The sequence below is a fragment of the Lynx rufus genome, unplaced genomic scaffold (genome assembly GCF_022079265.1).
Source record: "Lynx rufus isolate CCGP_SWC_20201006 ecotype Redwood Valley unplaced genomic scaffold, mLynRuf1.p SCAF_10, whole genome shotgun sequence".
NCBI lineage: Eukaryota > Metazoa > Chordata > Mammalia > Carnivora > Felidae > Lynx > Lynx rufus.
Window position 1 is genome coordinate 17,194,315 of NW_025814824.1, and position 144,179 is coordinate 17,338,493.

Consider the following 144,179-nt stretch of genomic DNA (forward strand, 5'->3'; position numbering starts at 1 on the left):
GCTGTAAACATTGGGGTACAAGTGCCCCTATGCGTCAGCACTCCTGTATCCCTTGGGTAAATTCCTAGCAGTGCTATTGCTGGGTCATAGGGTAGGTCTATTTTTAATTTTCTGAGGAACCTCCACACTGTTTTCCAGAGCGGCTGCACCAATTTGCATTCCCACCAACAGTGCAAGAGGGTTCCCGTTTCTCCACATCCTCTCCCGCATCTATAGTCTCCTGATTTGTTCATTTTGGCCACTCTGACTGGTGTGAGGTGATATCTGAGTGTGGTTTTGATTTGTATTTCCCTGATGAGGAGCAACGTTGAGCATCTTTTCATGTGCCTGTTGGCCATCCGGATGTCGTCTTTAGAGAAGTGTCTATTCATGTTTTCTGCCCATTTCTTCACTGGGTTATTTGTTTTTCAGGTGTGGAGTTTGGTGAGCTCTTTATAGATTTTGGATACTAGCCCTTTGTCCGATATGTCATTTGCAAATATCTTTTCCCATTCCGTCGGTTGCCTTTTAGTTTTGTTGGTTGTTTCCTTTGCTGTGCAGAAGCTTTTTATCTTCATAAGGTCCCAGTAGTTCATTTTTGCTTTTAATTCCCTTGCCTTTGGGGATGTGTCAAGTAGGAAATTGCTATGGCTGAGGTCAGAGAGGTCTTTTCCTGCTTTCTCCTCTAGGGTTTTGATGGTTTCCTGTCTCACATTCAGGTCCTTTATCCATTTTGAGTTTATTTTTGTGAATGGTGGCTAATTCTAAAATTTAAATGAAAGAAGAAAGTCTCAAGGTGAAACAAGACCCTGCTCAAGAAGGAAACAATGGAAGGATTTGCATGACCGGATAACCATGTATAGAGAAAGCCATTGTAATCGATATAATATATGGAGTTATAATTCAAACGGGGTTACAGATTAGACTAAGGAGAATAGGCAGCTCAGAAACCAATCCACATGTGGCACTTTGTATGACAGGTGGCACGGCGAATGACTGGGAAAGGAGGTAGCACTCAATAGACGATACCAACAGAGTTGATTATCGATGAGTTGCTATCCAAATTTAACCTTGAGGAGATCTACTCCATATCATAAAGACACTCCGCTCTGGTTGGATTAAAGTATATATATTGAAATTCAGAACTTTTTATGGAAGCTGTAGGACAACTTACATCCTGGGGTAAGAAAATATGTATGTAAGATACAGAAAGCACTAACTTAAGTTTTTAAAAATTCAACTACATTAAAGTAGGAACTTCTGCTTATCAGAGACACCACAAAGTAAATGAAAATACAAGGAGATAGCCTTTGCCTGGCATATACTTGAAGTAGAATTAATTTCTGGACTATGTAAAGAATTTCTAGAAATCATTTTATCCAAGTTTTTATTTAATTTTCAGTTCGTTAACATACAGTGTAATATTAGCTTCAGGTGTGGAATGTAGCCATTCAACACTGCTATTCAATGCTCAAAGCTCATCACAAGTGCCTTTCTTAGCCCCCATTATCTATTTAACCCATCCCCCTGCCCACCTCCCCTCTGGTAACCATCAGTTTGTTCTCTATAGTTAAGAGTCTGTTTCTTGATTTGCCTCTCTTTTTTCCCCACTACGTTCATTTGTTTTGTTTCTTAAATTCCACATGAGTGAAATCATATGGTATTTTTCTTTCTCTGAATGACTTATTTTACTTAGCCTAATACTCTCTAGCTCCTCCAATCGTGTCAGTGCAAATGGTGATATTTCATTCTTTTTTAAACAAATATTTTTATTTTTGAGTGAGAGAGAGCAAGCATGAATGGGGGAGAGGGGCAAAGGGAGAGAGAGAGAGAGAGAGAGAGAGAGAGAGAGAGAGAGAGACGGAATCCCAAGCAAGGCTCCACGTTCACTGCAGAGCCCAATGTGGGCCTAGATCCCATGACCCCAGGATCATAACCTGAGCTGAAATCAAGAGTCAGATGCTCAAGCAATTGAGCCATGCAGGCACCCCAAGATTTCATTCTTTTTGATGGCCGAGTAATATTCCATTGCATATGTCTTCACCACGTTTGGCTATTGTTGATAATGCTGCTAGAGACATCAGGATGCATGTATCTCTTCAAATCAATATTTTTGTATCCTTTGGATAAATACCTAATAGTGCAATTCCTGGATCCTAGGGTAGTTCTATTTTTAACTTTTTGAAGAACCTCCATACTGTTCTCCAGAGTGGCTGCACCAGTTTGCATTCCCACTAACGGTGCGAGAGGGTGCCCCTTTCTCTGCATCCTTGCCAACAGTCTAGCTGGGAAATAGAATGAGGTGGAGAAAGTGATGCTACCAGCACTGTTTTGCTCATTTCCTGGCATTGCCGAATTCACAGGAGAGCCCTAAGGAGATAATAATGTTTCCTGCATTATTGATTCTAGCCATTTGGCAGATGTGAGGTGATATCTCACTGTAGTTTTGGTTTATATTTCCCTGATGATGAGTGGTGTGGAGCATCTTTTCATGGGTCTCTTAACCATCTGTATGTCCGAAATATTTCTACAAATCATCAAAAAAAAAAAAAAAGATCATCAACCCAGTAGAAGAAACAAGGAAAAGACATATTACTGAAGAGGCAAAGGAAATATGTTTAACTTCATTTGTAAGTAGGGAGGTGCAAACAGAGACTCGTTACATAAGGTTCAAAGCCAACCAAGAGGAAATAATATGTTGTTTATTTATAAATATATGCACTAAAGCAAATCAGCGTTTAACACCAAATTCAGTGCAATGTTCAACTCTGGAGGGAAAGTTGTAGGGTGGAAGAGGAACAAAGCATACGGGGAGATTCATTGCTAAGAGTAAAGCTCTCATATTAAGATCATTGGTAGGTTCATCTGCTCTTTTTATTATCATATTCATAATTCATATATTTGCTACACGTTTTCTTTTAGTATGTTTCAAATATCACATAATTTTTAAGAGTCAATGAAGAAGGGATAGAAAGTGAAGAAAATGCCTGCGGGAACAGACTTCTGCCTGCTGCCTTGCGTCTCCAGTTTGAGGGTGAGCCTTTTGAAACTGCAAGTGATATCTTCATGTGCCCTACCTGTTTTAGGGTGCGGGGTGGAACAGATCCCCATCCTCCTGGCCTGTGTCGAAGGCCTTTGTTCAGGCTGCTGAACCTCTGACCTCTGCTCTGTGGGTAGTAGAAATTGACTCCTTGTTTATCAAATGAAGGGAAGAAGGGTAAATGCGTTGGTCCCATAGAACTCTACTTCAAACAGAAAATGGCCCTTGTGCCCCGCTGTACCCAGCACCATAGGCAGATGAATGTTTAATAAATGCTTTTTGATAATAGCAACGATGAGGAAAAGAGTCCCTTTGAGAGCAGGAGTTGGTATATGTTGGCAGAGTCATGAAACTTATAAATGAGGAAAACTCTCTGGCAACTGGATAGTCAGTCGCTTACACAGGGGGCTCTGGGCTTCCTTAATATTTCATGTCTGAGATTGCTCCTGGAGGCTAAGCAAGCAGTTTTGTTTTTAAGAGTTGGTATTTAAATTCCAGTTGGTTAATGTAGTGTAGTGTTAGTTTCAAGTGTACAATATAGCGATTCAACTTCCATACCACACCTGGTGTTCATCACAACGAGTGCCCTCCTTGATGCCCGTCACCCATTTCCCCCATCCCCCCACTCTGGTAAAAATCAGTTTGTTCTCTGTAGTTAAGAATCTGTTTCTTGATTTGTCTCTCTCACTCTGTTTTTGTCTTTGCTCCTTAAGATTCACATATGAGTGAAATCATACGGTATTTGTCTTTCTCTGACTGACTTATTTGACTTAGCATAACACTCTCTAATTCCATCCACGTTGTTGCAAATGGCAAGATTTCATTCCTTTTTATGGCTGAGTAACATTCCATTGTGTGTGTGTGTGTGTGTGTGTGTGTGTGTGTGTGTGTATACGCACACACATCTTCTTCATTCATCAACTGATGGACACTTAGGCTGTTTCCATAATTTGGCTATTGTTGATGATGCTGTAAACATCAAGGTGCATGTATCCCTTCAAATCAGTATTTTTGTATTCTTTGGGTAAGTGCCCAGGAGTGCAGTTGTTGGATCCTAGGATTGACCATGCCTCTGAGGGCTGCTCTTCTCTGGGGATAGTGAGGATGTGGGGGAACATCTGTGCCGGTACCAACTGGCTCTGTCTGTCACCTGCAGGCCCCAGAGTCTAGCTGGGAAATAGAATGAGGTGGAGAAAGTGACACCACCAGCACTGTTTTGCTAATTTCCTGGCATTGCAGAATTCACAGGAGAGCCTTAAGGAGAGGGAAGGAAAGCCTTATCTCACTTTCCAGAGAAGACCAGAGCATTCTCAGGCAGCATATGAAAGGGAAAAGACTCTCCCCAAATGCATCTTTACCTGTGAAACCGGCAGGGTGATGGGTCTGAACAGTGGTACGATTCCTTTGCCCAGGAAATGGCATGAGCACCTGTTCCTCCACCTTTGGGATCAGCTGTTGCTGGGAGGGCAGGTTGTCCGAGGAAGGAAAGGAAAACCTTCCCCCAAAGTAGGTATCGGTTTGAAGGCAACAAATGTCAAACAGGGACCCCCAAAGAAATGAAACTTCAATAATGGCTTTGAACATGCAGCAAGCTCGAATTGTTTTTATTTGCTGGCATTTAATGTCTCTCTCCTTTCTGGTTCGAATTTTGTTTTCTTTCTTGCTTTTACTAGCTATGTGGGGAACCTACCCCTGCTTCTCTTCTGCTTCTCTCAGACTTCAGTGACCCCACTGGAGTCCCACCCCTTTCTGTCCCTGAATCCCTCAGTGAGAATGAAAGATCTCTCCTTTGTGACTGTTGATGGCTTTTATTTTTGGTTTTTTGGTCCTAGCAGTGCAGTTGGCAATACACCTTGTTCTGCCTTTCAGTTTCAATTGTTGCTGAGATCTGTTCCTTTTTTTTTTTAAATCACTGCTCTTTTTTTCTCCAAGTTTATTCATTTATTATTTCTGAGAGAGAGCACAAGCCAGGTAGGGGCAGAGAAAGAGAGAGAGAGAGAGAGAGAGAGAGAGGCCGACAGACAGACAGGGACAGAGACACAGAATCCGAAGCAGGCCCCAGGCTCCAAGCTGTCAGCACAGAGCCCGACACAGGGATTGAACTCATGAACCACAAGATCATGACCTGAACCGAAGTTGGATGCTTAACCGACTGAGCCACCCAGGCTCCCTGAGATCTGTTTTTTTAATGCACGGTGTGATACAACAGACAGACATGAGCTTTGGAGTCAATTTAATACAATTTCTTTATGTAGATCCTCCTTCTTTCAAAAAAATTGGCAAAACATGAAATAGTTGCAATAAAATCACATAGCAGAAATATACCAATCATAAAGGGTACATAATGCTGAAATACCTGAGCTGAGCCACCTGTCAGCACTGTGGAGAGAAATATGACATCATTTAAGCTCTGAAAAAGTATTTGGAGTTACACCTGAACTCAAATCCCAGCTCTACCTCTCACTAGTTTTATCCCTCATTAGTTTTTTAAACTTATCCAAGATTGGGGGGCACCTGGATGGCTCAGTTAGTTAAGTATCCAACTTCCATTCAGGGCATGATGTCTATGCATCTATCTGTTTGTCTGTCTGTCTATCTACCTATCTATCTATCATCTCTATTTTTCCCTCTATCATTTTTCTCTTTATTATCTATTATCCATCCATCCATCCATCCATCCACCTCTCTCTTCTACTATCACCTACCTTCTATCTATCTACCTATCATCTATCCATCTCTCTCTTACCTCTCTCTCCTGCTATCATTTATATCTCTCCTTTTATCATCCAGTGGTCAGTTGATCCATCCATCCATCCATCCATCCATCCACCCACCCACCTCTCTCTCCCTCACTCTCCCCCATCCCCCTAACATCATTCCTCCTACTTCATAAATGATCTACTGTTATTTCATTTTCTATGGTTTTGAAATTTTTTTTTCTTTGAGCTTATAATCTGCATTATAATATTTTTGAAGGCAGGGACTTCATCCTATACTTTTTATTCCCTTTTCTTCTGAGTGCTGGTTACAAAGCTGATATTATATAAGCATTTATTGGTTTGGTTCTTTCCGTGAGAATGTCTTGGGTTCTCATTTGCTTCCATTTTGTCAGGAATATGTCTCATCTCTGTTAGGCTCTCCTTTCCTCTTGACTTCAGTGATGAAGAAAATTTTCTATTTGCCTGGACTGGGCCCTTGGGCTAACTCCTCTTATGGTAATGAGTCTCTAGGATTTTTTTTTGCCGGCATAATGGAAGGCACTGGCTACTGCTCTGCTGTGTACATCATTGGGCTCCATTGATGTCCGGTCCAACAGAAAGGGGAAAATGGCAAGTGGGTTTATCTAATCCAAATTCTAGGCAATCAGGGCTGCTGCCTGAGAGTGACCTCTCAGCAGGTGTGTGGGAACACCCCTCCCTGAAAGAAAATCCACAGGAGCCCCAGAGTGTTATTGTATATCAGGGTAGCCTTTTTTTCATCAGTGAAAAATGTGAGGGCCCCTGCCGCTGCTCCCCAGAGTAGCTCTGTATTCAGAGAAGGCACAGAGAACTATTATGTTACTTTGGATGTGTTGGCATTCATATCTTCCCACAGATCCAGCCAAGCCTTAATGAGATGACTCTCTCTAAGCTCTGAAGTTCAACTCTCCTTTCAAAGCATGGTGCCGTGGCCTCCCCATCCCCTATGTCTTGGTTCCCAGAAGGGCTGCCATGGGAGCCGTCAGCCAATTGGAGGGAAATAGGGACCCTCTTGAATTGTCCTGAACTGCTTTCAAAGAAGGCTCACTTCACACACTTCTCTGTGGCATTCTAACACAAGACTTCAGAGCTGCCCTAAAAGTTTACATTTTCTGTATCACTTAATGCTCATGACAACTCCTTCAGGCAGGCATGATCACCCCAGTCTTACAGAAAAGAAGCTCAAGGCTGGCAAATATGGGCATCAACACATCATCTTTCTCACTTTAGAGCCCGTGTTTTCTCCAAGGGGCTGGGCTGCCTTCTCTTGAGAATCTAGAAATTTGATGTTTATTAAAAAATCATTTAACATTGCAACTCCCACACTTAATTAGCACTCCTTTTTGGTTTTGCATTTTTTTGTTTGGGTGCCATATGACAAACAAATCCAACGATGTTGTGGAAAGGCAGAAGTTGGAAGCTTATTTAAAGAAGCAATGGTGTATTTAGAAATACAATAACTTAGCAGTGAAAATCCAAAAAAATGGCAGAAGGTTTGCACATTGATGCCAGCTGTTGGGACCTACTGACTCATGTAGACTCTCTTTATTCCAGATGGTCTTCTCAGATCTCTAGTAGATGAGAATTCATTACACATGACGCTTTTGTAAATAAATCTAAGGTCTTATGTGTAAAACGACCATTGTATTAATGAAAAGAAAGAGAGAGGAAAAGAAAGAGAATGAGAGCTTTTTTTTTTTTTTTTTTTTTTTTACAAAAGCCTTAGGTGTATGTATTTTTCTTTACCCTTCTATTTTAAGTCAGGATTGGGGAAACACCATTTGAATTCTAGCAGTTTCCAGATGTGATCTCTGTATTTTTTCCCTTTAATTAGTTGTGTTTCTTTATAAAGCAGCTCTGTTATCAAGGTTACTTCTTAAAGTATGGATGTCATGATTCTTAAATTTAAATAAAGTTGAACAAATATCTTGAATTGTTGAGTGGTGTAGCCTACTCTATAGATACAGTTCTTTCCAATGTTGCTCCACACAAACTACTATGAAGATGAGAAATAATCTTAAAAATAAGCACAATAAATCAAAGGCAAAATATGAAACACTGATGAACATAGAAATGTAAGTTTAAATCATTCTTATTAAAAGAAAAAAAATTGGGTCGTCTGGGTCAATTAGTTGGTTAAGTGTCTGACTCTTGGTTTCAGCCCAGGTCATGATCTCACAGTTTGTGGGTTTGAGCCTGACTTCGGGCTCTGCACTGACAGTGTGGAGCCTGCTTGGGATTCTTTCTCTCTCCCTCTCTCCCTGTCCCTCCTGCTCTCTCCTTCTCTCTCAAAATAAATAAATAAACTTGAAAAAATAAAAATAAAATTAAAAAAAAAATCTTAGAAATGCCAGAACTGAGATTTATTGTCCTAACTTAAAACATTTTAATTTAAAAATTATTTTAAAGGTATTGTCATATATTGGAATAGGTCAGGGTTATATCATTATTATCATCATTGAATGTTACTACAGATAACTCTACTGGATTTCAGACTGTGACTTTTTTTGGAATTAAATTGATACAAATCAACCTTTTTCTTCATCTCTCTTAAGGTGATGTCTATTGAGTTCGTCAAGTTCACTGGTTTGTTAGGGTAGCTTCTTGAACTTTCAGGCCAGCCTTTCTCATAACAGAGACAGGCATTGGAAAAATACTGTTTTTTTTTTTTCTTCTTCTAATTCTACCTAGTCATGTAGACACAACTTTGGTCTTCAGTTGAATTTGGCAGTCATGGAGTTTGAGTCTCTATATAAAATCATCTAATTTGGCAGCTCCAACCACATAGGTGGGACTAATATTACAGTGAACAAGTATACTCAGGGAAAAATAAATCAGGCAGAATTGCTGGAATCACTACAATTTTCAGACATATTCTCACCTTCCCGAAAATGTAAAAACAGTTCCTTAAGAAGCCCATTATTTACAATGAGTATTCTAGAGTCTTAACTTATTTTTCTTATATTTTTATATATTCGTTCTTAGGACCATTGAACACACACACACACACACACACACACACACACACACACACCTGTTCTCAGCAATTATTTGGATTCAACTCATTGTCATCTTACCATCCTTTTTTTCTTTGCTCTCCACATCCTTGTAAAAAGAAAATACTAAAACCACTCTCCAGTTCTTTCCCTCCATGAAAGAATGGTTTTAAAAAGTAAATAAAGCAGCAAGGAATGAGGAGATTCATTGTGCTGATTTTGGAATGGAAGTCTGATAGATTTAGTGCAAGCTATTCAACTCTGAGGAGGTATTGAAGTCAACCATTTAAATCAGACTGTTTGTCTAGCCAGACCTAATCAAGAAACAGAGCCGGGCAAAACCAAATTTAGTATGCTCTGCTGTTCTCTTCAGATATTATAACTTTTATAAGATCTTCACAGGAAGATCTGTGGGAGTGCTTTCAGCACATCTCTGTGATCTTTTTAATAAGGAGGTAGTGTGAATTCTAAGGTATCTCTCTCTCGCTCTCTCTCTCTCTCTCTCTCTCTCACCCACACACACACACATACACACACACACACACACACACACACACACACACACGGACACACTCCCCGTAGATAGCTTCAGATGTTTTCAGATGCATGCAACTTCAGATCTCACTTCAGGTGATGGAATGAATTGGAACCCTGAATCTCATTGCAGTCTGGTCTGTCAGCCATGGGATCATGGGATCATTTTGATGCAGAAATGCAATCACAGCTAGTAGAGGCCTGATGTTTCAGTTTGGGCTGCTGAGAGCCTGTCTCTGTGTTGTCCAAGCTGGCACAACCACTGTAGACTCCATCACACCAAAATGCGGAGGTCTGAGAGTCTCCCTGTGACCTGGTACCACTATCCACATATCCATCTAAACTAGAACTCCATGAAATACCATGAGAGAAGCTGGCACTTGACAGGTGTAGAAGTAGACGGGACCCATGGGCTTTTGGATAGGCTTTTGGGCTCTTTCTTTCTGAGGGACTGATTTGTTTCGATTGACAGAATAATTCGCTGTTGCTTGGGTCATCGATACTTAATTCTTTACTTTGGGTCATGGTGTTCTATGCAATCAAAAGATACCTCTTTAAATGTTAAATCAGTTGTTACAAAATATCAAATAAGCAATTCTGTTTAAAAAAAATACAGAATTAAGTGGTAGCTGCATATAGTTGACTAATTCCATTGCTTGCCTTGTGATCATGTGGACCCAGGCTGGAATCAATGGACCAGAGATCTCAATAGCAATTGCTTAAGGGATTAAGCACATAAGTACACGCCATGGGTTGAGTTCAACACACATGCCATGCAGGCAGTCCACTCAGTTCCAGCAATTATTGCCACATGCAGCAATTTGGGCCTGGTGCGGCCAAATCTTCTGATTTTCAAAAGGAATGCCTATTTATTACATATAATATGCCCTTCCCTATATATGATGTTTGATTCCTACTCATCCTTTAAAACTTTGTTCAAATATGTCTGCTATGGAAACGTTGCTTAGCTCCCATGGAGAGAATGAATTGCTCTGTACCCTCTCTCATACGCATAGCGTGTTGCGCAAACCTCTGATGTTGATTGCACGTCACTAAGGATATCGTAATTATGTGTTTAGCAGCTGTCTCCCCAGCTATACAGTGAACTGCTTAAGGTAAGCTCCATGTAGCACTCCAAAGTGCAGTGCCTGCCGTAAGTAGGGCCCAAATAATGCTGAATGGTTGAAAGAAGATTGTGGAGGCAGGATCCGGGTGGAAAGTTCTTAGGTTCTGAGAGCTGATTTGGTGGTTTGGCAAATAGGGGGTAGGCCTTGACAATGTTTGTCCTCAGCATTCTTTACCACCTTCTAAATGTTCTTTCTATTTTTCAGTGCTACCTACTACGTTCCTTTTCCCTAGATGGCACCTCAAATCTAACTCCTGTTCCCTGCCAAGCTATAACCTATTAAATACAACATGAGACTATGAATTTTAAAGGCAGGATATTGACATATCATTCTTTGCATGCTAAGAGTCTGCTACAGTGCCTAGAACGTAGCTTAACAAATGCTCTTATGAATGAAAAAAAAAATGAGTGAAGAGTAAATACATTTATCAACCTGCTTTCTGTTTGGGGCAGCTATCTGAAAGCAATCCTGTGGAGGGATTTGATCCTGGGCAGGCAATTAGAAAAAAAAAAAAAAACCAGGCTATGGATGGGGCAGGAGGGAGTGGAAGATCCCTGGATGGAAAAATTGTTCACTTCATAATTTCCTTGAGGGCTAGGAGAGCTTGAGTCAAAAAATGGAACCATAGCTAGTGATTTTGTTGGCTGCTTAATTTTACAATTAGCCTCTAGGTTTCTGGGATCCTCTTCTTTATCATATAAATTGCAAGTATCTCACCGAGATATAAGTGATCCTATATTGCACTATTTCAGCTGCCTCATCTGTGAGATGGAATCAATGATACCTTTCACACAAGCCATTGGGAAGCTCATTTCAAGGTCTCTGGTGTGGAAGGGATAACAGGGCCAGGTGATAATAGTGCTGTCTACTCAGGCCCTAATTCGATGATGTGGCTGTGATATTTTGCCTCAGAGCTGAGTTAATGCAACATAGAACATGTTTTCCTCTGAGGCGAATGGCTTGCTGTGTAGCCGACTATGCTCACTCCTTAGCATGAATCATAAACAGATCTTTCTCAAGCCACATCACCCCCCTTATGAAAGACATTATTGGATTTTTAGTCTTGGGTGGGGAAAGAAAAAGGAGCCTGCAGCCACAGAGCATAACAAAATGTTGTTGTCAATTTCTGGTGCTTGGATGATGGGTTGGTATTACTCACTGCTGCTAAAAGTAGTAATTACATTATAATATTGTCCCTTTTGTGCCCTAAAACAGAATCCTATGAGGAAAAGGAGGGTGACTTAATGGTCTGCTACATTCAATCTGTCTGGGTTCTCATGGTTTTTAAGTCCTAGTAAGAGGAATTTAATTAAGGTATAGTAATAAAATAACAATATTGCAGTAGTAATTGTAACGATGGAGAGTGAGCTCAATTTTCCCCCAGTTTGCGATACATACAAACGTGTTTCTACGAGACTGCTTGTGGCAAATGTGTGCTCACATCTACAGATCATCACGAAGCTTAAGCTCCAGTTTTGGGCCACCCTTTCCAAACATGATCTCGTGAACTTGAATTTGCATACTTTTCACGTTAGGACAAAACTGAGGAATCAGTAATAGTCCTAGGGAGAGGGTAGATAGTCAAGAAATACGTGTATAATTGAGTAGAGCTCCATGAGCGTTGGTTGCTATTAATTTTTACATCATTTTCTCATCTGAGATCTCCTTTATTTATTCTATTACCAGCCCTGAGTGGGGCAAAGTGAATGTCAGCATTCTGTTTTAAACAGAGAAATGACACCACAAAAACATGAAATCATTTGTCCTGGATTACTCTGCTACTGGCGTAATCAGGAGGAGACCCTGAATAGGATCCAGAATCCTAACTGACCGTGCACATTGTTGAGAGTCACAAGGACAGGGGTTATGGAAACTTTTAAATGGCACATTTGCATCTGAAGTGGTCCAGGGACATCACTGCCTGGAAGTCAAAAGATAGAAACGTGACCTAGATGCCCATTCTTGGCAAAAATTGAAGTCCTAGATTATTCCATGTGGTAACAACTGTGTCCACATATTAACAATTAAAGGCTGCTGATAACCTTAGGTTCCCTATGAGACCAGTTTCCAAGAGACTAAGAATGAATATCAGTACAAAGAGAATAGGACTTTGACCCCACCTCTGTTCAGTTAATGTACCTGCCTGGGGAAAGCCCCCAGTGCTGTCACTGAGGCCACATTATTTCATGTTACAGTCCAGGTAGCCCCCTCTGTGTTCTTCAAGAGAATCCTGGGCCATTGTTGAATAAATAGACCACTGTTGTCACTACCTTACCTGTTAGACTGTGGTCTCTTTGATGTGCCTCCCAGAGCCTCCCCAAATAGATTTCATCAATGCCGTGTAGCCTGTGGTTCAAGTCAGACTGTCCCAATGTGAACTCCAAATTTGGGGAAATCTATTTCATATGAGGAGGGCAAGACAGAGATGGAAGTCTTTTTTATTTATATAAAGTATCAGATCAAATCATCTAAAAGGTGGTAATGGCTTCCCCTTAGGCTCCTGGATGAATGAAGGCATTTGCTTGATCAAATTCCTCTGCTCATCTGGAAGTGCTTTCTTGAACTTTTAATGTCAGGTTTTACATTTCTTTCCACCCTTTTGTTATCCTGTAACTCCTAGGTCAGTGTTTCTCAAACATGAGTCTGGGAAATCTTGGATGTATCTAAGGACCACCTTTGCAGGGTGTGAGAGTTCTTTACATTAATTTTTAAATGTTGTGTTCATGTTTTAATAAATCTGAAATGCTAATGCAAACATCTTCTAGATTATAGTGGACATTGATTGTTGATTGTGTGGCACATCTATTACCATTCTTTCTTGATAACAGCAACACCAACTTTCTTTAGAAACCACCTCTCTCTCTCTCTTAGGAGCTTGGGCAAAAGTAATGCCATCTATGGCTCTTGGTATTATCTCTGATGGTGATCGGCACATTTCATTCCATTGGCCTCAGAGATGAGAACATAACCTGTTCGAACCAATGGGGAGTATTTGCCAAAGATTCTTTCAGCTGTGACCCAGTTTGGGTTGTATTTTTTAATTTGCAACTAAAAGAAATCCTGACAGGTACATAGATCATTTGGATGAATTTAGTGCCTATCTTTGTGATTATCTATCCAGGGTCTTTTGTGCCAAGAAGTCCTACTTTAATTATCTTGAGCTAATAAGAGAATAATAGAGGTCAATTTCATATGTAAATGATGCAAATACACATTTTGTAAATGAAAGTTTTGCAGTAATCCAATTGAAGGAAGTGAGTCATCAAATGACATCTATTCTTTTAAGCCTGCCAAATCCGAGAGGACCCATACCCATAGACATGGATTCCGGATTCAGACTGCAAGAAATGATTAACTCTCTGCAATCCACTGTCATCCATCACATCAAATTACGATGGCTAATTAAAAATTTATTGGCTCGAAGTTTTGTCTGTATTTAATTTAAAGCTTTTTTTTAGTTGTCCAAGAGCTATGAGCAGAAGGGCTTTTATATCTATAAGTTTAAGGTAGCACGAATAAAATTAACACCAGGGGCTTAAAGGGAAATGTTTTGTTCTTTTTTTTTTCCAGGAAATCTGTTCATTTCTTGAATTTTAGAAGTGTTGTAAATGGTAAAAAGGTACATTTATGTTAAAAGAGACAGACTTTGGGACTGGATAAACATCCTCCTGTCTGGAACATTACTGAATTGCACCAAACTATATAAAAATCTACCTCTAAAATTCCACCTCTTAAAAAGGAGCTTCTCTCTTCTGAGAAGGACTAAATATTTTGCAAGCATAACTGCTCTCCCTTTCAACTCACCAGCGTGTGCAAGTTCATTCAGCAAACTCTTGGAACGCATGTGAAATGAGCCAGAGGGAAGCAAGTTCAGTTTCAGCGGTTGCAGGAGTAGCTCCTGTTGTCCCAAACTCCTTTGTAAAATTTATTTCTAGACGAAAGCCAAGCACCAGTAGGGGCTGGTAAGGATGAGGTGGGTTTGTGTAAGTGGAGGTAGAATCTGAGAGTGACGACTCTTTTTTTTTTTTTTTTTTCCTGTAAGAGGGCTTGAAATGCTCTATCCCTAATGGGTGGATCCCAGAACCTGGAAGTCACATGTTGTCTCACAGAGCAGTCTAGGCTGTGATTTCCTATTGCTTGCATTCTGTCACACAAGGAACAATCCTTTTCTGAAAGGAGCCTTTGGGTGGATGTATTAGTGGCCTGCAAGGATAAGTTCAGGTCATTTTGGGTCAGCTCAACAAATATTTACCAAGTTCCTATTACACATGCCCAGCATTGTGCTGTGTATTGGGGGGATAAAAGGGGAGACAAAGGCATGATCCTTTTTCTTAAGAAGTTTGTAGCATAGAGGAAACAGATTTCAATGCAATGTGGTAATCCAATAGCAGGGGCAATCACTAAATACTATGGAAACCCATTTACCCACCATCTGTCAATTCACAGACACACACACACACACACACACACACACACACACGCACACACACTCTTGTTTGACTGTGTTGACTTTACAAGTGATTGCATCACCTTAGACAGACTTAGGTGGTGAGAACTGGGCTGCTTAGTGAATGAAGAATACTGCTGAATTTTGATTCTCCTATATTAAAGTTCTCAGCAACGTTTTTGGGTGGTTTAACTTTGCTGTTGAAGAAACACATATTTGGTGAGACCGTTACAGCACTTACTTCCACACCTGGGCGCAATGAAAAGTACTCTTTTAGGCAGAAAAACTGTAGTGCCATTTTCCTGATGATGCCCTGGTAAATCAAAGTCAGAGTGTGCCTTCAGTATACATCAGACTCCAGCCTTTCTTGCTCACTAATTCTGGGTAAATTTCAAGTGCTAGAACCTTCGGCAAGGTATAGAAGAATAACATGGGGGAGGGGATGGTTGCCTTTGTTGGCAATGTTTGCAGGAGAGAGGGGCTGGGAGGGAGCATGGATATGTGGTGGTTGATGAATGAGTGAAGGCTGCAGCATTTAGGTCGTTGCATCGTGAAGAGAGTGTTGTAATTTCAGAGCTGAAGTTTTCCTCGTTTTGCTTGGCCTCACACTTGGGCCAATATGTCTGTGTTGTCAAAAAACCACACCCTCCTTAAAGTCTTTCCATTTTTACCTTTAACTTCCTTGCCAGCCAAAAGCCTTCTTGTGCTAGTTCTATTGATTCCTTCCTTTTCTTATTTGGAAAAAAAAATACCTTGAAAGTCATGTCATGATAACGTAGGGAGCACATGTCTGTGGGGATTCTTCTAGATTTGAGAATTCGGAATGCGTTGGTAAGGGATATTCTTCCTTAAATTTCTTTTTGGGTCTTATCTAACGGTGTATTAAAAGTTGGTACTAAATTTATCAAGAAGTCCAGAAAAAGTGCAGTTTAATCTAATAAAGATTTAATTATGCTGAGAAATAATGAGGTCTAAAGATCCCAGTGGAGTGCTTTCTGAGTTAACACACTCTTATGATACATTTCTTAACGCTGGCATAAAAAATCATGGGCATACAGTCTCTGTGTGCATTCTTCTTTGGAAGAAAATGAGAGTTTACATGTGGGGTGTGTGTGTGTGTGTTTGCATAAGTATGCTTAAAGCTGTTTATAAAACAATAGATCTATGTTTGTATAGTCTTTTGAAAGGGGCCTCAAAGATTATCCTCTTTAAGAGAACAGTCCTAGAAGAGAAGCTAATTCTGGCTTGTCTAAATTATTTATCTATTCCTCCACCGTTTATTGAATATACTGTCAGGGATTCAGAGCAGTATAGCCCAAGGCAACCCCTGCCTGTATTGCTCAATGTACTTAGTTCAAAGTTTTGAAAATATATTGTTAATATATGTTACATAAAAAAAAAAGGAGTCTCTTTCCCTCTCTCTCCGCCCCTTCCCCGCTCACTCTCTCTGTCTCTCTCTCAAAAATAAATAAACTTTAAAAAAAAAAAAAGAGGCACCTGGTGGCTCAGTCTGTTAGGCATCTGACTCTTGGTGTCAGTTCAGGTCATGATCTCATGGTTTGTGAGTTCGAGCCCCACATTGGGTTCCATGCTGACAGTGTGGAGCCTGCTTGAGATTTTCTCTCTCCCTCTCTCTCTCTGCCCCTTCCCTGCTCTCTCTCTCTCTCTCTCTCTCTCAAAAATAAATAAATAAAGTTTTTAAAAAAAGGGAGAAGAAGGGTTGGTGGAGTAGAGAAGACCCATGGTCAGGCGTTAGGAAAACATCACTTACTTATATCCTTCTAGGAAGTAGGAAGCGCATTATTTAAAGGCTCTGAGATATTTTTCCATAAAATGAATGTTTGCCTTTATTTGGTTCAGATATTATTGTTCTTATTTGGCCACAGATACCCATTTTCTTCCCAGTGAATACCTATGCATCTCATGGAACACAGCACAAGAAAAACCCATACTGGTTGATTTCATCGTCTAAGATAATTGACTGATATGTTGTGATGTCACATAGACACAACCTCTTGTAGAACAATCAATCGGAAAATGTGATTATATTCGTGAAAGAGGAATAAATCCTCTAAGTCAGAGTTTCTCCACTGCTGTGCCAACCGCTTAACCAGGAGGAGCCCAGCATCCTGTTTAGGATGGAGGGAATGGCTGCCTGGATCCCATATCTGTTTGGCTAAAGCACTCACTGCCCCATAGTCTTCCCTTTCAGATTTAAGGAGAGTCCCTTGTCTTGTGACACAATCCCCCCAGAGCAGTCGCCATTCTTGCTGCTTAAAGTTTCCCCTCCTTCTTTGTTCTGCTTCTGTCAGGATATGAAATGTATTTACCCATTTGATTCTCTAAGTGGGTTCAGCGTGAGATTTGGACAACTGTTGTCTAATCTCTGGCTTCTCCCCATTCTCAGCCTATTTCTAGAAATATTTAAGTGAAGATACAAAACTCTGCAGCGACAAATATGTTTTTATAAGAATGATTCGAATGATTCACTATAAGACATTCTAGAGATAATTTTCCTTTGATCTGGGTATTCTTTCCTAAGTATTTTCACATGCATGATCTCATTTGATCCCACTCAATCCTTGGAAAATAGAAGGCTGAGAAGAATGAACACTGGATTGGTTAAATAGATTTGGAAAATGATGAGCACCTGACTCAAAACCATGATTCTCAAGTTGAATGCCTTTTCTGTGATACTAGAGTTTCCCAAAGGGTGAATATTTTCAATAGGGCATGAACGTGGAGTTAAATGTCATCGAGTCATAAGGTTATAAATGTTTTAATTTCTTTTTTTTTTAATTAATAAACTTTGTTCTTTAGTACAGTTTTAGATCCACAGCAAAATTGAGTGGAAAGTATAGAGAGTTCCCATGTACCTGCTAGTCCTGTACATACACACACCCTCCCCTACTGTCAACATCCTGTATTTAGAGTGGTACATTTTTTTTACAACCCTCCATTCTAACGGATATGTAGTGGTATCTCATTCTTATTTTAATTTGTATTTCCCTGACAACATACACTGGGAAGCATGTTTTAATATGCCTATTTCCCATCTGTATATCTGCTTTGGTGAGATGTCCAGGTCTTTGCCAATTTTTAAATTGGGTTGTTCATTTTCTTGTAGAGTTTTAGGAGTTCCTTGTATGTTTTGGAAAACAGTCTTTTATCAGATGTGGGTTTTTGGCAAATATTTTCTTCCAGTGATTGGCCTGTGTTCTCATTCTCTTGATCAATTTCTTTTTTCAACAGTTCTAAATGCATAAAGGAGAATGTCTCTGGTTCTAGTCTTCAATGTCTCTGTAACATCCCCTTTTATCAACTCCAGAGCAGGACACAAAACAGTGCATTAGTTCCATTTTACAGTTACCCTCAATTTGTGGTGATACAAGGTTTTCTTTTTATTAAAACATAGTTTTTAAATAATGGAATAGAATAGAGAGCCCAGAAATAAATCCACACGTATATGGTCAATTAATTTATGACAAAGGAGCCAAGAATATGCAATAGGGCAGTCTCTTTAATAAATGGTGCTGAAAAAACTGGACAGCCACATGCAAAAGAATGGAAATGGACCACTTTATTGCATCATACACAAAAATCAATTTAAAATGGATAAAATACTTGAACCTAAGACCTAAGGCCATGATACGCCAAGAAGAAAACAGGCAGTAAGCTCCTTGATGGGGCTCATAGTGATGATTTATTTTGGATATGATACCAAAAGCAAAGGCAACAAAAGTAAAAATAAACAAGTGGGACTACACCAAATGAAAACACTTCTGCACAGTAAAGGAAATCCTCAACAACATGAAAAGGCGACCTACTGAACGGGAGAAGATATTTGCAAATCAAATATCTGATAAGGGGTTAATATCCAAAAATATATATTAAAAAAACTCCTACAACTCAATAGAAAATAAATAAACAAATAATCCAGTTAAAAAATAGGCAGAAGATATGGATAGACATTTTTTGCCAGTGAAGGCATACAGATGTCCAACTTGATACTTGAAAGGTGATTGGAAAGGTGTTCAACATCACTAATAATCAGGTGAATGCCAATCAAAACCACATTGAGGTATCACCTCACACCTGTGAGAATGGTTATTATTAAAAAGATGGAAATGACAAATGTTGGCAAGAATATGGTGAAAAGGGAACCGTTGTGCACTGTTGGTAGGAATGCAAATTGGTGCAGCTATGAGAAACAGTATGGAAGTCCCTCAAAAAAATAAAAATAATACCATATGAAATGCCACTTCTGGGTATTTATCCACTGGAAATGAAGACACTAACTCAAAATGATATATGCACCCCCACGTTCATTGCAGCATCATTTACAATAGCAAACACATGGAAACAACCTAAGTGTTCATCAGTGGATGGATGGATATAGCAAATGTGAAATATATATGTACACACACACATATGCACACACATATATGCAAACACACACACATGCACAGTGCAATGTGATTCAGTCATAAAAATGAATGCAATCCTGACATGACAACATGGATGGAACTTGCAGATATTATGCTGAGGGAAATAAGTCAGAGAAAGACAAATACCTTATAATATCACTTGTAATCAAGACAAAACAATAGAGCACCAAGTCCATGGAAACAGAGAACAGATTGCTCGTTGCTAGCGGCAGAGGGTGGAGGTCAGTGAAGTGGATGAAGGTGGTCACAAGGTACAAACTTCAGTCACAAACCGCATAAGTCCTGGTTGATGTAATGTACGGCATAGTGACTGTAGTTAATAATACTGTGTTGTATACGTGAAAGTTGCTCAGAGAATAGATCTTAGAAGTTCTCATCACAAGAAAAACAACTGTAACCATGTGAGGTGATGGATGTTAAGTAGACTTACTGTGGTGATCATTTCACACTGTATACATATAATGAATCCTTATGTTGTACACCTGAAACTAATATAATGTTATATGTCAGCTATATCTCAATAAAAATATTTATTTTATTGAGCAGAGAGTATATACAAATGGTACAATATTAAAAAATTACAGAAAGGTATACCCTTGGTTTTTGCCAGACAAATTTTCTGTAAGGGCAACTACAGTCAGCAATTTCCTGTTGGTATTTTCAGGGATATATTATGTTCATTGTAGAGTGTGTGTGTGTGTGTGTGTGTGTGTGTGTGTGTGTGTGTGTATTTGCATAAAAGGTTTTTTTTTTAACCTAAATGGTAGCATATTATTCATGTTATTCTTAATGTTGCTTTCCCCCCTATTTTGTATGTATTTGGAGGTCACGGATATAGCAAAATTTGAAGCTGATTTATGGATGACTTAAAATTGGTCAACTGCTTACACCATACTGTCTCTTTCCTATTGTCCCTAAGTGAAATCAAGCTGTGTTGCTGAAAATTTGGCTTCAAAATAAAATTTGAATAATTAAATGAGGTCGGATCATATGGCCTTTGCTCCCACATTTTTCCCTCTTGCCCTATGTGTTGACTTTTTCCTTAATGTCCTTGAAGTAGAGGAAAGAATAGACCCTCACTTACCCACCAGAGAGGAGATCTGCAAAGAGGGAATAGTGTTAATGAACATTTTCATCCTTTAATGGTTTAGAGGAGGTTGGAGCATGAATCAAACTAACAAAAGGGGGAAATGGTTTCTTCTAATGGCTCTCTCTCCGGAAAGCTAAGGTAGATTTAACAAAAAGATGCCAATAGTCTGATTTGCTGAGGTCCACGCCAAGTAGTCCACAAACTGCAGCAACTTAGGAAAGCTGTCGTATTCAAGCCGTGGGCAGTCAGCCTGACACAACCACTAGACTCGCCTCCTTCCTTAACTAGTAGGCAAGCTTTCTTTCTCTTGCTAGGTTTTCACCACCAATACATTTGGCTAGATCATAAAATTAAAAAAAAAAAAAACTCAGATGCCAATTTCTATGAACTTGAGCATATTTAGTTGCAAATGGGTATGTTTTCAGGGGACCAAAATATCAGCTTAACTGGGGCTGGTTGGCTCAGTTCTTCAGTGCATGTGACCAAGGTGTGGAGGTAAAGCTGTATGGGAGGCCGAAGAGAAGCTGTTCATTTGCCCCAGATGATGCCATGGATCTCAGCTAATCTTTTATCAGAGATTGTCCAGCCTTAGAAGTGAGTGACAGGTGGTCTCAGATAGATGCTTCCCCACCACTGGGGGAAGAATCCAACCAACTGAAAGCACATTGGATTCGTTTGTTACTCAACATCACTAATGATCAGGTAAATGCCAGTCAAAACCACATTGAGGTGTCACCTCACACCTGTTAGAATGGCTATTATCAAAAAGATAGAAATGACAAATGTTGGCAAGGATATGGAGATAGAAAAGTTGCACAATGCTCTGTTAATTTTAACAACCATTCGGAGAGCATAATATAATAACGATGTTGACTATGACTATTGTTGCCATTTTATCTAGGTCGCGAAGCTAGGGATCAGAGAAATTGAGACATTTGATACTATTCATATAAAGGGCAGATCCTGGGACCCTTGTCTCCACATCATGTGTCAGGAGACTCACCTGCATGCAAATGGAAAAACCATGTTTCTTTTTTCTTCCCGTTTTTAATTAGTGCTCACCATGATAAGTGTACTCTTAATCTCCTTTATCTATTTCACCCGTCTCCCCACCCACCTCTCCTCTGGTAACTACCAGTTCCTTCTCTGTATTTAAGATTATGATTTTTGTTTATCTCTTTTTGTTTGGTTGGTTTCTTAAATTCCACATATGAGTAAAATCATACGGTATTTGTCTTTGACTGGCTAGGTCTATCCATGTGGTGGCACCTGGCGAGATCCCATTCTTTTTCATGGCTGAGTAGAAAAGGCGCGTTTTTTAAGTCACCTCCCTGCTACCCCAGACTGATTCTGACTAGTAACTATGTTCTTTAATATAATCCCCGTGAAAAACTTAGGTGGGGTGCAATTATATGTAAATCATGCTGTAAGTTTTTTTTTTATTTATTTTTTCAACTCAAATGATAGCACGCTATCCCACTGTCCCGCTCACTGCTTTTGCCAGTTAAATATATATGAGAGGTGGGGTTGGGGGCGTGGCAAAAATGGTGCGGCTGGTTCACAAATGAATGAAGGTCATGGATGTAGTGTCTGTGGAAATGCTCAGAGGAAGATGGTTCTAAATTCTTAATTATGAAGACAAGACTAGGAACATGACAAGAAGCACTTTGTCCCAAGAAAAGTCCCAGGGCCGTAGGGGATCGGATCCCTCGATTTCATGCTCAGATATGAAACTTGTAAAGGAATGAGCATGGCTTTCATTTTTGATCAGCTGTTCGAGCTGAGCCAGCTGTTTCCAGAGCAAAGATTTTAATGCAGCAAGCTCGTGTGCTGGAAGAAAAATGCCAGAGCACAACAGTGAGAAATGGTAATCATATTCCCTGTAGATAATGGTTCTTCAACTGAGGGCATAAAGATGTTTGCAGTGTGAACAGGGCCAGAACCAGTGTTTTTTTTTGTTTTGTTTTTTTGGTTTTTTTTTTTTTGCATAGCGGTAACTCATTCCAGCTGTTTGGCCATGTCCTTCTCTGCCAAAGGCTTTCCCCCAAAGGTAGCGTTAGCTCCGGGAGCTCCCCACTGAATATTGCAAAAAATGGCTAGTTTGCAGCCCGTCTGGTTGTTACTTTAGAGACAAATGTGCTCCCATCACTAAGACTCTTTGACAGTGAGCACAAGTTCACCTTGATGCTATACTTTATGGATAAGAACACTTGACCCTGAGTGCCTAAGTGGGTTAAATTTTCTGCCACTCCATTGTTGACCACACTTTGCACAAGACATTTGATTGCAGCAAATTATAAAGGCACTTGTCCAAAAGTTTTGAGACCCACCCAAGGGCCAGATAAATGGCGTCATGTTTACTTTCTGGAATCGGGGCTGAGGGACAGGGTTAAGGGAGCGATCTCCCCTGTTTCAAATCAAGTTTACTGGAAATGGAGCAATGAAGCAATCACACTTTGCACAAAATACTGTTTTTCTGGCTCTGTGAGACATAATCATCTGGCATGCTGTAATGACTCTTCAGTTGTCTCACCTTTGAATGTCATATGCCTGTTTAACTTGTATTCTTGGATGCAATATTGCAGAAGATGAAAATTACCAGTTTGGGCCAGGCGGGTTGGCTTAGATCTCTCGTTGTGGGTAGCTAACATTGGCAAACCTATGCTTTTTAAATCCAGGGTGAGTATATACCCAGCCGTTTGCAGTTCGCATCCTTGTAGATGTTTGAGTCATTTTAATAGTCCTCGGGAGACGAGAACAAACTTGGAGCAGTTAAGTGCTATAAAAAACAAACTACCAACACTACCACGAGCATCTTAACTGATGCAAATTACGACAAGTTGAGAAAGTAAAGAGACGAGAAAAGTAACAGGAGTCCTGGTATCATTGGTCCCTCACCCACCCCCATGAGACAAATATGTAAGCTAAAGCTGTCTGAATCAGGCCGTCCCCAGCCGGTGGATGGTACTCACTAGGTCCCAGGCCCGTGATGCCCTTCGCTTCTCTTTGACTTTGCGCAAAACGTTCCCCTCTTCTGGAATTCTCGCCTCTTACTTCATTTATCAAAATCTCCCTTTGGAAGAGACTGCTGCCTAGCCCCCAGTACCCTTTTCTCCAACTTTCGTAGGAGTAGAATGTGGAGCTGGGCACGTAGCTGGTCAGAATAAATACTACGTTTCCCAGCTTCTCTTGCATCTACGTGCGGCCCTGTGACTAAGTTCTGGCCTATGGGCCATAAACAGAAGCATCAGGGAGCGGCATCTGGAAACCTCCCTTACCATTCTTGGACCTTTTCCTTTTCCACTGCTGATCGGCATCGAGATAAGATGGCTGGAGCTGGAGGGGCTGTCGCAGAACTGGAGGGGGCATCGAAAATGGAGTTGATGCATGGCAAAGCCATAAGGTAGAGGGAGGCTGAATCCCTGATACTGGACACAGATTACCCAGCAGGACTGCCTACTCCTTGACTTGTGTTGTAGAGAAAAACAAACTTCTGAATTATCTTAATCATTCTTATTTTAGTGTTTCTGTCACTGGTGGTGAACTGGATTGTAACAAATCCACTGTATTTATGCTTTCAAGCTCATTTTGACGCTACTAGCATGGGTAGGAATACAGAACTTTGAGCAAAGGCCACTGATCGCCCTAAGTTTTCCTAGCACATGTGCACCTTTTAAGTCTTCTCTTCTGGTAGGTTCCTTGAAGCCTCCTTTTCTTCAGTCTCCCTTTCAAGTCTATTCTAAAAAATTTTTTTAATGTTTATTTATTTATTTTTGAGAGAGAGGGAGAGAGAGAGCAACCAGGGGAGAGGCAGAGAGAGAGGGAGACAGAATCCCAAGCAAGTTCCGTACTATCAGTGCAGAGCCTGGTGCGGGGCTCAAACCCACAAACCGTGAGATCAGGACCTGAGTGGAAACCAAGAGTTGGACGCTTAAGTGACAGAGACACCCAGGCACCCCCAAGTCAGTATTCTTATTTTCAGAGTTAAGCATCATCCCTTTTCTGGAATACCACGTTTTGACTTTGAAACAGGCTTGTAACATGGTGGCCCGGAAGCCTCATGTCTAGCTCATTTGAGGTCTTCCTTGAGCTCTGTGTGTTGTTGTAAGCTCCTGTTTCTCGAGTCTACAGGCCCGTAACCTATATCCCCATCTGTGATTCCAGGTTCCCTGATTTCAGGACACTTGGCGTCCCTTTGATGTTTCTCAGTTCTCTGTTTCCCACTCCTTTGGTTTCCAGACCCCACACTGGGGTCTCAGGCACACCCCCTAAATGCTTTTCTAATTCCTGAGCCCTCACTATGCTGACAGTGCAAGACATCCTTTAGTCACATTATTGGGCTGTAGGATTCACCCACATTTACACCCCAAAGGATTTTTCAATGCAAAAATCAATGCCTGACTCTATCAGTCTAGACACTTTTTATATGGTCAAGTTAGCTTTCTCAGAGTCTATCACAGTCAGTTTTTATCATTTTTATTTTGCTGGATTATAAAAAGAATGCATAGTATAGAAAATGTGGAAATACAGAAACATATGAAAAGAAAATAGCCTCTTTCTTAACCTAGAGGAAAGCATATCTAATATATTTATGTCTTTGTGGCCTCTTTGTGAATGTGTTTGTGTGTACTTAATTTTACAATGGTAATCTCATTTTTTAAATCTATTTACCTACTTACCTATGTACCTATCCATGTTTGCAAAACATTCCAGTCTGTAGATATGCTAAAATTTACTTCACCAGTTTCTTACCATTTAATACTCCGCCCCCCCCCCCCCCCGGGGCACCTGGGTAACTCAGTTGGTTAAGTGTCTAACTCTTGATTTTAGCTCAGGACATGATTTCATGAGATTGAGCCCCACATCAGTCTTAGTACAAGTACAGAGGCTGCTTGGGATTCTCTCTCTCTCTCTCTCTCTCTCTCTCTACCCTGCCCCTACCGCATTCTCTCTCTCTCTCTCTCTCTCAAATAAACATTAAAAATTTTCTTTTTTCCTGATTTTACATGAATATAAATAACATTGTGATTAATATTTGTGTGGACAAAAGTTTTTCACTTTGGATTTTACCTTTAGGCTTGACTCTTTGAATATCCAAGAATTCTAGATTCTAAGGAGTCTTGATAGGTATTGCAAATTGCTTAACAGAAAGGTGTATCGATTTGTCATGCCTCCAATAATGCCTCATATACTTAGAATTTTTACATTAAAATTATTTACTAATGTGAAGGTTAAACAAATGCTCATTTTTAACATTTGCATTTCTTTGATTATAACTGAGGTTGAATTTTTGGTTCATTATTAATTTGTATCTCATATGTTTTCTTATGTCCTTGGTGATTTATCTGGGATCATCATCTTTTCTTAAAATCTGAGATAACTATATAAAAAAGGATTTTAACTTTTTGTCTCTCATATTTAATGAACATACTTTTTTGCCCCCAGTTTCAGTTTGTCTTTTAATTTGGCTCATGACGTTTATGACAAATAGTCATGTAAGTGATTATGGAATCAAATACACTTTTTGGTGGCATTTTCCATAAACTGTAACCTTAGCAAAGTTTTCTCCACTCATTACCCCAAAAGCTAGCCAATAGTAACTTAGAAATTCTTATTTTCCTTCACTTGTTTACAAAGATACTTTCACTAAATTCTGTCAAATTCTCTATCTCCTAAGGATCTGTTTTGGGCTTTTGTTGTATTGATCCACCCATCTATTCTTTTTTTTTTTTAAGTTTTATTTATTTATTTTGAGAGAGACAGAGATAGTGTGAGTGGGGGAGAAGCAGAGAGAGGGGGAGAGAGAGAGAGAATCCTAAGAAGACTCTGCACTGTCAGAGCAGAGCCCCGTGCGGGGCTTGAACTCAAGAACCATGAGATCGTGACCTGAGCCAAAACCAAGAGTCAGATGCTTAACTGACTGAGCCACCGAGGTGCCCTGATCCAGTCATTCTTGTGTCAATACTACTATTGATGTTATTACAGGTTTACAATTAATAAATTATTTTATCCCATAATTATTGAGCACCTACTACATATTAGAAACTGTGCTTGACATGAGGATACAGCAATGTACTAGATGGACATAGTCCCTGTTCTTACATTCGTGGTTTCTAGAGAAGGAAGCAGGAGAGTAATTGATATATACAACCCAGTGAAACATGAGTGATGAGAAGAGAGGCACAAGGTGTTGGGGGAACATATGGTAAGAGTCTACCCCAGGCTTGGAGTCAGTGAGGCTTTCTAGATGAATGACATTTAGGTTTAGTCGTGAGGTTTACGACAGGTGAGAGAGAAGAAATTGAAGATAGATGCAGCAGCACCTGTAAAATCCAAGTCAGGGGGCCTGATGCATTTGAGAAACCGAAAATAATTCTGTGTGCCTGGGGCAGAGTGTGGAGGGTTGGTGCTGGACAGGGACTTTGCCAAGAGGGGCCAAACTGCGTTAAGGAGTATGGCCTTTGTCCTGAGGATCATGGGGAATCATTGAAAGGCTTAAGTAAGAGAGCGGCTTGACCAGATTCACCTTCAGGAACGATCTGTTTGGCTGCAATACAAAAGATCAGTTGGAATGGAGGCAAAAAAATGTGACAGGGAAATCAAGTTTTCTGATGAGTCAGAACAAAAGAAAAATGATGCTGGCCTCAGCTAGGGTAATGGTACCAGGAACGAAGAGATATGGGAGAATTTAACATACGTGGTATATTTGAAAGATATTTAGGAGTTAAAAATAAACAGAAATTGGTGATTGATTAGGCACGTAAAATAAGGGAGAGAGAAGGATCAGGTGGCATTTGGGTACCTGTTGGTTCTATTCATTGAGAGGGAACGCAGGAAAGGGAAGGATGGCAGGGGAATATGCTAATTTTTGCATATGTTGAGTTTGAGATGTGTGTAGTATAGCTCGAACTACACATCCAATAGGCTATTGAGATCTGGACGGCAATGAGATAATATGGAGTACAAATTGGTTTGTCTTCAGTATTTAAAGAGTGGGTTAAAGCTACATGAGTGCTGTGATCTTCCGGACAGGGTCTGCAGAGTGATAACCTCAGAGGGTCTAAGGTTCAGTATTTAAGGTTCAGGCAGAGGATGGGGAGCCACAAAATGAGAGAGAACAAGCAGCCAGAGGAGGGCAGACAAATAGAGGAGCGTGGTCTCTTGGAAGTAGAATGAAGACGGTTTCTTAGAAAAGGGGACTGACAACATTGTCAGATGTTCCTGTGATATCAGGAAGGACCCTGCATGCAAATTGTCGTTGGCCTTGGGAATAAGTATGTTAGTGACCTTGAAAAGAATAGTCTTTGTGGCCTAGAGAGAGGGTGCAAGACAGACTGCAGTCAGTTGGAGAGTAAATGGGACAGAAGAAATGGAGATGGGCAAGGAAGACAACTTGAAAAATTTGGATCATGAAGGGGAGAATAGAAGAGAGTGATAGCTAAAAGGAGATGTGAGATCAGCTTAGTTCAGACTTTCCATCCAGGAAATATTCATCCAGAGATATTTTATGGCTCCTTTTATTTACTCAGATCTTTTATAGCTGTCTGGAAAGTTTATAGCTGTGTGGATTTTGCAAATTTCTTGTTATGGTTGTTCCTGGCTAACTGATGCTTTTTTTCTCTTATTTTAAATCTAATTTTTTTTTATTCTCATTACCTTATAGTTCCTAGCCAGTTATTGCTGGTATTCATAGATAAAGAGATGAGATAGATAAATGTAATTATCTTGTTTCCATTCACTTTACTAAAATCTCATAAATATTTAATATATTATAATTACTCTACTATAATTATAGTAATTATGATAATACAACATCAACAATTAATATGATATAGTAGTTAGAAATGATTACCTTGAGTTTTCTGTATATGCAAGTACTGATGTTGTATTTATTTTTTCTTATTATGTATGTATGAATGTCATTCCCTTCCATCATCTTTAAGGAAAGGTACTATGCCTTAGAATATAAAATTAGAAGAGACCTTGGGAATCACCTAGACCAATGTTTTCATTTTAAACAAAGAGGAACTGAGGTTAAGAGCAGTTCAGTCTCTATAGTCTTATTCATGTGTTTTTCCTGGTCGTATTACACCACCATGAAATAGATGTACATTTCAGTTTCCCAGAACACATCAGCTTTAGAATGGGAGAGAGAATATTATGGGTTTATATCATATTAATTATGGTCATAAAACATAACTAATTCAGTGGAGCCTCCAGCAACATCTTCAGAAGCTAATTAAATTTTGCTCTTGCTTCTGGTGTGAAAACTGCTTGGTGGCCTTGACTGGCTCGTGCTACTTCTCCCATCCAGCATGACCACCGAGGTAGGTTTTGTGCCGTCACCACTCTCATGTTTCCACCTCTCACGGGAGGAAAGTGTTCTCTTCCTTTCTATCAGGACTTACGCCTTTTCATTGGCTTTCTTAAGTAGTCTGACTCTGTCAAAGTCCCAGTCCCCACTGCCAAGAAATGTGTACAAGTTACCAGGTCCCAGGCCAGAGGCCTTTTGACAAGCCCCATGTTGCTGTGGATTGAATGTTTGTGTCCCTCCAGGTTCATATGTTGAAAACCCTAATCTTACTTAATGTGATGGTATTGGAAGTGGAGCCTTTGCGAAATGATTAGGTTTAGATGAAGTCATGAAGGATAGAGCCTCCATGTGGGATCAGTGCCTTTACAGGCAGAGTTCAGAGAGCTTTCTGTCTTTCTCTCTCCGTCTCCCACCTTGTTTACCCTTCCACCAAATGAGGCTATAGCAAGAAGGTGGCTGGCAGCTGCCTACAAACCGGGAAGATGACCATTGCCAAACCTGGAATCCACCAGCACCTTGATCTTGGACTTCTCAGCCACCAGGACTGTGGGCAATAAATATTTGCTGTTAAAGCCATCCAGGGTATGGCATTTTGTTATAGCAGCCTAAACTGCTCTAGAGACACATGCCCTGCCTTTAAAACGTTAAAAGCCTAATTTATTAAACTATAATTTACATATGGGGCACCTGGGTGGCTCAGTCAGTTGGGCATCCGACTTCGGCTTGGGTCACGATCTTACGTTTCATGGGTTTGAGCCTCACGTTGGGCTTTGCTGACAGCCCAGAGCCTGGAGCCTGCTTCAGATTCTGTCTCCCTCTCTCTCTGCCCCTCCCCTGCTCACACTCTCTCTCTCTCTCTCTGTCTCTCAAAAATAAATAAAACATTAAAAAAGTAACATTTTTTTAAACTATGATTTACATAGAATAAGGGATCTGGGTATACGAATGAATCTTGACAAACGTGCATACCTCTGTAACCATCCCAGTCAAGCCACTGAACATTTCTGTCACCTCCAAAATTTCCTCGTGCCTCTTTGCTGTCAAATCCACTCCTCCCACCTCCACTGCCTTTCCAGGAACCCAGCAATCTACTTGTTGTCACCATAGATTCGTTTTGTTCGTTCTGTGACCTCAAACAATTGAATCATAAAGTGTGGGTCCTTTGTGTTTGTCTTTTTAACTCAGAATGATATTTTTGGTTTATTAATGTAAAGGGGTCAGTAGTTACTTCCTTTTCATTTTGCAGAAGCTTTCCATTTATGAATATACCATAATTTGTTTATCTACTCACCTGTTGATGGAGGGATATTGGCGTATTACAAGTTTGGGGCTAATATGAATAAGTGTGTTATGAATAATCATGTACAAAACATTTCTCACGAGTACCAGTCTATGCTGAAACTGCTGCGTTGTACACACTGTTGAGTATACACATTTCTCTGTCCCTTTCCCCTTCTAAATCACTTGTGGGTGTTTTATTTCTTCACGGAACTCCAAGTTCACTATCTACCTTCTGAATTGGTGTTGTTAGAGGGTTACAGGTATAGAATTATAATAAATTCCTGGTGAGTTGTTCCTTTTTTGTCATTGAATAAAACTCCCCCCCCCCACCCCTCCCAGGGGCACCCAGGCGGCTCAGTCAGTTAAGCCTCTGGCTCTTGGTTTTGGCTCAGGTCATGATGTCACAGTTCATGGGTTCAAGCCCTGCATCAGACTCTGTGCTGATAGTGTGGAACCTGCTTGGGATCCTCTGTCCCCCTCTCTCTCTACCCCTCCCCTGCTCATGTACTTCCTTTCCCTCTCAAAATAAATAAATAAACATTAAAAAAGACTTCTTTTTCTAATAACATTTTTGCCTAAAACTTTATTTTGCCTGGTATTAACATTGATTAATGTTTTAGCTGCATATTTTATCATCCTACCATTGTAGATATTTATATACATTTTCTTAAGAGTAATAGTATATGGCCATAATTTAAAAAGCCAAATTATGCTGCAATGTTCAATGAAAACCTGAAGTCTTCTTTTTTGTTATTCCCCCAACAAAACCCTCCAGAGGCAAACATGTAAACTTATTTTTAACTGTGTTTATATTCATCTTCATATTTTAAAATGTCATATTTAAAATATTATTTTTAACTTTTTTTTTTTTCTAATTGAGGCAGTCCTGCTGATTTCCAAGTACGGTAGATGAGGACCTGTTCACTTATACATGCTCTCCCATTCTCCTACTGTGGATACAAATGATTCTTGCTGAAATTATTATTCAGAGTCTGTATACATAAGTATTTCATAGTGTTTACATCTGAGCCATGATACGACGGCATTTACTTTCTTGTGTCAGTTGTTTCCCATAGTAGCAACGATTGTTTCGTCTTGCTGTTTTCTCAAAAAAGCCTCTTATTATTTACTCCTCAAACTTTTCATCACGATGATGTGTGTTGAATAACCCACCTATTTATTTTCTTTTATTTTGTAATGTACTATCTGGAGCCCTTCATTCCTCCACATTAATCTGGACTTTGGGGTTCAAGCTGACTTCTCAATATTGTCTTTTTCCTTTCTTCCAGCATTGGAATCAGCTCTGTGATTCATTGTTATGCTGCCTTATCCTCTTCCTTCTGAACAGGATTTCTTTCTCTCCTGGCCCAATACACATACTACATCAATTTATAGTCACTCAGTTAACCTCAAAGTCCTAAAATGAGTACAAATGTTCCTTTTTTTTTTTTTTCAAACTGCAAGTAACAAGGGAGGAAGAGAGTAAAAAAAGTTTTAATCCTGGGCGTGGTGTATTGGGATTTATGTTTTAAACCATCAATTGTGGCAGAGTGGGAAACGAGCAGGTAGCTGTGGACACATGTATGATCATGGTCCGGTTGTGAGATGATGGTGATCCTGTGGAGATGGGTGATAGTCATGGTGATGGAGAAAATTCAATACATTCAAAAGATGTTAAAGAAGCAGCATACCTAGGGCGTGGTGACTGGATGGTGATGGGGGGTCAGGTTGGAGAAGTAAAGGATGGCTCCAGAGGTTCTGGTGAGTTCAAATGCAGCCATTTACTGCAGTGGAACACTGCAGGCCATAGAGGAGGAGGAGGAAGAGTCCATTCGCAACGATAGTGATGTCCCATTGCCTACCAGCCATTTTTTGTGTACATTTTCTGAAGGCGCTAAACTTTTTAGAGCAGTGGGTGACAACTAAAATTAGACTGATCTGGACAGAAGTAGGATGGAAAGGCACGGTGTTCTCCCTGTGTGGCCACTATGGGTGACACTCCGTTAAACCCCACTAGTTTTCAAGGACCAAAAATGCTAACATACAGTCAATTATCTTAATTAGTTGCTTCTGTTTATTCTCCAGGATACCGTTTCACATTGAATTTTTTTCTTCGTACCCTCTCCTTACAAGTAGAAAAGATCAGTCTATTTAGCAAGCAGATATGGTTGGAAACTAAGTGGAGCTGTTCCAAAAATAAGATGGAAAACAAAATGTGAAAGAGTGCAGAGCTTGAATTGAAAAAAAACCCTCGAGAGAAAAATGCAATAAGCCAACTTAATGAGCCAACCCATTTCAATAGCAAATTATTGGGAAAAGAATTTTTTTGAAGGACATGTAGGGATATTTCACCTTCCCAGAGCACAGTGCCAAAAAGGCTGCTGAGGGAAAAAAAGGTACAGACCTATACAACAAGTAGAAAGGAGAGGGTTATGAAAAATAGGACTGTCAGGGGTCTCTAAATCTCTCACAGTTAGAGTGAATCAAGATCAATGATTCTTAGGCTTATGTGCCTAAGTCACGTAATTTTATAGCATTACACACACACACACACACACACACACACACACACACACACACACTGAGTGATAGCATATGTCTTGCACCACAGGGAAACAGAAGGACCATGAATGAGACTTTAGCATTAATCATCGAAGTATGATTCGTGTCATTATAGAAACAGAATCATGTAACCAAATGAGCCAATCCCCCTGCTGAACCCTCATTATCAAGGAAAGATTGTAAAAATAACATTTTCTTCCTTCTAAAGCATGTGCAAACTAAATCACACATTTACTAATAAATTCAGACTGCTTTAGTGTCTGATAAATTTATAAGGAGTAAGGAGCAATCTCGAAAGATAAATCTACCTCTATTGAATTTATGCTTTGCACACACATTTCTTTGCTACTATCACTTGTTTTACTATTATTATTGAAACATATATTCCCTTCCCAATCTATTATATCTTAATGAAGATTATGCCCTTTTAAAGTGGAGAGAAAAAGAATAAATCACTGTTTTTCCTTCTTCTTCAGATATAATACAAAATGGTGTGTTGACCAGGCAAGAAAACCCTAATGAATGATTCAGATTCATTTCCAACGAAGGGCCTGCTTTATTGCAGGCACAGAGCAGATGATCCCATACATATTGTGTCATGCAATACTACACATCGGAATTATTTTCTCAAAGTCTGAGCAAACCTTGAAGTTTCTCCAGGATTATTGGTTGGAGTTTTCAAGGGTTGGAAGTTCTGACCGTGGTAAAAATTTTAAAGCTCACATCATCGGGGAAAGTTGCACAACCAACAAACTGGCCTTTTACTTAGCCATTCTATGACAAGAGTGAGGAATAAAAGGAGCCCCCTTTTCACCATTCAAATGTATTCTCCGCCTGGCGTTAATAATGCTGGATACCCGGTTCTCAAATATCAGAAGGTTCAGTTTGTCGAGACAAAACATTCGGATGGCATAAGGGATTTCTATTTTGATGATATATATAAACAGGCCTAAAGGACGAAGATACAAATTTGCTGAAATAATCCCTTTGTTTATTTATGAGTTGGCTTTGGTGACCTCCCGCCCAGAGGAAATGCTGCCTTAGTATGACTTAACTCTAATTCTACAAAAAGCAGCATTAAACAGTGGAGAGATCACGACATTCATGGCCTAACACTTGGGCTTCAAGTCCGGCACCGCCACTGGAAAACTCTGTGACGTTGACAAGTGTCAATGAATCTCACCTTAAAACAGGGACAATAATGACGCCTGCCTGCTGCCTCACGTGATCACTGTGAAGGGCAAAGAACCCAACGTGCCTGCTTTGTAAATCCTAGTCAGGCGTGTTTTTCCTGGTCTTTCTTCTCTTTCTTTTCGAGTAGCGTGTTTTATCTGGTTGAGACCACAGTGGTGAACTGCCATGGTGGTGGGGTCATCCGTAAGGTTCATTGGGAAATGAATATTCTGATCATTCACACTGAGTGTGCTTCAGCTGCGGAGCCTGCAGGAAGGGAGGGAAGCAAAGTGGGCTTCTAGATTCTTGTAGAATGAAGCAAGTACCAATGGTCGAGGCAAGTTGTGCTATAGTTTGGTTCTACATGAGTTCGTTTGGCCATAACAGTTTAAATGCTTCCCCCACGAGACGGGAAAATTTATGTTGGACACACTTTCAGCTTCAATTTCATATTCTAAAAAGGCACTCTGGAGTCCGTGTAAGGAGGCATTGGGACTCAGAAGGCAGCCCATCTGTACTCCCTGATTTGTAATCCTGTTGGTTCCCTTGTGGGAATTTTCAGAAACTCTGAGCCAAAAGGCCATAATTCTGTCAACACCTCACACCACAGGAGCAGGGGTTAGGACTTGATCCCTGGAAGCTGTTAAACGTGTACTCTATACTGGGCTAGAGAGGGTGGGCTTGGTGGGACCTGGCCCAGTATGCAATGCAAGAGCCATTGTCCTGAAGAGATGTCAGCTGTCCAATACCCTGGCAGTCGATGCTGCACGAATGATGCCCGGTGGACAGCCTAGATCTCCAGGGAAGGAGGGAGCCAAGCGGTTCTTGCTAAATTGCTGGACTGAAGCAGGGCATGTTCTCACTTCTCCCCTAGCATTTGTAGAATATTAAGTTATGTGAGGTTTTTTGAGTTTTCTGTGAATCTCCTACCACGTGGTTGGGGTGATCACAACGAGAGGGAATTCAAGTGTTGATATGATCCAGTCAGAGGGCTGTGTGTATAAGGAGGCCATTCCTTGGTGTGCAGGGTCCACTGTCCACCCTTCTTTGCCCTGCCCTGGGCCCTGGGAATATGACCTGTAAGGGTTAGATCAACTGACTCCCTTGCACTCTGGCTTTGAGTTAGATGGTTTAACGGGAGCCCCAGCAGGAGATCCATGGAAGGAAGATACTGAGGCAAAGTGTTTCTCTGGTTGTCTCCCTGCAGAGTGGCCAATGGGAGGCCACGGCTTTGTTAGGTGCCCCTTCCACAGCCCTTTCTATCTTTGGTACCCATGGCTCCACATTTCCTTCACCCCTTCACTCCTACCTAGGGAAGTGATGGGATACTGTCATCACTAGCCCTGGATGACAACACTTTTCTTTGTGTTTATCTTACTCCTTGCCTATAAGTAGGAAGTAGTCTCTTTATTACATTTTCTTCACATCCCAGTTGGCGAGAGCCATCTTTTCTCTGCCAAGATTCAGATAAATCGGGCAAGCTGGGACTGCTACAGGCCTGCAAATGGGGGCAAACCTAAATTCCAGATGCCAAAAAGTTGTTGGGTAGAATGTCATTCAATTGCAATGACAACTGGGAACCCTCTCTTTTCCTTACTTTTTTGATGGGGGTTGGTTTTTCGTATTCTGTCTTAAAACGTCCTATCACAAGTGCCTGATTTTGTGGTGAGGTCCCAGTCATTCGTTGAAGGGAGATCATGAGTACTATCACTTAACATATAGGATGGTTTATTTGATGTATTTATTTTGGGATAAAAAACGAGGTACTACTTTTGTGAAGATAAAAAATAAAATCCCCTTCCCCTCTCCTTTCCTTGTTTGTTACACTTGTTTCCTTATTAATTTTCTCTTGCTTAAACCTAGAGTAGGTGTCTGTCATTCAGAACACCAAATTTAGGTCAAAATCCATACTCTGAAAAAATAAGAAGCAAAAGAAAAATCCAGCCACTTTGCAACACATATGAGCATGAGAATGCTTTAATAGCTTGTAGTTTTGGGTGGCAGGTCTGTGCAGATCAGCCCATACAAAGGCATATTGTTCTAGTCAAGTGATCCATTTAAGTTGGTCTATTTGATTTATTTGTATGATAATATTATATGTTGAAGTCTCAGCACATACTGTTATTTCTTTAAAAAGTACAATATTTTATGCCTCTTTCTTTTTGGAGGTAGGTACATTAGCCTTGGGCCTTTACTGCCACTCCACTCATCTACATGCTGTATGTATCTGGACGTTAAAATACCAGAGTGTATTAGAATCACCATTATTGTGTTTCAAGAACAGTGTAGCACTCTGTGATCCTAGTTTAGCGATCAGTGTGGCCTTTTCTGTCCTGTACCCATCCTTCCTCCAGAAATAGTGTTCTCCTTCTCTTGGGAATTCCTTCTTCCCTATTTCCACCATATAGTTACAGAGGAACCACCTCCTTCCAAAACCCTGTCTCACTCTGACCACAAGGCCAGACAGTGGCCATGACAAGTTCAGCCAATGGGAATATTCCCTTGCGATTTTGGTGAAAGGGAGAGAGGAAGAGTCAGTTCCCCTCTGCAGAGGAGAACCACAATTTGTAAAGCTCAGGATCTCTTGGTGATTGCTTTCCCTCTGTGTAGGGGACGCCAGTTTTTGGTCGCTGAAACTGAAGTGGACACTCCAAGAGAGGAAAAAAAGGAGGTCCAAGTTGGTCCTTGTCACATTCAAGTTCTTAACTCTTCCTGAAACCCAGGCACATTTCTGCCTTGCTCAGGTTCTAGTCATTCAGGTGTCCTTCAGTTCAGTGAGATGTATTCAGTCTTATTCTTATAAATTTCTCACTTGCCTAAGTCAGTTTTATTATGGTCTCCATCAGTTACAACTAAAAGCATTCTCATTAAAACAAACGACTATAAATATTCAATGTAAATTCATTCGACAAACACTTTATGAGTAGTTATTTTATTCAAATCTTCCAAGGGAAGCAATGCAGTATGAAACCTTGTCCCTATTCTCTGTGAGTTTATGTCATGGTAGAAAAGATAAGAATGATAATGATAATAACCTTGATAATGTAACCACAGCAATGTGTTAAGCACTTACTGTGGGTCTGCTAAATATTTTACATGCATGATTTTATATAATGCTCATGGTAATTCTATTTGTGTGATATCACCTCTCACATTTTAGAGATGATGTAATTAAGGCTCAGCAAGCTTGAGTAACACATGCAGCAATGGTAGAGGCAGAATTTGAACTCAAGACTGTTGGGCCTCCAGGTCCTGTCTCTTGTTATTATACCCTTCCTCTTACATGTAAGGAAAAATGTGTGTGTCTTAAAGAGAAGTTGAAAGAAGGCAGAGATGACATTCATTTGGAAGGATCTAGAGAAGCTTGATGAAGAATGTGGCATTGATATAGGCTTTGAAAGGTAGTAATATGTTGTGCCTGGGCAGAAAACACAATGCTACACTGTCCTACACCCATTCTTTTTCTTTTCTTTTTCTTTTTCTTTTTCTTTTTCTTTTTCTTTTTCTTTGTTTCTTTGTTTTTTTTTTTTTTTTTTTTGAGAGATAATGAGAATGAGTGGGGGAGGGGCAGAGAGAGAGGAGAGAGACAATCCCAAGCAGGCCCCGTGGTCAGCATGGAGCCCAATATGGGGCTCCATCCCATGACCCTGGGGTCATGACCTGAGCTGAAATCAAGAGTCTGACACTCAATTGACTGAATCACCCAGGTGCCCCCTACACCCATTCTTAAGTGTATTTACAATTGAGACTGAGCAAGGATCAAAACAGGAAGTATCATCAATTCAAGTCTGTCTTCGGCTACATCTGATCAATACATGATTGCATCTTATCTTATCAATACTAGCTCTTTTCCTCCTTCAAGCTTGCCTTCCTAATGGTTCTTCCAAGTGTAAAGAGCTAACCTGCAGTTCTAAAGATTCACAGATGGAAGGATTTCATTTCCCAAGAATCAAAGCCAAGGAAGTTTAGCAGTCTCGACTGAGCAAGTTCAGAAGTTAGTAAATTTGGAGGGAACGTGTGCTTCCTGGACTCATGAGGTTTACCTGACTCACAGTGGCTGTACTCTTGTTGCTATGAGGCACTCTTTGCGTTGGGAGTCTCCTTTTCCCCCATCTCAGCAGAGCAGCAATCCTGTTGTATCTGACAGAGACACATGCAGTCATTTTGATGCACGGTAAAGCTGACCACTGAAAATATCTTGGGGGTTATAAACCCAGGGATAAAAATATTTTTGGTATACTCTCCCTCTCCCTCCCTAGGGTAGAACTGATATAGTTATTAGTAACTCCACCTTCCTCTATAAGCCTTTTGGGTAACAGTTTGCCTCTAGAGAATGCTCAGTGATTCTTCCTTGTAGCTATGTAGTACTCCCAGACCAGTGAGTTCCTAGTATTTCATAGAGAACTTGCTAAAGGACACTCGTTGAGTGTCTGTAATGTGCCAGGCACTGAGTTAGTAACCTCATATATCAGCTCTTAAGTCTGAAAGTTCACAGTAATGCCTTTCACAGTGAATTTCACAGTGAAAACAAAGACTCAGGTAGGTTAAGTAGCATGCTTAAGGCCACACAGCCAGTAGATGGCAGAGCTGAAATCTGAATTTACTTTCAAATGACACAACGCCTGTGCCTTCACTGTGGCAAGCAGCTGGTAGGCAACAGTAGCTGTTCTTTGTCTGGGGATACTAAAATCTGGAAGTTAAATAATTCGTAAGGTCACATTGCAAATCAGGAGTAGCTGCTATCTATATCCACTCCCATTAGTATGGTTGAACCAAAGAGAACTTCTAAATGATGATGAGTATCAGATTCTGGTCAGAAATAGAACAAGCAGAGGTGAGAAAACATACTATTTTGGGAAAAATAAAGACAGATTTAGAAAAATGCCCAAGAGTTTTTATTTAAAATTATTTGAGGAGGAGGAGGAGGATTCACAGCTGGTTATCATGGAGCTACTTCCAACGTGGCCACTTAATAAGGTATTAATGTCAGGCTCAAAAATAAGTCAACACTGGAAAGCTTCAGAAATAATTGATTGGGCAGATAATCTGTAGGCTTGCTGTACAGATATTCTTTGTAAAACAGACAATAGCCTATTAGGCACTGGCAGAAAAGCAGCCTCCAGTGCTGTCTTTTTCCGAACTAGCCTGATGGATTGAGGGTAAGAGTCACATACTGGTGGTCCCAGTGGTGATCTGTCCATTTATGGCTTGTTGGTTTCAAATTACATTGTTCTAAGACTGAACTTAAAAGAACTGCATTGTTGTATCCATTTGGTAAGGTACCCATGGCAAGAAATTAGTGGTATTTCCATTTTATATCTAAGGGCAAGAGAGTTCTCCCTTTGAAAATAATGAAGTAAAAATCCTCACCTAAGAAATAGCAAGGGTAATCAGCTTGAGACTGAGATGCAGTTGAAGATTCATGCAATAAAAATTGTAAACATTTGAATATCCTATGCTAAGCTCAGTATTTTCCTTTGTGTTTCTGACTGTAGTCATGTGGGGGAATAACTTATTTGGCCTCAAATTTTCTCCATGTCAAGAAAACTTTTAGACTTAATGACCAAGAAACCAACATCAAATCTTATCAGATAATGCTATGTGCCTCTTGGGTTAAAGCAACTCTTACAATGTTCTGAGAAGTACTGATAATCCTTTCCTAAACTGGCTGCCATGGAAGTTTCCAGAGGAAACTTAGTGAACCTGGGGCTCCTAGTAACAACTTTGTGTAATTTGGTCTTGTTAAAGTCATGTGGATAAAAGAAAGCCAAAGGATTTTAGACTTTCTTAGGAAAAATATGTGACAACAGTTAGAGAACACAGTCTTTCTTTTCTCTATTAGTAAGTGTAGGCTAATCAAAGCTGCAGTGAGAAATAAACTCCAAAATCTCTGTGGATTCACAGAATAAAAGTTACTTTCTTGGGGCCCCTGCGTAGCTCAGTTGAGTGTCCAGCTCTTGATTTCTGCTCAGGCCATGATGTCATGGTTCATGGGATCGAGACCTGCATCCAGCTTTGAGCTGACAGTGTGGAGCCTGCTTGGGATTCTCTCTCCCTCTCTCTCTGTCTCTGCCCCACCATCAAAAATAAATAAATAAACTTACAAAAAGTTACTTTCTTATTCGAGTCTTCATCTGTATCAGGTTGGATGGCTTTTCTGAGCAGCACTTTCTCTAATTAATGACTCAAGTATTCGGGCTTCTTCCATTTATGTCTGTATTATCTGGGAATGTTCTGATTCCTGTTATATGGATAGGAGGTGATGCTTACATTCATGTGGGGAAATTTCAAGGCCAAGCCTGAAAGTGGCATATTTCACTTCTACCAATGTTTCTGAGACTGGAATTCAGCCACACATTACAACCTGGAAAATTTAAACACGCCAATAGGGGATGCAATTTTGCATTTCAGTGATTTTATTTTCTGAGGACTTGGATAAAAGAGGAAGGATAGAAGCAGACAGAAGAGAACATTTGCTTGGAGTGGTGAAGGATTGTTATAGGAAGAAAGAAGGACAATGTTAAACCCAGTGATACTACAAATATTACCATTCAGGTAAAGAAACTCAAACTGTTGCTCTGGTTAATACTATGACTGATCAGCTGGATTCTAAACTTAAAAAAAAAAAAGTTTTCCATCTTGTCAAGTTGGTCAAAGTAGGGAATATCTGGATAGTGTAACAATTACATATGCTTTTGAGGCTTTTGCATAGCATATAATCCTCCCTCCTCCCTCCTATCTGTCTATCTATCTATCATCCATCCATCCATCTATCCATCCATCCATCCACCCAATCATCTAATCAGTTAGAAAGCCCAAGAAAACAAAACTTTGGTAAATCAAGATTTAGCATCCTAGGTATTGTGTTAGTACTTGTTGTATACACCTATCATTTGCTATCTAAAGGGGAAATACATTCTGAATATAGTATATATTATATACTATTATAGTAATTTCAAGTACCTCAAATTTTTTTTGAGAAGTGTTTCTTTACTTTTTTTTTGCTGTGTTCCTTATATTGCATACTCCTCAACTCTAGGCAGAGTCTGTGGTTAGATTAAGCCAGTTATGGGGCTCATCACCTTTGCTATAGTGATTGGTTTAGAAATGGCATATCATCTAATCTGATCAATAAGAAATACTTGGAAAGACTCATTCTTAAAGTTGTTCCCTCTCATTCCTTGAAGGTGTGGACATATTGACATTTGGTTCACTTCCATGTTCTCCAACTTATTTCTATTTAATTATTAGCAAACTCGGGAACTACATGGAGAATTCATCTAATTCCTTGGTCTCTCAATTCCTTCATCTCTTCTTCTCCTCTCTATGTGAGATACCACTTCCGTGGTCTGACCCCAGACTTTGTCATTACCAATAAGTGTACCCCTTCCATAATCTCTTTCAATCATCCCATTCTATGCTAACTCTTGCTATCCTTCTAGCATAATCCATTCTATAAAGTCATTTTCAGAACTCCCTTTTCCCCTCCCTTGCATTTGTGGATGAAGCCCAACTTTGTCCACTCCCTTACTGCACTAAAGCAGCTGAACATAGCTGAAGAAAAACACAAGTTGCTGATTGATTTGATTTTAAATCATGACCATAACCCCACACTGACCCTCAGCTTTTTGGTAATTCCCCTGTGTTTCCCTATTAACTCTCCCACTCTCCTTGATAATGATTTCATACTTCCTCTTTACTTAAATTGCCAGCATTTTCTTGTCCTTATTTCTCTCTTCTCCACTGTCACACCTACCCCCTCCCCATGCCCGGTGTCCATGTAATCTGCTTTCCTTCTCATTATTGTGGATTAACTATCTGTGGAAAACCAGCTGCTACACTGGATTGTAGTTTTCTGTCTCTTTTTGTGGTCAAATTTCCATCTCCTGAATCCTTCACACCAGCATAGAGACATTCTGTTAATATCTTCTACCTTAAAAACAAACTTGCTTGACCCACATTTCTTTCCAGGGGCTTCCCCTTTTCTCTGCTTCCCTCTGTACCAAAACTGCTTAAAGGGTTGTCTCTGTGTGCAGTATCCACTTGTCCTCCTCTCCATGCCAGTTAACCTTTTCTCTCTACCACACCACATTGCCAAATCCAGTGGTCAATTCTTAATCATCTTATTTGACCCAAGTTGTCCCTCCTCATTCCTTAAAGAACTTTATTTTTCTTTTACAAAACCACTCATTTTGGGTCTTCCTCCTCCCTCATTGGATATTCTTTTTCAAATCCTTTGTTCCTTTCTCCTCATGAACCTGACCTCTATTAGAGTGTCCCTGAGTTTAGTCTTCTCTCTTCCATCCACACCATTCTGGTGGGTGGTCTCATCCAATTTCATGGCTTTAAATGATATCTATTTGTGGAGGATTCTCAAATTCGTTTCAAGCCCAGCTATCTCTCCTGTGTTCTATACTTGGTATCCTCACTTGGATACCTATAAACGCCTCAACCATTTATAACGATGTAATGACAACACCTAAAAACTACTGGATTGCCTATCCATGAGTCTATCCACTGTAAACCTGCTCGCTATGTATTCGCCCCCATCTCTGTAGATGGAAATCGCATTCTTTCAAGTGTTTAGGCCAAAAACCTTGGTGTCATTCTTAGTCCTTTTCTTTTACACCCAGCATTCAATCTGTTATCAAAAGCTGCCAACAGTAGTACCAATATGTATGCAAACCTGACCACTTCTCATCATCCCTATTTGACCATGCTTGTCCAAACCACCACTGTTTCTCATATGTAAAGACTCTTAACTGGTCTCCTTGCTTCCCCTCCACTTTCTATGGTCTCTTCTCCACCTGGAAACTAGAATGACTCTTTTACTACTGTAGTCAGACATTTGATCTTTCTACTTAAAACTTTCAAATGGCTTCTCATTTCACTCAAAAGCCAAAATTTGAAAATGCGCTTTATGGATCAATATGATCTTCCCCCATTCCTCATCAATTCTCTGACCTCATTTCCTATCATTCTTCCTCTTGAACACTCTGCATGTATTCTATGCCCTCTCTGCTGTTCCTTGAACACAACAAGAATGCTCTTGCCTCAAGACCTTTACCCGTGCCACTCCAGATCAATCCATTGTTCTTTTTACCTATTTATCTTCTATCCCTCCCACTTTCTTTCTCTCCATTCACCTCTCTCCCTCCCTCTCTCCATCTATCAACCATTTGGCAGTCTTACTTCTTTCAGTTCTATTGTCAAATATCACATGAGAGAGGTCATCCTTGACAATCCCATTTGAAATAACGAACTGTACAAAGAAAAAAAAATAAGCTGTACTTTTACCCAAACTTTACTCTCTTCTTTCTTTTCCTGCCTGAATCTTCTCCATGGCAATTACCACTACTTGCTATGTTTATTTTTAATTTTCTATTTTTCCTTACGATAATGTAAGCTTCTTGAGGGACTTCTTTATTCTCTGCTGTTTTTTTTTTCTTCCAGATACTAGAACAGTACCTGGGATGTAGCACATGCTTAATACATATTTGATGAATGAATGAATAAATAAATTCTTCCAAAAGAGCTATAGGGAGAGATATTATTTCTTATCATTGGATACGAATGAGGAAGCTTATAGCCCTAGGAGATACGCTACTATCTTGAGAATGCAAGAGAAGCTTTAGAAAATAAGCCTACGTGTTGAAAGTCGAGAAGAAAGAAAGAAAATGTCTTTGATGGACCCTTAAACACCAATTTATCCTTTTTTTCTTGCTAAACTAATTCCAGTTTAATTAGGCATGCACTCCTCTAGGAAAATAAACCTAACTACAGCTCAGGAATAAATCCTAAATACCCAGGGTCTATCTTGGTATCTTATTCCCTTTGTCTAATATTGATATATGATGGGCATGTTACCCAGTGTTCCCATGGAAGAGGAGGGGATGTGTGCTGGGGAGTTCTGGGAAAGGTTTTTCATTCTTCCAAAAAGACACAAGGTGGTCACAAATCCCCGTTCATCAACTGTCTTGCTATGTCTACATGTAACTGCTGGATATTGTAGTTGCCATTTGGGGACCACAAAAGGAGTTAGCAGAGAAAAATTCTGACATCATGAAGAGTACGTGGTGGAAAGAAAAACAATAGGGACCACTATTTTTGTAAAATGTTAAGTTTATTTATTTTGAGACAGACAGAGTTCGCACGAGTTGGGGAGAGGCAAAGAGAGACAGAGAGAGAACCAAGCAGGCTCCGTGCTGCCAGTGTAGAACCCAATGTGGGGCTTGAACTCCTAAAACCATGAGATCATGACCTGAGCTGAAACTGAGTTGGTTGCTCAACTGACCGAGTCACCCAGGCTCCCCAGAACCACTATTTTTGATGATGGAATAGACCTACTGATTTAATCTACCCTAGAGATCCCTTATCTTGAAATTTATGTTATGTAAATAATAGGGTTTTGTTTGTGTTTTTGTTTTTGTTTTTTTGTTTTGTTTTGTTTTGTTTTTCGGTGGTGGTGTTAGATCAGTCGGGTTGGGGTTTTTATTACATGTAGTAAAAGTGCCCTAATCGATACACTAAACTATTTCTCAAATTATCAGTTAGGTCAGCTGATAAATTCTTTTTTACTATAAGCTAAATTAAAATGGGTTTTCTTTTACTTGTGACCAGCAGAGCACCTGAGACTGTCATCCAAATGTCCCTTACTAAAACCATACCTGTCCCCAGAATTGGTTTTAGATGTATTTACTTCTCTATACTATGCTTTAGTGTATCCGTATTTTTAGTGATTTTGAGCATATGTTCAATGTAGTCACAGCCACCATGATATTACTCACTCTAGGGACACTCCAGTGATCATTTGAGGTTTTTTTCTGTACAATTTGCTTTTGTTGTGTCAGGAATTAACATCCTTGCTTCAGGCCCAGTAGGTAAAAATGGGAGGCAGCAATGGTAGACTCTAGAAAGGTCTGTCTCTAGACCCAACCATTGAGATGGATCTCCAAGTAAGGTGTGCTGAGTTCTGTGCTGAGTTCTTATTTTGCGTTGAACTGACACATGGTATTGGCAGTCAGAACAGGCTCAGATTCTCACAAGAACCACAAAGGTGCCACCCTGAGAAGGAGACTGCATTGGCTACCGTATTTTGGTTTGATTTCTATACGGGTTAGAAAACGCTTCGTCAGATTTGAGATTGCAGGAGAAATTTGGGACCAGGAGATTTGAATCCAAAATCGAAGCATGTCTTTCTCACCTCACCGGAATACTCTTGAAGCAGGACTGATGATACTGGATCCATTAGTCATTCTCCCAACTGGACAGATTTCACCAAACTGTGAAAAAGGTAAATAATAAGGGCAATACAGGGTATTTTCCCTAAATCCAACTTCTTCAATTTAAAATCCCATTTTTTTTTTCTGAGCCGACTTATTTTTTTCTTTTACGTATGCGTGTTAAAATATCTATTTTCTTTAGGCAATGACGATGATAATAGATGGGAGGTAAGTTTCTGCTTTGTTTGGCTTTTTATTTATTTGCATAAATAAACGGTTGATTAAACCGTTATTTATTTGCATAAATAAATGGTGGATTAAAGAGGGTCAGAACTTCTTTTCTTTTCCACTGAGAAGTAGCGTTTCTTTCCCTTCTTGAAACTACACTGCAACTCCTCGGCCAGTAGAGTGTCCTAGATGTGAAGTGATGATACTTTTGGACTTACTTAAGAGGACTAGAATCTTCCATCCTGGTCTCTTGCAGACCTGAACCATCATGTAAGAAGTTCAACTATCCTTCTAGATGGACCATGTGGAGGGGCTCCTCAAATACAGGGAGAGAAAGCCCAGCCGAGCCCAGCCTGATGGCTGTCCTTGTCAAAATAATAGGCCTGCGAACGAAACCTTCACAGACCCTTCAAATCAGCCCAGTTTTCAGGTGACTATCACTGCATGATGCTAGTGGACTAGAACAGGAGAACTGGTCAACTGAGCCCGTCCAGAATTTCTGACCTATAAAATCATGAGATAAGATAGAATGGTACTTGTTTAAAGCTACTACATTTGGGATAATTTGCTACACCGTAATTGATAACGAGAATAATCGGCAGCCCAGCTTTGGGGGCAAATGTTACTTAAGCAGGAAATTAAATTCTTGGACGTTTATAATGATGATGACCTAGCTTGATAGAAAACAGACGCTATTTCTAAATATAAGAGATTTGTCAAAAACCATATGATACTTAGATAAACACTTAGGAGGAAAAGTATGAGACCCCACCGAAGAAAGCTGTAAAATCTTATTGAAGGACATAGACAAGATCTGGTCACTTGGAAAGAAATTCTATGTTCTTGCTTAGATACATGGCTTAATAACTCTTAAATATTTTTGTAAAATAAATGAATTAGATGAAATTTAATTAGGATAACTAATTGAAATAATTAATAATTTAATTAAACATTATTTGGGAGATTAAAAATGTGAGACTAGCCGAGAAAAGTATGAAAAAGAATGGTAAGGTAATACTGGCCTCGTTGTTTCTGAATACTTGATTAAAAATCAATTATAGACACAAACTATAAATTCATGAAATCAAAACATTGTGGTAATGGCATAGACATAGAAAAATAAGTCATTAAAACAGAGACCATAGATATAGATCCTCATATACGTGAGAACTAGATTCATAACAATAGCTACTGAAATTAAAAATATACGTAGTTAGCACTACCAAGCTGGGGGATAAAAGCACCACTACATGTAAGGCTAGGCGAACATATTATTTAGTGTTGCATTGTTTGCAGGGGTCAAGAAAGTTGGGAAAAAAAGAAATCCATCAGTAGAAGAAGAAGTAAAATTTGCTGATCTATACCAGGGAATTCCACTATACAGCCACTAAAAGGAATGAGATCTTTAACAGTCAGTTTGAAGAGATTTTTAGGATGTATCATTAAGTAAGAAAAATAAGGAGAGGGAAGTGTACGTAACATGACACCATTTCCATGAAACAACAACAAAAATGCCACTCCGCATTACCATGATGTTACCTAATGATTTTATAAGCATGGAAAAATATATGGAAAATATATACAAATTGTTGATCTCATTGGTGGGAAATTGGGCAATGTGTCTGGGGGTGGGAACTTAAATGGTAGCATTTCAGAAAACGTTTACGTTCTGTACTACTTGACATTTTTTCAATTACTTATTCATTATAAAGTGTATGCATGTAATATAAAAAAACAGAAAATTTATTACTTTTTTATTCAGTTTTTAATTCTAATTCCACTATAGTTAACATCCAATATTAGATTCGCTTCAGGTGTGCAATATACTGATTCTATGCATTACTCAGTGCTCATCATGATAAGTGTTCTCTTAATCCCTATCACCTATTTCACCCATCCCCCCCACCCACCTTCTCTCTGGGAACCACAAGTTTGTTCTCTATAGTTAAGAGTCTTATTCCTTGGTTTCTCTATCTCTCTTTCTCCTTTGCTTGTTTGTTTGGTTTCTTAAATTCCACATCTGAGTGAAATCATATGGTATTTGTCTTTCTCTGACTTATTTTACTTAGCACTATGCTCTCTAGATCCATCTATGCTGTTGCTAATGGCAAGATTTCATTCCCTTTTATGGCTGAATAATATTCCATTGTGTGTGTGTGTGTATGTGTGTGTACACATAAATATACACATGCGTATACCACACCTTCTTTATCCATTCATCTATTGATGGACACTTGGGCTGCTTCCATAATTTGGTTATTGTAAATAATGCTGCAATAAACATAGGGGAGCATGTATCCCTTTGAATTAATGTTTTTATATATTTTTATATTTTTTAAATTTAAATTTTATTTAGTTAACATACAGTGCAATCTTGGTTTCAGGAGAGAAATTCATTTATTCATCACTTACATACAACACCCAGTGCTTATCACAATAAGTGCCCTCCTTAGTACCCATCACCCACCTGGCCCATCTCCCACTCACCTCCCTCCATGAACCCATAGTTTATTCTCTATCATTAAATGTCTCTTGTGGTTTGTTCCCCTCTCTACTCTTCCCCCATTCCCATAGATTCCCTTGTTTTGTTTCTTAAATTCCACATATGAGTGAAATCATATGGCATTTGTCTTTCTCTGATTGACTTATTTCATTTAGCATAATACATTCTAGCTCTATCCACATTATTACAAATGAAATGCAAGATTTCATTCTTTTTGATGGCTGAGTAATATTCTATTGTGTGTATGTGTGTATGTATGTGTGTGTGTGTGTATCTCCTTTATCCATCAGTCAATGGACATTTGTGCTTTCTCCATAGTTTGACTATTGATGGTGCTGCTATAAACATTGGGATACATGTACTTCTTCAAATTTGTATTTTTGTACCCTTTGGGTAAATGCCTAATAGTGCAATTGCTGGATCATAGGGTGGTTCTATTTTTAGTTTTATTTTTTATTTTTTTATTTTTTATTTTTTAAAATTTATATCTAAATTAGTTAGCATATAGTGCAACATGATTTCAGGAGTAGATTCCTTAATGCCCCTTACCCATTTAGCCCATCCCCCCTTCCAAAACCCCCCCAGTATCCCTAAGTTTGTCCAACATATTTATGAGTCCCTTATGTTTTGTTCACCTCCCTGTTTTTAAATTATTTTTGTTTCCCCTCCCTTATGTTCATCTGTTTTGTCTCGTAAAGTCCTCATATGAGTGAAGTCATATGATTTTTGTCTTTCTCTGACTAATTTCACTTAGCACGATACCGTCCAGTTCCATCCACGTAGTTGCAAATGGCAAGACTTCATTCTTTTTGATTGTCGAGTAATACCATTGTATGTAGCTACCACATCTTCTTTATCCATTCATCCATCGATGGACATTTAGGCTCTTTCCATGGTTTGGCTATTGTTGATAGCGCTGCTATGAACATGGGGGTGCATGTATCCCTTTGAAACAGCACACCTGTATTTCTTGGACAAATGCCTAGTAGTGCAATTGCTGGGTCATAGGGTAGTTCTATTTTTAGTTTTCTGAGAAACCTCCATACTGTTTTCCAGAGTGGCTGCACCAGCTTGCATTTCCACCAACAATGCAAAAGTGATCTTCTTTCTCCGCATCCTTGCCAACATCTGTTGTTACCCGAGTTTTAATGTTAGCCATTCTGACAGGTGTGAGGTGTTATCTCATTGTGGTTTTGATTTGTATTTCCCTGGTGATGAGTGATGTTGAGTTTGTTTCATGTGTCAGTTGGCCATCTGGATGTCTTCTTTGGAGAAGTGTCTATTCATGTCTTTTACCCATTTCTTCACTGGATTATTTCTCTTTTGGGTGTCAAGTTTGATAAGTTCTTTATTGATTTTTGGATACTAGCCCTTTATCTAATATGTCATTTGCAAATATCTTCTCCCATTCCATCGGTTGCCTTTTAGTTTTGCTGATTATTTCTTCACTGTGCAGAAGATTTTATTTTGATGAGGTCCCAGTAGTTCATTTTTGCTTTTGTTTCCCTTGTCTCCAGAGACGTGTTGAGTAAGAAGTTGCTGCGGCCAGGATCAAAGAGGTTTTTGCCTGCTTTCTCCTCGAGGATTTTGATGACTTCTTGTCTTACATTTCCTCCATTTTGAGTTTATTTTTGTGTATGGTGTAAGAAAGTAGTCCAGGTTCATTCTTCTGCATGTTGCTGTCCAGTTTTCCCAGCACCACTTGCTGAAGAGACTGTTTTTATTCCATTGGATATTCTTTCCTGCTTTGTCAAAGATTAGGTGGCCATACGTTTGTGGGTCCATTTCTGTGTTCTCTATTCCATTGATTGGAGTGTCTGTTCTTGTGCCAGTACCATACTGTCTTGATGATTACAGCTTTGTAGTATAGCTTGAAGTCTGGGATTGTGATGTCTCTTGCTTTGGTTTTTTCAAGATTGCTTTGGCTATTCAGGGTCTTTTCTGGTTCCATACAAATTTTAAGATTATTTGTTCTAGCCCTGTGAAGAATGCTGGTGTTATTTTGATAGGAATTGCATTGAATATGTAGATTGCTTTGGGTAGTATCGACATTTTAACAATATTTCTTCTTCCTATCTGGGAGCATGGAATCTTTTTCCATTTTTTTTTTGTGTCTCTTTCAATTTCCTTCATCAGCTTTCTATAGTTTTCAGTGTATAAATTTTTCACCTCTTTGGTTAGACTTATTCCTAGGTTTTCATGGTTTTTGGTGCAACTGTAAATGGGATTGATTCCTTGATTTCTCTTTCTGTTGCTTCATTGTTGGAGTATAAAAATGCAACCAATATTTGTGCGTTGATTTTATATCCTGCAACTTTGCTGAATTCATGAATCAATTCTAGCAGTTTTTTTTTGGTGGAATCTTTTGGGTTTTCCATATAGGGTATCATGTCATCTGTGAAGAGTCCAAGTTTGACCTCCTCTTGGCCGATTTGGGTGCCTTTTATTTCTTTGTGTTGTCTGATTGCAGAGGCTAAGACTTCCAATACTATGTTGAATAACAGTAGTGAGAGTGGACATCCCTGTCTTGTTCCTGACCTTAGGGGGAAAGCTCTCAGTTTTTCCCCATTGAGGATATTAGCATTGGGTCATTCATATATGAATTTTATGATCTCTAGGTATGGTCCTTCTATACCTACTTTCTTGAGGGTTTTTTTCAAAAAAGGATGCTGTATTTTGTCAAATGCTTTCTCTGCATCTATTGAGAGGATCATATGGTTCTTGTCCTTTCTTTTATTGATGTGATGAATCACGTTAATTGTTTTGCGGGTATTGAACCAGCCCTGTATCCCAAGTATAAATTCCACTTGGTCGTGGTGAATAATTTTTTAAATGTATTGTTGGAGCAGGTTGGCTAATATCTTGTTGAGGATTTTTGCATCCATATTCATCAGGGAAATTGGTCTGTAGTTCTCCTTTTCAGTGGGGTCTCTGTCTGGTTTTGGAATCAGGGTAATGCTAGCTTCATAGAAAGAGTTTGAAAGTTTTCCTTCCATTTCTATTTTTTGGAATAGCTTCAAGAGAATAGGTGTTAACTCTTCCTTAAATGCTTGGTAGAATGCCCCTGGAAAGCCATCTGGCCCTAGACTCTTGTTTTTTGGCAGATTTTTGGTTACTAATTTGATTTCCTTACTGGTTATGGGTCTGTTCAAATTTTCTATTTCTTCCTGTTTCAGTTTTGGTAGTGTATATAGAAGTTTGGTAGTTCTAGGAATTTGTCCATTTCTTCCAGATTGCCCATTTTATTGGCATATAATTGCTCATAATATTCTCTTATTATTGTTTTTATTTCTGCTGTGTTGGTTGTGATCTCTCTTCTTTCATTCTTGATTTTATTTGTCTGGGTCCTTTCCTTTTTCTTTTTGATCAAACTGGCTAGTGGTTTATCAATTTTGTTAATTCTTTCAAAGAACCAGCTTCTGGTTTCATTGATCTGTTCTACTGGTTTTTTTTGGTTTTGATAGCATTAATTTCTGTTCTAATCTTTATTATTTCCTGTCTTCTGCTGGTTATGGGTTTTATTTGCTGTTCTTTTTCCGGCTCTTTAAGGCATAAGGTTAGGTTGTGTACTGTATCTGAGATCTTTCCTCCTTCTTTAGGAAGGCCTGGATTGCTATATACTTTCCTCTTATGACCGCCTTTGCTGCGTCCCAGAGGTTTTGGTTGTGGTGGTATCATTTTCATTGGCTTCCATATACTTTTTAATTTCCTCTTTAACTGCTTGGTTAGCCCATTCATTCTTTAGTAGGGTGTTCTTCAGTCTCCAAGTATTTGTTACCTTTCCAAATTTTTTCTTGTGGTTGATTTTGAGTTTCATAGTGTTGTGGTCTGAAAATATGCACGGTGTGATCTTGATCTTTTTGTACTTACTTAGGGCTGATTTGTGTCCCAGTATATGGTCTTTTCTGGAGAACGTTCCATGTGCACTGGAGAAGAATGTATAATCTGCTGCTTTAGGATGAAATGTTCTGAATATATCTGTTAAGTCCATCTGGTCCAAAGTGTCATTCAAGGCCATTGTTTCCTTGTTGATTTTTTGATTAGATGATCTGTCCATTGTTGTGAATGGGGTGTTTCAGTCTCCTACTATTATGGTATTACTACCAATGAGTTTCTTTATGTTTGTGATTAATTGATTTATATATTTGGGTGCTGCCACATTGAGCACATAAATGCTTACAATTGTTAGGTCTTCTTGGTGGATAGACCCCTTCATTATGATATAATGCCCTTCCTCATCTCTTGATACAGTTTTTATTTTAAAGTTTAGATTGTCTGATATAAGTATGGCTACTCTGGCTTTCTTTTGTTGATGATTGCCATGATATATGGTTCTCCATCCCCTTACTTTCAACCTGAGGGTGTCTTTAAGTCTAAAGTGGGTCTCTTGTAAACAGCGTATAGATGGATCTTGTTTTCTTATCCATTCTGTTACCCTATGTCTTTTGATTGGAGCATTGAGTCCATTGACGTTTAGAGTGAGTACTGAAAGATATGAATTTATTGTCATTACGTTTCTTGTAGAGTTGGAGTTGCTGGTGGTGTTCTCTGGTCCTTTCTAATCTTTGTTGCTTTTGGTATTTATGTATGAATGTGTGTTTTCATCTTTTCTCCCCTCAGAGAGTCCCCCTGAAAATTTCTTGCAGGGCTGGTTTAGTGGTCACAAACTCCTCTAATTTTTGTTTGTCTGGGAAACTTTTTATCTCTCCTTCTATTTTGAATGACAGCCTTGCTGGATAAAGAATTCTTGGCTGCATATTTTCCTGATTCAACACATTGAATATATTCTGCCACTCCTTTCTTGCCTGCCAGGTTTCTGTGGATAGGTCTGCTGCAAACCTGATCTGTCTTCCCTTGTAGGTTAGGGACTTTTTTTCCCTTGCTGCTTTCATGATTCTCTCCTTGCCTGAGTATTTTGTGAATTTGACTATGATATGCCTTGTTGATGGTCGGTTTTTGTTGAATCTAATGGGGGTCCTCTGGGCTTCCTGGATTTTGATGTCTGTGTCTTTCCCAGGTTAGGAAAGTTTTCTGCTATGATTTGCTCACATAACCCTTCTACCCCTATTTCTCTCTCTTCCTTTTCTGGTACCCCTATGATTCTGATGTTGTTCCTTTTTAACGAGTCACTGATTTCTCTAATTTTTAAATCGTGCTCTTTTGCCTTAATCTCCCTCTTTTTTTCTCCTTCGTTATTCTCTATAATTTTGTTCTCTATATCGCTGATTCTCTGTTCTGCCTCATCCATCCTTGCCCTACAGCATCCACCTGTGATTGCTCAGTTATAGCATTTTTTATTTTATTCTGACTAGTTTTTACTTCTTTTATCTCTGCAGAAAGGGATTCTAATCTATTTTCGACTCCAGCTCATATTCTTATTATTGTGATTCTAAATTCTGGTTCAGACATCTTGCTTGTATCTGTGTTGGTTTAATCCCTGGCTGTCGTTTCTTCGTGCTCTTTATTTTGGGGTGAATTCCTTTGTTTTGTCATTTTGAAGGGAGAGAGGGAATTAATGATGTAGAAAAATTATAATTAAAATATATTAAAATTAAAAAACATTAAAATAAAAAAACACAAAAAACAATTGAATAAATGATGCTGGATATAGGTGTGTTTTGGTCTGGGTGTTGAAAGTGGTTTGAAAGATTAGAGAAAAAAAGGGGGGGAAGGAAATCATTTGAGAATTTGAAAAAATGAATACACTGAAGTAGACTAAAATGAGATGATGGGAGTAAAATAGAATTTGAAAAAATTTACACAAAAGTAAAGAATATAGTAGAAAAAATTAAACAAAAATATCTTTAATAAAAATAAAAAATAAAAATGAATTTTTTCTCTTTCTTTATTCAAGAAAAAGAAAAGAAACAAAAAAGAAAAAAGAGGGAAAAAAAGAAATCATTTGAAAATTGGAAAAAGTGAATACACTGTAGTAGACTAAAATGAAATGTTGGAAGTAAAATAGAATTTGAAAAAATTTACATAAAAGTAAAAAATATAGTATAAAAAATTAAGGAAAATTTTGTTTAATAGAAATTGAAGGCAAAAATGATGTGTTTCTCTTTCTGCATTCATGAAAAAGAAAAGAAATGAATAAGGGAAAAAAGAAAAAAAAGAAATCATTTGAAAATTTGAAAAAGTCAATACACTGAAGTAGACTAAAATAAAATGATGGAAGTAAAATAGAATTTGAAAAAATTTACACAAAAGTAAAAAATATAGTAAAAAAATTAAAAATATTTTTAATAAAAATTGAAAATAAAAATGATTTTTTTTCTCTTTCTGTATTCAAGAAAAAGCAAAGAAGTGAAAAAGAGAAAAAACGAAGGAGAGAAAATTGCGTAGATGGGCCTGCTAACAGATTGAAATAGGACTGAAATAACTTTGTTTTCCACTAGAAGTCAGACTGTGAAGCACTTTATAGTCCATAAACTAAGTAGGCGGTAAGACTTCTGGTCTTGAAGAACAAGGTTGGCCCAGTTGGGCGGAGTTCAGTGTAACGGCTCTGTTCTTCGCTAGATGGCGCTGCTAGCCTACGGGGGTGAATTGTTTTGGCACCGGTAGGTGTGTATGTGTATGCGCGGGAGCAGGGAAAATGGCGTCACCCAGCTACCCAGTCTAGTATTGGTACTCTGTTCCTCGGATCAGTAATCATGCACCCGTTCTCTGTCTTCAGCTTTTGCCCACTCCCCGCTTTTTCACTCTCTGTGACCAGGCCCCAGGCAGTACCTCTGTCCCGAGCTTTGTCTCAGATGCGGCTGTTTTCCCCGGCCCCTTACTTCTGAAGAACTGTGGCTTTGACCTGTTCCGCCACTCTGCGGGAGGGTCTCACTGAGCAATGGCTGGGTGCCAGCCACACCCAGGAATGATTGGGTACCGTGCTGCTGCCGGTGACCAGAGACTGCGGCCAGGTGCCAGTCCGCCCCAGAAAAAGTTCGCGAGATAGTGAAGCAGCAGCGTTTCAGGGATTATGGAAAATCACAACACACATCTGGCACCAGGCTTCACCCTTAACGACCTTGTTCCAGCACCAGCGAATATGGCCATTCTCTGGGGTCTGCTGGGCCCTGGTGGCCTCACAGCCTCTACCAAATATCCACCGCTTTTCCCTGTGTGGCCCAACAACCTCCTGGACCCAACTCTACTCCTTGGCATTCGCCCTTCCCACCAGAGTACTGCCAGGTATCGAGCTGCGGAGTTGCAGACTTTGTGCTCTCCTTGCTTACCGTCTTAATGAAATTTAAACCCTCTCCTTTCTCCTTTCTCCCTTTTTAGTTTAGTCCCTGAGGTTATTTTCAATTTTCCACTTGCTCTCCAGCTGCTTTTGGGGAGGGGTGCTTTTCCCGTATTCTCCCCCCCTTCCCATCTCCATCCTCTCTCTGCCCGCAAAAGCACCTCCCTGCCTCCGGCAGCTTCTCGCTCCCCAAGTTCACCTCTCCGTGCCACATACCTGCTGGATTCTGTGGTTCAGGTTGTGCAGATTGTTTTGTTAATCCTCCAATCAGTTTTCTAGGTGTGCAGGATGGTTTAGTGTTGTTCTGGCTGGATTTCATGGACTTGAGACACACAAAAACTTCCATGCTGTTCCGCCATCTTGGCTCCTCCCTATTTTTAGTTTTTTGAGGACACTTCATTCCATTTTCCAGAATGGCTGCACCAGTTTCCATTCCCACCAACAGTGCGATAGGATTCCCTTTCTCCACATCCTCACCAACACCTGTTGTTTTTTTGTGTATTGTTAATTATAGTCATTCTGATAAGCATGAGGTGGTATCTCATCATGGCTCTGATTTGTATTTCCCTGATGATGAGTGATGTTGAGCATCTTTTCATATGTCTGTTGGCCATCTGGATGTCTTCTTTGGAAGAGTGTCTATTCATGTCTTCTGTCCATTTCCTATCTGGGTTATTTGTTTTTTGGGTGTTGAGCTTGATAAATTCTTTATAGATTTTTGGATATTAACCCTTTATCAGATATGTCATTTGCAAATATCTTCTCCCATTCTGTAGGCTGCCTTTTAGTTTTGTTGAATGTTTCCTTTGCTGTGTAGAAGCTTTTTGTCTTGATGAGGTCCCAAACCATCAAAATCCTAGAGGAGAGCACAAGCAGAAACCTCTTTGACCTTGGCCAGGGCAACTTCTTATCAGACATGTCACCAAAGGCAAGGGAAACAAAAGCGGTTTTGTATTTTTTGGGTAAATATCCACTAGTAAGATTACTGGATCACAGGATAGCAGAAAAGTCATTTTAATACACATTTAGGAAATAAACCTTAAATACACATTGACTATCAAAGTATATGCAATCTACGTGTAATCTAAAAAAAATCTAGGAGAGTTATGTTAATTGTCAGAAATAAAAAGTGATTTGAAAAATAGACTAATTCATTCCAGAAGAATCAAGCGAATCCTATTTTTAATTATTAAATACTACCATTTGTTCCAAATATCAACAAATCCCAAAGGTTGATTAATTAAAACATGAAATAGTGACTAACATTAAAAAAATTTTTTTAATGTTTTATTTATTTTTGAGAGAGAGACAGAGCATGAGTGTGGGAGAGGCAGACACACACACACACACACACACACACACACACACACACACACAGAATCCAAAGTAGGCTCCAGGCTCTGAGCTGTCAGTATAGAGCCTGATGTGGGACTCAAACTCACAAATGGTGAGATCATGATCTGAGCTGAAGTCAGACGCTTAACTATGGGGCCAGGCGCCCCAGTAGTGACTAACATTTTTATAAAGCTGGTTGTTTCACATAAATGTCACATAGACAATTTTGTGAGTGGCATCCTCTCTACATGCATCTACCAATAGCAGCCCCAGTTCCAGCAACCCACACATCATCAGAAGTTTATAAATGATGAGACACTAAAACGTCTCAAATGGGAATCTGCACCTGCACATTAAAAGTAAAAGATGTAAAAAGGAAAACTTTAGTTTTTATAAATAAATGGCGGGAAAAAAATCTTTGTTAAATGGTGAGCTAAAGAGAATATCCTCATCTGTAAGCATTAGCCAGATGTGAGTGCCTCCTTGATAAGTGTGCTTGCTAAACAGATGATTCTGGAAGTGCCAAAGAACTCACCTGTGGCTGGAAGGAAGGGAAGAAGGTTCGGGTGGACATACTGTCACAAAGGTGTTCTCATTAAATGTGATTGATTGATTGATAGACTGTCTCGTTTCACAAAATTTGAGTAAAATTTGAGTAAAAAAGTGAGTAAGACTGCTGTAATTAAGTGAGGTATTGGGACCTTAGGAGGACACGGTAAAGATAAGTAGGACATGGCCCCATAGCATAGAAAAATGTATATAGAGTTATAAACAAGAATATTACAACCATACTGAGTATGAAACCCAAATTGGTAACACTTTCTTTGGGAAGATGGCTTCTGCCATACTCCTGCAATCCTATAGGATAGGTTGAACATATCTCATGTTAACCATACACACTTGACTGATAATTAAATCAGTTTTATTTCTAGAGTTGGGCTTTATTAGAGTCCATCAATTTGTCAGGTTCTATTACCTCCCAATAGGTGTTCAGTGATTTAAAGAAATGAATTGACAAGCTCCAGGCCATTTCTACGAGCACGAGCTGCCAAGACTTTCCAAAGTGCAGCGGGAGTCTCAACAGAGGAAGGAGAGTGAAAGCAAAATGGTCTCCACTGGAACATTCTGTCCTTGCAACTCACAGTGTGTTTAGGAGTAGGAAGTTAATTAGCTTTTTTTTCCATTATGGGCATGGCAACAACAAAAGTCTTCGATCCTCAGGCTTTCTGATCAATCTTCTATTAGAAGCCAAATTTTTCAGAGTGGGGTCAAAATCTACCTTTGATTTATATCAATTCCTATTTACTGGAACATACTCAGTGATTTATTTTTTTAAAGTCTATTTATTTATTTATTGAGAGAGAGTGAGAGAGAGAGAACACGAGCAGGGGATAGACAGAGAGAGAGAGAAAGAATCCTAAGGAGGTTCCGTGCTGTCAGTATGGAGCCTAGACATGGGGCTCGATCCCACAAACCATGAGATCATGACCTGAGCTGAAATCAAGAACTGAGTGCTTAACTGACTGAGCCACCCAGGTATCCCTAACGTAGTCATTGAAAAAAAGGCACAGGCCTGCGATAACAAAATGCCACAGACTGGTTTAAACAACAGACAATTTATTTTCTCACAGTTCTGAGGCTGGAAAGTCCAAGATCAAAGTGGTGGCAGAGTTGGTTTCTTCTCAAGTTTCTTTCCTTGGCTTGTGGACGGCCATCTTCTTGCTGTGTACATAGCCTCTCCTCTGTGCCACTGTTTCACTGGTATCTTTTGTCTTACAAGGACATGGGTCTTACTGGATTAGAGCCCCACCCTTTTGACTTCCTGCAACCTCAATTTCCTCCTTAAGACCCTATTTCAAATAGGTCCCATTTCATATTTGAGGTTAAGGATTCAACACATGAACTTGAGGATGAGGGGAAACACAGTTCAACCCATAACAACATCTGTCTCTCTTTCCCTTCCTCTCTCCACTTCACTTATTTTTTTGTGTGGCTTCTGCTAATCCTAAATTTTTTGGGGGGTAGTTCCACACATTTTCTCAGAGCCAAAAATGGGTATATCTATTGCCCCCAGTTGAGTTCTTCAGCTTAATGCTATGCATTAGAAAGGAAAGTTAACTGGAACAGAGGGGGAGCATGTCTAGGTCCTGTCTAGGGGGTGTTCAGAGGGTGCCTTTTTTTTAACCCCTCCTTTTATTGGGAGGATGGGAAGTTTCATTTTGATTTAAAGAGCTCTTGTAGATTGCAAACAAACATTTCTAGCAAAATCTCGTTTTTGGCGTTTCATCCACGTTAATTCTTTTTGCTTTGCTTTCGTTAACTTTGTTAAGATACCGTCATCGAAAAGAGATTTCTGAGAAGTGCAAGTACATTTGAAACAAATCAAAATATCTCCTAAAGCAGAAATGGGCATCATAATTGCCAGTGAAGAGCCAGACATAATTCTAAACAGTCTCGGGGCGCCTGGGTGGCGCAGTCGGCTAAGCGTCCGACTTCAGCCAGGTCACGATCTCGCGGTCCGGGAGTTCGAGCCCCGCGTCGGGCTCCGGGCTGATGGCTCGGAGCCTGGAGCCTGTTTCCGATTCTGTGTCTCCCTCTCTCTCTGCCCCTCCCCCGTTCATGCTCCGTCTCTCTCTGTCCCAAAAATCAATAAACGTTGGAAAAAAAAAATTTAAACAGTCTCAATTGTATCACGGATGCTGTTGTCCTAAGAATTTCTGAGACATGGACAGGGCAAGCAGACCTCTTGGTACTGCAGACAGCTAGTGTTTGCTTTCATCAGGATTATATTTCTTTTTTTTTTTTTTGTTTTAGACACAGAGAGCAAGCGTGAGTGGGGGAGAGGGGCGGAGAGAGAGAGAGAATCCCAAGGAGGCTCCACACGCAGCATGGAGCCTGATGTGGGGCTTGATTCACGATGCCAGGATCAAGACCTGAGGTGAAATCAAGAGGCCGACTCAACTGACTGAGCACCCAAGTGCCCCTCCAACCAAGATTGTATGAATTTATGATGATTCTCTGTGTGTGTGTGTGTGTGTGTGTGTGTGTGTGTGTGTGTGTGTTGGGGTTTTTTCTGTTTGCATATTTCCTCAAGTCTCAGATAAATATTTGCTGACTTGCATCCTGTTAGACGCATTGACTTCTTTCCCTTATTCTTTGGATCTGCAGGCATGCAGTTCTTAGAGCAATTCAATATTTCTCCATCTTTTTTTCCCTTCGTGCCACCCTTACTGCCACAAGCAGGAATTCAGAGATATGAACACACAGGATGTGTGCCACATTATACCAACAAATGCTTCCCCCTAGAGCCATCGGCTCAGCTGCCTATAATTCCCTGGAAGTCCCATTGTTTTCCGTGTAAATCAGCTTGTTTGTATGTTTTGTTTTGTTTTAAACATAGAAATCTGGTTTCTAGCTGGCTGGTTTTGCTAGATTGGAGAAATTACCCTCAGAAAGACTAGAGGGGACATAGGAAATTTATCTATTGACTGAACTTTGTAAGCAGCAGTCCACAGAGGTAATTTACATTAAAGAAAAAGCAGCATGGGGCTGCCCTGGGATTTACAGGCACTTTTGTGAGAAAGGGAAATATCATACATCCGACTAAAATGGATTGAATGGTTCAATGCACACGGCGTTCTTTTCATCGGTGACCAGTTAGAAAAATCCAGCAAGTGAGAAATGAAACGCTGCTTCGGTTTAAAATTGAAACCTCTCAGATACATTTAACACTTATCTCAAGTATCAAAGATTTTTATGTTCAAAATATACTGAGCTGGAGTAACAGGGGAGCACAGTATACTACAGACCTGGTTAGTTGACCTCTCTGTGCTCATCAAGTTTGTGATTCAGTGCAAATGGGCAAAGAAATATTTGGAACAAAATAGCTTAGAATTTACAAAGAGCACATGTATTTGTATGCGCTTCAACCTCCTCAGATAAAGCAATGTTAGGGAGTCACAGAGCAGAGTGAAAGTGAAAGCCATGTTTCCTGACACTTGATGCCTACAAAACCCTGGGACTTAGGTATGTCTGTTGAGGTGTTGAAACTCAGAGTAAGCAAAAGGGAGAGTTAAGTGGAACAGAGCGGGTAGTGGGTTGGTAATGGCTAGGTGGGGTTGAAAAGTCGCTTGAAAAATTTTTGTTTTGGGACGCCTGGGTGGCTCAGTTGGTTAGGCATCTGACTCTTGAGTTCGGCCCAGGTCATGATCTCATGTTGTGAGTTTGAGCACCATGTCGGGCTTTGTGGTCGCTGCCTGGGATTCTCTCTCTCTGCCCTTCCCCTGCTCGCTCGCTCTCTTTCTCAAAATCAGTCGATCGATCAATCAATAAAAATTTGTTGTTGTTGTTTGGGGGGTAATTCGTAGGCTTTTTGACTCCATGAGCCTTTGTAGACCATCATGATTTTCACAACATTTGTTATCCATTGCCTGACTCTTAGTAGGCTTTTAATACATGTTAATTTCCTCCCCTACGTCCTTACCTCTTGGAGGTCTTGGTTTTAGAGGAGCCAGAAAGGAAGTAACAGAAATTAACTGAGTTAACTTAGGTTTTGACTGGTAGATCGTTTCTATTTCCTATATTTTTTTTTTAATTTTTTTTCAACGTTTATTTATTTTTGGGACAGAGAGAGACAGAACATGAACGGGGGAGGGGCAGAGAGAGAGGGAGACACAGAATCGGAAACAGGCTCCAGGCTCTGAGCCATCAGCCCAGAGCCTGACGCGGGGCTCGAACTCACGGACCGTGAGATCGTGACCTGGCTGAAGTCGGACGCTTAACCGACTGCGCCACCCAGGCGCCCCAATTTCCTATATAGTTTTAATATAACTGTGTGATCACTTATTTTATAGACACATATACCACATAGTATGTATGTGGATATGTGTATAGGTGTGTGCTGATACGATATCGATGTGAGGTTTTGGTAATCTGTTTTTTTTTAATTACAAACAACGGGACTGAGATTTTAAAATAATAAATCCTAAATTTCCTAGGTGTAGGATCGAAAGTACTGGGTCAGCACAGGAGAATACAGAATCTCAGAATGTCATTCTGAAAGGGGCCCTAGAGATCACCGGTCTAATCCCTCCTCATCATTTTTCAGATGAAGAAATAAGGACTGATAAGATGAGTTGATTTGCCTTAACTTGTCCGTGTCAGTGTCCTCAATGGTGGCAAATCTTTTTTTTTTTTTTTAATGTTTATTTATTTTTGAGAGACAGAGCACGAGCAGTATAGGGGCAGAGAGCAAGGGAGACAGAATCCGAAGCAGGCTCCAGGCTCTGAGCTGTCAGTACAGAGCCAGTCGCGGGGCTCAAACTCACGAACTGCGAGATCCTAACCTGAGCCAAAGTCAAACATTTAACCAACTGAACCACCCAGGCGCCCCTCGGGAAATCTTTACTGGAAACCATGAAAAGTTATTTGCATCTAGTTCTAATGGACATGTCCTTGATCACGTTTGATAATAGTCTTGGATCAAAGCTTTTCATGAAGCTCATAGCAACCCCTAAGACAATGCCCCGTTCTGCCTTCCCTCCCTGCTCCAACCATCTTGGAAGAAAAGAATGGCAAAAACCTTTAAAATAACAATTGTATGACTAGAAGGACACGTCCACCTTTCCAAGAGGTTTATTTTGAAAGACGACTCTAATTTGGACGTGTACGTTCCCGTGTCTGTGTGTGTCTATTTTTTGTTTGCTTTAATTAGGGACATCATTGGGGTTGCGTCTCATGTAGGAGGATGACCTTGAACGTTAGGCAAATACCCCTTCATCATTGATTTCTTTTGCGTCCCAGTTGCGCAGCCAAGAACTCATAGATGGAAAACAAACAAACAAAACTCTTCTTCCTGTTTTTAAAGTTTGAGTATATTCGAGGCACAGCGTTACATTATTTTCAGGTATACAATATAGTGGTTTGATTTCTCTGTATGTTATGCCACACGTGTGGTTACCATCTGTCACCATACAACGCGCTTACAATATCAATGACTATATTCCCTGTGCTCTGCCTTTTTTTCCTGTGACATTCATTCCAGAACTGGAAGCCTGTGCCTCCCACTCCCCTTCACCCATTTCACGCCTCCTCCGCCCTCTCTTCTCTCACATCCATCAGTGCATCCTCTGTTATTTATAAGTTTGATTCTGCTTTTGAAAACTCCTTCCTTGTTTGTAGAGCAGTGAAGAAACAAGATGTTGTTCTCTGATTATTTTTAACTATTTTAATAATATTCTTGGTAAGCAACTCTAAGTGAAAGATCTAAAAATATGTTCAATTTCGTCGGCTTATTTACAACAATTAGCTTCAGAAGTCTTCTTAGAATGTCATTTTCCAATTGCCTGCAAATCAAAACATATGTATAGGTAACTCAGAGAATGTATAATGCCTTACTGTAATTTTGTTTGGTAAGTTGGTAACATTTTTGTTTCCACCTGTAAAAATCAATTCCACGATTCTATCAGAGTAAGTGTATTTTGTCATTTACCATTTCCAACAGAGCAGAGATAGCTGAGTGCCCAGTATCTATTTTCCCCTTCTTCCTGGGCAGTGTGCCCTGCTGGAGAAAAAAGTAAGAATAACCAAGATATTTCTTCCCCTAGGCCAAAGAAACATAAGCTGAAGACGTCTGGAAAGTGTCTTCAAAGGCTCATGTCCTTTGGTGCTTACCCTTTTCCTTCTATCAGCTGCCTGGAATGTAGTTGTGATAACTGGAGTTCTGACAGTTCTCTCGACACGAGAGGTAACATCTAGGATAGACAGCAGTGCCATATATGGTCGATTAGAAAGAGAGATGGAACTCGGGTCCCTGATGATAGCCCTGGAGTGCCTACCTTTAGGTTTCTTTTATATGAAAGACAGATACTTGTATGTTTCTACATCACCATCACCTTCAACTTTCTCCTCTATGCAGTGGGATACCGTCTCTATTTTTTATATGCTAAGCTCTATTTCCCCACTGTTTTGCCAGCTCAAGAAAGTCTTACGGTGATCTGCTTCTTGTCCTCAAAATCCAGTCGCTTAACCAATTCTTTTACCAGATCTCTTCTACTACGCCTTCGGCCCATCGTTGCAACCTCGCTAATCTGCCTGATCCTGTCTCCCTCACGACTTGGTTTCAATCTGTTTGCAAGTTTTTCTTACTAAAGATGTTTTCATGCTCTCTCTTGCGCATATTCACATTTAGGCATAAATGTTGCAAGAATCGGATTCCAGAAGAGGGGGAATACAGTGCCAGCTTACAGCCCACAAACGTGGAAGGTTCTTTCTTATTCCGAATTCTGCTCACATCAGAGTGTGTTGCAGTCCGTGCAGCTGTGCCTGTGTTTTTGCATGTTTGTAGTTTGTTATTTCCACATGTGCAAATACAGTTAAAAATCAAAAACGAGCGGAGCAAAGTAGAAATAGGAATGGGAAAGAGGAAACTCAGAGAGAGCTTGAAAATCCCACACTTCAGAAGGGTGAAATAATTTTGATGAAGGATGATACAATAAGCATTTCAAAAACAATAGGAGTGAATTAATCTCTGAGAGAATAGTGCTTGACAGTGGCTATTTAGCATTCAGGAGTGTTTAATCCACTGAAAATCTCTGAGTTACCAGAATTATGAAATCTCGCTTTATGCCTACAGAGAACTTGGATTTAAATAAAGATAAATGGGGGCCAGGGATGTAGGGGCATGAGCTTCTCACCAAGAGATGCTTCTACTACTTAAAAATGTTTTCGCTATTCTCATTTTAGATATTTTCAGTATACGATAATGTTCAGGAAGATCACTCATTCATTCAACGAGAGTCACCTCTCCTAAGTCCTTGTTTTTGATCAGAGATATATTCTTAATTACTAAATATAAGGAAAGTCCTCAAATTCTTTCTTACCAGCTTGTGACTACAAGGAAGGCAATATTTCATTTAATACCTACATTACGATGACTTGGAGAACTTATGTGCCAATTTAGTTGGGCATCGAGTATCTTTTTCCTAGGGTTCCTTTCTGTGTTCTAAGAACACTTAGAGTGTTTTGTTTTGTTTTGTTTTGTTTTTAGTTATCAGTGATTATTGCATGCTAAGGATTTTGGTCACCAATTTCAATATATGGGGGTTGATGAGGGAGCATGAGGCAAGCTGAGGGCCAAACAGGAGCTAGCACTCCACCCCCCTCTGATGGGATATGTGTGATATTCCACAGGCATGCCTGGCTGCCCAAGAACAAAGGAAGGGAAAGAAAAATGGTCAACTGATAGAGATCATAGCCAGATAGGACCTGAATCTCTATCAGTTTACAAATGTCTTAGTAGATTACAAGAAAAAGGCAATCTTATCAATAGCCAAATCCCCAGAAACCTATGGACTCGGTTTCCTGGAGCCCTAATATCACCTTCCCCTCTACAGTATGTGGGGAACAAAGGTGGGAAGGAAATGGCAGATAGAATTAAATTTCTTTATAACCTGCAGCCCATTGACAAATAGTTGAGACAAATACAGAGTATAACCTTTCTCCAGGAACCCCCTACTGTCCTAATGTTAATGCCTTACTAGAGGAAAAACAACCTTACCTTGACAATAGCCAGGGAGGGCCCTGACATTTTATGAGTCTTCTTTAGCATATCAAAGTCCTTCTGGAGGCCTCCCTTTTAACTTTACCTCCCCCAACTCCATAGTTGATAACCAGTCACTCTTCACAACCCCAGTGCAGCTCTTTCTGCCTGAGGGTCCTGTCCCCGTGCTTAAATGAAATCACCTTTTTGCACCAAAGGCATCTTCAAGAGTTCTTTCTTGGCTCTGGACCCCCACCATTCCAAAACCCCATCGGGGTGGTGGAGATTCCTACACCAAGCAATTCTCCAACATCAGCTGGGTGCCCTAAAATTTGTCAAAAATTGAGAAATAACAGGAATAAAATCAATGAGTCACCAAAGTAGTAATTAGTAAAATTTTATTGTGCACACACCAGAAGACAGTTTACAACTGAGAACACTCCAACCAAAACATGGAACGAGACTCAGGGGTATATTGTTGTAAAGCAGCTTCTTTACTGAGAAGGCAGTGACTGTTTATTCTTCACAGTGATTGGTTATAATATTAGAATATTTTTTCTTTAAAAAATGTTTTGTTTTTTTTTTATTGAGTAATCTGTATGCCTAACGTGGGGCTTGAACTCACAACGCTGAGATCCAGTTGCATACTCCACTGACTGAACCAGCCAGGCAACCCTAGAATTTTCTTAAATGATATGGAATTGGTCAGTGGTTACCCCATATCAACTTGGGAAGCAATTCAAGTTTTGCTTAAATTTCCAGAGACATAAGCAAGAAATGACCCAAGTCAAGTTAGCCTTGCAAAATGAGCTAAATTAAACTTTGCTTCTATGACTAAACCGGTTTTGTATGCTAAGGGGATTCTTTCTCCATTTGCTTTCGATTTTCACAATCCCCCCTTTTGGTCATTTTCTCAGCAGGCTAGGCCAACCATCATCCTTGGTTACCACCATTGATGTAGTCAGGCTGAAGAATCACGTAGTTGCTGTTTCTGCTGTTGAGTCATCAGGCTGGAGGGCCATAAGTCCTCCTCATTATTTATGTGGTTATTGTTGATTTCCTCCAGTTGTCCGATCCGGATGGATACCATCTGGCACGTGAGTGGCTTCCAGTAGGCACTTAAAACCCTCGGGAGTATGCAACCCACTAGAGAGGGGTAATACGATGATAGCCGAGGATTAAAACATTCTCCAGAGCAGAGATGCCCTGGAGCCAAGATTCAACCAATTAAATACATCAAGTGGGTTTTACTTCCTTAAAAAGTTACTTACATAGGCACGACATGATGTATTAGCAATCACATATCCTCAGGATTACTTAGGATAGGATGAATATGAGGATGTGTTGTTTCAAGAGACAGCGTTGCAGGTGAGTTTTTAGTATAGGCTGTCTCTATACGGTGAGCAGTTTGATAATTTAATGAGAGGCATTTCTATGGAGACAAAAGAAAACAGAAGTTGATGGTTGGAGCAAATTATAAATTTAGTTTCTGAGTTTGGACAGCTGCCAGGTAAGGCGATTTCTCGATGTCAGTTTCTAAGCATCTTCAGATGGAGTGAGGGAAGGCAGAGGCAATCCGACAGATTGTTCTGGTTTGCAGTGCGAATGTCTCTGGTGAGCTTTCTGGGTGGCCACATCGCAATGAGCATGAAGACCATCCACACTTGAACTGTCGTGGTGGTTTCTCTGAAGCTGATGAGGAGTTGTCCGGTTTTAGCTGCCCTGGCTTTGGCAAAAGGGCAGTTTGGGTTTCCTTCCTAGTAATTCCAAGTCAAAAGAGTGGGAGAGAATTAGGAATGTGAGTTTGGAGAGTTCTAGCCACATGTTGGAGGCAACTAGAACAATTCATGATGCAGTCCAGTTTACAGGTAGAAAAGAAAACCTCAGAGATAATTAACAGCACTAGAATCTGATATCCATAAAGGTGTATTACTAAAATTTACTTTTTCTCTCTGTAGTCATCTCCATTTCTGTCAAAGGTGACCACAGTAAGACTGGTTTGCTTGCAAATTGTCCAGTTTTAATAAAGTTGGCCTGATTCTTGACACAAATGCAGCAAGAATAGTGATTGACCATACAGGTCTTCTAAATCTGCTTTGTGGGAATTTTTCATACGGTATCTTAGATTGGACTTTGAGAAGCCTCTTGGCTGGGAAGCCAAGCCCACAATTGTCCAATTGTGTCCTATTGCAAAGAGGACAGATTCTTGTTGAATTTCTGCAAACACATATATTGTCATGAAAAGTAAGAATATTTAATAAGAGTTTCTGAATTCTGGAAGGCTCAGGTAGAGAGAAACAGTAATTGTTTCATCTTTAGTCACAAAGGTAGATTTTCTCTTCAGTCTTTGTGTGCAAAGTTTTGGTTATCTCCTGGGGTGTTTACATTTCAAAGACATGATAAGATTTACAACTTCAAGGGACAGAGGAAAAAATGTGAATCTTCCCCTAGGCATTTTGTGGTATTCGCTGTTTAAAATTTTTCTTTGTATCAGGGGTTGGATGCCATGGGGCGTTTCATCTGCTTCTTCATCAATCACCATAATATCCTCATCTTCATTTTCATTACTTTCTTAGAGATTTCAGCTCCTAGCATCCTAAGCAGGCCTCGTCTTAAACATCTACATCTTAATTCATAGCATCCCGTGCCCTCTTAGCTTTGCAAAATGGCACGGTAAGGTCTCCAATTTATTTTTCTGTTCTCCCATCCTGTCTGCCAGCCCTGAGGCTAGCAGAATAGTGGACACCTGCATAACTTTCTCTAAGCCCTGCTCTTCTTCCTCATAGTACTTTTTTTTTTAATTTTTTTTTTTCAACGTTTATTTATTTTTGGGACAGAGAGAGACAGAGCATGAACGGGGGAGAGGCAGAGAGAGGGCGACATAGAATCAGAAACAGGCTCCAGGCTCTGAGCCATCAGCCCAGAGCCCGACGCGGGGCTCGAACTCACGGACCGCGAGATCGTGACCTGGCTGAAGTCGGACGCTTAACCGACTGCGCCACCCAGGCGCCCCTCATAGTACATTTTTTTAATGTGGCTTAAAACATGCTTATCGATAAGCACACACATCTTTTGTCTCTCTGTAAAAAGTTTAAAAGCCAGAAGTAGACAAGCTTATGCTTAACATTTAAGGCTTATCTTAATTTAGAAATGATTAAGATTTTCAATCAATATATGTTATTTCATTTAGCTTAGTATAAACCTTTATCTTATTTATATTTACTTATATTACTTACTTTTAACAATTATGCTTGGATTAGACATTAGACAGCTAACCTTCATCTTATGTGCTACTTTTCTTGACAAATTTTAAAGATACACATGCTTTTATTGAACCAACTAAGTTAAACTGCTTTTGTTTTCATCAGTCATCCCAGATTATGTGAACTTGATAAACATTTGAGTTAGTTTCTATATTTCTAAGAATATACTTGATTTATATAAATCCTTAATTTTCTTTAAGCCAATTAAATAGAACTCTTTACAAGTTAATGTAGGGGATACCATCTGGAGGTGGGGAAATACTACATATCTGTAGCACACACACACATACATAAACATACAGGCAAACACAAATAGAGATCTTATAGCTTTTGTTTTAAAACTCTAGGCATGTCTCAGAAACAATAATACAAAACTCAAAGGAACAGTTGGATCTAAATGGTGTTTCTGGCAGATAGACTGAATTAAGGTTACCTACTCAGATGGCCAAGATTGTTTATTTGCATGCTGTAAGTATCATTTTAGAGCTGTTTCTGGAGTCACATTATCTTTTAGAAGCTTCTGTATATCACAAAGAATCATCCCATTGTCTCCAGAGGTTTAAGGGTACCCCTTAAGGTGGACTTATCAAGGCTTTCCCAGATGGCCACTACAATTCTAAGAGTTGACACATTTTTCTAGAAAGACACAGTATCCTGGTCTACAGAGCAGGTGGGACCCAGCTTTGCCTCTAGATTCCCTAAGATATCTTAAATATGAGGTCCCTTGTTTTTCAACAGCTGTTTCAAAACATAGGGAATCATGTGTTTTCCCCTCCTTTGAACATAATAGGGTGAGTCAACAAGAAGCTTCAACAAACAGGAACAGAAACAGAAACAGCACAATAAAATTGGTGAGCTCAGAACACCAAGTCAGCAGAGCTCAGATCCTCAAACTGTAGGGTTAGCAAGAAAGCAGTGAGCTCAGTGAGCTCTGTGGGTACTAGCATGTGATTGCTCACTACCGTCGGGGTCTTTGGGCCATCTTATTTGTATCCCACTTCTGACACCATGAAGTGTCAAATGTTCAGAAAGAGTAGAGGTGAAAGCAATGAGTCACTAAAGCAGTAATGACTAAAAGCTTATTGTGCACACACCAAAACAATAACAATAAAAACAGTTTATGAATATAGAGAACTCAAACCATAACATGATGAGGTTCAGGGGTATATTGTTATAAAGCAGCTTGTATAGTGAGAAGGCAGTGACTATTTATTTTCACAGTGGTTAGTTATAATATTAGAATATTCTTGAATGATAGAAAATTGGTCAGTGGCTACCCCGTGTCAACCTCGGGAAACAGTTCAAGTTTTGCTTATTATTTCCAGAGGCATAAAAGCAAGAAATGACCCAGGTCAAGTTAACCTTGCAAGATAAGCTAAATTAAACTTTGCTTGTATGACTAAACTAGCCTTGTATGTTCAGGGAATTTTCAAGATTAGTCTCTGTGTCTCTGTTTTCATTTAACAAATTTAACACAATTATGACACTATCTTCCAGAGATAGTGTCAGATCCCACAGGTTAAGGGTTGAGTCCTACAAGACTACCTGGAAAAGATGCCCATTGCAGGTGCAAGTTGTCACTACTGCTTCTGACTGATCAGCTATAGATTAAAATTTCCAACAACTCTTTCCCTGGGTTTGATTAATTTGCTAGAGTGGCTCACACGACTCAGAGAAACATTGTATTTACTAGATTATTCGTTTATTATAAAAGGATATAACTCAGGAACAGGCAGATGGAAGTGTTTCCTAGGGCAGGGTATGTGGGAAGGGGTGCAGTTCTTCTGTCTTATCCAGGAGCACCTCTCTCTCCATGTTCACCAGTCTGGAAGCTCTCCAAACCCCATCCTTTTGGTTTTTAATGCAAGTTTCACTACTTAGGCACAGTTGATTCAATTGTAGGCCATTACAATTGACTCAACCCCCAGTTCCACTCCTTTCCCTGAAGGGCAAAAGAGGTGGGTGGGATTGAAACTCCACCCCTCTAATCACATGGTTGCTTCTTGTGGCAACCAACCCACAGCCTTAATTGGGATGTAGAACTCACCTCATCAGGATAATTCCCGGATTATTCCTGGAAATTCCAAGGATTTTAGGAGCTCTGTGCCAGGAACATTGGAAGAAGACCAAATATAAACATATATTTCTTATTATAAATCACGAGATCACACATGCTTAATTATAGGTGTGAGAACTCAGACCAGCCATTTGAGGTCAAACTTTGAAACCCTTGCAACTATGGATAACCCCTACCTTTGGTGGTTTCCATTTCTTCTAGAGCTGCTGTCTCAGTCCTCATAGCAGAGACTAGTGTTAATGACAGCTATTCTGGAGTCTGGCAGGCCTCTGAAATAGCAATGCCATATTGATATTTAATTCACACAATGTGCACATCCATAGTGGTATAATATTATTTTCTGGGTGTTAAAATTAAATATAAAAATATTGATTGTGTAGTTACATGTAGATTAAGATGTACTTTCAAAAAAGGTGAAAGAAAAGGAAGAAATAAGTGCTTATATGAAGATGCAGTAAACAAAAAAAAACTCCAGGCAGAACTCAGAGTTCAAGAGGCTATGGAAACTCAAGCTTAACCAGTTGAGGCTGCATCAAGAAATACAGGTCGTAGGAAGTCAGTCAATCTACCTACCTTCTAGTAACTTCCAGAAGGTTGAAAAATGCTTTATTAAGTTGAGGGTAAGAAATAGAGCAGTGTAAGTGCTCCATTGTAAGGGATTACAAACTTTTGACAACAAGGCAGAGAAATATGTAGGCAAGAATGGGTCCAACTCGCCCAACTTACATCACTGAGCAAAAGTTTCTAGAAATCAGATAATTGTGGGCAAATCTTAATTCTACGATGGGTATTAATAAATTATTGCCTTTTTTCTGATTGCACACTGGATTGTATGGGTTTTCCTTTGCAAGTATTTATCAACTGCTTACAATTCTAGATCCTAGAAAAACAGTGATAACCACTCACATGGGATCCTTGTCCTTGAGCTGATAGTCTAGTAAATGAGGGAAGGAAAATAAACATGTAAAAAGTAACTTCAGATAGTCATAGTTTTGACATATAAAGAACTTGAGCTTGAATAGAACTTGAATAAAGGAGAATGAGCTTGAGTAGAATACACGGGAAGAATACTTCCAATGGCATCTTCAGGGAAAACCTCCATGAGGGGGTGAGATTCAAGATGAGAGCCAGATGTTGAGCGTGAGGCAGCCGTTCGAAGATTTAGCAGAGTAGCATCCGAGGTAGAAGGGGCGGCTGGTGCAAGGGCCTTGCATCAGAATAAGCTTGACATGTCTGAAGGACAGAAAGAAGGGAAGTGTAACTACATTATCACGAAGAGGACGGGAGTTTTGGGAGAAGTTGGAGAGGCAGGCGGGGGCCCGAGTTTCTCAACCTTTGCAGAGAGGCCACAAGTTCGAATTTTATTGGAACGAGGAGCCACTGGAGGGTTTTATGCAGGAAAGTGATTTATATTTCAAAATGGTCACTCTGGCTGCTATGAGAGGCATGGACTATTGGCAGCCTGAAAGCAAGGAGATCAGTTTGAAGATTGTTCTATTAGCCCAAGTGAGAGAAGATGGTGGCCGGGAGTAGTGCCGCATCCGTGGAAACGTAGGTTCTATTTGAACATGCTTGGTGTGAGTAAAATAAAGCTGTACGAAAATGACATTGAACCATGCTAAGTGTGGTTTTTAGGTGGTGTGCATTACTGACACAGTATATGCAAAATAGAAGGATATGAAAAGAACTCCAGAGTGATGGCTATCAACGGGGCACTAGACCTAGGATTGGTGGCATGTATGTGGCAATGGAGGGCGATGAAGGTGAAGAGACTGGTGTTTTGTCACCAAATTGACGTTTACGGGAAAAATTCCAGATTTTTGTGGGTTCTTCCCCCCCTCCATCGTGGATTTAATAGTCATAACCCCCTGGTTGGAGCTAAGAAAAGTTCCCATTAATTTGCATAGGACCAAAAAAGAAAAAGAGCAAATAATCAAGCTGACTTTCACCTCAGAATGTCCCGAAAGAGTTTATTCGGTGTGGAAGGATTATTAAAGACCCACACACTCAGAACATATGATCCGTGTCAACCTGGTGTAAACTTTTGTCTCAGCTGAGATTTTTCCTTCGCGGCCGATTTTGTCTCATGGAGCCTGTTCCACCTTCAAACAAAAGTGGATTTTTGCTGCATCTTTTAATCTGAGCTCCAATAAATTGGCATATTTAAAGGGAATAACATTGCAAGCTCCCCCTAGATTTCTGTAGCGGGAGGAAGGTTGCCTAACTCAGTTTCCAACAGTCTCTTCCTGGTATTTCTCAGCGTAAGAGGAAGCTGAGTTGTAATGCAGAGTGTGTGTTAGAAATGCAGATTAAATATTCTTTTGTAGCAAAGTCGTAGGTGGTTCTAAAACAGCGTTTAGTTCTATTGACCTATCAATCCATCAATCTGTACATTTTCTGAGTAATCCATTTATTCAGTTCATTTATTTAAGAAACCACAAGCTTCCTTATTATATTTCCTTCCAAAGATTTTTAAGCTGGTAGCTACCAAGGAAAAGAAGCCAATATAGGCATAGTTTATGTTCCAAATCCTCAAATATTTATGTTCCTTTCTTTGCGGGAGAGACTGGGATATCAAATGTTTGTTTTCCTTACCTTCTAAATGGAGAAAATTTGGACAATGATGTTCTGCCCAGTACAGTCACATTCTACAATGAATTTCCATTCATCAGATTAATAGACACACACACACAAAGCAAACAAACCAAAAAACAAAACAAACCACTACCATTTGTTGAATTTCTTCTTGGGCGAGGTATGTTCATATAAATCTTTTAAAAATTACTTTTTGACTCTCCATTTTAAAATAGTTTGAAACCTAAAGAAAAGTTGCAAGGATAGTACAGAACGCTCCCAAATACCTATCACCCAGATTCTAATGGACCCAATTGGCTTTATAATTTTCTTTCCTTTTCTGTCTTTCTCATATTATTTTTTCATTCTCTTTCATATGATTTTTCATACAATCTTAATATAATTTTTTTCTTTCTATTTTCATATTACTTTTTGGAACCAATTGAAAGTGGGCTGCATGTCTAATATTTCCTTACCCTTCAATAGTTTAACCTTCAACAGCCTCCAGGGTGTCTTTCCTGAAAACGAGGATATTATCTTATATATCTATGGTATAGTTATCATATTTAAGAAATTTGACATTGATACAACGTTTTCATCTAAGATGTAGTCCACATTCCCGTTTTATCAATTGTCTCAATAATTTTGTAGCATCTTTGTTTCTCCAGCCCAGAATCTAACACTGATTTTGGTGATTGAGTGTCTTCTATCTTCTTTAGGCTGGTTTCTGTTGTTTGTTTTTGTTGTTTTTTGTCTTTCATTACTGACATATTTTAAGAATATAAGCTAGTTATTTTATAAAACCCTCCTCAGCTTTTTCTGTTTTGTTTTGTTTTTGTTCAAATATTTTCCCCTGGTTAGATTTAAGTCTATATTCCTGGTCAGAATTGTGAAAAAGTACATGGGTCCTTATCAAGCTATCACATGGGAATGTACAATAGGTCCATCTGTCCATCGTCAGAGATGCTCGTTTTGATCACCCAGTTAAGATATTGCTTGTTTTTTTCCATTGTAAAGTTAGTGTTGTTCCACCTTGAAAATAATGTGCAGTCTCTGGGGAGACACTTGAGACCATGTAAACATAATATTTTCATCAAACTACTCATCCCCCTCCCTCCCCGCCCTGCCAATAGATTTAGAACCATTAATGATTTTCATTTGATGCGATTTTGACGCTTATGGTTAGCAGAATAGTGACTTTCCAATTTGGATGCCCCTCCTACACCTTGCCGTTGGCTTTCCACAAGGAAGAGCCCTACTTCTGCCCCTCAGAATATTTATTTATTATCAGTTGGACTCATTAATTCCTGTTTTATTCAGTGGGTTATCATCTACCACTACCCTTAATTTTTACGCCGAAGTTTTCCTAGATTTGGCTAGATTTCCTTGTGGGAGCCACTGGGAGCAAGCTCCTGCGTGTGTGTGTGTGTGTGTGTGTGTGTAAAGAGGGGAAGGGATATCATTGGTGGTAGTAGTGGTGTTGTTTTTTTGAAGTACATTTTTGTAAACTTTTAGTTTTGAAACAATTTTACAGAACAGTTCCAAAGACAACACAGATTTCCCGCATGCCTGCACCCACTCTCCCCTGTTGTTAACATCTTCGATCACTATGATTCATCTATGACCACTGAGGAACCAACACTGGTACATGAATATCAACTAAATGCCACAACTTATTCAAATTGCACTGCTTTTTACTAATGTCCTTTTTGTATTCCAAAAATCCCATTAAGGACACCACGTTACATTTAGCTGTCACATCTCCTTAGCCTCTTTTGCTCTGTGACAGTTTCTCAGACTTCCCTTGTTTTGATAAACTTGACAGTTTTGAAGAGTGCTGTCCTGTGTCCATTTGACATGCCCAATTATTTATTTTTTTGAGCACTTCTTTCCTTTCTGGCATAAGATGTTTCAGGTTCATTTTTTGTTGCTCTCCTACTCCAGTGCTGGAATTTGCAATTTCTCCAAAAAGCCCCCGTTCCCTTAAACAGAAACTAGTACACGAGCTCTAAATAGGCTTATTGAAACTGGGATGTCATTGATTCTAGGCCCTTTCACCAGTTAGGAGATATAGGTTAGATATAGATACAGATTCCTTTGGGTGCCTCCAGTTTCCATCCGACCCCGCGGAGCTCTTCCTGGTGGTTCTCCATTCTGTTTTGTAGCTTCCTTCTTCCGTAGAGATAACCCAGCAGTTCTAACATCAGCAATACTTTCCCAATCATTTCCTCAACTCTACAATGCACATAAATTAGTTTCGGAATTTCTGCACCAATATCATCACAAAACCGAAATCTACAAAAGGAGTTCAAGATCAGTTTGCAATGTTCTTTTCTCTATAGGCTGAGGGTAGATAGTCAAATTATTAAGTTGAAAAGGCAATTTAATTAGTTCTTTTTTCTCCCTGGCAGTGTGGTTCTGCTATTCATTCGGAATACAGCTGGGGCCATTTGTTCTCTGTTTTCATTCAATTTTCTTTTATTTTTCTCCCCATCTCTGTGGATTTTATTTATCTATTTATTTTTACTTTCTAGGACAGGGTTGAAAACACTTTTTCTGTAAAAGGCCAGACAGTAAATATTTTAGGCTTTATGGATCATACAGCCTCTATTGCAACTACTCAAATCTAGTGGTTTATCATGAAAGCACCCATAGGCTATACATAACCAAATGGGCATGGCTGAGTTTCAATAAAACTTTATTTAAAAACAGACAGGTGGCTATATTTTCCCTGTGGCTCTTGTTTGCTAACCCCTGTTCTAGAAGACTAAAATGTTTTCCAAAGTTAAATTTATTTATTTATTTATTTATTTATTTATTTATTTATTTATTTCAGAGAAATGTTACTTATTGTCCTATCTCTTCTACTCCATGATTTCTCATATTTCCCAAAAATGGTCGCAGCAATATCTTCTATCCCACATGCTCTTCTGCAATGACACTTTGCATCTCCCTCATCAAGAGATGGAATGTACTTCTCTACCCTCCTTAAATCTAGGTCGTGACTAGGTTGTGACTAGCTTGTGATTGCTTCAGCCAGTATAACATGGTGGGAAAAACTGCTTCCAATTCCTGACCCTTGGTATGTTCATTCTGAGAGGAGCCAGTCACATGTAATAGGTTCAAGTATCTTGAGACCACCATGTTGTGAGGAAGCTCAAGTTAGTCACATGAAGAGAAAATAATGATGCCTGCCCACAGTTATTCAGCCAGCTACTTCTAGGTACTAGATATGTGAGTGAAGAAGCCATCTTGCTCCAGCAGTTGTCACTGGAAGAACAACCCAGACATCGTGCCTCAGTTAAGTGGTCCCAGCCCTTCAGTCATTCAAGCCATCCCGGGAGAGGCCACAGCTACTGTGGCACACTATTCCCTGAAATACTTCTTGACTCGCCAAATCAAATAGTTGTTGCTTTACTCCACTAAAGTGATTTTTTAAGGAGTAATTGATCACGTGGACCACATCCTATCCTTCTTACTACTACCACTACTATATCTGTATCAATTTTCTAGGGCTGGCATTATAAACTACCACAGACTGGGTGGCTTAAACAAAAGAAACCTATTGCCTTACGGTGCTGGAGGCTAGAAATCTGAAATGAAGGTTTCACCAGGGTTGATTCTTTCTGAGGGCTGTGAGGAAGGATCCGTTCCAGGCACCTCTCCTCCGCTTGGAGATGGCCACCCTCTCCATGTCTCTTTACATCTCGTCTTCTCTCTGTGCATGTTTCTGTGTCCAAATTTTTCCTTCTTATGAAGACGCCAGTCATAATTGATTAAAGTCTATCCTAATAACCGTATTCTAACATGATTATCTCTCTAAAGAGGTGAGTTCCAAACAAACTTACATTCTGAAGTCCTGGAGTTTAGAACTTCAGCCCATGGATTTGAGGTGAATACAACTGGACTCATAGTAACTACCTCTGTAGGTAATCAACTTTGTTTCTGTTTAATCTTCCTGCGTTGCTTTTTGTAAACACTGACAAGATTTATAAGTTTTTCCTATGTGTCCTCCTTTAAATTTTGTTCCCACTTTTCTATTTTTCACTTAATATTATCAGTCTGAAAACCCTCCATAACAGCTTGCAGAGGTTTTCCTCATTCTTTGTTCCTCTTACCACTGCTTAGTATATCAGTGTGTATATGCGTCATTATTAACTCATCTCCTGTGTAGATATTTAGGTTCTTTCCAGTATTTTGCAACTACAAACAATGTGGCAATGAATAATCATATGGATATGTATTTTCATACTTTTCGGGGTGTATCTTCAGAGTAAATGCCAAGAGGTAGAGTTACTGGTTCAGAAGGTAAACACATACGTAGTTCTCAATATCGTCAGATTCTCTCCGTAGAAATTGTGCTATTTTTCATTTCTACTAACAATGCATGAATGTGCTTGTTACCTGGAGTGCCTGGGTGGCTCAGTCGGTTAAGCGTCCGACTTTGGCACAGGTCATGATCTCACGGTTCATGAGTTTGAGCCCCGAGTCAGGCTCTGTGCTGACAGCTCAGAGCCTGGAGCCTGCTTCGGATTCTGTGTCTCCCTCTCTCTCTGCCCTTCCCCTACTTGAGCTCTGTCTGTCTCTCTCTCTCTCTCTCTCAAAAATAAATACACATTAAAAAAAGAAAGTGCTTGTTATCCACAACCTCTCCAATAGAATACTTTTTCAGTATTTTTAATTTTTTTGACAATCTGATGGATGAGGAATGGCACTTAAGTATAGTTTGAATTGAATATGTTTTCATGTGTTTAAAAGCCATTTTAGCGTCTATACATGTCTTTTACTCATATTTATATCAGTTTTGGTCTTTTCCCCCTCTTTTTTATGATACATGTTTTAAAGATCTTTAAATTTGTCTTTTTTTCTTTTGACTCTACTTGTAGTGTTTTTGTTTGTTTTGTTTGCCATGCATTAAAATATTATGTAGTGAAACTTATCAGTCTTTTATTCCACCTGCATTTTCAGCCATACTTAGAAAGCCTTTTCCTAAGCCAAAATTATAGACTCTACTTACATTTTCTTCTATTATTTATAGAACTTTTCTCCATATAGATCTTTAATTGATTTAGATTCTATTCTTGCATATGCTGTGATGAATGGATCACATTTTAAATTTCATCTTTTTCAAATGGCTTACCTTTTTTCCCAATGTAATTTTTTTAAAGTTTATGTTTGCTCCATAGCAAGTTACCTTCATCTTATGAGCTGCCCTCTTCATTATACACTGGATTTCCATACAATGTTAAGTCCACTTCCTGACTTTCTTTTCTAGTCTGTTGGTCTGGTCATCTCTCCATGTACCGTTCTGTTGTTTTAGTTATAGTGCCTTTATTACATTTTTAATATCTGATAGGGCAGTCCCCTCTCATAGCTCGTCTTTTTCAGCATTTTCCTAGTTGTATTATTTTTTTGTTTATTTATTTACTTTGGGAGAGAGAGAGTGAGCAAGCTGGGAGGAGTGGAGAGAGAGAGAGAGAGAGAGAGAGAGAGAGAGAGAGAGAGAGAGAATCCCAAGCAGGGTCCACATTGCCAGCGCGGAGCCCAATGAGGGGCTTGAACTCACAAATTGTGAGACCATGACTTGAGCTGAAATCCAGAGTTGGATCCTTCACCGACTGAGTCACCCAGGCTTGCCCTCCAATTATATTCTTGCATGCTTTTTATTCAATATAAACTTAATTTAGTTGCTCAGCACTGAAAAACAACTTCTTGGTATTTTAACTCCAAAGAACTGATACCTTGATGGTGTGGAGATATTCAAATGAGAACAAGATGGGAGGAAGGATGTTTTATAGTTTCCGTTACATAGATTTTGAACATTATTCAAGTTTATTTCTAAGTTCTTTATTTATCTTTTAAGTTCATTTTATTGCTAATGTAGATTGAGTTTCTCTTCCATTAGTTCTTCTATTTAGATATTAGTGGAGTATGGGCAAGCTTTAATTTTTTCGTGTTTTTTTACATCTGTTTTTTTGAAGTAGCTTTATCACTGATTCTATAGGATTTTCCAGAGATATTATTATGCCATCTGCAACTATAGATCATTTATTTACCATCATAGGTCTAATTGTTTTGTCTAATTGCATTGGCTAATAACACTAATATCACGTTAAATAATCATGGAGTTAGTGCGCATTCTTGCATTGTCCCTGACCTTGAGAAGAATGCTTCCATTGCTCTTCTATTAGCAACATCCTAAGAGCTGGGCACCTTATTTCCATAGTACCTAGGGAGAATTACTCTCACTTACTTTCTACAGCTAACAGCTTCAACAGTGTATTCTCCCGTATACTCATGAAGGGGCAGCTCAGATAATTAATGTGATGAGTGGTAAAAAAAAAAAAAAAGTTTTTGGGTTTTGGTTGGGCAGGGGGAGGGATGGAAAAATTCAGAAAGAATATAGAGTTGCAAGAAGGATAATGTATTATGAGATTCAAAGCAGTGATGATAGAATTATCGCTACTGGGCAATTCAGGAAGGAGAACTTCAGTTTTCATCCTCATCAAAATACTACCAAAAAAACGAGGTTCACTGGTGCCTCCATCCCACCCCCACACCTATCATACCCTCTCCTTGAATGTTTTGCTAGCCAGCTGTGGGTCCACAAAGTTGCCACCTTACGTATCAGGGCACGCATTTCTCTAACTGATGTCAAATCAAGATTCTTACAACCTTTTTGCACATATGCAACCTACAGCCCCAAGAGAAGAATCTCATCCAGATAATCATCTTTGTGTCAAAAAAATGATTCATGTGTTTTCCGCCCTTTAAACTATGGAAAAGCTGTGCTTAGTAGGCAAGGCTTAGTAGGACAGTGTTCATCTGGCTCTACAGAATTAAGTAAATGGTCTACATGTATGCCACCACGTTTTCTAGGCCAATCATGACTGAAATATTCTGTCCTACAGTCTACGTGACTTTCCCGCCCCATGTTTTTGGTTTGAGAATATGGATACTGAGGCTAATTGAAATGCCAAAGAAGCACCAACGGGTGGTAACCACACAAAGTATCTGGAGGACAGGTCCTTACTCTGTGCAACATGTTCTCCCTCTTGACTCTCCTGTCTTCCTTTTCAGTTGCCTAGGCTATGTCACACTCATCGCTTTTCTCCCTTCCACCATGGCTCCTTATGATATTACTGTCAGATGATAAGACTTAAAACAACCCAGCAGCTCTTGCAGGTGACCAAAGCTCTGAGAAGTAAGACACAAGTGAACAAGCCAAAAGCAGGATTTGGGGGTACCCCCAGAAAGGACAAGAACTGTATGACAATTCCACTATACACACTGCACCCAGGGCTGTCATATACGATTGCAGAGCTTGTAGATTATGGTAGAATTTTGTCCTCATAAGGATTTGTAGTAGCTGGATTCTTCTGTTTGGCCGGATCAGCCTGGGGTTGTTGGGGACGTATTTCCAGGCTAGGGAGCCTGAAATGTGGCCAAGATGATAGAGTATATCAGATCAGGGAATGATGCCAGAAGAGTCAAGAACTAGCCTGGGGAAAGTACACAGATTGGAGGGTGGTCCAGGTTTTAGCAAACGTGGGATGTGCCTGAGGGTGAAGCAATGCTGGGCTACAATGCTGTGGAATGCAATTAGTCAGATGTATACTTCCAGACCAGGATCACAGCTCAAACTGCAATCTGTTAGCTCTTCTTATAATATTGGTACTTAAATTAAAGGGTGTGTGTGTTTTTTTTTTCCTCATGCCACTTAACATGAAGGGAATATTTAGTCCTGTGAAGTCAGAGTCTAATAACAAGATTACTTGGAATTCTTTTTCCAGCTGCCCGTTTCGATCCATTATATACTTTGGGGTAAATCGCGTATGCTATATTCTTTCAACTTTTTTTTTTTTTTAGCTGGTAATATTGCCTTTTCTGCTTTTCTTACCAACATACAAAAGTGATCACTAAAATGATAAGTTATAATCAGAAGGTTTACAATGGCTGCTATACCAATAGATTACAATGGAAACTAAGGATACCAGCAAGTTAGCAATTGAATTTCTACTTACAGATCAATCCCTAAAGATATATATATAAAAAAACTGATTAGAAGTGAAAATATTGGAAAAAGACATGTAAGATCACAATTAATATAGAGGTGAAAAGATAACAGTAGCAAACACATAAGGAATTTGCCACGTTCCAGACATGGACGCTGGACACACATTGGCAGGTTTCAAAAATATCACTTAGTGAAAAAGAGTTGTTTCAAAGAACGCTGGATAATAGAATCTTTTTTTGTTTGTTTGTTTGTTTAAAGTAAGGCTACATAACTGAGAAAAGAGAATCTCGGGGTCCAAGTACATGTTGTGACACCAGAAATGTCCTAGAATATTTCTGGAGCATCTTCTCAAGTAGGGAGTAAGACAGAAAGGCAAATAATTCAATACTACGTGGTCGGTGCTGTGACAGGCTATAAGAGGACAAAGCAGGGAGTAGTTTCATACATGAGGGAGTGTGGAAAGCCTTACAGAAGAAATGAGCCCCAAGAGGACAGTGAATAAACAAGGGACTTGGTTAGCCTGAATTTTGTATAAAGAATCTAAGGCAACATCTTTTGGGGGCATTTCTTTGAAATAGGAGTATTTTGAAAACAGTTCCCCTTCAACCCCATTTCCAAATCCAATGACATTCTCCACTATCCATGTAAGACATGCTGACTGGTGGCCATGCCATGCTCCTTGTTCATGTCTATTTGGCTCATCTCTCAGAGCCTGAGCACTTCCAACCCCCCAGCAGGTAAGTCACGTGCTTAACAAAGTCACTTCACTTTGTTCTTAAACTTCATACGGCAGTAATATTTAGCAAATGGTATCATTTGATTAAATATTCATGCCAGTTGTACTTATGTAATTATAACTTTAATTAAATATTAAGTCAATCAATGAAATGTAAGTAAAAAAAAAAAAAAGAAGTCATTATTCCTCTGAAAACATAATTGAATGCTTTGAAAAAAGACTCCATAAAGACCAGTCACAGAATAAAAATATCCTGATGAATTAATTGTGGATGGCCAACAATTATGACAGTTTGGGGAGGGGATTACAAAACGAAAAAGATTCTGAACTCAAATTGTGCCAAAATTGTGTGCAAAGACCCATAAGTATTTCCACTAAGGTTTCTTGTATCACTTTAAAGAAAATGATACACAAGAGTAAGCAGTTGATTGCAAATAGCCGATTATGAATCGTGGCTGTGATTTATAGGAGAAAAACTCGGTGTTCCAGACTTTTCATGCTCAAAGTAAAGGCCGTGATCCTATATCAAAAGATGGCCAATGAATGTAGACCTAGAAGTAAGAAATTTGTGGTATTTATGTGTTTTTTTGTAATTTCCAATTTAAAACTTTTAAAAAAGTTGTCCAACTAACACCTCCCAACGGTACCTGAAAAGAGACTTCATCCGGTGCCACGAAAACATTTCTTTCTCCTCTTTATCCACAAGTGGCCCATATGAGTGTGAACAACTGCGCATACGAACATCTTGAGTAGGAGCAGTATGTGTGTTTGCATCTGTGAGTGACAATTGATAATTAAGAGATCTGCTGAAAATCAAATTCTCTTTCTGTTATCATATTCAAGTCTTACTGTTTTAACATGAACTTGTTAAAAATTACTTTTGGTTGGTCAGTCATGCTGCTAAAATTCAAGAGGACAGGGGTGTGTGAACTTCGTAGTCTCAGAAGCCCTGTACCAGGGGTGCCTGAGGGGCTCGGTTGGTTAAGCGTCCGACTTCAGCTTAGGTCATGATCTCACGGTTCGTGAGCTCGAGCCCCGTGTCCAGCTCTGTGCTCACATCTCAGAGCCCGGAGCCTGCTTTGGATTCTGTGTCTTCCTCTCTCTCTGTCCTTCTCCTGCTTGCGCTCTGTCTCTTTCTCTCTTAAAAATAAATAAACATTCAAAATAATAATAAAAAAGAAGCCCTGTACTTGGTTCAGAGTTTGCTGTCACCGTCTAAGATTCTGGACGCTGTTATCCTTGAATCAATCTGGGTTGGGTTCCGTGAGTGAAGTCTGATGGGACAAGGGAGCCGCAGACTAGATACGAGTAAGTATGGAGCTCCACAATTCCTAGCTGCCCCGTGCGTGTCATAGCTGCTCCGTGCGTGTGCAGCGTGTGCAATGCCCATGGGCACAGAATGTCAGTGCACCCATTATGCACGGGAGCTCAGCACGACTAAAAGTGAGCACAAAGTAAGTGTGTTATGTCTATGGCCAAGTGGGCACACGACAGCCTCAAGAGGCCACTCTACTTTCCACTGAAGCCGGAATTTGCTGTGAACATAGCAAGAAGGCAGTGACATTCTTAGGAACAAGAGCCAACAAGGAGTCCTGTGGCAGGCAGAGTGATGCCTGTTTCCGTGCTGTCCCCCGCCCCCCCCCCAACAAAGATGTCCACATCCTATTATCTGTAAACTAGACTATATTAGGTTACATGGCAAAGGGCAAATTAAGGTTGCAGGTAGAATTAAGGTTGCTAATCAGCTGACCTTGAGATGGGGATATCATCCTGGATTTTCTGACTATACCCAGTGTAATCGCAAGGGTCCTCATGAGCAAAAGCAGAAGAGAAAGAACCTGATAGATGGAAACTGGAAGAAAGACTTGGCCCGATCTTTCCGGCCTGGAAGATGGAAGGAGGAGCTGTGAGCCAAGGAATGAGGGTGATCCCTGAAGCCCAGAAAAGGCAAACGAAGAGATCCCTCCCTATAGCCTCTGGAAGGAACGTGGTCCTGCCGACATCTTGATTTTAGCCTAGGGAGACCCATTTCAGACCTCGGACCTCCAGAACTGTAAGATAATAACCGTGTTGTTTTAAGTCAGTAAGTTTGTGGTAATTTGTCACAGTAGCCACAGAAAATGAGCAAAACCCTGTCGTATCCTTTTACTCCTATGACTCTCCTCCGTTAGACCCTGTCTGTGCTAAAAATGATGGCACAGAAGAAAGAAGGGCAGGACGCCCCCTAGTACCTTTCCAGTTCAGTCCTTCCTCACTCCACAGTTGCTGCTGGTGCAGTGGTGGTCAAACAAGTACATCGAGAAGCAAAATAAAAACAGTCCAGTGACTTCTGTGAAGCATTTCCACTATGCTGCTAAAGGCAAAATACACAGACAAATATACGGGCTACCAAATACGTATTGTGTGTTTTCTGTGATTCTGCATGGGAGCAAAACGCTCCTGTGTCTGCACTTAAGACAAAATCGCAAAATATAAAGAAAAATGGCAAAAATTCATGCCAAAACGGCATTTTAAATATTTCTTTCCTTAGAAGCATATAAACTAGCAGAGTTAAAGACACCACCAGAAGTTGAGAGACCACAAGGAAAGGAAAATTTTTATATTTTAGTACCTTTGGCAACACTTTTTTTTTTTCCCTGCCGTTTGAATAAGGGTCTCCGCGTTCTCATTTTGCACAGGGCCCTACAATTCATGCAGCTGGTCTTGGCCCCAGGACCAGGTGCGGGGCCCAGCGTTCCGTAGATACCCCACAAGTATTTTATTTAAAAAAAAAACACACAATGAGGAATAAAATAATCGTAAAGTACATGCTGAGTGAGTTTGGCCTTTCCAACGCCAATCTGGTCGAAAGGCGTTTTTACCCCAGACAGACACCCCACCGCAAGGTCAGAGCCGACTCTCGGGTGACATCTAGCATTTGATAGGTTTGCCTTTGCACTTGTGGAAATGACCACCCTCGGACTCCGTGCAGTAACACCCCTGGAAAGGGATATTAAAGGGAGACTTGTCTAACGCCCCCTCCAAAGCAGAGCACCCTGTACCCTGAGAAGCTTGCAGAAACTTACCAATGCATTTATATGCCACTTGAAATACTTTTCTTAACATTTATTTATTTCCGAGAGACAGAGACAGAGCACAAGTGGGGGAGGGGCAGAGAGAGAGAGAGAGGGAGACGCAGAATCTGGAACAGGCTCCAGGCTCTGAGCTGCCAGCACAGAGCTTGAAGTGGGGCTCGAACTCCCCAGTTGTGAGATCATGACCTGAGCCACTTAAGTCGAGCACTTAACCAACTGAGCCACCGAGGCATCCTTATATGCTGCTTTTATACCTTCGCTTTCCCGGTGTCTTTCATCTGGGGACAAAGGGAGATCGTCCGGGTCACTTAATCCAGCAAAAATATCCGCTCTCCCTATCAGGACTGTTGTAGACTCCTCAGGCCCCTTCTGCTTGTGGGACCCCTTTATCCCTTCCTCAACTTCCTGGAGCTCTTGCCACTCTCGGGTAACATCCCTTCTTTCAACCCAGAGCCCCACCCTCAACCCCGATTCCATCACCTTCCTCTTGGGAACAAGCAGCTAACCGCCCTGCTACAAGACAGCCTGGGGGAGACATGTAGAGCAAGTGCCTAACAACTTGTTTAGGACCAGAAGGAAAAAAAAATGTGAACAAGCCTTAAATCCAGAAGCCCAGAACTTTCTAGCAACTGAGAGGAAAAAGTGAAGGCTTCGTCTTCCTGGATGACGGACAGCAATTTACAGTTTGGTAAATTAACCTGTAACAAAGGAAAATTATCCACATCAGGTCGAGGTAGACGAGAAGTACCTGCAGAGAGAAACAGCCACCTCCCATCACCATCACCCTAAGCCCCATCCCGCACTGAAGAATGGCCATACCCCCAAAAGTCCACCGTAGTCTGCGCCCTCCTGAGCCTCTTGGACAGAAGGAAGGAACAGACCCTGAGGCTCGGGGGAGGGGTGAGGATGCAGCAGCCCCAAGCCCCCGTCTAAACCCCTTGGCATCCCTAAAGAAACCCAAACCTGTCCCTGTGGCTGCAAGATAAGAGTGGGCTTTGGCACCACCTGGGCCACCCACTTGGTTGAGCGTCGACTCTTGGTTTCAGCTCGGGTCACGATCTCGCAGTTTTGTGAGTTCCAGCCCCGCGCTGGGCTCCATGCGGACAGTGTGGAGCCTGCTTGGGATTCTCTGTCTCCCCTCGCTCTCTGCCTCTCCCCCACTCGTGCTGCGTCTTTCTCAAAATAAATAAATAAACTTGAAAAGAGTAGGCTTATTTTGGCTCAGGCTACCAGAGTTAATGGAATTTCTAGATGAAAATTCTCAAAGGTCATACGAGCAGGTCGAAATGAAGAGGTCCTGGATGGTGATGGCTATGCCAGGCCCCTCTTGACCTCCCTCCATGCACTTGGCCATGCTTTAGAAATCAGGGCAGACATTCGGGTAAAACTGAAGCTGACCTTTCCTTCTCAAAGCCCAAGCTCCAGGGAAACCCAAGCCTCAACCCATATCAACACAGAACAAAGACCCCATTTTCTTTGTTAGAAGAAACAAATGTGTCTGAGAAGGGTAAACATCATTGATTCCAGAAAGCAGAGACTATCCCCGTTGGAGGATGTGCTCCTGTGAGAAGTTGCTGAAACTGGATGGATGAAACATCTCTTTGAGCAACAGGTTCTTCTCAGGTGGGGTTGGAGGAGAGCTCTCTGGTTGACAATGAAAGACACAACCCCAAAGGTAGAGACGACATCCTGAGGTTGCTGGCCGACCTCACTGGAGGCCAATAGCAAAGCGGGCAGCAAGCCATGACAAAGCTCAGCCCAGGGGCCCGTCTCTGATGGAAATGCTCCAAGTATTGCTACACGGACCAAGTGGGCACCATCCAGTGGCTTTCTAGAACCAGGGTCTAGGTTCTCCCTTTGCCCCTCGAGAATTCATTCCCTGAACCCCTCCTTGAGTGGTTCACCAAGTCACTTGGGTCCTTCTCAGGGGCAGTCCAGTGCTGTCACGAGGTAGCTTTCAGAGCCCCTTCTTATGTGATTTGTTAAGTTCTTCTCTCGGCCATGCCTGAGACCCCTCAATGGCGGTTTACACGAAACTTTTCCGGGCCCCTCACAGGGAATTTTCCTGGGCGACAATTCAATCTCCCCAGGATCCTTGCTGCTCCGGCCTTTACACTCAGATGGCCGCAAAGACCCGTGTCAGCCCTTCGGCTGAGATGTCCCTGATTTCCCCTCAAGACCACACCTGGGCCAGGGACGCTCCAGCCCTATGGTCCAGGCCCCACCAGTGTTGAACTCGCCTTTTGAGAAGGTGGCGCTCTGCTTGCTTGCCAACATTACTGGTTTTGACCAGTTGGTAAAACGTCCTGGAAGATGGAAGCCAGCAAACGGGTCTGGGAGGCAAGGCCCTACTGGGAGAAGACTTAAGGATCCCGGAGAATTTTAGACAACAGGCAATAAGGCCTGTGAACTCTGCAACATCTGTTGCAATAGGAACTATTGAAGATGTCCACTTCGAATGGGAGTGAGAGACCTGTCTCGTTCCGTGCTCCAGAAAAGGCTACTCCATCTGCAGTGGGGGAGGGGTAGGACAAGCAAGAACAGGATGGAAGCCGGGTCTTGGTCATGCCTGGGCAAGAGGCGGGGGTCAGCCAACCTGTAGAGTGTCCGTGGGCCGGGGTGAGCTCTGGGTCGGGAGGGAGTAGGGATTCCTTAACCTGCGTTAGGACTGAGGACCAAGAGATGGCCCCTGAATGAGACAGAGGAGACGCTACTGGGGAAGAGCCACCAAAGGTGAGGGCAGTCCTAGACTCTCTGCAGGCAAAGACCCTCTGGGAGAGCTGGCTCTATGTCTGCTGCACCTGGTGCCTCCAGGCATGGGATGCGTGGTTGCTGTGGCCTATGCACCTGCTGTCACTTGCCCCCCTCGCTCTTGAAGGGTGGGAAGACTGGTATCCTACGTTTCAATAAGTGACTCTAAGGTGTTCCTAGACTTCGCTGGGTAGCCTGACTTCGGGAGTTGTGGACATGGTTTGTCCTTGTTCCCCTCCCAAATCCAGAAGTCCCCTTTCTCGATGATACGTATCTCCAGGTGGTCCTGGGCCTCAAGGAGGAAGAAGAAGTCTAGTGGCCTCCATGTACTCCTTGCAGAGCCTTCCCTGAGAGAAGCCTGTGTTGAGACCAGGTCAGGGACCAAGTGCGGTTTGTTTGAATAATAGGATCCGGAGCCTGAGTGTACTTTGGAACTGGAAAGGGAATATCAATTATTTCCTGGCTCGCGTTATGTACTAATATAGCAGTGTGGCACGTATAATAGACACTTCTTAAGGAATTTCGCAACAAACCAGCCAACGGATGAATCCTTGAGCTCATAAAATGATCTAGGAGAGCGAATGAGTAGTGGCTTAAGATACTTTTTTGGTGGTTATCACATTACTTGAGAATAAATTCTAGCACATTTTCTCTCTCTATATATATATAGTGTGTGTGTGTGTGTGTGTGTGTGTGTGTGTGTATGTATTCTTTTCTGAATAGTGCTATTCAAATTTCTTTTAAACACTAAACCAGTTCACATTGTTTTTCCTCAGACACCCATCCTTCAACTATTCAATTCTGCCTCTAGCCATGCGAAGTAACAGCTTTTTTTTTTTTTTAGTTAGGTCCTTAAGTATTGTCTAGAGTTTTTATTGGAAAAGCAAGCAAATTCAAATATGTTTTCAGATCTTCCCCTCCTTTTATAGAAAGAATGCCATATTTATTGTTTTCATGCTGCTCTTTCCACTTGGTAGCATATATTAAAGATCTTTATTATTTTTGTGTCCTTATTCTTTTTTACCAAGCTGCGTAATATTGATGGGCATTTGTTTATCCCCCCGATCTATTGTATTATAAACAATGCTGCAAGGAATAACTTTGCATTTACGTCATGTCACAAGGGTGCGGGTTTCCTTGTAGAATAAATTCCCATAAATGGAATTGCTGACTGAAAGGGTACATGCATTTATAATTTTTGTGGTTATTGCCGAAAGCCCTCCATATGGGTTGTACAAATTTATATTCACACCAAAAATATGTAAGTGCCCGCTTCCCCACAGCCTTGCCAACAGAGCATAGCATCAGAGTTTTTAGATTTTTGCCAGTGCAAGAGGTAAAAAATTGTATATTATGTAATCGTTTATATATCTGTGTCATCCTTCCCCTCGACTCTCCCCTCTCCCCGTCCGTGGTTCCTTAAAGATTTCTTTCATTAAAAAATTTTGTAAATGTTTATTTATTTTTGAGAAAGAGAGAGACAGAGCATGAGCGGGGCAGGGGCAGAGAGAGGTGGAGACACAGAATCGGAAACAGGCTCCAGGCTCTGAGCTGTTAGCACAGAGCCCGACGCGGGTCTTGAACCCAAGAAGCACGGGATCATGACCTGGACCTAAGTCGGACGCTTAACCGACTGATCCACCCAGACGCCCCTTAAAGATTTCTTTTGAAGCGAATAACCTCATGAAGTAAAGGAGGTTAACTAGCCTAAGATAGTGTAGTGTCTTACTGTTTCAGGGACAAAGAAAAGCCTAATTGTGTGAAACCCACTGTTTGGAGTAACAAGGGGATGAATGACACGATCCATCCAGACCTGAGCATTGTGTCCTACAAATCCAGGGAGAAATAAAACACCCATCTGGTGGTGGAAACTACAAAAAAGCACCAGGTTGTAAATCGCCGAGAAAGAACAATCTCCCGTCCTCAAATCTGCAGCACCGTCCAGTTGCTTTGACGATAAATGTCTGATGTGAATCTGTTTCTATCAACAGAGCCATGCATTATAAAATGAGGTTAATCAATGTCATCAAAAAAGGCCACACATTACGGCAGTTTGAGGGGAGAGAAGCAGTGTAACAAGGCAAACCAGAACAGATTGGTGCATTTTCAGACTGTGAGCATAATTTGCATCTGTAATTTTATTCAGCAACTCCCAGGTGGAGCATAGAGAGATTTCCGTTTTTGTTTATCTTGTCATAGATCGTGCTTTTGGTTAAATTTGCCTTGCAAAAAGTTTTCTTGACTATTTTGGTCCATCAACACCGTCTTTGGCTTACCGATGTGTCGGAAACTGCTGACATTTTACGAATGACACCTCCCTGTAATTACCCTCCCCTTCTCACGGCCTTCCACCAATCTAAAGGAAGGAGCATTCATAATTTAAAATTAAATTAAGCAGCTTCCTCTGGTAACCTTAGTCCCAAGTTCCCCAAAGCATTCACGTTCTACCGAAATTATAATAATCGTTAAGCTGTACAAAATTATTAATCCCTACATAATTTTACGAGATAGGAACGGTTATCGTCGCCATTTTAAGGTGGGAAACTGAGGACCCCGGGGCTAAATGACTTGCCCAGTATTCCTTGCTAGATCGGTGGAATCTGGTTTTTAAGGCAAATAGTCTTGCCTCAGAGTCTGGAAAGTGAGGGTGGGGGGAAGAGAGAGATGAACTGCCTGACTTCATCCAAGGTTCGTTTAGCAGACTCAAATCTCTCCCCTAATTTTTAATAATTTTAAAGTCGCTGAAATAAGTATAATGTTGAACGTTGTACCTTTAGTCAGACGACCACGAAGCATTTCTTATCACCTTTGTGTGTCCTCTTTGAGTGTTTGAGCGCTTATTTTCTGTAGTTGTGATAACAGCAATCATGGTAACTTCATATTCTGCTTTTCCAATTAATAGAACGTCATAAATATTTTCCATGCTGTTACATAGCATTCATAATTATTTTTAATGACTTTATAATATTCTATGCAGTTAAACTACTAAATTGACTTCACTCTTCCCCTATTGTTGGATTCACAAGTTCATTTAAATTCTACGGCCAGAGGTAATAATGGCAGTAAATAGTTTAACATTTATAGCTTTATGCTGCCATTTGAATACTACCATAGGATAAATTTCTGGAAGTGGATCAGAAAGCATAAGTGGCCATCCAACTGCTGCTTCCATGGCTCCGAATGAGCCTGCCCTTTTCCCCACAACCTCGCCAGCAACGGAAAGTAACTATTTTGGAGTAGGCGGGTTAATTTAGCAGATTTCAATGCTATCGGAGTGTGAGTTATCTATTTTTATTTCATTGAGAATAGGAAGTGTAATTCATTTTAGAAATAACAAGGCATACTGGGGCGCCTGGGTGGCGCAGTCGGTTAAGCGTCCGACTTCAGCCAGGTCACGATCTCGCAGTCCGTGAGTTCGAGCCCCGCGTCAGGCTCTGGGCTGATGGCTCGGAGCCTGGAGCCTGTTTCCGATTCTGTGTCTCCCTCTCTCTCTGCCCCTCCCCCGTTCATGCTCTGTCTCTCTCTGTCCCAAAAATAAATAAACGTTAAAAAAAAAAAATTAAAAAAAAAAAAAAAGAAATAACAAGGCATACATTAAACAAATCAGCAAACGTATCTTCCAATGTACATCACTCGGGCTTCCCTGCACCCAATCCCTGACCTTAACGCCCAAGCGAGGTCCTGAGAGGACTGCATTTGATCGGGGAGAAAACGGTTTTCTTAGCTTTCTGCCGTCATTAGAGAGTGATGCGGCACGTTCTGACCTTGGCCCAATGCCTTCAGAAGACCCAGGTGATGTTTTCATTGCCAAGATCTCAGCGCACATTGAGTGACATCCTCTGTTCAAACCATTGAGTGAGCGGTAAGAACACGGTACAAAGGTGAAACTAGAAACTCGTTATCCTTAAATCATTCTAATATGAGAAGGTGCAACGACAACTCCAAATTGGCACCAAAGTGAAAGTCTACACTTTCCTCCATGAAAAATCATCTACATTGATTTTGTGTGTGTGTGCCATTAAAGGTCAGAAAGAAAAATACCTCGCCCTTTAAAATTGTTCCATAAATAGGCTAGTTTTTTGCTGAGAGTAAGAATTTTCCCATACAACTCTTACAACTTATTCATCTTCTCTCCTCTGCAAACACTAACAGCTTCAAGCTTTATGAACAAGCCCACTACAAAGAGAAGACCACAGCGGGGGCCTTGAGAATATAATTCACAGGGACGAAATGCCTTGATATATACTGTGTAGACTACGGGAATTATTGTATGAAGCTGATAGCTTTGTCATTTTGCTCAGCACGCACACCACACTACCCGAATTCCCTGTTTTTTATAGGGCATAAATAAGATGTAAAATGACACCACTGAACATCGCAAGGCCCATTTAGGGATTACATTAGATGAGAGAAAATGGACGGATGAGACTTGTACCCGTGATCATTTTTCTTCTTCACACATCAAGTGAAGACGTCTCCAGAGCAGTTACTGTGGTGTGCAATGCCATATTTTTTTGTAATTAATGAGCAAAGCGCATGGTCCAGAAAGAATTCTTGGGAATCTGGATGATTTGAGAACGCTTATGTGCCATAACTCACCACCTTAAATTTTCATAGGTCTTTGACATTTCCTAAGTAAATATGTATGCTGGGGTCGAGAGTTGAGTTTTTTTTTTCCTGTATGAATTCTTGTGTTTGTGGGTTGTAGTTTTTTTAGAGTAGAGTTAGCCCAGAATGGCTGTTGTAGCGATAAAAGGCGATTTTATTGAAGGTCTACTTTATTGCTACTGAACACAATGTATTTATTATCCACTTTTATTTTCTCTGAGGAAAGTCTCAGAGAAAAAAAGGAAGTCTTTGCAAATCTCTGCATTCCAAAAGTTTAGTTGAATGCAGTGATAGCACCAGGGATAGCACATTCGCATCCATAAAGAATTTTGCACCCTACAATTGCCTAGTTAGGGTAGGTAATAGTAATTTCCTTTTCTAGATAAAGAGAGTATCTTTCAGTGATGCAACGGGGTCAGTAAAGGACTTGAGATGCACGGTTCCTTGTCCTCGCCACAGCACCAGGGCTCCACTGGAAATAAAAAGGCACCTGAGATTACAAACCAAATTTGGGATAGAGGGTTAGGACCCATTTCGCTCCATGTTCTACATATCACTCGTTGCCTTGAAGCAGGTATGGCTGCAGGGTCAACTCTTCAGACGTCAGTCTATTCCTTTGTGGATCATTCCCGCTCATTCCAAATCTTTGTAGTTTCTCCTTCTACACACATTGGGATAGTAGGAGGCAAATAGAGCCTGCAGACTAAGTTCTTGGGCAAGTTTTAGTCACTGTTTTTGTAGAACTGAAGGCAGGTGGCCAAATAGGTAATATTATAGTCAGTGAAAATATGTGATTTCTAGGAAGAGTTCCCAAGACAAAAGGGCCAGGAAAGATTTGAATTTGCTTATATCCTTGCTGGCTTACGTTCATACATTTGTGTAAAATGAGCATACTTTAAAATCTCATTTTAATACTTCACCCCTAGAACAGAATTCACCATAATCCAGCTTCCTTTTGGATCTGGGTAAGATTTATTTGCTAAATTGCCAAATGGGCTCCATTATAAGAGCATTTCCTAGAGTTTACTCTTTTTTTTTTTTCCCCACCCTTTCTCACCCCTAATAATATTACCAGAAAATGCCCAAGCGAATGTGACAAGAAGTTCAGGAAATTTCTCTAAGATATTTTTGTTCCTTAGTCTTTGCATAAAATGTACCACAAAGGTCATGAGAGAATTGAAATGACAGTGGTTTATATTACCAGACTTCAGTGTACAATGTTTCACCTGTTTTCAGTGGGGCTCCTCTTTATTTTCGTCACACTGTGGAGTAAGGCAAAGGACAAAGGTGTGTCATTAGAGGAAACTTATCTTGGCAATTAGCCATCGTAGAAAAGAAAAAGTCAGGGGGAGAAGGAAAGTGCAATAACATTTAACAACTAACAGCGGCTTCTGGCAATGTGATGCCAATTAAGCCTTGAAGGGTCTGTTTCAGTTTGTAGTACCCACGGCTAGCCCGGCCCAGGCAAAAAGAAGGGGGCAAGTTAGATAATTGTAGGGATAATGTAAAAACTCTCTCCAGCTCCTGATTTCTTCCTTTAGGGAAAAAAAAAAGAGAGAGAAGTTGGTTCTTGACTCTTTTTTACAAACATCCATAGTGCTTGAGTGTGTCTGAGTGTGCACGTGTGTGTCTGTACGTGTGTGTGTATTCCCACATAAACCGAGCATGTCTAGCCCTATTGCTGCCATGATAACGGGTGTAGGATGGACAGTGCGTGCATTGGTGACGGCCAAGCTGAGCATATCATATACAAGCCCCACCCCCTCCTTATCACATGCTTTTCCCCTTCTAATATGGGGAAGAGGGAGTCAGTGGTGGAATGTTCAATCAGCAGTCATCCGAGAGTTGTAGCTAACGCAGTTTTAGTCGCTTCTTTTTTTCTGCCAAGACAACAGCGCATCCTTCAAAGATGGCGATTCTGAAGGTTTGATAAGATGTATGAATAAAAGTCAGTTGCCTTTTCCAATCACTTTGAATAAATAGGTGATAGCAGAGTTCATAGCTCCCTCACTGCTTAAGCTTTTAGAGGCTTTGCACTATAACGGACAGCACGGGAACATTTCTAGAAGAAAAAAAACACCTCTGCACTTCTTCAACAAAAGAAGGAAGATGGACTGTATCTTCAGCATATGAGAAATACCAATAGTATTTCGAGTAATGGATTTACTTCATGTGGGTGAGGATATTATTTTCTTGTTCTTATTTTTACCCATTTTTAACTGCTGAGATAAATGCACGTTTCGGCATTATCACTCAACATACCATAAATCATATTACATTATATGTAACTGGCTGGAATTGTTGAATAATAAGGAGACACGTCCAGAATGCCAGGTGGAAGACGTCCAACCTAGCTCCTTACTTCCTGGAGCTCGTGTAGGCTGGAACAGGCAGAAGAAATGGGGGGAAAAAGCAAGATAAGTGGGATAAATAAACACCCGATGGAGTCATGGCGCATTCAAGGAGTCACGATTTGTATCCCTCATGAAATTTTCAGTATAACAAAAATGAAGGTAGAAGTGGTCATATCCTTGAAAAGCCATGACCTTAGTCTATGGAGGATGTGGGCAAAGCTCTCATGGCTTCTCTCCTGTACATAGGCCGTTGTGATGTGCCACTGGACAATGTGGTTGACCTGAAAAGTCAAATTAAACATCTATGAGAGGTTTTCAGGTAGTAGAACTTTTAGGGGGCCACTCTAGGAGACTCAAATCATGGACAATTTATTTAGTCTGAACAACTATGAATATAAACTATTTTGGTCTGACCTAGGCTGTTGTCCATACTATTCGGCATTTGAGATGACTTTCCATGATTAACTTGCCTCATGGAAAAAGAAAGCATAATATTATTGAGCACCTACTCTGTTCTAGGGACTGGGGATAAAGTGGCAAGTAGAAGACTTATCGTCCTTTACCTTTGCATAATATGGCCAGGGTACACAGGATGGGAGTTTCGTCCATTAAGGAGCAGATTTGCTCCTGAGTATGCAAGATATCAGAGTCATAGTGTAGTTTTTCCTAATCGCCTATGAGATGTTTCATGTTCTCATCTTTCTCTGGATGCAGTATTAGATATGATCTACATCGGTGATTATCAAAATGATCCCTAGGTCACAGCATCAGCATCATTTGGGAACTTATTAGCCATGCCAGTTCTAGAGCCCTACCCAGACTCACTGAATCAGAAACGCCGGGGTTGGCATAAGGCAAGCTGTCTTTCACAAGCCTTGCAGATGATTCTGAAACACGCTGAAGTCTGAGGAACACTGTTCTAGAGTAGTGCTTCTCAAAATTAATGGGCATATGAAACTCCTACGGATCTTGTTAAAATGCAGACTGAGTCACTAAGAGGGGCCTGAGGTTTGGGGGCTTTCCAACCCGTGCTTTGGTGACAGCAGGGTTGCTGGTCTGGGCACCACACTTCGAATAGCGAGGGTTTAGGTGTCTTTGTTGCTATTGATATGTGGAGTTTGGAGAATTTTAGCCTGGTGGTAAATGCCTTCCTTCCTAAAGAAAGAAACATCTATCTTCTTTCTCCTGGGCGCCTGTAGACATCCTACTGTAATTATTTGTTTACTTCTACGTCCCATTGGTCTATCAACTTATCGAGGGCAGGAACAATACCTATATTTGCAGCAACTTTAAGTGCCTGGCATATAGAAGACCCTTTGCTAATGGGCCATAGAGCAAGATCCCGATATCTGTATCCATGCAGCCTGTCGACAAGAGATGTATCAAAACTCTTTGTGAGTAACTTCTGTGTTATTTATTTGGCCACCTCCTGACACTTGTTTACTGCTAGCTTATGATAGACTAGTTAAATCCATGGGGCTGAGATCCTTCAAGCACAGCGAGAGTAAGATGAACTTTTTGTCTTAAGTGGCTATATGTCTCGTGGAGAGCGGGAGTGAAATAAAACTGATTCTGGCCTGGCTCCTGGTGAACGGCAGCTAAGGGGTTGTTAATAGCTTTCCTTTTTGAGCTACAGGTTGTTAGTCTCCAGAGAAAAACCTGGTTCTAATGTGGAGAGCCTAGCATTCTGTCTTGAAAAGACCACTCTCATTTTACCCATGACAGAAGCTGAAATCCTTTCCTCTCTGTGTTCAGGATAATATGGTGAATATTACGGCTTATCTCATTTGTAGCCTGTTTCCCCTTAGTTAGTCCCTTCTTTATTTTTCCACCAGAGGTGTTTTTTTTTTTTAGTTTATTTATTTGTTTTGAGAGGGAGAGAGAGACAGAGACAGAGAACGAACATGAGTGGGGGAGGGGAGAGAGAGAGAGAGAGAGAGAGAGAGCGAGAGCGAGAATCCCAAGCAGGCTCCTCACCGTTAGTGCAGAGCCCGACGTGGAGCTCGATCCCACGAACTGTGAGATTATGACCTGAGGCGAAATCAAGAGCTGGGCATTTAACCAACTGAGTCACCCAGGTGCCCCAGTCAATTCTTGATAAAGATAAAATTTTTTTTACTAGCCTGTGAAAATACCTACTATTATATTCTAAAGAGCCCTGGCTAGTGGGGTCACCTTCCCATCGTAGCAAGTTGTGAACTAAAAGCAGCCAGTCGGTAAGAATTTAGTTTGAAGACTACAAAGTAAAGTTAAGTGGTGTGAACTTACGGATCCCAAATTAAATGCATGTCAAAGGCTCGGAAACACATCTTCACAGATACAGACAGATATTTATTACAATTAGACGCTCCAATATGTCTAACGAAGATCTCTAACCTGAGAACAGGACCCAAAGTACTATTTGCCAAAGACCTAGATGAACGCCTCTTTCTTCCACCCACGACAGAAAACCGTAGGTCATAATGCATGTTCATTAGATGTTTAATTATCATAGGCCTTCACAAAACATTTTATCTACGACTTCTAAATTCATTTCGCTTGGGGTCACAGGAGTTAGTCTATTGGAATGATTTTTAGTAAAGTCTGGCTTTGAATTAGGACCGTCTGGGCTTCACAGATCGAGTAGCAGGTAGGAAATCTATTGTGCCATCCAGACCACCAGGACTGTAAATTGATTTGAAACTCTGGCCCCATGGAATGTATTCCTCTCTGGGCAGATATCCAGAGACAGCAATAAAGAGGCCAATTACCTTGTTTTGTAGTCATTCTTTCTCGTACCCAAACATGTCTTTTTCAAGTTTATATTTTAGAACAAAATTTTTCTATTAATGTAAAAGAGTCATCTGACAAAATGTTATTACAGTTGTCAAAGGATAGTGTGCTCCTTCCTGGGTGAATTATCAGTCAGGGTCTGAACCTGAAAAAACATATCTAAAATCCCTGTTATCACCATTTTTCTATCTTGACCCTCATATCAGGCAACTGATAACCTTCCTGCTGGAGTTTCTAACTAGGGTCTGGAGGGAGGAAGACCGATCTTCCTTGAAAACGCTGCGCTAGCATTATATGTCATCAGGAAAATGCAAATTCGAACAACAAAGAGATAGATACCACTTCCAGAATGGTCAAAATCTGAGACACTGATGACACCAAATGCTGGTGAGAATGTGCTCTAAGAAGAGTCTTTAAAAAATAAATAAACCCAGAATTTAAAAAAAATCTATGATAATTTGACTCATGGCTCAAAGAATGAAAAGTTTCTTTGATTATGAAACAAAAGGATACTAGCCTCAGATACTGCCTAATCATCACAGGGTCAAAAAGCAGGGTTGATTAAGTTTTAGTTCTTAAAAATGATGGATCATGAAGAAAGATTAATAGATGTTCTACCTTTTCCAGAACAGGGTACAGGTCAGACTGCTGATTACCGGAGTGAGGGGAGTACATACACAAATGGCACTCAGTTCTGGAAGACATCATCCGTCCGTCCATCCATCCATCCATCCATCCATCCATTCATTCGTTCTTTCTGCAAGTTTTTGTTGAATACACAAATGAAGGAATGCCGTTTACATGGCATAACCACATTCTGCAGGCATTTAGCAAACCTCCTGAAGCAGCCTTCCCCATACTAGAGCACCTCTGCAGAAAGCCTCTCCAGCCATCAGGAAAAACCAGAAAAGCTAGCAGCTGCTTAAGTTTGGGCAGGCTCTGATGATTTATTCTGATGCAACAAGCCATGGAATCTAAATGAGGGATGGGAGGCAAAGAAATAAGGAAAGAAAGTTTGGCATCTCTGCGCATCCGGAAGCCTCCTCTCATCGTTAATGTGAGAAAAGGAAATGGTATTTTTATTTTCATTAAAATGCAACAAGCATCAAAGTCAGAAAATAGATCATCTTTGTCTCATGGCAAGAAGCGTATAGAGGCAGATGAGTGGCTGCGTTCTGCTGGGTGTTGCTGGGGGTTCTCTCACAAAGAGATCTTGCAGGGAGAAGGGGAGGAGGTTGAGAACTGGGTTGGTCACTTTCCAAGCCCGACAGACAAACACTCAGGTAGTTCTGGAAGACACTTCCTTCCTTCACTCTGCAAGTCTGTACTGAATGTCTTCTACGTACCAGGGGCATTTATTAGCCCTGAGGACAAGACGGTGAACAAGATGTGGCCACTACACTCATGTTACTCACAATCTAACGGAAGAGGCAGATAATCAGGTGACTGCACAGAGGGTTGAAGGATCGCCTGGAAGAATTCTAAGAGCAGATTCAGGAGGGATGTTTAGAGAAAGCTTTAGGGAGTTCAGAGAAAGCTTTTACGGGAGGCGACATCTGGGTTGATATTCACAGAGTGAACGGGCCAGGTGACACCCCAGCAGTGTGGACAGAAGGGGGGGTGCAGGGAAGCAGGGAGGAAGCAGTAGATGATGGCGTTGGAAGAGCTCATGGCATATTTGGAGGCTTAGGGGAGAAAGAGAACATAGCATATTGGGAAGGAATAAGTAATGCAGCGTGGCTGAAGAATGTTCTGGGAGGGGGGGAAATGAGGTTGAAGAGATAAGAAAAAGACGCTTGGAAATCACGCTAAGGTGTTTGAACTGCATCCAAGAGTCTCGAAGGCTCCACGCTGGACAGGTTTTGAACTTCTGCCTTATGTGGATTCCATGGAAAAAAGGCCACACCGTGCACATGGTACCTCTCACTTCAAGGCACCAAAGTGATCTGTTTATGTTTCTGTTCACCCCAAATTGGTCATCAGTTTCTGAAGGGCCAAGAACAGTTTTTTGTTTTTTGTTTTTGTTTTTTTTTTAGAAATGTCTGTATTTCCCAATAGAAAATAGCCTACTGGGACCTGTTATGTTGAGGCAAAGACTCACAGGCAAAAACCTCAGTCACCCCCAAATAAGACAGCCCCCAACCTGTCCGGCATTTTGTGGTTTCCATGCCATTGGTGGATAATAATCGCGGTAGGCGAACAGTGTAGGAATTGGTGCTTTGGACAAAAATGCGCACTTCTCAAGGCATTTCTCTGCCTTCTCGATACATGAGTAAAAATAATGACGCCAATGTCAGCGCACTGATGCCACCTGCTTATAACAAGGCACACATTTGCCACCAAATGGCAAAATTATGAATCAAACCCTCGCCCATTTTTTAAAAGGCAACTGATTATGGTGCCACCCTTGTGGTGAGCACAACACAACGGATAGAGAAACTGAATCGCTACGTTATACACCTGAAGCTAATGTGACACTGTGTGTCAACTATACCCAAATAAAAATTAAAAAAAAATAAAAGGTAACTATGTGAGAACAATGATGATTTAGAGATCTTTGGCTATCATATGACCACCATGTAGGGAAAGGAAGGAAGATACCCAGCAACAGCCTTAAGAGAGCAAAAAGCTATTTCAGGGACAGGTTTGTTTGTTCATCCAGACGTTTACAGAAACTCCATTTGCATAGGTGATAGAGACTCAAAGACAGATTAGGCACTGATGCTACCCCCCAGGACCCCACAGTAAAGACTGGTGTGATGGGGACAGGGGGCAAGTCGTTATAACACAGGACGGGAAATGCCATGATAAACGCATGCCAAAGGTACTGAGAAAGCATGGGGACATAAGTGAAAGAGCCTGGGGTATGTAGTGGGTTGAATGATGCCCCCCCCCGCCCCCGCCCCGCCCCGCCAAGGTTTGTCCACCCACAACCTGTAAATGTGACCTTATTTTGAAAAAGGGTCTTTGCAGATGTAATTGAATTGAGGATCTGGGCTGAGATCAGCCTGGATTAGGGCGGGTCTTAATCCATTGGCAGTGTCATCACAACGGACAGAAGGGAAGACATAGGCACAGGGAAAAAGGTCGTGGGAAGATGAGGGCAGAGATTAGAGTTTGTTGCCAAAGCCAAGGAAGGCCTCCGGCCAATAGAAGCTGGAAGAGGCAAGGAAGGACTGTCCTCCGGAGGGAGGACTCCAGAGGGAGTGTGCCTCTCTCCCACAGTACCTCGATTTCAGACTTCTGGTCTCTACAACTCTGAGAGTTGTTGTAAGCCACCGAGTTGTTGGTAACTTGAAGCCTGGGACACTAACAAAGGGTAGAAGCCGTGAGACGTCAAGGAACACTTCTGGAAGAGATCATGCCTGAATGACGTCCTGAAGACAGAGTTAGAGGGACCAGATGAAATGATTCGGGGGCGGGGCGGGGGGAATCAGAGGAAGACAGGAAAGAGGTAAGAATGGAAGGGCAAACGATAAGGTGTTCAAGGAAGGCTCTAGAAAAATTCAAGGAATGATCTAAAAAATGTACTTGTGTCTGATTATTTCATGGTTGAGTTGACATGGCCACGGAAAAAGGGGTTACAACATGGATATATGCCTCAAAACAGTTTCTATGACAAATAGGTTTGGAAATGATGTATATACTTTTCGCACTTTAGAGGCCCAAAGTTCACATAAGCACACCGACGACTCAGGGAAGCTCTGCACTCTCGTTCCTCTAGAGTTTCAGCCGCCTTTGTCTTTGTGCATAGGTATGTGAAATACCTACCAACAGCTTGAGGAAAACAGCCCTTCCAGAACACGTTTGAGTAATGCAGATCATGTCTAGAGGACGTTAGCAAAGGCCCTGCATCCCTTCCTCATAGAAAACCAAACTGTCCTTTTTCCTTTTTTGTAACTGAAAACTAATTTTGCAATTCTGTGATTTTTTTTTTTTTTTTGGTAATTTTAAATAATACTGTTCATTTTTTTTGTAATCAACTTTGTAATTTGTAATTACAATTCGGGGGGTATTTCTTTTCTTTAAAAAAATTTTTTTTTTTTTACTGTTTATGTTTGAGAGAGAGAGAGAGAGAACAGAGCATGAGTAGGGGAGGGGCAGAGGGAGCTAGGGAGATACAGAATCTGAAGGAGGCTTTAGGCTCCGAGCTATCAGCACAGAGCCCGACACGGGGCTCGAACCCACGAACTGTATGATCATGACGTGAGCCGAAGTCAGGCGTTTCACTAACAGAGCCACCCAGGCGCCCTGATTGGGGGAGTATTTCTTTGTAGTTGTTAAAAGACTAATAATTTGACTTTAGGAATTAACCCTTTAGGCTGGGATTCATCACTGACACCTCAGGAAGTGGGAAGAGCTGATCCTTTCTGCAAAATGGGTTTAAATGAGGACTAGTATGTGTCCAGAGAAGAGGGAAGGGTCAACCTCAAGGTGGCCATATGGTGGATGGGAGGGGAGAACGCAGGCAGAGAAGTCCCAGGAGAGCAACAATTCTTGAGTCTCCAGGGTCTGGCCTGGCTCCCAAACGTCCAAACATTCCCTAAGCGCAGTTCTTTGTGGTAGCTGTTTCTCTTCTGCCCTTTTCTTTCTTCCTGTCCCTAAACTTCTGTTTTTGGCCACGCAGGCAGCCCCCTTAGCATATCTGAGAGAGCCACGTTCGTGATTAAGTCCTGGGAGCATGGCATGTGCCTACGTCCAGGCCATCTGCCCTGGCTTTTCCTGGGATGGTGCATTTTCGCCTCAGGGTGGGCAGAGGAACAGGAACGACTTTCAGGGGATGCCCTTTACACGTGAGTTCTGTTTGACCAAAGCAAATTGCAAGCTTGCATTGATGAAACTGGAGATGACTGAATTTAAAAAAAAAAAAAAAAAAAAAAAAAGGCGGTTTTATTTAAATAACAACAGCAAAACCCCAAACCTACATTTTGTGGTGTTAACTTAAGTGGCAAATCAATGATGCCTCGCACCTCAGAGCTACTCACAAGCCCTCCCAGATCAGGGTCCCCAATTTAGTTCCCACCGGGGCTTTTGGAATCTTAACCAAAAGCAATTTACAGAAAGAAATTTCTTCTGTGACAAACATTCAAAGCTATCACAATCTGATCTGGTCTTTCTCTCTCTCTCAATTCTCTCTCTCTCTCTGGCTTAGCTCTAGCTCTGTGCTTGTTTGTTTTATAGATTAGGCCTGATTTTAAAGTATCTGTAAATCTTTCCCTAAGTAAAGGACAGCTCGCTGATCTGTATGCAAATGATATACTTGCCTGCCTTAAAAATTTAAGATTGACTTTGAATTGACCCCGTGCTTTATCCCTCAGTGGGAAAAAAAATGAGAGGATATTTATAATACCTATGGACATTGTGTACGATGCCAGTGGGAGTTTTCTTCAACGGTAGATGAATAACAGAAACATGGGCAGACTGAAATGGGGCAGATATATGCAAAAGGCAGATTGAAACTGAGTTACATAGCTGGCTATTACTTACTGTAGCTTTCTGTGGTTGCTCCCTCTCAGAGACCTAAAATGCTGTAATTTTCTCTAAAAATAAAGAATATAAAACTGAAAAAGAGCACACGAATAACATACCGGTTGAGCCCACAGAAGTTTATAGTATGAATTTCACTTTCCTCCTTCTAAATATATCATCATTTTGAGGACAACTTAAACAACTTTTACCATGACATTCTTCCCCCCTGGGGGCGAGCCACGAAAATCTCACTCGGGTTAGGAGTGCACGCGGTTCGAAGTATATCGCGCACCCCACGTCCATTTTCACCATTGGCGTCCATTTCACCATTGGCACCTTTGTTTTACTCTTTGCACCCTTCCCCCCCCCCCCCGCCCCCGCATTGCCTTAAAAATTAAAATAGAGCAGAACATTGACCTGGGATGAAATATGGATTTTTTTACGCTTCTCTCAAACTCAAATTTTATTAAGGTTATTGAAAATAAGATCACTTCACTTAAAAATGCCAGAGAAACCCAAGGGACAAAATTGCATGAGATTAACATACCTATTCTTATCCTACAACAAACATATTTCATTCCAAACCTCAACGATTTCTTGGACCATACTATTTCAGAGCTACATTTTTTGTTTATAGTGTTTAGTTTTTATTTCCACGGTAGCACAGTAACTGTCCTGGGCTCCCAGAGGAGAGTTGAAATTCTCCCAAGTCACTGCCCCAGTGGCCAGAGCCACTCATAGCCTCAATATCCTGAGGGTCTCGAGTTAAATCTTTTCCCTAGAAGTTTTGTATCCATTGACTCCCGGTGGAGGGATCATAAATGCTGACAGTGAGCATTCCACTAGGACCCCAGGTTCACCGAGGGAGCGATGAGAGACAGTGCTCTCCTTTCTTTGCCCTTTGTCTCCCCCTATGAGACACCAGCACCCCGTCCTGAGGGCTCCCAGGCTTTTTTCTGTTCTCTTTATTTATCAGGAAGCTCTCTGATATCAGTGCCCTTCACCGCTGGTAGGCTCTTAATGTAAATGAGTAAATGAATGAATCACTTTTACTCCAGTTTGGAGAGACTCATTGGAAACATTCAGCATGAACAGGTCTTTCTGGCAATACAAGAAAGATAATAAATCGCACTTGCATTTTGGAACCCCGGTCCTTTCTTCTTCATTGGGCAGGTGGGTAAAAAGTGGCTAAGTGAAGCTGACACCTGTTTTAGAAGCGGGAGATGATGACAGGTGGCAGGATAGAAAGAGCTTTCTGGCGGACATCAAATTCTTTCAATACTTCTCACCTGTTCTGGCCTGACGTCATTATTGAGGGCCCAGGGAGATGACTAGGGCATGATGACGTATCCTGGAGCAGGAAGAAAAGAAGTCCAGGAAATTAAAAAGATCAGTTTGTAGTGTAGGTAAAGGACAGGCCCCTACATTTTGTGGGAGAAAGATTCTGGGTTTGGCAAGCCTGTTACACTTCCTTGAGTGGGGAGCTCAGCCTCCTGGTTCCTAGGTGAGCTGAGTTGGACCCAGCAGAGCCATTCCTCTGTCTTTGGGTGGTTTCTTTCTGTGGTGGATGGTAGAGAACAGAGAATCATCAAGGGGAGCTACGTGGCCCTCTGTGTCTGGGAAAGAACCTAGGATTCCTCCATCAATGCTGTGCCCAGTCAAGCAACAGAATTCCTTTGTGCTTCCTTCTGGAGACACGATGACAACACTCTCTGCCCTGTGGGTCACCTGTTCTTATCAGGAGAGGTAAGAGTTGAATAATGAGTTGCCTTTCCTTGGGGAATTTGAATTTTATGCCATTGCTTTCATGAGGAAGTACAAGCCTTTGATCTCTGTTCAGGGGAGTCTGGCAGCATGATTCAGCTGCAGAATAATTAAGGGGTTTTACCAGAGCTTTCTGAGCCCTTCCCAACCAGAATCAGGAGGCCACCTTCCTACTCTGCCTGCGCATGGAGTGGCTGCTAGGAACAGAAGAGCCAGGTTCAACCCAAAAGGGGTCTGGAGCCCTCTCACTGTGACTCCACATCTCTTAACCTCCAAGAGGGAAGGAGAAAAAGCACAACAAACCCCAGCCTCTGGCATCCGGGCACCAGCGTGATGCTCACAGCCGGGCCCCAGAGTTGTTAGAAGCTGGCCTGGTGCTCACAGCGGCACCTTGTTCTCCTGTTGGACGTAGAGAATCTCGGTGAACGTCAGCATCAGGCCAGATCGCTTTGAGCCTTGGATCAAGTGAGAACGCTCAGGACTTTGTGATTTTGTCGGGCACAGAGAAAAATACAATCGCTGTGCGACCCACAAAACGCCAAGCATCCCCTCTCTTCGCTAATAGGAGGAGGTGCTACTTCCGTACCAATTATGGCCTAATCCTCATCCTAGTCCGCCCTCCCTGTAGACAAGAGTTATTGAGAACAGCCGACTCTAGAACTGTGGCCACTTTCAGAGAGGCTTGAATCCGGAGAGCCCCAGCTTCCTTAGTGTCTCCTTCAAAGTACCACGAGTCCTTTCTAACAGGTTCTTGTTGAGACACCCACGTTCCTCATGGTATGTCCTCTCCCTTGCTAATAGAGCCCTCAGCTGACTCATCCACAGGTATGTTCTTGGTGGCCTTTGGCTGGAGCGAATTGACATTCCACTCTTCCTGAAGTATAATAATTTTGCCTTTTGTTGAATACTTCAGGACTTTGGGTAGAGCTTTCCACGCAGCTAGTGCTCAATACAAAAATCAGAAGACCAACACAGGTTTTATACACACACACACACACATACACACACACACACACACACACACGGACTCTGATTTGAAAATGAAAGAAAACCCGACCCAAAAGCTCAAAAGAGCGGTGCCTGGGTGGCTCAGTAGGTTAAGCGTCTGACTCTTCTTGGTTTTGGTTTTGGCTCTCATGATCTCACAGTTTGTGATTTTGCACCCTGTGTTGGGCTCCGTGTTGGCAGTGTGGAGCCTGCTTGGGATTTTCTCTCTCTCTTCCTGTCTCTCTGCCCCTTTCCTGCTCTCACTCTCGCTCTTTAAATAAATGAAGAAACTAAAAAAAAAAAACTAAGAAAATAACATAAGGTGGGGAAAGTCATTATCTCAGCTAATGAAAAATGCTAAGGATACGTCTGGCTTCAAGAAAGTCTGTGCCAAAGAAGGACATCCTGTCATTTGCAACAACATGGATGGACCTTGAGGCTATTATGCTAAGTGAGATAAGTCAGACAGAGAAAGAAAATACTAGGAGTGCCTGGGTGGCTTAGTTGGTTAAGCATCCGACTTCGGCTCAGTCATGATCTCACAGTTCGTGAGTTGGAGCCCTGCACTGGGCTCTCTGCTATCTGCACGGAGCCTGCTTTGGGTCCTCTGTTCCTCTGTCCCTCCCCTACTGGTTCCCTGTCTCTCTTAAAATAAGTGACGTAAAAAAAGAAAATATGATATCATTTCTATGTGGAATTTGAAAGAGCCAAACTTGTAAAAAGTGAGAGTAAAATGAGGATTACCAATGGATGGGAGGGGGATAAGAGAGATGTTTAGGGGTACAGTCTTGCAGCAAATAGTAAACCCTAGAGATCCAATGCCCAGTATAGTGAATATAAACAAAAATATTGCATTATAACCATCAAACTTGCTATAGACTAAAATTTAATTATCCAACCACTAAAAAGAAATGATAATTATGTGATATGATAGAGGTGCTAGTGATTATTATAATGGCAACCATATTGCAATATACATATTTATTTCATATAAATTTATATAGACCTGGACACCTTCAATTTTCACCATGTTATATGTCAAATATGTGTCAATGAAAAAGAAAATCTGTAGTCAGGATTATAACAACATAATGAAAAATTGTTTCTTTCCACCTAGTCTTTTTTTCTACTACATCGGAGATATTTATCTTTTTTGTGGGTCCTCATAAGCTGATCACAATGGATCCGGAAAGTGCGTTGCTTACTTGGCTGAGCCTAGACCATATGGTCCACCCCCGTGTGTAGGAATGATGGGGCAAGAGCTGGGGAGATGGACACTGCCAGGCTAATGTTCAGTGCATATTAAGAGTCTTCCTGGGGGGATTTGAGAGGCAGCAACTGAAAGGTAAGGCAAGAGGATTTGTGGAAACACAAGTCTTAGATGATGCACACGGTAAAGAAATACCCAAGTCATGCCCAGGTTTGTTTGTATAGAACTGATGGAAAGTACAAGTCTAGAGTTGAGTGGATGTTAAGGGGGGAAATAGCAAAAACGTCTTCAGAGAAGATGCAGAATCTAAGAGCAAGGTTTTAATGATTAAAGCATAATTATAGGGAGCCAGGGTTTTGCATTGAGGAATGAATACATACCCAATAAAATAGGTTCCATGGCAGCAAAAAGTGACCTAGTTTTCCTCTGCCTGGACTGCTTACCCTGCTACTCTCCACTGCTTTCCTAGTCATCCTTGGGTCCCCTGGGCAAGTCTTTCCTAATCCGTTAGACTAGGCTCGAGTCCCTCTGCAGTAAATTTCATCCTTTCCTTTTCTTGCATAGCACTCACCACAGTTTTGATCTTCAACGTGTTTATGTAATTGCTTGCTTGGTGCTGTCTTCCCTGCCGGACTGCAAGTCCTGTGAGGGCAAGGTTTTCCCACTTAGTGTCTTATCTGGTACATATAAATTGGATATTGATTGATAAATAAATTTATAAGCATAAACTCCCCAGTAGGGTGCTTTTAAATACTACTGTACTCTTCTAACAAAGACTGCGTTGTCTTCTTCTTAGAGGTAATAAACGGTGGACAGATATTCATCCACATCAGAGGAGAGATCTGAAGCCTACCTCATGACTTAAGAATGGAACAAAGCCTTCCGCCTTATAATTTTGAGAATTGTTACTGAAAGACTGGAGTTTCTGTTCTTGGCAACACCGTGATGCCTAAGACACCTGAGGCCAACGTCTGCATGTTCCATTTCAGGCCAGTTGAGCAAGAACCAAGTGAATATCATTGACCCGACAGCATATTCCAACAGCTTCTCATATGCACTAAGGGCTTTTCGGGTTTGTTTGTAATGTCTATTGCCAGTGACACAGTTCTTTGTAAAAAGTAAAGTTAGACGTTTGTCTATGATATAATTTTCCAACCATTTCTGGGGAAGTGTGTGTTCTTGAATTTCCAAATTGTCGAAGAATATCTTTTAAAGTACAATAAATTACTCGTAAACTGAAATAAACAAAATATATAAAATAGAAGCCCAAATTTTTTTTAGGTGTAACAAACATAAAATTGCTTTGTCTTGTTGATAAAAAAAAGTTTCTGGACACTCTCAATTGTGTATTTTTTCGGTTTTTCAGGCAACCTCACTTGGTCTACAACCGATATCTTACTTTTTGCCTTGGCCGACAAGTCTCAAGATGTGAATGAAGCTTCTAGCAAACGGTTGTCTCTCTCACCAAATGAGTCTGTAAAGGTAAGAAAATCAGTATTGGCAGATCAGCTTCCCATTCATACAATGCAATTTGAAAAGATAACAGAATTGTTACAGTTTAGGGCTCCGTGAGACTGTTTTTAAATACTTTCGATCAAATACTGAATATTCAAAAATTCAATGAAAAATACTGAGAGACATAAAAAGGAGTGTGAAATGGGTGACACGTTCCAATTTGATCAATGTTTTCAAAAGCTATATCCATTTTAAAAAACAAAAGATGTGTTTCTTTTAAATCCAAGCCATCCAGATTCATTACCCTAGAATTTAAGTAAAAAGAAATGGGTTGGCCAAAGCACTATCACACGTTGCACTCTTGCAATAAATATCAGATCATAAGGGTGGTAGATGTGATGGTTTTAAAATGATTTTGTTAACTTGTGGCCATTATGACAGGATACTTCATTTCACATCATTTGGTTTTATAGACAAAATACACCACTGGGATGAAATCAGATTTCCTCTGACAATCTGCAGAGAAGGAAGGATCTATTGAAAAATTACATTATCATAATTGTAAGATTCAAACACACACATGCACGCACACACCACACACACGCACACACACACACACACACACACACACACACACACACAGCATCGAAGTTATCCAGCGCCGGGAGACTGTAAAACTTGATTATTGCAAAGGTGGGTTGGCATATTAATTAAAAAGAAGACTGACATTTGAAGCATGTTTCAGATTTCGTGGCAAATTTCATCATTCTAAATATAGTTTCGGATAATTATGACACATTTGGTGCTAAGCTATTTTAGAATTCAAAACACTCCCATCTTGGAAGGGTTGCAGCAGATCAGGGTGTTTGATCAAGGCTGCAGAGAAAAGAGAGCAAGATTTAATATTCCAGGTCTCCTCATAGTCTGCTTTTAGCTTTTATTTTCTGTGCAGGTTAAATTGGTAGAGCTCTGCAAGGTGATGGCATTTTGAGTGCAAATGGATTTGACATTTTGAGTGTAAATAAGAATGGTTTGTCCTCTTGCATTGTAAGTCAGTCTTCGCCAGCAGTTAAAATAAAGTGAAAACCGCAGAAATGTAGGGTTATTCGTTTTCTCGCATACACACCAAGGAATTTTATATTCAGTATTGCCATGAACACTATTTTACCCTCTTCTTTTCCAATTTATTGCCTGATTACAGGGACTGATCATGATATTTCTTCTGAATGACTCTTACAGACAGACTTTTTCACCTATGGCTAGGAGCTAGAGAGAAATTTTGCCTTTCCTTTAGGCGGTTCTCAGGTGGCACTCTTGTTCTTCCCAAGGTACATGAAGATTGGGAAAGTTGGTGATTTTTTTTTTTTTTACTTTTTTTTCTCTTGTCTTATTGGAGTAGAGAACAAAGCCTGTGTCATGCAATGTAACTTTCCCTTGAATCTTAAAATAAGGCAGAAATGGTGGCGGAGGAGCAGGAGCAAATTGAGAAAAGAAGGGTCAGAGGTTCTGAGCTGCAAAGAACACGGAAATCTAGGAGTACTGCCATAATGCCGTCGAGGCCCCCCAGCCCTGCGTGTAGGTATGGGGGGTGCAGGACGGAGAGGGAAATTTAACAAAGTTTGTCAGGTTAACCAGTCAGAGACCTGGTCCTACAATATCGGTCAAAGCCAGATGAGTTGAGTATGTCATTTCACTATCCTGACCTTCCTTTGTTCCATTTGTAGAACTGAGCTGTCAGATAAAATAAAATCCAAAGTCCCTTCCGGCACCGATATTTTCAGAATTGAGTTGTCAGACACGCCGGTGTAAGTCCTGGCTCTGCCTCCTTCCTGCCTGAGTGCTCCGGAGGAGGTTGCTTAAGGTTGCTACACCTCAGTTTCCTTGGCTGGAAGATAGGGGTTACGTAATTAATTCAACACATATTTATTGAGTTTTTCTCTTATGCTGGGCAATGAGAACACTGGAGAGGACAAAGCAGAAATGGCCCCTGCTCTTGTGGTGTTTACATTCATCCATTAATCCATCCGCGTATTCAAAAAGTGTTACTGGGTTCCTATCATTTGCGGCCAACGTGGTAGGTCTTGGGGATACATCAGCAAATATTTATAGAGTGGAGGCAGGTGGCCAAAAAGCCCCAGCAAACAGCAATGAGTATTATGAATGAAACAAACATGAAAATGAGAATAATAAGGTAGTAGCTAGGTCGTTTAGAAGGAGCTCAGAGAAGGCTTTCTTATAGAAGTGACATTTATGCTGAATCTCAAGGACAAAAAGAAACTACATAGTGTAGGAAGACAAGAGCCCAGGTGCATCTGAGTAACAGAAAGGAAGTAAATACAGCTGATAGCGGTAGGACGAGATGCCCGTTGGATAAATATTCAAAGGCCAGGCATGCAAGGGCCTTAAGAGTTTGGTTATTCCGAGTCCGAGCAAGAGCTGCTGAACTTGACCTGGTTTATGTCTAGAACATCTCTTCAGCCATTTGATGAAGCATGGATGGAGGGGAAGGTCAGTCAATAGCATGATGCAGTGGTTCAGCCAAGAGATCATGACACATGGCCTACAGCGGAGGCAAGGAAAGTGGGGAGACCCCACTGAGTGGGAAACATCTTCGAGATAGAACCATCGGAATTTGCTAGTGAACTGAAGGAAAGGGCAAAATTAAGGATGGCCCCAAGCGTCGGGGACATAGATTTAGGGACAGGAATTGTGAGTTCCATTTTGGGTACGCTGTACTGAGATGTTGGTAAAGCGACAAGGCAGATCTGTCAAGTCATGAGTCTAGAACTCAAGGCAGAGGGCTGGCTGGAGAAAAGGAAATATGGGCATCATTAGGAAAGGCCACAAGAACAGATGAGATCACTAGAGACAGAAGAGACAACAAAATGGTGAAGTTCTGAGTCCTAGGGAACTCCGTTATTGGGAAGTCACGAGAGCAGGTCCCACTGGAAAAACCTTCAGCAAAAATCAGGAAGGGAAGAGGAAGCAGCGATGCCGTGATTTTAGAAGCTACCCACGAACAATTCAAGGAGGGGAATTAACGGTGTCAAAAGTTGCCCAAGCATCATGGAGGTGAGAGGAAAACACTCACGAGCATAGGCGGTATGGTGTTTGCTCGTCATTTGAAACAAGAGAGGATTGGAATCGGAGGAGAAAGGCATTCTGGAATGGATCGAGTTATGCCATGGGAGATGAGGACATGCGAATAACACTTCTGAAAAGCTGGGCTCAGAAGGAAACAAAAACTAGGCAGTAACTTGAGACAGATGAGGGCTTGAGGAGGGTTTCTTTCTAAAAATGGGAGGTGTGACTATGGTATTGGTATGCTGATAGTAGATAGATGGTGGGCACGGGGGAGAGGGTGGTGGTGTGGACGCAGATGTTCTAAAACATAGAGGAGGGACCTGAGAGAAAGGAAGTCCTTTTTTTTTTCCAGGCAGAAATGAGTTTATTGCATTAGAAAAAACACCAAAGAAAACGAGCAAACGCCTCCATACGAGGACACAGTTATTAGTTTGACATCAAGGGCAAAAAGGTACAATCTCAAAGGTATGAGCTTTATTTTAGGGAGAGGGTGACGGTCTCATCCCTCCTCCTTCCCTGTCCCCCTGTCCCTTTAAACCAATGGACCTCGATGGAGGTGTCTACTGTATGATACAATTACACACAGGGCTCGTTTCTCGCTCTGCTTGCCTCGCACACCTGTGTGGAGCTAGCTGGTCGTAATGAGCACACTCCTGAGGTTCTGGGATTGACAGAGAAACGTGAGCGTTGGGTTGGTGGTCGTAGCCTGAGCCCCGACTTCCAAAGTGAGTGACAGAGCAACTTGGGTGGGGGGAGAGAGCTTGCCTTCCTGGAGGTCTCCAAGAAGGCTGCTGGCTGGTTGATCCCTCCATCTTTCCCCACAAGCTCTGGGGCCCAGGCATTGGCACAAATACATGCTGGGCATGAAGGGGGGTGGGGCGGGTTCAATGAACCATGTGACTCAGTCTCTCAGGGTAGCCACTTTGGCTAACTTCTCCTGGGTCTGGAGTGACTGCTGTCAGGAGTGAAGCCAGCTGAGCCTGGATATGGGGGAGAAGAGAGAAGGAGCCTGTGATATTGCACCCTCTGACTAGAGCTGAGAGCCCTGGGAGAAGAGGTCTAGAACAGGAGCCTAGAAGAGAGAGGGGGCGGGGCAAGGCAGGCTGGAAAAGGAGAGAAACCTGGGTGGGAAGCGAAGGGCTCACTAGCAAGCCGTCTTCCTGGGAGAAACGCAACCCCAAACCTACTCTCCATGAGCCCAATGCTGCCAGTAGGTCCACATTCAATAACGTTCCCTGCTCGTTTCTGCTCTCCAAAATGTCACTTGACATCACAGCTGGTCACTATGGAGGTGCCCCTGGGCAGGTCACAGGCAAATACGAAGGAAGAAAACCAGTTTTCCTCTAGCCGAGCCCCTGATGATGCCAACCACTATGGCTAATAGTAGAGACGGGAGGAGGGGGGGATGAGGCCAGAGGTGAACAGCGCCTTTTTCAAGAGCAGAGTCCCCTGCTGCAGGCCAGACCCCAGGAAAGAGAACATAATTCAATTCTGAGAAGCGGCAGGAGCTGTGGCGGGAGGGACCCACAGATGCCAGGGCTGGGACTCAGGTAGCTGGACAGCTCTGAGCGCCTTCTCCACACTCACTCCCCCAAATCCTAACTGAAGGGAGGCATGAGAAGAAAAGGAATCTGAAAGCCTCTCCGGGGAAGAAACGTCCAGACTGGTCCTCCCTCTAAGCTCCCAGCAGCAGCTCGTTAGGAAAATGCCCAGTCAGGATCTCAACGATGCGTCCTTCAAGTCAGAATGACAAGGTGACAAAGGGTGGCATCTGGAGCCCAGAGGAGCTTAGCACAGCGTGTGGCACATGGCGGATGGTCCGTATACACAGGCGCTACAGATGGCGAAGGCTCTTAGAAGCTTTTCCCCATGTCTGGGTTGGCCTAGCCTGGGAAAGGATGTAGGGAGACAGAAGACCCTTGGGTGTGGACAACAGCGTTGGGATCACCACTTGCTTGGGTCCGGCTCTCAATGGCTTCCTGAATGTACAACAGCAAACGTAGGGGAAAACATTCTTGGCAAGAGATTGCATCACAGAGCAGGGCTGCCCAGGGCAAAGGGGTTTGTAAAGGACGTCAGAAAAGAGTTCTCCTCCAGTCTCTGTCCCCGTCCCCCTCCCTCCCAGACACTCTGCCACTCAAAACCATTCCTTCTCTTGAGTGCAAAGTGGTGCGATCCCGTGGTGAACAATTTGGCAATATCTAACCCAACTGCGTATGCATTCGCCCTTTTCCAAAGCACCTTCTCCTTTGGGAATTTGGGCCAGAAAATACACTCCGCAAACATGAAAAACAGAAACACATGCAGAAGATTCATCACTGTGGCATTATTTATACAAACAAAATATTGGAAACAATATAAAGGTCCATTTGTGAGAGATTTATTGGCTACATGATGGCACATTCACACAGTGTCATTCTCTGCGGTTGTGAGAAAGGACAAAGAAGATCTCTGTGAGTTGGTAGAGTGATTTCCAGGATATATTGATGAGTGAAATATAAATATAATTTTTTTTTCTTGGTACGAAGTTATCCAAGAGTGTAAACCAGAGGCAGATGAAAATAATTACGAGAGATGGGTGGGCATAGAGAGAGAGAGTTGGAATAGAAGTGAGATCTCTTTGAGATCTTTTCACTTTTTACTCAGTTTTGACTTTCTGATTATGTAAATGCTTAAAACGTCTTAGAAAGAAAGAAGTTAAGAAATGAAAGAAAGGAAGAAAGGAAGGGGGTTGGGTGGGTGGGGGGCACTGTGAAGTTTGTGGAGTTTGATGCAGTGGCCCTTTTTGTCAATTCTGATTGTGGGTTCTTTTTCTTGTGAATCATTTCTGTTTCATTCCCATAGCAAGTGCCCCAGCTTTGTCTCTAATTTTCTTAGCTTAAAAAGACTAGATCAGTATTGTTCTTTTTTGTGTGTTTCGAGTTTATTTCTCTTGAGAGAGAGAGTGCATGCGAGTGTGGGAGCAGGGGGCGGGGGAGGGGGGAAGAGGCAGAGAGAGAGAGAAAGTCGGGGAGAGGGGGAGAGAGCAGGCTCTGTGCTGTCAGTGCAGGGACCAACCTGGGGCTCGAACTCAGGAACAGTGAGATCAGGACCTGAGCCAAAGTCAAGAGGCGGGCGCTTACCTGACTGAGCCAGCCAGGCACCCTTGGATTGATATTGTTCTGCATTATCTGATGCAATAAGCAGTTAGGTTATACCCAAATTGCAGGCTGTCATTTACTGCCATATTTTACTCTAAGTTAGTGGCGTTACTATCTTAAAACATCCTGCGTTAAGCAGCTCTCAACACTCTCCCTTAAGTGGCACTTGGTCCCCTGGACCCAAGCCAAGCAGTGACATGGTCCTTCTGGCTCTGGTTTTCAGGGTAGCCTGTAAGAATGACCCTTGGAAAGGCTTCCAGCTATTAGGGGGACATGTAATTCTCTTAATCTAGAAGATCAAACTATCTCCCTTTTCTGAGCACTGGAAACAGTCAATCAACGTGACAGCCTCCTCATTCATCCCAGAAGTAATTGTATCAACCTGCCTGGGAAGTGGGGGCCATGGGAGAGTAATAGGAATTAAACTCCAATTCTTCTCGGCAGCTGGCTAGGATTAGTGAATGGAGATAAACAGAAGCCCATGGCTATTTTTATAAATCACAGCCTTGATAAAGGTTTAGATTTGAAACATCCGAAATTTCTCCAGAGATGACACATAAAAACTACTAGTGGAAAGGTACAGAAAACCTAGATTTGGTTAAGGAATCTGGTTCAGTTTCTCTCTCAGACAGCATTTGGGGGAATAATCTCCATAAGGTTTTATTATTACTGATCAGTCTGTCCTTCTTCGTGGGCACTCGTCAACAAATTGCTCTAATAAAAGTACTTGTAATAAATCCCATGTGTCCTGGGATTGTGTCCCATCACCTTATAAGTACCACCCTTCTTGGAGATACTGCAGTTTGGTAATTTGCAATGACTTTGTAACTTACACTGTAACCAGTGGAAGGAAGGAGACAGCCTCATCTTCTGAAAGTAATGATTTACAGCTACTTTTCTGACGGCATGGGAGCTCCATGGCTCTGTGGTTTCTGTCTTGTTTCTGTGTTTATTAGAGTGTGCTCAAACTGGAGAGGGGATAGTTAAGTCTGAGAACCATCATCTCAAATCAAGAACTGCTGAAGCAAATGTATTTATTCACGTTGGAGAAATAAAAACAGAGGGGACACATGCTAAAAGTATTCACGTATTGGAAGGGAATGTCATTGAGAAGGAACAGATCATATTTCCAAAAATGCTGAACTTTAAGTATTGGTGTGGGAAGTTACACGGGGGCAGGTTTGAATTGAATAGAAAATTGAGTTTTCTAACATTATCCAACACGTAGAACAGATTTCCCAATATCAAAAATATCCAAGTAGGGGCGCCTGGGTGGCGCAGTCGGTTAAGCGTCCGACTTCAGCCAGGTCACGATCTCGCGGTCCGTGAGTTTGAGCCCCGCGTCGGGCTCTGGGCTGATGGCTCAGAGCCTGGAGCCTGTTTCCGATTCTGTGTCTCCCTCTCTCTCTGCCCCTCCCCCGTTCATGCTCTGTCTCTCTCTGTCCCAAAAATAAATAAACGTTGAAAAAAAAATATCCAAGTAGAGGCTAGAATACTTCCTGTTGAGGTTAGGATTTGTTAATCTTTAACATCTCTTGTCAATTTTGAGCCAATTAATTCATTAATATATTTATTCTAGTATTAATTATTATTAAGAAATGATTATGTACTGCCCAGATAATTGTAGAAACAGTGATAGTCATATATGGCACATAACATCGCAGTCTGGTAGTGAGAGAGAGACACCGGATAATCACACGAGTGCATGGGGTGAGGGTCATGAAGGAAGGGAATGTGGTCCTATGAGAGTATATGACAAAGGAAGCTTCCTGAACTTGGTGGGGGATGGTTGGGGGTTCTGAAGAGAGGCTTTCCTGCTGATGTGCTGCGTGACTAGAAAGTTGGAAGTTGAGTAAGAATCTGGTGTGGTGGGAAGAGGGACGGGGAAGAAAAGGAGGAAGAAAATTCCAGGACTGTGAAAAGCATTTGAAAAGCCCTGTGGAAGGTGAGATTATTGTTTCCCCCCCCATATTTCCTGATAGTAAACATGACCTGAAGCTCTTTTTTTTTTTTTTTTTTTTGACCTGAAGCTCTTTTTAAGTCTGATACACTTTCTAGCCTCGTTGCCTTCAGGTATTATCTAGTGGGTTTAGAGATTTTATCTTCTCAAATAACTTGAATGATTCTTGTCATCAGGGAAGTTCAGACATGACATTAGGGAGCCTAAAAGAAAGCCACTGTGGCTGAAGCACGAGGCTGTGGGGTGATGGGTTGAGGGGCAGGCAGTTTTGGTGTGTTGGTCATTATCCTGAGAACATTAGGGAGGTTTGTAGACTTGGTGGCTAAAATTTAAGGGAATTTTCTCTTAAGGCTTCCATTTTCTCTGTGAAGGAAGGAGGAAAGATGGTTGGCTATACACAGTAGGGTCAGGCTGTGCAGGCATCATCCCAGTTTTGAGGAGAATGGAGAGGTGAGGCCAGCTGGCTGGGAGAAATGGGTAGGATTGATGGGCAGTGTTGAGGGCGCATTTGAGGTCAGTGATTATGGATGTGTAGTAATAACAATTTGCTTTGTGGTATTCTTCTCTAGCAATTATCAGATGGCTTAAGCGTTACCAGACAGAAAGCCCAACAGGAGGGTTGATCCCAGGTTGGATGTGACAAAATGCAAAGGCACAAAGGAGTTTGGGATATCAGTGGGAGTGGTCTGGAAATAAGGATGATGGCATGCAAGCCGGATAAGGAAGGAAGTGAAGAAATTAACAGGCAGGAAGATTGCTTAGCACAGAGGGGTCAACAGACTAGAGCTTCTGATGAATCCAAAGTGGGAATAGTTGGAACTACGAGGTCATGGTCAAAGGGTCACATGCTGAGATGCATGATGTAACACGGAGTGCTCTTACATAACGTTGATGTCCACAGTATGATGGGGTGGAGATGGGTTTCTTGGGGTTGAGTGGAGGAAAAGTTATTGGAAAAGAGGCAGCCAAATAAATGAGACCTTAAATCCTCCCATCCCTGCCGCCATGATACAGGAGAATTAAGAATGGAGGAGGGCATTTTGCTTCAGGACATCGCTTCCTTGTTTTGACTCCACTAGGTAAGGTGTGGGGGGCTATTGGTCAGGAAACTGGGTAAGACGATGAGGGTTAGGTCTTCCCAACCTACAAGAAACTTAGGGGTCAAGACAGCAATATATCAGGCCTGAGAGCCAACAGAAGTCAGCAGGGTATAAATACGAGAGAACAAAGCGTGGCAAGTGGCCAGAAGTTGATAGAGATGATAAGCCACTGGAAGATCCGTAGACACTGAGAGAGGAAAAATCAAAAGAAAGGTTGGAAAAGAAGCAGAAGGTCAAACAAAACCAGGAATTGAGGTGAAGACAAGATAGACAGAAGGGCAGATGAGGCACCCCTGCACGGAAGAAATCGCCCTGCTGTGGCTCAGTTGGAGCTCTGTTCTTTCCCTGTGACCCCGATAAAATCCAATTCGAGATGCGTCTGGCCTGCAGATGGTCGTAAATGAAAACAGGTAGTTGACAGGAAAATGTCTGGTTGAAAGAAGTGCTTGAAAACACATGGTCCTTTGTCTTTGAAGATGGCCCTATTATACTTAGACTCGGGGATTTGCAGCCAGAAAGAAGAATTTCTTCCCCCTCTCTCTTCCGTGGTGGTAGCTTGTTGGTCTATGTCGCCATTGGAAAATAGAATTGTAATGCTTCACGAGTCCAGAAATAACACATCTTTGGGGATCCATCAGGCGGGGGCTAAAAATCAAATCGGCACACTCGTTCCACCCTTACACAAAATCAGCGCATCCACAGCTGGAAGGCTGCAGGCATTTTTGGATGATTCATCTTGAGAAAACGCGATGAAGCAGCTTAAGCGATATTTCATTTTGACCCAAGCAAGGCGGTGGCCATATGCCAGAAAACCTCATAGTAGCCCTCACCTGGTCGTGCCTCATACTGCAGGCTAGAGTCCCTGGAACCAATGGGGTAGGCCGGTCCAAAGATGCACCGCCTGCCCACCACCCCCACCCTGCCCCCCGCACCTTCTAGACCACCCTCTGATATTTAGGAATCTGGGATATCTGTCTAAATGGCCTTGACCCTACTTGGAGCCTGTGGAGGGTCTGTTCCTTTGGGCTTTGCTCCTAATGAAAAAATGGCACCCCTGGTGGGTACAGCCTGGACTAAGTGGTGACCAAGGACGGCTGCTTGTGGAGGTTGAGGATGGAACTTATGCACGTGGCCTGGGTGTCCAAAAGCGTGGGAGCAAGTATGGAAAGGAATTGGGGGGATAAAGAGGTGGAAAGAAAGCCAAGGGTCTCACACTGGGAGCCATGGTCTCAGAACTCTGAGAAATCCAAACTCAGACCTGGCCTTAAGGCTTTATGAAGTTCTTTTGGTCACGTTAGAAGAGCAGAGCATATTTTCTTAAGCAATCTATTAGCTTGATTTCTATATTTTAAATATTGAGAGATAGGATGCCTGGGACTCCACTGATACACTTCCTAGGCCCCAAATATTTGGGACAGGCTTGGGCTTATGTGTACAAATCACTCCAACTTTTTAGAGTCCTCCGTTGTTGCACTGTCTCCTGCCTGTTTATGTATCTATCTTTCCTCCTGGACATTGGCTTCTCAGATCATGCCCTCTTTATCTTTGAATTCCCTAGCATGTAGCCGATTGCCTCTTGGCACCCAGTAAGCACCCAATAAATATTTGTGGAATTAATCAACAAAGGATATGCAGTTATGCAAGTTCTCTGGCTAAGGCAAGTCTCTGGTAGATCCTGTCCCTGCTCTCGAAATCCCAGAGTCTGTTCCTCTTGATTAGTCCCTATGGACACTGCACAGTATATATTTCCTTCATAAAGCTTAGTATCCTGCTCTATGTTACATGCGAACCTGAGAGGTGCAGAAAATTTGTTCCTAACAGGTGATACCAGAACTCCTCACAGCAAGAGGCACTGTCTTCTTTTGGAAAAACATGATGAGAATTGACTTTGGTCTATACAAGAAAGTGTATAAGACCCAGTGGCTAGAGCATAAACGTGCTAGGGAAAGGAAATTACTTTGTACAGAATAAGATGAAACATTCGGAATTATGAGGGGGCAATCTGGCAAGGAGAGGGGGATGAAAAGAGAAGAGCCACTAAGATGATGGACCCAAGATGATGTGACCCATTTTGGCACCCACCTTCACCCATCTGACTAAAGATTGCTGGTTTCCCAAAAGCAGGTTCCATGTGACCACACCCCCCCCCCAACTGGCCCCACCTCCCCTACCCTGGAAACTGAAGAGAACACTGCATTCTACCTGGGATTACGTGGTATAGAACAGAGACAATCTGTGGAAACGCAGAATCCCAGAGACCAGGATTACTCTGAGAATACAATGTCGGCTTTCTTGAAAATTTACAGAACTCCCAGGGAGGATTTTGAACTTTTACGGGTTTTGGTACGGGCAGGAGCTCAAGTCTCATCTAGATTGTAAAGTGTATTAACCATGTCTTTTATTTTCTGAATTCCAATATTTGATATCCAAGCTGGGCCATCCCTCTGGGCCATGCTGAGCCCAGAGGGATGGCGCCTCCCAGAGTTAGCCAATTCCTAAAGGTAGTCAACAGTCTGCCCATAAGTGTGTCTTTCAAAGGTGAGCCACAATAAGGGCTCTTGCCTACAGTGCCCCCACTCCCTCTGCCTCCTGTCCACCCCAGTTCTTCCCCATGTCGCCCCCCCCATATGGTGTGTCCGCTCCTCTATGATTATAAAAACTTTCTTTTCAATGTCAGTTGTCTCTTGATCCGATGGCTTTTTCATGCTTAACTAATAATCAAACATGGAGTAATTGGCACTCTTGAACTTCCCCATCGCCTTCCTTTCTCCCCTAATCAGTGCTGCTCTCCACTTCCCTCTGGGGTGTCATAACAGTTTGCTATGAACGCTGCCCCCACCTTCCCATTGAAAGCCGTTAACTACCTAGAAAAGAGGATTCCGGAGAAATTTATTTCCATCTCAGAGGACACTCCCAGTGACCTAGATTTCTTTTTTAAATTATCAGTGCTTTTTACTTACAAAAATGATACACATGACAAAAAAATTTTCGTGTGAAATTTATAAAGTAAATAATTTTATATACTTATAATAATAATATTGAGGGGTTTTAAAAGTTTTTTTCTATTTATTTAGGTAATCGCTACACCCAACGTGGGGCTCAAACTCACGGCCCCAAGATCAAGAGTTGTATGCTCTCCCAGCTGAGCCAAACAGACACCCCAAATATTGAGTCTTTTATTCCAGGAACCTGGCGTATCTTTCCATTTATTTCAGGGTTTAATGTCTACCAGCAATGTTTTTATATTTATTTTTATTATATTGTATATATATATATATATACACATATACATATGTGTATATATATATGCACATTTATAATATATAATTATATTAAATATATTATATTGTATATATATATACACATATATATACATATGTGTATATATATATATATGCACATTTATAATATATAAATGTTTATTACTTTGTCACTATATTTTAGGATCTCTTGTATAAAAGCCATAGAAGTCTACTCTGGCTACCTTAAAAGGAAAAGTAGTTTATTGGAAACAATTTTAAGAGATCAGATCCATATGTAGGGGACATAAAAGAAAGCTCATTCATGTACTAAAGCATATTTCTTCCTTTTTTTGAGAGAGAGAGAAAGAGTGTTGTGTGCGCGCATGCACACACGTGCGAGCGGAGGAGGGGGCAGAGGAGAGAGAATAAATCTTCAGCAGGCTCATGCCCAGTGCTGAGCCCAACGTGGGGCTCAGTCTCAGGACTGTAGGATCACGACCTGAGCCGAAATCAAGAGTCGATGCTTCACCGACTGAGATATCCAGGCGACCCATCATATTTCTTCCTTAAGGAAGAAGTGAAGCACAGGTTGAAGAGTTAGGTAAAGATCTTTGGAAAGGACAGGAACCAGCAGTTCAGGGCATTGTGGGAGCAGGAGCCCACGGAGTCTCTTCAGGGCTCTGTCATTGGCACGTGTCAGCTCTGTCCCTTTTCATGCTTGTGTAAATATCATTTGAGATTCAAACTCCCAGGAAAGTGTCAATGGTTTAGCTTGGGTCTTGAACCTGCCTCTTGGCCAAAGCATCTTGACTGAAACAGGGGAATGATGGTCTCCACACAACATATATTTCCATCACCAGAAGCTGAGGGAATGGATTTGTAAAACAAAAGCAAATTCTTCACACATCGGTATGTCACGGACATTTATTTATGGCAGCACATACACATCTATCCTTTAAATAAGGTGCAATGTGGGCGCCCGGGTGGCTCAAGTCAATTAAACATCCAGCTTTGGCTCAGGTCACAATCTCATGGTTTGTGGATTTGGGCCCCACATCAGGCTCTGTGCGGACAGCTCAGAGCCTGGAGCCTGCTTCCGATTCTGTGTCTCCCTCTCTCTCTGCCCCTCCTGTGGTTGCACTCTGTCTGTCTCTCTCTCAAAAATAAACATTAAAAAAAAAAAGAAAACTATGGGGTTTTTAGTTGGCTCTTTGTTTTCACATGCTTTGCTAACCTCCAAGTCTCTACCATGGCCTATAGTGCTTACACAGCATTGAAAGTAGACCCCTGCCCTAAAAACTACGTTCTAATTTGGAGCCAACCTCTTGAAATAAAAGGAGATTTGCATTTGGGTCCACGCCTGTTGATTTTGCATTCCAGGTACAGTTGCAGTGAGCTCAATTTGCAAACTTCCACCTGCTGGCTATTTCCATAATAATAACTCCTATTTATTAAGCCCCTACCACGAGCTAGGCACATTACCTACTTGATCTCTATTTTTTTGTAGCCACCCCAGGAACTAGGTGCTGCTGTCCTTTAGAGACCTAGAAACTGAGGCTCAGCAAATGTTAACCACTTCCACAAGGTCACAGAAAAGCTGAGCTGGGATGTGAAATCAGGTGCATTTGCCCCAAAAGCCTTGGCTCTTTCCATGCTGGCGTGCGTAGGAAGCCTAGACTCAGCTGTTCCAGTCCAGCCCCTTTTGCCAGCTTCCTCTTAGTGTCTGTGGACATATCTGCCTCCAAATTTATATGGAAAACACCTCTGAAAGTACAGAGTGCGTTGTAATTATCATTGTGTATCCCAGGGCAGTCATCATGGTGCTTTACCAGAGGTAGATGTTCTTTCTCTCTCTCCTCTCTGTTTTATAAACACGTGTACAGGTGCATGCGTGCACACACACACACACACACACACACAGATTGTTGGGGAGGAGTGAGTTGTTTTAGATGAGATGAATGGCCACTGAGTCTTTCCATTTTCTGATGAGCCAATTTAAAAATGAATTATTCTGCCATCTCTTCCTAGGGCAACTATCTACATGAAAGGATTGAAAAGCCGAATGGCTTCTCTCTAAAAAGCGCAGGGAACCAGACTTAAAAATCTCTACATCTCCGCAAATGCTCCCTCCATAGTTGATCTACTTCGCTCAGGTTCAGAGGCGGAACAAATGAAGCTATGAAGTCTTGAAAGGACAAACACTTAGGAGTACAGACAACGGGTTTCAAGGAGCCTGCAAAAAATTCTAATCTCTGTAAATAGAATAGGTTTGTGCAAATTAAAAATGAGGTGAGCGACCTTGGGCAGGAAGATAAGTGCTGGGAAAAGCCAAAAATTGAGAAAGAGCTGAAACGCTCATGATTTCACTCAGTCGGGTACAGAGGTCGAGAAGAGCCAAGAAAGGCTGAGGAGACGGGAGACAAAGAGGATCATTTGAACAGAAGTATTCAGAGGGAAACAAAATGCCCTTAAATGTACTTGAACCCTGATTTGCAATGCAAAACCTTTCACTTCTCACCAAGAAGGAGTCTGAAATAATTTTCTTTTTTTTTTTTAACGTTTATTTAGTTTTGAGAGAGAAACAGATAGACAGACAGTGAGTGGGGAGGGACAGGGAGCGAGGGAGACAGAGGATCCAAAGCAGGCCTTGCCTTGACGGCCGAAAGTGATGTCATGAACCTGAGCTGAAGTTGGATGCTGAACCGACTGAGCCACCCAGGTACCCCCTGTTTTTTTTTTCTTTTTTGATCCAAAGTGTACATAAAGAAATGGAAAGTCAGAATTAAGGGAATTTTTTTTTTGGATGACTCAGACCCAAGCTTTCTGATGGAATAGTGGGATTTGAATTTGGGACAGAGAAAGAGAGAGAGGGAGATGGAATTATCCAACTTTTCGCCACTCTCCATTTGGATTTGTCAGTAAAGGTAGGTCATTGATAAATCCTCCAGAAACAAGCCCATTTCAGTACTTCAAAGGACAATTGTTGAACGGCCTTTATTTATCTAATTTTGAGTTCACACACACTTCAATATATACCCTTTTTAAAATCTTCAACTTAAATCCCCAGTATTCTTTATTTATTAGGCTGAGGCTACTTTACCTTGATTTTTAAAGACAGCCCCCAAACTGTCTCATGTGTAAAAACTAGCTGGGGGAGTTTTTTTTAATTACAGATTCTCAGGCCTTCTCTCCCCCTCAGAGAGTGTAAATCATTTGGGTTGTGGTTTGATCCTGGACTCTGCACTTTGAAAATAATCTCTTGTGCTTCAGATGTAGGACTCTAAAACTATACTTTAAAAAATATTCATTTATGTAAAAGCACCAATAATATGATTAGCAAAACATCCAGATGTTAAGTATCTTTATAATAAATTGATATGTTTTCAAATTCATTTTTAGTCTCTATACTTTATGATTGTTAAATGGGCTATATCCATGGATATGGTATAACAGAGCGGAGGATGTTCTAGTACCGTATGGTTATAACTATCAGGGAGAGGCATCTGGATCTTAAAACATAGTGTTCATGGCTTGAATGGCTTCCCAGAGTTGGGAAGGTCAGAGAGATGTGGCCTACCTCACTTGAACAAGAGGAAAGGAAGATCTAATTATATCTCTTTCAATCTCTTCCACATTTTTACTTAATGATGACTTGGTTAAATGATTCTCAGAGTGTTGATGGAAATATATTTTCACTGGTAGACAATGCTTCAATCTATTTACAAATAAGTTCACTTAGTTATTTTTTAAAATCTTTATTTATTTATTGAAAGAGCGAGAAAGAGAATATGAGTGGAGGAGGGGCAGACAGACACAGAGAGAGACAATCCTAAGGAGGCTCTGCTCAGGGCTTGATCTCACAAACTGTGAGATCACAATCTGAGCCAGAATCAAGAGTCTGCTGCTTAGCTGACTGAGCCATACAGGTGCCCCATACAAACAAGTTTATTTAGTTGTAAGGAAGGTATTTTTTGCCTACGTAAAGGTAATCACAAATATATAGGCTTATAGCTGAGAAATAATATCATCAAATGGACAAAGTGAGTATTCAGAAATGATATATAAGGTTTATGATATACAGTCTGAGTAGAGGGTCTCTCTTACTAAGAAAAATGGTCAAGCCTTGTAAATTCAAACCACAGGACAACTTTCATATTTTGTAAAAGAAAGCATCATGGATTCTTATGATTTTTATTATCTTGATAATGGATCGACCCACTTGGTGAAACCATTTTGTGTTTTCTTCAAAAGGATTCTTGGGGTGCATGGGTGATTCAGTCAGGTAAACATCCAACTTTGGCTCAGGTCACAATCCCATGGTTTGTGGGTTCAAGCCCCACATGGGGCTCTGTGCTCACAGCTTAGAGCCTGGAGTCTGCGTCTCCCTCTCTCTCTCTGTCCCTCCCCTGCTTTTGCGTGCGCTCTCTCTCTCTCTCTCTCTCAAAAGTGAATAAATAAACATTTTTTAAAAATTTAGAAAAAAGTATTCTCCAACTTGGTGGGAGTATTCCTTACTTTAGCATGGATTTTCTAAATAAAGTCAAAGTCACTATAAATGTAATCTAATCTTCCAACTTACTAATAAAAGTAAAAAAAACCCAATACTTCATACTAACATACTGCATAATTTAACGTAATTATTTTTAAATTAGGCAAAGCAGGTGCAGATTTAGTTCATGGTGGATAAAACCAATGAGGTATACAATTACAAAGGGTTAGATCTATTGGTTCAGCATGGATCAAACTGGGTTAAACTGAAAACCTGGTCCGACTCTTTTAAAGGTAATACTCACTGAAACCAGTTCTAACCAGTCCAAAAAATTACACTTTTAACCACTTAGTTACTTAACTGCCTCATCTCCCATGGCTTGTCATCCAACGAGCTCATCCTAAATCTTGCCACCATCGGAAGCTGCATAGCCTCTGAAGTTTCCATGTCAAACGAATCATTCTTGGACACTATAACTTATTCTAACAGTTATTTCTAGTAGTTTCTTAAACTGTTAACAGTTCTTGTCCATGCCTTTGCCCCATAACTCCGCCTCCTTTTCTCTATTCCTCCTGCTGTCTCTATTTTCCCCTTCACAGCACTTGGATTCCATTCCTAATCACTCACTGTAGTTACTTTCTTGAAAACATCTTCAGCTCACTTGTCCTCACTCCCTTCTTATGTATTCATATAGCAAAATCTGAACATTGGTCAAACCCAACGTATTTCTTTTCGTTTCTGTGTCTATACTGGAGGAGCAGACTCTTTTGTGGGGGTGGGGAGAGCAGTGGAAATCACAATATGGCCGACTGGCATCACTTGAAAGCCATGACTAGAAGCCCAAAATGGGTGCTTTCTGGAAGGTCTGTCACAATACCTTCACTGAGTATGACAGGTTTAATGAATAGGCTTTTACTTCCAGGGACAAAGCAGGAAGTTCCTTACTTTTCTCTAGCCACTGCTTTCCAGCTCAGTGACAAGGATTTCTCTTCCTTGCCCACTGATGGCATCTTAGGCATATTCTATGCTGCCTGACCACTTTCAGCCATAAACAGACACATTCTGATGTCAAAGAAAAAAGTGTAGTCCAGTCTAAATTACAACTCAAGCTTATCACCCAGTTCAAAGTTTCTCCTATTCCCCAACTCAGGACTAACCCATAGTAGGAGGATGTTCAGTGGGTTAAGAGGAGCAGAGTGCACATTTTCAATGTTTCTTCACTTTGCTTCTCCATTTCTCTCCTCTCTACCCCCACCCCAACCCAAACCCTTGTTAGGTGTCTTTGGGCTCCTGGAAGCCTCAAGATCAAGAGAGGATGAATGAATTGGAGATCAGGAAAGAACTTTTCACTCAGCTAAGGCTGACGGAAGTTGTCACTTGTCTGTCAGTTGACCTCTGTCAGGTCAGATATTCAAATTGCTGGCTTTTCTGTTGTCTGTAGTGACCCCCTCCCCCAGTGGAGAGAAACCTACCACCTCAGGTTCCGTACCCCACCACCTTCTCCACCACCTTCCCAAGAGATAAGTAAACAGCCTTTTAAACCTTGGGTTCATTGTGCCTTAAAGGGAGAGAACTCTTGGGGCGCCTGGGTGGCTCAGTCGGTTGAGCGTCCGACTTCAGCTCAGGTCACGATCTCGCGGTCTGTGAGTTCGAGCCCTGCGTGGGGCTCTGGGCTGATGGCTCAGAGCCTGGAGCCTGCTTCCGATTCTGTGTCTCCCTCTCTCTCTGCCCCTCCCCCGTTCATGCTCTGTCTCTCTCTGTCTCAAAAATAAATAAATGTTAAAAAAAAAAGGGAGAGAACTCTTTCAGCAAAGATGCTGTAAGAATCTTCATATCTGACTCCCTGCTTTGATGACCACTCACCCTACAGCAAACGGCACAATGCTTGGTCTGTTGGATCAGCCCATTTCAGGATGATTCCACTAACTGAGCTCTTTTCTTGTGCTCTCATCATGAACAGGTGAAAGCAAGAAGCAAGCAACCGTAGCTCTACATTTTATTTACTGAAGATGCCCTCTGATTGCTCCCTTGGGGCCCTCCAAACCTTCTACTGTCTATAGAGAAGGCAGTACAGTTAACCTAAATTGATTCATTCTAAACCCCTTTTCTCTAGATTCCTTTCCAAACAACCCTCCTTTGTGAATTCTCAGACCATGGTTATATAGGCTGTACAACATTGTGATTACTAGGCCATTTTGCTACCTTTTTGCAGACTCTTCATACAAGTATCCAGCAGACCCTTCAATTTCTCTCAGCTTTGGGGCTCTAAGTGAAGTTCTGAAATAATAGGAAATATCCCATTCAAACTCCTTCTACATCTGTAATTTATTTCCTTTCGTCCTCGAGATGACTCATTTACGTCTTTTCCTTTTGCTTCGTATCTTGCGCGCATTACGTTCCATTCCCTCTCAGCTGTTGACTTTGTCTCACACTTTGTTGAAAGAACAAATACCATGATAAGAAAACTAAATAGGCAAATGTAGCCATGTTCTCTGCTTTCCTTTTTGCTTCCAGGAAGAGGTCTCCCCTTTCAACTAGAGTTTATTGTGAAATTTCTGAGGTTATCAGACTGGAGGAGAAGAGCTTTTGTAAAATTTGTCTTGGAAAACAAGAATCAGAGTGAAAATAGAGGAGAGGACGACCGGGGCTGGAAACCTGGCCACCAAAGTTGGGAGGACATGACAATTTAAACACAGATCTTTAAAAATACTCTTCTATTGTAACAGGATGAAATTATGCAGTTTCATTTTATCTTTTATTTTCATAAACATTAACACGGGCATATGTTTACTGTTACCAAAAAATGCTGAGAGACTTTTATCTGTTGTTATGCCTTGAGAACAAATGACAGTAGCTCCCAACTCAACTAGTTGGAACAAAAAGGAAATTTTATTATCTTGCATATAAATCATGTTGAGAGATGGTTGAACTGTGAGCTCGCTGACATTCCTTAAGGACTCAGGTTCTTTCCATGCCCTGCCATTGTGTGGACGTTGGTTTTTTTTTTTTCCCTCAGACTAGCTCCCTCTTGGTGTTGAGACAGTTTTGTCAGGCCAGGCATCAAATTCAGGATAACTTTGAGAGAAAGAAGAGGCAAGTAGTCTCCCAAGAATCCTCCCTTAATATCTCATTGGACAAAACTGAGCCACGTGACATCCTCTAATTCAATCACTGGCTGGTGGCATAGAATTACCATGGGTAATGAACAGATCAATGAAACCAAGACTTAGTTTCTTGAAAAAAATAAACAAAATTGATAAACCTCTAGCCAGCCTTCTCAAAAAGAAAAGGGAGGGGGGGGGCACCTGGGTGGCTCAGTCGGTTAAGCTTCCGACTTCAGCTCAGGTCATGATCTCATGGTCCGTGAGTTCGAGCCCCGCGTAGGGCTCTGTGCTGACAGCTCAGAGCCTGGAGCCTGTTTCAGATTCTGTGTCTCCCTCTCTCTGACCCTCCCCCGTTCATGCTCTGTCTCTCTCTGTCACAAAAATAAATAAACGTTAAAAAAAAAATTTAAAAAAAAAATAAAAAAATAAAAAAAAAATAAAAAGAAAAGGGAGAGGACCCAAATAAATAAAGTCATGAATGAAAATGGAATTATTACAACCAATCCCTCAGAAATACAAGCAATTATCAGGGAATACTATGAAAAATTATATGCCAACAAACTGGTCAACCTGGAAGAAATGGACAAATTCCTAAGCACCCACACACTTCCAAAACTCAAACAGGAAGAAATAGAAAACTTGAACAGACCCATATCCAGTGAAGAAATTGAATCAGTTTTCAAAAATCTCCCAACGAATAAGAGTCCAGGACCAGATGGCTTCCCTGGAGAATTCTACCAGACATTTAAAGCAGAGATAATACCTATCCTTCATTGGACTAATCGGGACTTACCCCTTAGTTAGAGATGGGATCACGTTCCCTGAGGAGTAGAAATAGGAGTTCTGTTTGCAAGGAAAGAGACACCTAAATGAAACCCCCCAGGCTTATAAAGCACGTAAGCATCAGTATCAAATTCCCTCTTCCCTTCCTCATTATTGCCCATTATTCAACCAATTCATTTGTTTAGCAGATGTTTATTGAGTATATACAGTAAACCAGTCACTGTTCTAGGTCCTGGGGACACGGTGGAAAAGTTCTTCAGTTTTTACTTCTTCTAGTGGTTACTCCATATGCTAAATTATATGCTTATGATACAGTTCCTTGATGTATCAAATTTAGGCATTGCCTATTGACTTCCTGCCATGAATCATGAGGATTTAATTATTTTATCATCTCTCCTACCTCTCTCCATATTATATAGTCCCTCCATGAATTTTCAAAGGGGATTTTTAAACCTATTTTTTTTGGTTCTTATTTAATAGACCACAGACTCTCTCTCTCTCTCTCTCTCTCAACCTCTCTCTCAGCATTTAGCATTTATTGAATTCCTAATAGCAATTTGGCAACAGAAATATGAAATCTTTCTCATGTCTTCATTTCTTGGGAGCTTTCCAATGCCATTTTTAGTTGCTTTTAATTTTCACCCTTTGGTGCCTTGGAGGTAGCACTTATTTTCACATTCCTTCTCTCTCAATCAAGGACATCCCAAGGGTGAAAGACTGATATTTCATTTCCTTGAGAACCCAGTAGCTGAAGTAGATGACAGACATCTGAGGGAAGGCTCGCCCTTTAATGCACAATACATCTTAGCTTCCAAATTCATACAATAAAGTCGTTAGTCCTCTTTCCATGATCCTCAGCCTCTTTCATCCCTCAACCTCCATTAGCTGGCTTTTCTTAAAAATACAGTCAATATTAAGAATATTTACATTTTACACCCTTTCCTTGACAATGGTAATGTTATTGATTCTAAAAAGGTGAAAATCAGCAAGTACCATATTATGACTCTGTAAATATTTTTTGCTGAAGACTCGAAGAGTGTGCTCAGGTTACATGTTTTTCCTCCATGGGTCAATGTCACTACAAAATAATTATTCCAGCCCAAAATTTGACTGGATTCTCTCTCTCTCTCTCTCTTTGAAAAATAAGCCACCCATTATCTTATTTTATTACCAAGTCATACCAAGATTTTAATCACGTTGTGTAATTTATAGCTTCCCAGCAACTGATTGCAAGAATGGATTCCAGGTCAGCCAGGTTCTTGATCCCTTAGCCCTCAGGTCAGCCAGGCGGGCCCAAGGCTCAAGGCACACAGATCGGTTGGCCTTCAGGGGCATACACCCTCTTCATTTACTTCAGTGTACTGGATATATATTATATAGTATCATTTTTGTGTGTGTGCCATGATATGAGAAAGGTTGAGAGGTACTGGAAACCTCTCAACATTTTACCCGTCCCACCCCCAAAGAGATCTCCTAGAATCTGAGGTTTACTCTATTTCTGTTCAAAGTTACCATGTCAGGACTTTCTTCCTTTCTCTGCTCTCCTGGATTCGATTTGTCATGTTCCTGGATGTCATGTTTTCTTCTTTCTGGGTTTACTCTCTCATTTACCCAGAGTGTAAAAGATGTTCTGAGACAATTTCCAATGTGTGTGTGTGTGTGTGTGTGTGTGTGTGTGTGTGTGGCGGAGAAAGGGGGGGATAGCTTCTCACACATCACCAACAAACAATTCTCTGACACATGCTGGGTATCCTACTACTGAACTCAATTCTGATACTGTTTATCAAGAGAGAGCATCAGATCCCACAGGTTAAGGGCTCAGGCCCACAGGCCTCCCCACCGACCCCCACTGCCAACCTCAGAACTCAATTGCAAGTTCAGGTTGTCACCTGTGCTTCTGACCAAGTGGCCATAGATCAGAGTTCCCAACAACCTCCTCCTGGGATTGGATTAATTTGCTAGAACAGCTCCAAGAATGCAGAGAATCATTTCTCTTACTAGATTCCCAGATAATTATAAAAGGATACATCTCGGGAATAACTAGATAAAAGAGTTGCACAGAGAAAGGTGTGGGAGAAAGGTGTGGAGCCTCTGTGGCCTCTCCAGGTATGCCAACTTCCTCAAATCTCCGCATGCTCATCAACCCAGGAGTTGTCCAAACGTCTTTTTTTTTTTCTTTTGCTTTCTATGGGACACTTCATTACACAAGCTTGATTGATTAAATCATTGGCCATTGGCAAGTGATTTGACCTCCAGCCCCTCTTCATTCCCTGGAAAGTCAGGGGGGCGAAACTGAAAGTTATAACCCTCTAACCACATGGTTGGTTCTCCTGCCAACCATTCCCCTTCCTTAAGTGCTTTCCAGAAGTCACCTCATTTACATAAGGAGATACCTTTATCCTCTCCTCACTTAGGAAATGTCAGGGGTTTTAGAAATCTGTGCCAGAAACAAGGACAAAGACCATATATATATATATATATATATATATATATATATATATATATCTATCTTATTATAAATTACAATGTCACAACATGTCTTCAAATTACTTTCTAGGAAGCATACTAGGAGGGAAGATTTCTGAATCTTCTATTTTTCAAAATGTGTTTATTCTGCCTTTGCACAGGATTGATTGTTTGGCTGAATACAGTCCTCTCAGAACATTGACAACAGCCTGTTTAGTTTTCTAGCATTTAGTCGTTGATGGGACACATTGTTTTTTGGTTGTGGGGGCCTGGGTTTGAGCTGGAAGCTTCTAGGATCTTGTGTTTATTGTTGATCCTTTGAAATATCATGATGGTGCATCTGGGGGGCTGTTCCCATTCATTCAGCTGGGCACCCAAGAGGCCCATTCAGTGTGGACATCCATGTTCTTCTTTAGCTGTAGAAAATTGCTTCTGTTTCTTTGAAATTTTCCCTTCTGTTTTCTCTATTCAGTCTTTCTAGAACTTATATCAGATAGACATTGGGCCTCCTAGATAAATCCTTATTGTCATTTTTCTTTACTCTCATATTTTTCTTTGCTCTATATTCTTAGACATTTTCTCAATTTACCTTCTAAACATGAGTTTTAAGACCCTAAGGCAAAGTCCTTCTTATCTGAAACTTGGGGCTGTCCAAATGTAATAGCTGGTTCCTTATCTGTTGAGCCTAAAGCAAAACCTTCTAACTGGCAAGCCCCATTCCCATACTCAGAGCTTCTTCTAAGTTTTTGGAGCTCCTTTTGAGCTATTTGTCACAAGTTCCATGATATATTTTGAAAAATTATTGTTAATGACCTACAATCCAACAACAGAGTTTTGCCTTTTCAATTTTTCAAAAGCATGACTTGGAAACTACCTGGTAGGCACGTACATTTGTTACTCAGTCATTAGGGTCATTCACTTTCCCAGACCTAGACCAGTGTTTTGAATTCATTTGGTGTCTGATGGGTTTTTAACACCCTGGAGCAGTGCACCATATTAAGATGCAGTGGACTGTATGCCTCTTTTGTAAAGTGGAAGAGGGCATTTGTAAATGGGATGGCTTGACTGTAATATATTCCCAGTCTATTCAGTTTTAGGAAGGAAAATATGTGAAGGGTGAAGATCCAATCTGATTCCCTTCAAACTATTCTATCCACTGGGAAGGCTTTGTGAACTCCCAGGGATAGTGGCAGTCCAGAACACTATTGGACTATGGGAATTCAGTTCCTTTTGAGCCTTTGATTTTAAGAGCCATTGATCTTTCCTTTCTCCTAAAAAGGACACAGCAGCTTCAAAAAAAATAAATAAATAAATAAATAACAATAAAAATAAAAAACTTTAAAGAGGGTCTCGAAGTGTTTGGGGAAAAATAAATGAAAACTGAAGAAAAGAAAAAGGTCTTTGCTTAGGAAGCCTGATAGACCAGGAGGAGACTGCACGAAAGTGAACCAAATAAAATCCAATGTTCCAATGTGATTAAAAATGGAAATTAGAGGTTTTCATCTTGAGAGGGCTCTTTTTGTGCAGATTGTCTTTTTCGTGCCAAAACAGCAGACTGATGTCTTATCCGAAGATCTTAAAACCATAATAAATTATCATTAGGTTATAATAGTTTGGGGAAGATTGTGAATAAAGGTGGGCTGACAGATGATCGCTTTGGGACAGTGGCTTTCAATCTTTTTAAACACAGCTCACAGTAATACAATTTGTAGTTATATAATTGAAATGGGAATTCTGTCAAAAAAAAAAAAAAAAGAAAGAAAGAAAAAGATTACCCTTACACTTAGAATGTGAGATATTCTCTGATATTTTGCCTTCTCTTCTTCATTCTTCCCATCTCTTAAAAACAGTGCTGGTCAAGAATTACCAAATTTATTTCACAACCCACTAATGAGGAATATGTGTAGTCTGGAAAACATTGCTGAAAGGTCCTCTGAGAAAAAACCTTAGATCTTTGTATTAAATATTTTAAAACAATCTTGTAAAGAAAACCACACTTATCTTTCACTCATCTCTGCTTAGGGGAAACCAAGCTATTCACACTCCAAGGCCAAAACCAAAATCCTTTTGGTGGCAGCCCACCCCAGATGTAGGTAGGCATAGTGTCTAGGATAAATTTGCTTCTGGAATGCTACAGCACAACAGCAAATAAGAAAAAAAATCAGCCTAACAGAGAATCAAAGTCCTCAGAAGCCGACCTTTCAAATGATGTAAACGTTCTGTTCTGGGATGATAGAAAGTAGGGGTGGAATGGGGTTGGAGGAGGCGGGGGAGGGGGGTTGGGAAGGAGCAAGATTTAAGAGAATGGATGATGGAAGTGGAAAGTTACTGGATCTTCTTCACACAGATGATTTTCTCAATAGAGTGCTAGATTATCTATGTGTTCCACACATCTCGTAACTGATAGCTGTCCTCATCTGCCCTCTTGCTCTAAGAGGAGAAGTATGCGGAATTAAACAAAGACATCAACTTCCTAAGAATGTGCTCTTGGAGTTGGCTGGAGCCTATGAGGGTAATGAGAGAACAAACACATCATTAGGACACAATCCAAGCAGCCCAAGTAAATGAACACAACAGAAGAGGGCTGTAGGAAGACTGCTGAAGGCAAGAAATGGCTTGTAAGAGAATGGGAACTATAAATTTTCCATCTACCTATTACTCTGAGAAAATACTTTGAAAGGTTCTTTTTACAGTGAGGTCAAAAAAAAAGGTAAACAAACAAAAAAAATCTCTGAGTTACACAATGTTATCACTTCTGAACAAAGAATTAAACAAGATGTATTACCCTGAGATGTTTCGTGATTGAAAAAACACCCAGGGTGCCTAGCCCTTTGAATACTTAACAACCCCTGGGACTATGAATAGAGAACTTATTGGGAGGATTAAAAACTAAAAGAGATAAAGAAGAGCATTGTGCTAATATCCATGGGAGAACTGAAGTGGCTCTAAATGGATTCCTAAAAGGAATTTCCCAGGGGAGCTCTTAGACCACCCAAACCCAAAGCCCAGTCCAAACCAATGGAGTCCGAGTTTCTGGGAATGGGATCCAGGCGTCAGCATTGTTTAAAGCTAACGAGCAGCCAGAGTTGTTCTAGACCCTTCCTACTCTCAGTGTGGCCTGTGGATCAGCAGCAGCAGTAGCCCCTGGAAGCTTCTCAAACACACAGAACTTCAAGCCCTCCCCTAGGCCTACGGAATCAGAATCTGACATTTGACAAGGTCCTCAGATGATTCTTATGCAAGTTACATTTTGAAAATCACTGATTTAAAAGATACACAGTATTAAATTCGGATGTCTGCTGCTTCCTTAATATTTAACTGTTTCTTCCTTGATTCTGATCTACATCACAGCACTTGGAACGAGCTAAGTAGCAGCACCTGCTTTGTTTTGCTGTCCCTGACTTCTCTAACTGCTCAGAGTTGGTGCCGTAATGCCCATGACCTATAATGCCAATTCCTGTCTTGGTAATAATTATGAATATCCTTGGCCCTCCTCAAGCGGGATTTGAATGTTCCAAGGATGCTACATAGAATCCAGTGTCATTTGCTGACATCCATATCCTGGGACAAATTTTGGTATGTTAATCCTGTTTATTTATTCTTTAGATTAAGCAGCATCAATATGAACACTAAGACCTTGCTCCTGCCCTCTGCCTCTTGTGGTTTTCTCTTTGGGTTTCTATTGCTAGTTCTAGTTAGAACCCTATTCTGAATCCAAAAAAGTGATTGTGGGGGCAGCCGGCCTTCCTTGCTTCTGGCATTTATCCTTCAAAAAGTTGGCAAGAGTCCTGAATCCATACACAGACCTAGATGATGATGCCACCCAGTTGGTTCTGTTGATATTGGCTCTCCCACACATCCGAGTTTCCTATGCTTTTTTACCTCATTTGTCTACCAAGCTACTGGAATGGACTGATAGCCATGAAAATAACTTTTAGGGTAGAATTCATCCTACATTCTACTGCAGATGACCTCTCCAGCAGCATCTCTTCAGCTCCTGGCCCTGGAACAGGACTTTATAAATTCCCTGCTCTAGTCTTCCTTTCTTTCTGGATGTATTCGATTGTATGTGATCCATAAAACTTCACGTCTCCTGCCCAAGTGAGCTGTAACACTACTCATATTGTAGATGGTCCATGTAGAGACATCTCAAGTTCATAAGACTTGTAAGGAAACCTCAGATGACTTCTGTATATAGGGACAAAGAAGCAGAAAGTGAAAGAAGAAATGCAAAAATAACCTTTACTAAACCAGAAAAATCTCTTCCATTCTATTTTTGGTGAACCTCAGCTTATTCCTGGACATATTGTTGGATTGTCCTTGTGCAGACATATTCTGAGATCCTGGGGAAAACTAGAAGGCACTAGAAGTGGAAGCCTTAAAGGGTCATACCATGACTTGCTCCTGTAGTCATAGAGTGCATTTGGGGACATGCACAACTCTGGCTCATTGAGGAAGAGTCAACTCATTGAAGAAGAGTTTCAGTCCCTTCTGAAAGGGAAGATATGAAATTCCCCCGAAAAAGTACATAAAGATTCATGTGGCATTCAAATCATAAGAATAAGATATGTAGTTGGTTTAGAGTCAGGAGCTTTTAAACTGAACAGCTGTAACCCATTTGGGCAGTCGTGCAAAACAGAAAGTTGGCAAACCAGATAGTCTTTTCAGACATTAAACACAAGACGCTTGGGGCCAAATCTTGTGATTAAGAAATCAAATGTTTTCTTTTTCCCCTTCCAACCTGTTCTCAGAGTGTGGAAAGTTATATGATTTTTCTTCTCTGACTCTCTGGTTTTGGTTATTGGGAACTGCCTGTCTCTTCAGCCACTGGAGGTCAACTCAATTCAATTCAATCCAGTCTAGTCCAATCCACTATAATCTAATCCAATTTGGCCTCATCCACCTTTTTTGAGGGGGGGGGGGAGACCTATAGGAACATCAAGAATTTAAGTGCACTGGGGGCTCATACACCAGGTTGTCCACAGCTCAGCTCATAAAATATCACGGCTCTGGTGTAATACCTGTACCTCTTCGCTCCCACTTAACACCTAGAAACGTGGTTTCTAGATACTTTCCTGCATCCCGGATTCTGCTTTATAATTACCAGATTGTATACATTATTGATTTTTTCTAATCCACTTAGGCATGACCTGTTGCCTGCACCAACTCTCTAACTGTAACCAACATACTCACTTTCTATCTCTTATCCTAACTCTTCCCTCGGGCACCTGCCCATACCTCTGTCTTTCATTTCAACCTTTCAGACTTTATTTTCTCCTCCCATGGCTTGACCTGGTAGAGAATGCTTCCTTTAGAAGGTTTTCCTTTCAAGTACACAAGCAGAGATATGCACGAACATCTGGGGTAAGCCTTTTGTTCAACTTCAGCCCCTAGTGAATATGAAGACAGGTCTTCTGAGCAAAAGAGAAAAAGGCAAGATTAATGAGAACAAACATCAGAGAAATGCCTTCATGTCTAGAAAACATTAAAAACCTGCTTTGGACACATTTGAGCATTTGTGTGTTTTGATTCTAACCTCTTTCTATCTAGTCTAACCTGGGGTAGACCAGACTCCCAAGAGGCCTGGCAGCAGGAAGTAGGGTATTGCAGTGAAAAGTAGCTGCTGGTTCCTGGCTCTCACGAGGAAAAGGGTAGAGCCAAAGCCTCCAATCAGCAGGAAAACACCCAGAATGGTCTTACGGTGCCTTAAAATATAGGACCACTGCCCTACCAATTGGCAAACAACCATTGCCCCACCTCTTCCACCCACTTCTTGTTGCCCTGGTGGCTTGACTGCCTTCCCAGGTTACTCTTGTGCCTCCAGCAACTAGAAGTCTAACATTGTGATTTGTGGGTCTTGGGCTCAATCCCTGGTTAAATATGGTAAAAACCATTTTTGGATGATCACTCTTGACTCTGGTGGGAAATGAATGCTTAGAGCGTCTTTAGGAACTACTAGGAAAGGAAATAACCTTTTAGGATTATCTTAGGAAGAGAAGTGCTTATAACTTGCCTCCTGAGTTAAATTCCTTAGGGGCTGCCCAGAGTCATCCTACTTCTTTTTCTTTACCCATTCTCCTCACTAATTTGGTATGAAACCATCTATCTGATGACCTAGTCTCACTGCTCCTCTGTTCTCCATGTCTGTCTTCATAGGCACCAGTTTAAAGTCCTTCTTTCATGTAGTGACCTCAGTCACTTTTCTGGACAGAGGATGATTGGTTCTAAATCTGATAAGCAGATTCTTCCCCAGGGTTGACTTTATACCACCATGCCGCCACATGACAATTTCTCTGCTTCCTCCACCAGGGACAATCAGCTACTAGTGAAGTTTAGCACCTCTTGCCATCGCCCTCCTGGACAGTATCATGGTGAAAGAGAGAGGGAGTTTGGGAACCAGATGGTCCTGAGTTTGAAATCCAACTTTTCTTTTTTTTTTTTTTTTTAATTTTTTTTTTCAACGTTTATTTATTTTTGGGACAGAGAGAGACAGAGCATGAACGGGGGAGGGGCAGAGAGAGAGGGAGACACAGACTCGGAAGCAGGCTCCAGGCTCTGAGCCATCAGCCCAGAGCCTGACGCGGGGCTCGAACTCCTGGACCGCGAGATCGTGACCTGGCTGAAGTCGGACGCTTAACCGACTGCGCCACCCAGGCGCCCCTGAAATCCAACTTTTCTTGATTACTTGGGTTGCTAGAGCAAATGACTGAACTTTTGTGAGGCTGTTTCTGTTTTTGTTTTATCTGCAAAAATAAAAGTAGATCTTACTTTATAGGGACGAGAATAATAATAAGTGAAATGATACTGTTGTAGTGATCCATTTATTTCCTTGGTCTACCCAGCATCTCTTTAGGGAATCACCCTCCCTATTCTTATTCTACGTGACTTGACAATAGGAATGGCCTCATTACCTAGGGGGCCAGAGTTCTGTGTATGGCTAGCCCATTAAAATCTTCCCGGAGAATCTGATGAAACAATCCCCCAAAATGTATTTTCTTTTCATTAGTGCATTTGAAATAGGCCCATGGACAAAAAGAATGATCTTTTTATGATTCTTATCCAATGTGTTACATACTTTGGGAATAATGGTTATAATGGTGTCCTGGCACTCATAACGTGGAATTTGGACATGCTTACGAAGCTGCAAGTTTGCAATCTCTGATACAGGGCACTAAATTAGATTTTGATAACAATGGCAGCCATGTCAATTCATCCATAAGTTAGCTTAAGAAAAGTCGAACATACCGGTTCGTGTGTCGTGGAACTAGGATGGTGTGTCGAGGCAAAGAACTGGCCTTAGAGATGCCAGGAAGTCTGAGAGTGTCACCCCTGCTCTCTGAATGTCCATTTGCTTTATGATCGATCCTCACTGCAAATGAGTGACTAGATGGGGACGGACATGACCAGAGATAACTGTAAGTCTTCATAATCTCAGTTTAGCAACCCCAGGAGAAAGAGAGAACATATTTTCCTCTCAGTGTCTGTGAAGTGTCTTCCAGTGTCCTTGAAGGCCAAACCGTAAGTTCCTAAAACTCAGGTTGTTCTGATTTGAGTCATTTGATCATGGCCGGGCCAGTCTCTGAGGTATATGAATACATGCATGCGCGTGAATTTCTTGCACGGCGTAATTGGCACATTCACTAAATCTGTATGAGGAGAGAGGCAGCCATTCCCAAAGGATAGAAGGTGCAATTACCTAAAGAATGGTGGGAAGGGAGGCTTGAGTAGACCAAAATAGGGAGGCTTGAGTAGACCAAAATTGAGTAGACCAATAGATGCTATTGATATGATCATCATCACCCCTTTCGTTCTTATATTATTTTTATTATTATTATTTGCCATCACAAGTGTAACTCTCATTACCCTTGCAGGAAGAATATACCTAACTGTGATTGGCTGTCACACCGACTTTCAGGGCATGGGCACATTCAAAAGCAAAGGGAAATGGGCTTCATAAAAGGTAGGTGTTTGGCCCCTTTGACAGTAAAAATTGAACTACCTTCTCTGGCAACAGCATATACAACTGGTATCTCCTTATTAAGAGGAAAAAACCGTCATTGCTAACCGATGGCACGCATTATGATCCATCTAAAAATAGTAGGGTGAGTTGGGGTTGAAGCTTCACAAAAAAATGTTTTAGATACGCAGAAATATCACGGGCCGAGGGCTCCTGGAAACAGTGTCCTCACCTGAAAGACACTCACGTCCCATATGACACAGCCTGGTGCACTTTGTGGCTATTTAATGAATGTGAATTCAATATAATTCTTGAACCAGGGGAGCAAAGGCAATATCTTTTAATAGCTCATATTCTATATGTCATATCTTCGGTAATAAGACGCCAGAAGGGATATTTCTGGCTGTGGTTGGTTAGTATTAGTCCACGTACATTAGAAGACATACAAAATATCCCTATTTGTCCATTTTCTGCAGCAATGTTTCTTTGGCTTTATTGCGTAATTGGCTTTCTTAAAAATAAAAAATAAAATAGTCGCTCGGTAAAATACATCAACGTTGACATGACAACCAATTCTCCTAGTATATTGTGGATCTGGAAATTCAATAAATGCAGATGTATACTTAGGCAAATTCACAAAGACACATCATAGAATTTCTACTTTATATAAATTAGAAAGTGATTTGGAGCTTTTATGGCTCTTGGTGATAAACTGTATTAAATCAGCTTTTGAAAAACCAGATTTTTGTTCTTCTAAATTGTATGCATTCGGGCCTTCATCATTTCATATTAACACGTTATCCTTCTTACCAGACGCCTAGTACTTAGCAACATTCATCGTCCCTACTTTAAAGATCTGATTTTGTCAAACCAGAGAAAGAACTGGTAACACTGCCAGGATTACGTTCTGAATTTTATAAACAGAGAAGACAGATAATGCCCATTGGGCATCCTTCCTGTCTGTCTTTGACAGGTCTATCTTTGATTCTACCTCGTGGTAGGAGCACTAGATTTAGCAAAGAAAAACATACAATGTTCAGTTAAATTTGAATTTCAGATAAACAACACAATGTTTTAAAATTATTTATTTTTGAGAGAAAGAGAGAGAGCGAGGGAGAGGGGTAGCGAGAGAGGGAGAGAGACCATCTCAAGCAGGTTCCATGCTGTCAGGGCAGAGCCTGACACAGGGCTCTGTCTCACAAACCATGAGATCATGACCTGAGCCCAAACCAAGAGTCACACGCCTAAGTGCTGAGCCACCCAGGTGCCCCACAAAATTTTTTTTAGTCTAAGTACGTCCCACGCAGTAATTGGGTCAGACCTTTGCAGAAAACTATTTGTTGTTATCCGGAATTCAAATTTAACTGGACATCTTATATGTTTACTTGACTCAGACCCAGCCTTTAAGGGAGGAAAATCCTTCCCAGCAGTCCCTTGAGTTTACATACCACATCACACAGTTAACCTTCTCCAAGAATGTCTTCTTTCCCCTGTATCTCTCCAAAGTCGTACTCTGCAATTTCTGCCCAAACTTGCTTTCCTTCTCCCAGCTCCTCCCAACCCCCTACCTGCCCCAGTTATGTTCAGTTATCTCATCTGTTCCAGGCGTCTGCCATTTCCATCCTCACACATATCCCAGAAGCTCTGGAGGAAGGAGGAAGTAAGAGGAGGAAATTCTGTGGGTACAGGTTTAAATTAACACACCCTCACCCTTTATACACACATCAAACGCTACTACAAATGAAATACGTGTAATGATTCTATTGACTAGGAAGTAGGATGAAATTTAAACTTTTTTTTTCAACTCTCCTTCCAACACTAAGATGGTCTGACTTTCTTAAAATATACCCCCCTCGACATCGTTTGCAATTATGTTGTCCTTCAATGTCTTAGGTGATGACTTCTCGCTTAAATATGAAAGCAGAGAGCTCTCCTGCTTCTTTTTCACTAGCAAGGTCATACCAGAAACCCAGAAATTATTCCACGCAGGCAGAATTCCACATTCTGCCCTCCCTCTGGATAAATTGAGCCTGTCTACAGTAATTTCTCTGCATTTCTGTACCCACGCACTTATTATAGCTGCCATAGTCCAGCAATATTTTCCCCCACTCATCATCATAACAGCTTATAAGTATTTGATGGGATTAAACAGAGCCAACCCAATTCTGTCATTCCGGCAGCCAAATTCATGAGTCCAGGCATCAGTATATAATGATACAATATCCAGAAGCCCACTCTTGCTGGCTTTCATCTGTACGTTGTGTGGGTGGGTCAGCCTAGTTTTTAGTTTTAAGTTTTGGAGGCAGATAGACACCCTATATAGCAAAGCAGATGAACTATGATATTAGTAGTTGAATTCCTTTGCTCAAACCTGCCCCTGACATTTTTTTTTTTCAATTTTGTACAGTCAGGTACAGGCTTGAAAATGGCTGTTTACCTCTTCATTTGCCCCGAATAAACGTTTGTTTACTTAATGTTCCTAACATTAAAACGTCCACACTGTACCCACACCACAACAAGGAAAGGGAGGCTGGAAACATTTGTTGGGATGGATGATAACAGCAATAATGATAATAATTTACTATTAGCAGTAGTATATCCCGTATTTTAAATGATTACCCTAATGTAATTTTTAAAAAATTGTACAGGGGCTCCTGGAGAGCTCAGTCAGGAGAGCGTGTGACTCTCGATCTTGGGGTCGTAAGTTCAAGTCCCACATTGGGGGTAGAGATTACTTCAAATAAAATCCTTTTTTTAAAATGTTCATTTATTTATTTTGAGAGAGAGAGAGAGAGAGAGAGAGAGCGAGCATGAGCAGGGGAGGGACAAAGTGAGAGGGAGAGACTGATGTGGGGCTCAAACTCATGAACTGTGAGATCATGACCTGAGGTGAAATCAGGAGTCAGGCACTTAACCAACTGAGCCACCCAGGCGCCCCATTCAGACAAAATCTTTAAAAAACAAAAACAAAAACAAAAACAATTGTACAGAGGAAAAATTTTAAATATGATTTTTAAAAATATTGAACTTCTAACGGCTAGACTATATCCATTTGAAGAATAAAAAAAACTATTGACTGTAATTAAAAGTAGAAAGAGAGTTACCTGCTCCTTTCTATGCAATTTCTCATTTTGTGAATTATGTGACTCTAACTCTGTAAATGAAATACGTAGCATCTACAGAGTAGAAAAGCATACAGTTGAAAAATTGTTAGTTTAGCCAAATGATATTTAAAAACACAGGATAGGGGCGCCTGGGTGGCGCAGTCGGTTAAGCGTCCGACTTCAGCCAGGTCACGATCTCGCGGTCCGGGAGTTCGAGCCCCGCGTCGGGCTCTGGGTTGATGGCTCAGAGCCTGGAGCCTGTTTCCGACTCTGTGTCTCCCTCTCTCTCTGCCCCTCCCCCGTTCATGCTCTGTCTCTCTGTCCCAAAAATAAATAAACGTTGAAAAAAAAAATTAAAAAAAAAATAAAAACACAGGATAGCACCGGGGCACCTGGGTGTCTCAGTTCGTTGGGCAGCCAGCTTCGGCTCAGGTCATGATCTTGCAGTCGGTGAGTTTGAGCCCCGCATCAAGTTCTGTGGTGACAGCTCGGAACCTGGAGCCTGCTTCGGATTCTGGGTCTCTCTCTCTCTCTGCTCCTCTCCCACTCGTGCTCTGTCTCGCTCTGTCTCTCAAAAATAAATGTTAAAAAAAAATAAAAATGAAAAACAGGATAGCATCAAAAAATGAATTCATTTTATTTCATGAGCCTCTTCCACATTCTCAATCAACTGTTTCCCTGAAATAGTTTCGTAGTTTAATAGATTTATCATAATTGGCTCTTCCTATGGCGAAAAATGACCTCGTAGGCTGGAATATATATTTGCATGATTCAAAGATATTTGACTATGATTATTTCATCTTTCTGAAGTATTCTAGAAGATTAACATGATAGAAGACTGAGCTATATATGGACTATATTGATGAGGCTCATGCCCATTTGAAAAGAATGTTAAGCCCAAAATTTAAAAAGCCAGACCCAAAATAAAATGTGCACATCGATTACAACTACATAAAAGTAATATACACAGGAACAAAGAATACAAATGGATCTGGAGGGTAATAATCTAATGTTCGTTAGGAGCGTGTGTACGTGTATAAAGTTTGGTTTACAATAATTTTAAAAAGAAAACAATTCTAGGAGGAAAAGAACCAAGACAACACTTATTTTAAAATGAAGTTCTGTACTATAAAAAACATGCATATGTAGCCAGAAAAATTTATTATTAGGGACGTATTCGGGATCTCGTGGTTTTATTCTTTATTATTTAAAGCAACAGCATAAGATTAATATTTTAAATATTTGCTTAGAAACAAAACACCAGTGGCCTCCAGGATACCATGTGCCAATTTTCCCCTCTGAACCATTTTTACAGACAACTTACAACCTCCCTAAATTATAGGTTTACGCCGATAAATAAGGGGTTGTTGGATAATAAGGAAGCTGACAAATCTTTAACAGTACTAGTTATTGCTGCTGTAATTTATGCATAGATACTGATTCTAATTAAGTAATAGCAGAGGTTGCCTTTGAATTTATGAGGCTATAATCGGCTCCCTCGTGCTCAATAAATGCCACAGCTCCAGTCTGTGGTGTTAATTTCACACTACAGTGGGAACTATGGTTGTTGCCAAATATACCCATAAGTCACAGGCAATTTGGATTATTACTATAGTGTGTGCCGCATCGAGAAAGGAACTGGTTCCTAATCGCTTTTTAAAGTCATTATTGACCGTTTGTGTATGATAAGCCTTCTGACATTGATGAGGCGTGGTGCGGTAACTCGTCTTCTCGAAATCATTTCCAGATAAAATCAAGACGCTGAATCCTCTGGAAAAATAATAGTCTGAGAGGGTCCCCCTTCCTCAGCTCCCTGGCTGTTTCTGGGACACGAGAGCGGGAAACTTGG